This window comes from Castor canadensis, chromosome 12 (assembly GCF_047511655.1).
Source record: "Castor canadensis chromosome 12, mCasCan1.hap1v2, whole genome shotgun sequence".
NCBI classification, from domain to species: domain Eukaryota; kingdom Metazoa; phylum Chordata; class Mammalia; order Rodentia; family Castoridae; genus Castor; species Castor canadensis.
This window is the reverse complement of record NC_133397.1, coordinates 87,713,353-87,857,531: the sequence shown is the minus strand read 5'-3', so window position 1 is coordinate 87,857,531 and position 144,179 is coordinate 87,713,353. Positions and strand designations below refer to the sequence as shown.

The 144,179-nt window shown below is 36.3% G+C and overlaps 1 protein-coding gene and 1 pseudogene across 1 annotated transcript; one reads left to right on the top strand and one right to left on the bottom strand.

The window, feature by feature from the left end:
• Positions 1-35,839: 35,839 nt before the first annotated feature.
• On the top strand, positions 35,840-140,377 carry LOC109675084 (zinc finger B-box domain-containing protein 1-like). Its single transcript, XM_074049035.1, is given in 20 exon segments — positions 35,840-35,884; positions 38,596-38,644; positions 39,827-39,936; positions 50,020-50,115; positions 64,392-64,550; positions 67,447-67,553; positions 67,555-67,630; positions 70,298-70,388; positions 76,373-76,481; positions 94,877-94,986; positions 95,488-95,588; positions 96,470-96,549; positions 98,484-98,626; positions 102,106-102,198; positions 102,201-102,409; positions 109,039-109,192; positions 117,949-118,206; positions 138,353-138,399; positions 138,401-138,492; positions 140,197-140,377. Coding segments are annotated over 20 exon segments (2,310 nt in total).
• LOC109675083 (polycomb group RING finger protein 2 pseudogene) lies at positions 120,050-121,364 on the bottom strand (annotated as a pseudogene).
• Positions 140,378-144,179: the final 3,802 nt, after the last annotated feature.

The following is a 144,179-nucleotide window of genomic DNA, read 5'->3' as shown; positions in this document are numbered from 1 at the left end:
CTATACCTACTAACTCCAGGGTATTTCCTACTCTTTCCTGTATCAACTTTAGAGTTTGGGGTCTGATATTAAGATCCTTGATCCATTTTGTGTTAATATTGGTATAGGGTGATATACATGGATCTAGTTTCAGTTTTTTGCAGACTGCTAACCAGTTTTCCCAGCAGTTTTTGTTGAAGAGGCTGCTATTTCTCCATCGTATATTTTTAGCGCCTTTGTCAAAGACAAGTTGGTTATAGTTGTGTGGCTTCATATCTGGGTCCTCTATTCTGTTCCACTGGTCTTCATGTCTGTTTTTGTGCCAGTACCATGCTGTTTTTATTGTTATTGCTTTGTAATATAGTTTGAAGTCAGGTATTGTGATACCTCCTGCATTGTTCTTTTGACTGAGTATTGCCTTGGCTATTCGTGGCCTCTTGTGTTTCCATATAAATTTCACAGTAGATTTTTCAATCTCTTTAATGAATGTCATTGGAATTTTGATGGGAATTGCATTAAACATGTAGATTACTTTTGGGAATATTGACATTTTTACTATGTTGATTCTACCAATCCATGAGCATGGGAGATCTCTCCACTTTCTATAGTCTTCCTCAATCTCTTTCTTCATAAGTGTATAGTTTTCCTTGTAGAGGTCTTTCACATCTTTTGTTAGGTTTACACCTAGGTATTTGATTTTTTTTGAGGCTATTGTAAATGGAATTGTTTTCATACATTCTTTTTCAGTTTGCTCATTGTTAGTGTATAGAAATGCTAATGATGAAAACACACATTCGAATAACTTTTGTGGTACTTGTGATGGAACCCAGAGCCTCGTGCTTGCTAGGCAACGGCACTACCACTGAGCTACACCCACTTTTATTACTGTTATAACATCAGACTTCTTCCTTGGAAAGCTCCTACATAACCAGACAACACAGACTATGTCCAGCATATATCCATATCCCATCAATGACAGCAACTACGGGATCCCTCAAATAGTCTACCAGGTAGCAGAACCGCACCATCAGGATTATGGGTGTGGTAAACCAAACAATAGTCCTGAGCCACTTTAGCCATTTTAGAACTATCACTACACCAAAATTTTCCCGTAACATGTATCACTTTGTCCACTCTGTGATAAGTCAGGGTGCAGAACCGTGGAAGCTTTAAAGACTCAGGGAAAACAAGACACCTGTTCAGGGACTCCATGAGTCCATGCTTAACAATGAATTTATTTCCTTTCAAGTTTTCTTTTTGTATTTCAGGTGTGTAAGCATAGTTCATTAGTTATGTTACTACAGGTGATCACTCTTAAGGAGATTATTCAAACTGCACATCACAACCATCTCAGCACTGGGCAGCCCAGCATGAAGACCTCTTTTCAGTATTTCCCCAGTATCCAACCAATTCCTCCTGCCTTCTGTTGGATTTGTGTTCTCATGAACAATCAGTCCTCTCCATGAATTCCAGGAATTCTTGCTCATTCCAAAGATATGATCCCTAAATTATAAAACAAACAAAAAACCCAATACTTGTAGAGTTCTTTCGATGAGTGTCTTTAAAGTAATAACACTTCAGGAGTTCATTACAATAATGTCACAATTGACAAGATGTTCAGCTATTTCTGAAACATACAACATTTTACAGTAGCTAGAATTTACCAGGGTTATACCAGGACTATCAGAAGTTTACAAAATAATTTCAGAAGCATGTAATACATCCACATAAATACAACACAAAGAAGACACAGCATCACTTATTTGACATGCTTCCCATACAGTTTAATAGCTCACAAAAACTGAATTAGTTCAATGTGCTTCTTTCAGATGGTCCAGGAACCCTTCTAGAATGTTCCAAACTTAGCTTGAAGTTAAAGCCAGTTTAAAACTTGACTGAGAAGTTTGTCAAAAATATAAAGTGTTCAAAATTAAGTCAAAGCCAGTTTAAAACTTGACTGAAAGTTTGCCAACAATATCAATTGTTAAAAATTTTGATCACAATAGATTACAGGTCACAATGAACAGCAGTCAGTCAGTTAGCAAGAAATGACAAAAGACTGCAAAGGTAAATACACAGGATAACTCTCAGCTCTTCAATAGAAAACTCAGTTTTCCTAAGTAATCAAAAGGTCTTATCAAGCCCTATTTTCTATCAAGAGCAGACCAACTTTCCAAGAAAACTGTTTCGACATAACCAGCAAAATTCTATCTTTGCATAGTTAGATCTTGCAACTACCAAAAACATGCCATATATGCCTCACACAGAAGTTATTTCTAGTTTAATTACCATGTTAGTTAGAATTCAATTCCTAGCAACCATAGTTTCTAGTGACAAACTAGGAATCCAGCAATTTTGAGCTATTTTGCGTCAGCATTTTGTACAATCTTTAGGAACATGTTTCATCATAGGACAACTCTCCTCATGTCTACTAGAAGACTGAAATACCCTGAACTTTTCTATACTGCACAAAACCAAGATGGCCCATTGGCAGAATTTACCCATTATCAAACACTACACTGTGAGACCAGCACTATGTTTGGTACCAAGTGACAATGCAAATTGCTGACTTGGGCTCAATTCAACCCTTCAGCTGTTTGCAGGTGTGAACAAGGGTAACAGGAAGTAGGCCATCTCTTCTTTATAGCCCTGATTTTCTGTGTTTTCTTACTTATACTGTATGCATACCTCTGTTTCTCCTATGACCTCCACGAGGGAAGGAACTACACCTCCCTAGTCACTATGTCCCCACACCTTAGTAGAATGTGTTTCAATTAGATGGCCAAGCATCTGTTAAATGACACACATTGTCAGCTGCAACCATCTTATCATTTCATTACTCCATATTTTCCAATTAGGACACTTTCCACATTTTTTCACCAAGAGCAGTGAACAGCTATTTTCAGAACTATTTTCAGCTATCTCCAATAGCCTACCCCAATCATTAACTAGGAAATCTCTGTCTAGTCAGACTCACATTAATCCCATAATAAGCTTTAGTTTTTAAATTTACTTAAAAATGACTAAGATATGTCACAAATATCAACCACTTAATTAAACAACCCAACTCCAAGACATCAGTCATCAAGTTAAAGATTCTCCAAACTAGGACAAGCTTATTTACAAATGTCTATCCGTTTGCATTCATCTAATATACTTGCTACATTCTTAAATCTGCTTGAGTTGCTCATTAAACAAAGCTAACTGTTGAAAGAGTTCAGGACATATCATCCAAAATATATTATTTAAGCACATTTGTACTGATTAAACTCAAAGGTACATGAAAAAATGTCAAAATGCAAAGCTGAATTCTCCTCATTTAAAGACAGAACCTCCAAAAAAGACTGTTATTTTCAATCTTCTAAAGATTAGTTCTTCTCTCAAGAGAGATGTCATTAATTCAGACAGACTGTGTAGAAGCCATCCTCCATTCTTCTCCCATCCAAATACTAGCAGGCCAGACTCTGTTTAGCTTCCAAGGTCAGATGAGATCAGGCGTGATCATAGACCAACTTCCATTCTCCGAAGGGCCCATTCATGGTGTCAAAACCATTCTATCTGAGGGTCATTTCTTCACACCTTGCCCACTTTGCTGATTTCAGAAAGGTTTAATCAATTCACCCTGAACTTTTTCTTCACTGAACTGCCTGATTATTTTAGGCCCAAATACCATTACTTTCCAAGACAAAGAGAAGCAGAAGTAAGAAGCCAAGTTAAGACACAGTGATCAAAGGCAACACTTGTTCTTGCCTTCTTTGTTATAAAACCTTCTGATGACTTAATCTTCTCTCTGCTCCAGGTGCATACATAAATTTCCTTCACTAATGACTGGTCTTAAAAATAAATAAATAAAAAACCAGGCAGCTTGCTAACTGCCTATGTTCTTGTAACTAAATTACTGGGTCCAGGGCGAGGCCCATTAGCAAAGAGGGAAGTTAGAACATCTTCCACTTAGACCATGATCCTTTCCACATTACACTGATCAAAGGGCTCGGCTTCTATAAACAACCCCCACACATTTACTTTCTTAAAAGCCTCTATGTGACAATTAAAAATACATCCCAGTTCTAGGCATGGTGGCCCAGCCTGTAACCCCAGCATTTGGGAGGCTGAGGCAGGAGGATGGCAAGTTTGAGGCCAAGCATGGGCTGCACAGTGAGAACCTGTCTGAAAATAAAAAAATGCACCTCATTGTTTTCATGGGTGTTTGATCCTGGCTTTTCTAATGGACCCTAAAAAGAAACAATTTTATCAAAGCAAAACTCCATCATCATGGCCGCTGTAGTTCCAGTGTCTTGCTGGTAAAGGCACCCCTTCCTCTAAAAAAAGTACAGGTTCTAGGAATTCTTATAATGTCCTAGTCCAGTTGCTGTCTAACCCAGCAGTCATCACACATCCTATAAACATCTTATGCCCTGTCACAGCATATACTGACCATTGGTAAACCCCAAGGTTTTGGGCTCTCTCGTAGCTTAAATTACCCCTGCTGGAGTCCAGAGGGTGGAGTTCTCTTTCTCCTTGGATCCACATGAGCCCACAATTCTCTGTATTCCAGGTGTCTTACCTACCTGCTGAACCCACTTCAGGTTCGTTTTTCTTTGATGGGGACAGTCTAGCCCAGTCAGACATCTGAGACTTCCTTACAGGACCCAGTCTGATTTTTCTCACAACTTCCAAACTCAGCCCAGACCAAACACTTTGTTCAAACTCAGAGAGCTCTGTTATGGCTTGACTATGAAACGCTCCCCCCACCACACTGGCTCATGTACTGAGGCTCAGCAGCCAACTGATGTGCTTTTGGGAAGTGGTTGTATTCTGAGGGCTCTGTCCTAATCAATGGAGTGATCCCTTGATGGAGTCATAATATGACAGCTTCATTGAGAAGATGTGAAAGCAGGAAGTAGGGCCTACTTAGAGGAAGTATGTCACTGGGGGCATGTCCTGTATCCTGTCTTTCTCTGCTTTCTGTTGACCATGAACAAGCTGCTGTGCTCTGCCACAGGCACCCACCATGATGTGCAGCCTCATTTGAGGCCCATAGCAGTGGAGCCAGCTGACTATGGGCCCAACCCTCTGAAATCAGGAGCCAAAATAATTCTTTTCTCAGTTAAGTTGCTAATGTCAGGTTTTTTTGTCACAGTCTCAAAAAGCTAACCAATACAAATCTGTGTTGCTTCAAGGGTCCAGATGCAGCGAGAAGACAGTGAGCACAATGGGCTCTGTAAGTAACCTATGCCTAGTTACCTGGTTCCCACTCCAGCTATACCCAAACTGTTGAAAGGAAAATCCCTTAGACAATTAAATTTAGTAGAGTATACTTGAGCAAGTCAAAACCAAACTGAGACAAGGTGCAAGTAAAGTGGGGCACAAGGCCAGGTAGGTTCCTCCAGAACCAGTATAGGTTCTGAAAACTCCAGTAAACAACCTGATCTGAAAGCAATTACTGAAACAGGAAGTGAGCCATAGAAAACTACTTGATTGGCTACTGCTTGGTCAATCAAGCAGTCAATCAGTTAGTTCGGTTCATTGCCTACTACTGGGCCTTGGACAAGGAAACAAAGCTTACCCACCATGATTAAACTCCACATTAGGTTTGTATATTGGACTCACTGTGGGTGCACAGTTCACAGCCTTGACTGCCTACAAATTTTAATATTGTCTAACTTAACTTTTGTGTTTTAACACAGAATGCTCACATCTTGTTTTATAGGTGCTATAGGAAGTTAATTCAAACAAGGATTTCAGCTTGTACAGTGTGATACACATTCTATCAGTGAGACTCTTCCAGTTGTACAACAGGCTCTCCAACTCTTTTTCTCCTCAAATCTAAATGTTTTATTTGGATAAATAAGGACTAGCAAAAGACTGAAAGACAATATAGCATCTGCTTAGTACATACCTTTTCATTTTATGCCATCCAAACAGCAGAAATCATCATTGTTGCTCCAGTAAAAAACACCATCAACTTTCCCTAATAGCAATTTCCCAAGTGATACACCTATTGAAGTATACTCACAGTCACCTTGGGCCTCCCTGGTCTCCAAGCTGCCTCAGGTTCACTAGCAGTCACTGGTGGAGTGGCTGCACATCTTGTGTAAGTTATCAAATTAAACAATTCCACTGGCCAATACACAGAGAGGAAAACAATTTGCATGGACTGGTCATTACTCAGGGAACCTCCCCTGGGGCACGATCTCCCAAGAACTCCTAATAGCATGACCAAATTATCAAGAGACAGGTAGTTTGCTGGGTTCTAAAGTCGTTTTTTACCTCAAGCGATTTTTGTCCTTCATGTTGCTTTTGTACTCTGATCTGCGCATTAGAAGGCAGCTCTGTTACCCTGGAACTAAACAGGGTTCCCTTGGAAACCTGAATGAGTATATGAACTCTCATTTTCCTAAAGAATCTAAGGGAAGCCACCGGTAAAATCTCACAGTTGTGCATGCACACACAGTTGAGGTACATGGGATTTACGAACATCTAGCCTGATCCTTCCCTCCAGCCAAATCCTTGTAGTGATCAGATCCTTGACAGATGGTCAATCACAGCTATGTATTCTGAAAGCAACCTTAATGTCGTGCTCAGGTTTTACATTGATTGTTAATTATTCCAGCAAAACAGCAACCTAACAGAAACCCTGGACCTACTTTAGCTCTCTGTGCTCCCTGGATCTCTGTGGTTGAGCTAATGGTGTTTGTGCCTTTTAAAAGTGTTTCTGCCATGCATATCCTGCTTCTCAAGGCAAAAATGTTCAGAGTTCCTTCCAAACTGTTCCTCACTAAGCAAGTTTCATTTTAAGAATGGTAGTATACTTCTGCATTAAAACTTCCCTGCATCCCAACCAATGGGCCACAGATTTATTTAAGACCCTGTCAAATGGATTTTGTAATTACTATGGCTTGGATATGAAAAGTCCCTGAGCTAGTAGTACTATTATGGAAGGGTCTAGAAACTTTAGGAGATGGGTCCTAGCTGAAGGAAGGAAGTCACAGAGGACATGTTCTTAGAGGCTGCATCTTATTCTGGGCTCTCTCTCCTCCCTCCCTCCCTTTCTTGCCTTATTTCCTACTCTCCCTTTCCCCCTCTCTCCTTCCTGTCGACCAAGAGGTGAGCTACTTACTCCACCACCTGCTCTTGCCATGACACTCAGCATCAAGTTAGGCCCACTGCAATGGAACAAGCTGAAACCACAGACTGAAACCTCTGAAACTGTGAACCAAAATAAATCTTTCCTCCATTAAGTTGTTTATGTCAGGTCATTTTGTCACAGTGATGAAAAACTGAAGTCAGGAGAGCCAAACCTGTCAGCCCATGTAATTAAAAGAAATGATGTTCAACCTGTATTTTCTTTCTACAAGTAAATTACATTTTTGAAATCCTGATGATATTTTAAAAATACCATGTATATGTACATTTGCTAGGCAGACACTCTACCACTAGAGCCACACTGCTAAGCCACAGACTATGATATGTACAAAGCTGTGACATGAAGTCTGAGCAGAACACTTTGTGATGCCAGATCAGATTCCTACCAGCATCTACCCTAGGCAAGACCTACGAGGAGGTGTCCCACACATAGGCAGCATGTGATACCAAATACCTGGAAGTTCCCAGAACCCAGAGTTGGGGGGTTTTGATGCAGACTTCATCATGTAGGTCTGGTTGATTACTAGGTCAGCCTAAAACTCCTTTCTGCCCCAGAAGAATGGGAGCTGGGGCTAAAAGCTCCAAGCTTCTTCCCAGGGCTGGTCTTTCAGGTAACTAGCCCCACCTAGGAGCCTCACCAAGGGTTGCCTCACTAGAACAAAAGACACTCCTGTCACCAGGGAATTCTAAATATCTAGGAGTTCAGTGTGAGTAACTGGAGTCAAAAACCAACCATCAGAACAAAAGATGTCTCTAACACTCTTAGCACTCAGGAAATGATAGGACTTCTAGAAGCTCTGTGCCAGGAGTCAGGGACAGACACTGAACGTGTGTTTATTATGTCATGGGAAGTCACTGACAGATTCTTTGAGGCAATTTTCTCTTTTCAATACAGAGTACTTAACCTCATTTCCAAAACAAAATTCCTCAGAAATAACAGACTAAACACATGGAGCACTGAGGTCCCTCACCTGCATTCCTAAGCTACTCCCCTGACTATGCCAGGCCTACCCTGGTCCATCAAGGCCTGGCAGGTCTTCCCCAAATCCATCACACATGTAGAATCAGCATTCAATAGACACTCTGTTGACAAATAACAAATGTTTAACCAGGAGAAAAAGCACATCTCACTTGAGAGGGGCCTGATGCATATACCATCTCTGCTTCTGCATCACCCACTGGTCTTCAGCCCACTCCTAAATAATATCTCCCTGAACCCAAACTGCTCCCCAAAGTCTAAATAGCCCTTTCTGAATTTCACTGCAGAGTGGGTTCCTTCCTCCTTCCCGTACACACTTTCTCTTGGCTTCAGGAAAAACATTCCTGCTGCCTTGGCCATTCCTCAGTCTGCTTTCTGGTTTCCTCTACAACAGAGATTACTAGACAACCCCCAGGCATTTCAGGCTTAACTTGTCCAAACAGACTCAGTGGCCTCAGCGCTTTTGCATCTGCCATTTGCTCTGCTCAAGAGGCTTTCCTCAACTTTTTGCCCAGTTAACACCATCTTGCACCTCTTCCGCAGTGGTCTGCTTCCTGGCACTCCATCCTAAATTAGTCTGTTATTCTCTCTTGTGTATCCTGCACTCAACATCATTTATAATGCAGTATTCATGGCTTAAAATCACCCCACCGCCACCATCTCCACCTCTCCAGACTATAAGCTTCATGAGAGCACAGGGCTTGGCAAATGCTCTGAGATTTTTTTTCTTCTTCAGCTTTAAGAAATAAAATTGATTTTGCCAATGAATCTGGAAAACAAAAAATTTGATCCTCAAAATCTTCTGTAAAAGAAAAACTGGGTGTTTTGTTTTGTTTTGCTGGTGAAGAAACTGAGACTCTAAAAGTAGTGGGTCCCAGAATCACATCTCTGAGATGAGGCACCAGACAAAGAACAGGAATTTAAAACTCTAAACTGATTTCCTTTCTAAAGAAAGCAGGGAAAATCCAGAACAGATCTCTTTCAGTTTCAAAGAAAAGTACCTGACTAGGTTAGATGCAGGTCTGAAAATAGGAATAAGCCTCTGTGAAGCAACACCCCACACATGCCAGGCATCCTGAAGGTTAAATACGGCTCACTGCAAGAACATAGCACTGACCAAACAGGCCTCCACTTGGCATCTGGGTCCATGGGGCAACAAAAGGCTTTTGCTCCAATGTAGTCCCAAACCAGGTCACTGCCACAGAGCCACCAGGCACAAAAAAAAAAAATCAAAGCTGTCCCAAATTTCAGATTCTATCCTGTTTTGTCAAGGTGACAGGTGCAAATAAAGAATCATAAAACCCTACCAAACTTAACTGGGAAATGACAGTCCTGTTACCCCACTGCTCCCTGAGTGAACTCTTCTGATTCCTCCCCCAATCTTTGTTTTTGCCTTTGCATCCCCAAGTAACACGATTACAAGTACTACTCCTTGGATTTTTTTTTCCCCAATGCTAGAGATTGATCCCAGGGCTTTGCACATGGGCAAGGGCTCTACTACTGAGCTATGTCTCCAGACCTTGTTTTTGTGTTTGTTTGTTTTGGTTGGTTGGGTTAGGTTGTTTTGGTTTGGCTTGGTTTGGTTTTGTGTGTGTGTGTTTGTGTGCACGAGAGAGAGAGAGAGAGAGAGAGAGAGAGAGAGAGAGAGAGAGAGAGAGAAGGTCTGGCTATGTAGTCCAGGCTAGCCTAGGACACAAATTTTTCTCAGCTCCTGAATGCTAGGATTATAGGCATGTACCACCACACCCAGCTCCTTGGATTCTTAATGTAGGCACTAGCTATCAACTTTCCAAAGTGGAGGACTTAGCTCCCTTTCACTGACCGCCACTGCTGCCCGCCACTCATGACCCAATTACACGGTAATTTTGGCTACATCACATGGTGGTCCTTATGTTATTATAACTGCATAAATATGAGTGAGGCCTGAGCTTTATAGTAAAACTAGAAAGCCTTCCTATGCTCTGCAAGTTTTCATTTTCCCTAGAGTTAACAGCTGTCACAGAATTTCTGGCTTGTTTCCCTCTCTATGTATAATAATCTCTCCACACAATTCTTCCCTGGGCACAGATATTCTTTTAACATGCCAAAACGCTGTGTGATCTGTCACCTTGTCTTCTAGAAGTTTCCCTGCAGTCTCCTGCCCTCACTCAATCCGGACCTGGAGGAGCTCTCACTGTCATCTCAGCATTACCTTTCATTATTGTGGGGCTCAGAACATGACACCTCAAAGTATGGCATTTGGCATGCTGAGTTCTTGAACCAAAGGAGACTGGAAGGACCTCAGGAGCAAGGTCTTCCTGACCTCCCATCCTACTGTCTGCTGCCAGGAGAGTTGTAGAAGAGTCCTAGAAACCAGAACTGCTCTTCCCCAAGGTGGCCGATAGACACAGAGCAACTCTCACCCACAGCAAGCAAAAAAGGTCACTCCCTCCCTCCCTCTCCCTTGAAAACTCCCATTCCCAGGGTCCTGCTCTTGCCCAGTGCAAGGAAGGCACTGCAGGAGGGGATAGGAGGAATCCTATCAGCTGACAACCCATATCCACTGCCTGCCCATGTTCCTGGAACCCAAGCATAAAAACAGATAGCTTTTCCTGGTCTTTGGGTCTTTATTTCAGGAAGCTTTCTGTATCATGAAAAGCTCTGATTTTAAAAATTTGTCATGCTTTTCTCTTATTAAGCTGTTTTTTGCTATAGGAATGAGGACTCTGATACTTAACTACAAGTGAGGAATAGTTGCACCTTTCCACACCATCCATTATCCCAGATTCCTCTTCAACAAGCAACTAGTAACGAACTCTTGAGGAAAACAATAGACCCATCTGACAGGTGAAAATTAAATGTTTATTCTTCAAAAGACCCACAAGAAAAACAAAAAAGCAGGCTATTTTATGAGAGAGTTTATGATATATCTAATTGAAAAAAATTACAAATTCACACATATATCTCCTAAAAAATTAAATAAGAGAAAGGCAGATAACCCAATAGAAAAAAACAGGCAAAAGATACAAACACTTTTCCTTAGGAAAAAGCATACTTAATACACACATAAAAATACTCTCACTCAATTAGTAATAAAGAGAAATACTCTCAGGGTTCTGAGATACTCTTTTAACATCTACCAGACTGGCAAAAAGGCAACACCTCTAACAATGACAACAGCTCTCAGCCAAGGAGCACCACTGTGGGAATTCTGATACACTGCTGCCAGAAATTCACACACTCACTTTGAAAACAGCTTAAGATTTTCTAGCGAGGTTGGGAATGCACACTCCTCTGATCCAGTGTTATGGGCCACTCACAAATGCCAGTTCTCTCCTTCCAAGCACACAGAAGGACAGCACATCCTCAAGCCTCTGAGGTTCCACATAAGCCATGTGGCTTCTGTGGCCAGTGTAATGTAAGCCAAGGGATCTCTGTCACCTCAGGTGGAAACCCTCCCCCTGCACCAATGAGCACCGAAACACTGGGAATAAGCCTTTATTCACCATCTTTGAGTGCCTACTGCAAGAAAAGCCTTGTGCTGCCCCACACTGGGTGTAAAGCATCAAGGAGAACTAAATACACTGTTGGGTATCAAAGCTAACGAAGGCCTGAGTGACTCCATTTTGTATGTGGACTCTGTTTGTGCAGGCTCCTGCCTACCCTTGCTTATCTTTTTCAGAGCAAACCCAGCTAGTAACTTCTCTGTTCTAGTCTGAGAAAGCAAAGTAGCCAGAGACTCTAAAGACATGCCTTTGGGCCACACTGCACCCTGGTCAGTGGGCCGTACTAATCAGGATACCCACCCCACCATCTGTCAAAGAGACCAATGACCACACGTTCCACTCCCCACCCATGTTCCTACAACCCTGCCGCACAGAAGCCCTTGAAAATGCACACCAATTACCCCACAGCAGCGATGCTGTCTAGGGCATCTGGCCCGTTCCTCCTCTAGAAAGTAAATAAAACTTTGCTTCTGTTTTAACTCGGGCCTTTGTGAAATCTTTCACACCTGCACCTTGGCCACATGAATGGGACCTAACATTAGGGTGTTTGTTATTGCAGCATAATCTAGCCCATCTCGACTGATACACCCCACCATGGTCACTGAGAGACGTATTCTCTAGAAAAACTTTTCCAGGTCTGAACACTACACAAGGATGTTTATAGCAGCAGAATGTGTCAAAGCAAAAATGACAGCTAGAACCCAAGTATCCACTAACAGAAGAAAGCATAAGTAAGTAGCAGTGAATTCATTCAATAGATGACTATACTTGGATAAAAATGAGTGAACTACAGCTACATTCATCACTGCAGCTCAATGTTAGAGAAAAGTATCGAGGGGAGAAGGTAACCAAACTGTAGAAAAATACATAAAGTGTGAATAAAGTATGATTCCCTTGTATAAACTTACAAAATCACATAAAACTAAATAATACATTGAGTAGAGAAAGATACACATATTATTACTACAATTTTTTTCTTTTGGCAGTGTGGTACTGGGGTTTGAACTCTGAGCCTCAGACTTGCTAGACAGGTGATTTATCATTGAGTCATGCCACCAGCTCCGTAGTAGTTTTATATTGTGTGTGTGTGTGTGTGTGTGTGTGTGTGTGTTAATATGACAAAGAAAAGTGAGGCTGCAGTGACACATAATTCAGGGCAGTGGTTTCCACAGGAGAGGGAGCATGTGAAAATACTTCATTATTGGTAAAAGGTGCTTGGGAATATGGTGTTTCTTCTGTTACCAGTACTCTACATTTACAGTACATATATATTCTGATGCACATGGAAAATTTCATATTAAAAACACACCACAAAATGCAGTGCTTTTCATAAGGAGATCTTGTGCTGCTGTTGATTTTTCTTCCGTTTTGTTTAAAGTAGGCAGGCAGCAGAAAAATAATAAAGCCCATACCTCCCCCACCCTCCCCAGCATTGAAGAATACAAATGACCCAAATTTTCAGCACTGTGCTAATTGGCTACCAGAGCACTGGGGGAATTATTGTGGCTCCGTAGGTAATCATTTGCAGGGTTACCAGTGGGCAGGTCAAACAGCTGGCACAGCTAGCAAGCTACTGCCAGTCCCTACAGTACTCAGCTGGGGCATGAGAAAGTTAGGGGCAACATTCCTTTATTTGTTCCTGTGCTCTGCTCACTTTCCATTCCAGGATGATGCAAAGCCTTTCTCAAGCCATAGGCTTCCCTCTGGCACTGCTACTGGACATCCATGTATTCAACAAGCATTTATCAAGAGTGCTCCAGTGACAAGAACCACCTCAGCACTGAGAACAGAAGAGAGGGGGATGAAACCTGGGACCTCCCTCCTGGAGCTCATGCTGTTTTGTTCTAAACAGATAAAGCTACTGAGTGCCACAAGGGGACAAATTGAGCTGGGTGCCATAAAGGCAGGCGATACAAGAGGACCAGGTAAGGGAAGGGGCACGTATGATATTTCCAAGGACGTACAGCCCAGGCTAAGATCATAGGGTCACAAGAAGTAACTGTGCAGCAGGGGAGGTAAGGGACTTGGGGCACAAAGGTTAGCCAGGACAGCTAGTGAAGGTCCAGCAGAAAAAAATGCCCAGCACATTGAAGAGTCTGTGCTTAAGAACAGAAGATGGGCAGCTCATGCAACTACAAGAAGCAATTAAAACATGTTCACACTACTTTTTAATATAAATGGTGAAAGATTCTTTTTTTAAAAATAAGGGAAAATCTGTGCTGGAACATTATCAGGTTTCCCACTTTCATTTTCAATAAATGACTCATAAATAATTCCTTTGCCACCAGAACATGTGTGGTTAAGATTGCAAAATCATATCCTTTAGTGCTGGGAAATGAATTCTTTAAAAGCTACCATTCTCTCAGTCACTCTCTGCTCTTCATTGGAGGTCCTGGGAGGCTGAAGGGCTGAGTCTGGTCACTCACCACTCATAGAAACTATACCTCCTGTAGTGACACTGAATATGCCTCCTTTGATTATCTAATTACAAATAAATGGCCCTTACTGTGCTCTCATTAAATGCAACTCTTGGAAACCTCTAAGCTGTTATTAGCAGTTTCTCTGCCTTTAAAGGTGTAGTTACCTGTTTAATTCTTCAGATTTATGCACCTGAATTCAAACTCCTCCCTTTCTTGGTGGTCTCTTCCTTTTACAGTGCTTTAAGGAAGCAAGACCAAAGCATGCAAGCTTCCACGACCAGCATCTGGGATATCTGCCCAGTGCAACAGGCTGCCCTGCTGAACCAAAGATTTGCATTGTTGCTGAAAACAAAATCCACCAACAAATTCAGTTACCTGAGCAGGACTCCAGCCAACAGCAGACACACTGGCCAAGAAAGGCAACACCATACTGGGCTTCAACAGTTTCCACCCTTCAAACAGAGTCATTTTGAGCACATCTGGTGACCCCTATGTGAATCCACCAGTCCTTGGGTGCCTGTTCCAAAGGCAATAGATTGTTCTCTGTAGGCATGGCATGAGGGCACAAACTCAATGCATGAACAAACACCAAGGTGAAGTTCTCCTTTATGTGGTCAAAGCCCTTTACCTACATCTTGTAAAATGTCTTCCCAATCATTGGCTATTGGGCAATACTTAGCCAATTTGCTTTGAAATACTTACCCTTTTAATTACACTCAGGAAACACTGCACTTTCTAATAGATAAATAATATTTCTTATATCCTTCACTACAATGTAAACTTCTTTACACATTTAGTCTCAGATGTTTTCATGTTACTCACATTTTTAAATGTTACTTGGCTTTTCTCTTTTCAAACCTACTGAGTGCCCAAGCACAAATAAGCTCTTGGTGTATACTATTTAATTCTAAGCCTGATTAGTCTAAGCCTTACTTTCATGGGAACCATTGTGCTGTGGAAATAAAAACTAATGGAGCGTGTTGTAGAACAGTTTCTAACCCTCTAAAGTAAGTTCTATTACTGTCCTGTCTTAGGGATAATTACAATGCAGGCTCCAAGAATTTGATAAACTAGCCCCAGGTCTCCCAGCCCAGATTGGTAACCAACAGACTTACCCTGACTCTAAAGCCAGTGTTATCCACTATTTTCCACTACCCCACACTTCCTTCCTTGACCCTTAAGTGAGGAATCAGTTAGCCTGCCACAATTACAAATGCAAAGATGTGAACCAGGCTCAAGGCATTCTGCAAGGCAAAAAACATCAAGTTTATTCAAACTGTGACTTTATAATGGCCTACCTCCTTGGGGAAAGAATTACAAGATTATACAGGAATGCACATAAGGGAACACTGAAAAAATACAAGCCTGTGGAGGGGCGTTTCTGGGCAATGACATTTGGTCTTCAGTTACATTTATCCTACTGGCTTTAAAGGTTTCAGAGAGTCCTGGGGGAGGGGGCAGGGATGGTGTACATTTCTGTCCACTGCCTCCCACTTGCTGACTTCTCCCACAAAGACTGAACTTTCATAAGAAATATTCCCAGGGGCTGGAGACTGTATCCAAGTGAACATTGTATAACTTTACTTCCTTCCCAAGATAGCCATTGTTTCTGTCAGCAGAGTTTTGGAAACATATGATACTGAAAGCACCATGTTCTAACCTGAGGAAGAGATAGCAGTTTCCACAATCCACGATTTCATTTTTGAGCCAACCTTCCTCCCCCACTACCCAAAAACCAAGAAATAATCCCCAGGAGGTGGTAAGGATAATCCCATCTGTGCCTGCCCTCTTGGGTCACTTGAGAAGTCAGTGTCATGATCCTTTCCCCTCAAAAGCAGGAGCTCTGGGGAAAGGGGGTGGGAGATTTTGTTTCCCACCCACCCATTCCAGCTGCCCACCTGTAGTCAGACTGCCAGGTAAACAGGAAACAGAAAGTGGAGAAGTGACTGGATGCTCCTATGGTCAGTAAAGCTGGGCCAGCACACCCACCTAACTTTTAAGAAAAAGATGGGATCCATCTTTGTTTGTCTATTCACCTATCTTTTCCTCCTACAAATGTTTGCTGAGCATCATCACAGGTAAAATACCTACCCTTATAAACAGACAATTTGGAATGGAAAACAATGAAGAAAATACATAGGTATACTGTATATGAGAGAGTAAGAAAGCCTATGGAAAAAAAAACTGGAGATGTGTATAGGGAGTGTGTGTGTGTGTGTGTGTGTGTGTGTAGGTAAGTAGGCAAATTATAACCCTCAATCAAAGAAAAGCTTGTATTTCTGAAGTTGAGCAATCCAGATATCTTTTACCCCCACCCCCAGTTATTAGTATGGAATGTCCTTCTTTATCTCATTTGATCAATGTAGGTTTGAAGTCTACTTTGTCCAAGAGAAGTATTGCTACTCCTGACTGTTTATGCAGACCATTGGCTTGGTCAATGTTCTTCCGGCTTTTCACCCTAAGCCTATGCTTATTTCTATTAATGAGATGGGTCTCCTGTAAACAACAAATTGTTGGATCTTCCTTTTTAATCCAGTTTGTCAAATGGTGTCTTTTGATGGGTGAATGAAGTCCATTAACATTCACTGTTAGCATTGATAGGTATCTGGTGATTTCTGTCATTTAGTTGTCTTAGTTGTTTAAGGGTTTGATTGTGCAACTAAATCAATGTTACTCTCTACTTTCTTGCCTTTCCTTCTCCTGTGGTTTGGTACTGCCTGTCCTGTCATGGTTTTGTTTGCTTTCACTTTCTGTGTGCAGAATTCCTTGAAGAATCTTTTGTAGTGGTGACTTTGTGGTCATATATTGTTTTAGTTTCTGCTTATCATAGAAGACTTTTATTGCTCCATCTATTTGGAATGATCATTTTTCTGGGTAGAGTACCCTACAGTTGAAGTTATTTTCATTCAGTGTTTGGAAGACCTCACTCTATGCTCTTCTGGCTTTTAAGGTTTCCATTTTAATGCACTTACCTTTGTATGTTCTTTGTTCTTTTTCTCTTACAACCTTCAATATTTTTTCTCTATTCTCTGTGCTTTTTGTTTTAATGATAATATGTCATGTGGTAGTTCTCTAGATTTGGGAAATTTTCTGTTATTATTTTGTTGAATATATTACAATTTCCTTTAGCTTGCACCTCTTCTCCTTCTTCAATGCCTATGATTCTCAGGTTTGGTCTTTTGATGAAGTTCATGTATTTTTGCTCATTCCTTTCACAGGTCTTGAGTTGTCTGACTAGTCGTTCTTCAGATTTTCCTTTAATTACCATTTCATCTTCTAGTTCTGTGATTCAGTCTTCTGCTTCTTCTTGTCTGCTGGATTGGCCTTCCATTTTGTTTTGTATTTCTGTTTTGTTCTTTTTCTGAGGTTTTCCATATCCTGAGTCACTTCCTCTTTAATATTGTCAATTTTCATCCTGAGTTCATTTATCTCTCTATTTATGTGTTCTTTGTTTTATTTGGTGTTTATACAGGGCTTCTATGATTTTTTTAATTTGTTGTTGTGCTTTCTCATATTCTTTATTTTTGTTGTCTTGGAATTTCTTGAATGTCTCCTATACATTTTGGTTGATCATATCCAGTATATTGCTATAAAACGCTCATTGATTACTTGCAGGATTTCTTCTTTCAGTTTGTCCTTGTGGACTTATTTGGGTTCATTAGTATAGTTTCTGTTTGTTTTGTTGGAGTCTGAATCTGAGTATCTCTTTTCTTCATTTCCCTGTGGTTCCTGTACTAATTTGTTATTGGGAGTACAATGGTTTCCATACTTTTTCTGTCTTTCCATCATTCCACTTTGTGCTGTTACTGTCCCTGTACTGTGTATAATTTAGTATTTTCTAGCTTGTAGTAGTAAAAATAATGATATCTAGAATGGAAAGGTAATAGGAGAAAGAAAGCAAAGAAAGAAAAGACAAAAGAGAAAAAAATAGAGAGCCAAAGAAATTAACAGGGAGAGATAGTGAACTAATCAACAGTGAATTAAACAAGCATTAGAGAGACAGAGAAAAAAGAAAAAAATATCCCAGGTTCAAATGCAATAAAGTTTCAGTCTTAATAGTTCTGGTGTTACTCCTTCAGCATCCAGTCCTGGTGTTGGTGTTTGAGTAGTAAGTCTGTCATTGTCTCACCAAAGGGGAAAAAATAATAATAATAAAAAAGAGAAAAAAATAATTAAAAAATAGAAAAGATATACAAAACTATAAAAGAATAAAAATTTCAGGTCCAGAAACCATGACATTTCCTTCTTAGTAGTTCTGGTGTTTCTCCTTCAGCATCCAGTCCTGGTGTTGGTATTTAATCAGTAGCACTGTGGTTGTCTTGCAAGGTGGTTGGGTCAGGAGACAGCTTTGTGAACCACTATCTGTTTCAGGCTGCAGCATACCTGCTACCTGCTGCCAGCTGGCTGCTACTGTAGGCTTTATATTTTGAAGTTTGCTGAGGGGAGCCATCACAACCACCTACTCCAGCAGGCTTTGTTTGTTTGGAGTTCTCCCAGGCACCTGCCCCACCCGTTTTCTCCTGTGTAGAGTCCTGTGAACCTGCTACAGTTGCAGGCCTTGTTTGTTTACAGTTCTCACAGGAAACTTCCAGCACTCTCCAGCAGAGCATCCTGCAAGTCAGCCACTGTTGCAAGCCTTGTCCACCCAAAGCTTCTTGTGGGGATCCACTAAACCCACCTTCTCTGTCAAGCTTGTTTATTTAAAGTTCACACAGGTGCCTGCCCCTCCCCCTTTCTCTGGATCACTCAATGTGCCCTGCCCTTTTTGCTATGTGTTCTTTTCAGTTCCTTGTTTTTTATTCAGTTTTCTTTTTTTTCATGAGGGTGGGGATCAGATTGTCCAGGGGGCTATGCTGATTTATCCCAGGGGTGGCTGTGGAAATACCACATGCCACTTATTTGCTCACCTGTTGGTCTGCATCCATCAAGCAGGTTAGGAGTCAGCATCTGACAGCATGGGACCCCTCCTGGTTTCTCTGCATATCATGGCCTGGGAAAGCTATGTGTGGGCTGGGGATTCGGGGGTGTCAGAGTTTTGCCTCTTCTTGGTGATTTTTCCTGCCAGGTGTATCTCCAGCATCTCAGCAAGATTTTTGCTTTGCAGAGCTCAAGCTCTCTGCTTCCTCCCTCTAGTCACCATCTTGGAACACCTCAAGAAAATCATGTTAAGCAAAGTTAGCCAGGCTCAGAAGGCCAAAAATCACATGTCCTCCCTCAAATGTGGATTGTAGACTCAAAACAAATGCAGTAATATTATTGGACATGGGTCACACTAAGGGGAGAATGCACATGGGAGTAATAGGGAAGGGGAAGGAAACCTAAAACTTGAATATGGCTGGTGAGTTCACTGTAGAGGAGCAAATAAAGTAATCTTAAACTTGCAGAGGCCACTTTGGGAAGGGTTCCAGGAAGCAGTGAAGAAGTCTGGCAGAGATGAACCAATGTGGGTTGCAATACACAAGTGCATGGAAGCAACACTAGGAATCTCTCTGTATAGCAAAAATCTTTATTTCAAACTAACAAAAACACTATGTCTTTCTTATTAACTCTTATGTTTTCTTTCCAAAAAAATTGGGGAACAGGAGGATGGAACAGGTTCTGACTGGAAGGGGAAGGAATCAGTGGGGAGGTGACAAAAACAATATATACACATGTAAGTAAATGTAAAAATAGCAAAATAGAAGAAAGAAAAACAAATCAAATCCATTTCTGGTGTATTTCTTTTTCTTTTACCAGCTTGAAGGCAAAAGCCATCCTGCAACATTACTGAATTGTTAGGATAATCAAAGAAATAGTGGTGATGCTGTTGAGCTGCTAAAGGAGTGGCAGTAACATTTTGTGTCTGTAATGCTTCATTTTCTGATTCTTGATGCTAAGTGAAAGCTTAAGAAGGAAGGAAGGAAGGAAGGAAGGAAGGAAGGAAGGAAGGAAGGAAGGAAGGAACTTATTTTATAAGTTACAGAGACACAATACTTAAGATTCTGTCCACTAATAAGTAATATCTTTTCCCATAAAGGTATAAAAATGGAATGTGTAAAATCCAAGTATAATATGATTCTTATTCAATAAAAATATGTTTAGTCTCTTGGTATTGTAAGAGAGTATTGATAAATACTGTCAATGAGTAAATAAACATGTATGCCCCACCAAAAATGGTTGTATAAGCACAAAGACTAAATTAACTAATGCTACTTTTTTGTTAGTATTAATTATACAAAATAATTGGTTTCATTGTGTGAGTTTTTTACATCTTGATAATGTAGTGTCCTCTCTTACTTTCCCCTTAAGTATATTATTTTATATGTGTCAATTTCAGCACGATTCCTTATATATATTTATATATATTTTTTTGTCATTACATCCTATGCTTTTAAGCAGAGGAAGCAACTATGTATTGGGAATTTCCATTTCCATTTCACTTTTGATGAGGTGAAACTTAATAGTGGTCACTGCAGCTAAAACCTAAGGCAAATATGATAGTTGAAATTACAGAACAGCAGTATGGGACACACAAAGGTGAAGTTCTTTGAAAGATTTAATAATATTTATTCTGTTATCCACTGCAAATACAGGATTCTGAAAAGTTTAAAGGGTGACAAATGAAATTCTTGCTTCTGTAAAGAATAAGGAAGTAGATTTAGCAACACATTTAATGGGAAAATCTGGCATTCTTCAAAAGTAGTACAAGTATAGGAGTACTGTTAAATCCCCACTCACATTTAGGCAGAGAATGAGTATAAATTATAAAAAGCAAAATCTAATAGTACCATACTTACTGATATTCATGTTTATAAAGTCAGATGTTTTCTTTCCTACAATATAATAATAACTACAACATCTAAAATGGTTTCAATGTAGATTTGAAAAGTGCTAACATATTTGAAATCTTTAGAATATGTCTTTTCCTTTTACTTTCATTTATTTTTGTGTTGTATATAACTAAAATTAATTTTTATATTTTATTTTGTAATTTTTACATTTACATTATTTGGGCCTCCTCTCCCCCCACCCCCTGCTTCCAGGCAGCACCTATTCTGTCCTCTTGTTTTCCAGTTTTGTTGAAGAGAAAACATAAAGATAAGAAAAACAGTGTTTTTGCTAGCTTGAAATAGAGATAGCTATACAGGGAGATTTCCTTGTGTTGTTCCCAAACACAACCCACATTGTTTCATCTCTACCAGACCTCTTCACTACTTCTTAGTCCCCTTCTCATAGCGGCCTTTGCCAGTTTCAGAAATTTTAATAAACTTCCCATCAACGGATGGTAACATTTAGATGACAAAATTAACCTGAATCTTGAGCTGTGAATTAATATATATTATCAAGTTCATTTGTTTATACATTAATTTAATAATTATGTATTTAGCATTTGTGATAATATAACTCAATGGTTTTTATCACTGAACCATTTAAAGAATATTTAAATCAGAAAGAATTTAGCATAGTAATATTTGGACTAAAATTATGTAGGAAAAACTGGTCATCTTAGGTTTTGTTTTCATTTTTCTATCTCTTTATTTCCTGGCTTTTCATTATACCTTTTGTGTGGTTGAGATGATGAAAATTCTTAGAGTCCTTTTCTCCATCTGAAGTACTCTTTCATGTTCTACTCGGTGGAAATGATCTGCCACAAACATAGATAAAGAGATACATCTTTAATCTTACAAGCTGTCTTCTTGCACTGGATCAGGAAAATAATTTTTCTTTTAACAGTTGTCAGCATGATTGACATCTTCACAAAGGCTTATGATCTATTTTTATTTTTCCTATTGAAATCATGCTATGACACCTGCACCTTTGATACTTTCAGCAGAAAAGAACTCAGTGATTTTCAGTAAAAGAACTCACCATATTGCTTTTCCTTTCTGTTTGGTTCTAAAACAGAATTAAAAATAAAACATTTTCAGTAGAACAGATGCACAGAAATATCAAAATTAAATACAAATACATAAGTATGCTATGAAAACTATATTCTTAATAAAGATACAGCTGATCTTAATAAATTCTGTCTTCTTAGAAATTATAAATAACATATTCAAAGTCATTTTTCATATTTATCAGTATTTATATTTATTTATATACAACACACTTGGCATAAAGTGAATAGGTACACGTTTGTCAGTTATTGCCAAGTTAAACTTAAGGTAAATAAAGTAGCTATATGAATAAGTATATTAAAAGTTCGTGATATATTTATGAATTTGTAAATGGTACTTAATACTATTTGAAAAATGGCATTGGTATTCATGGCATGACAGGAGGGTATAAAGAGTCAGTGTGTATACATGAAGGAAAGTAAGATAATATTAAAGGTAATAGATTTGTAGCCTCATCTTCAGTCACAAAAGTATCTAAATATTTTCTAATGAGTGAATCAGGTTTTAAAGATTGCTGTTTTATTTTTTTTATTATAAAACAATACGTTGGGGAGAGTTATGGTTTGAATGTGGTTTGTTCTCAGCAAAACTCATACAAATGCTTAGTTCTCCAGAGTAGGGCAATTGAGGTGGTATTATCAGGTATTTGTGGTCATGAGAAATCCACCTTCATGAATGGATTAAAGTTTATCTCCAATGATTTAGGTTAGTGCTTTTGATACTGGAGTAGGTCTGATGGGACAGGATTATTTACCTAGGAGTAAATTATAACAAGTGACTTTCCCCTTTAGCTGTCTCTCTTGCAACCTCTCTCACAATGTCATTCTCTCTTCTACAGGTATCCCATATGTGGTGCTGCCATTCATGAGGCAATTACCAGAAACTGATGTCAGCTGTATACTCTTAAACATCCAGAATTGTAAGCCAAGTCTTCTTTTCTTTATAAAGTATCTCACTACAGGGATTTTTGTTGCAGCAACACAAATCGAACTAAGACAGGCTGTGACATCTGAAAAAATTGATGCCATAAGCAGGTTCAAAATCTTGCCCCAATAGAAATTAAAAAAAAGTCAAACTGTCAGAAATTAATTTTGCAGAACTTTAGAAATAAGTCAAAGGCTTACAGCAATGACCCATGGTAACAGTATTGAAATGGTCACAGATTATATTCCTAGCATGGGATCTGACCTTTGGTTTTGGAAAGAGCAGACTGATCTTACTCGCAAGTCATTACACATTTCCATAAAGCTTGCTTGGAGGCTATGTAAATGACTGATTTAAGGTGCTTAATTTTGTTTTTCCTAAGTTAGAATTTAGGCTAGATGTGATCACGAATGCTCAAAATTGATGCAATGAAAATTTACACTCTTCTGATACTTGGGTAACAAAGTGTGATAAAAACATACATTAACCTTACTATATATAGGAGAAAAAGCATGGGGGAGAATCTTGGAAAAATTAGAACAGTGAAACCACATCCATATTTGGGGAATCTAGAAGCCAAATACAAGTACACGGCAAGATGCATGCTCAGAAAAGTCTGAGAAATACCACAAGATTTAGATGTGGACTGATCCCTAAATTCACTATCTCACTAACTGTGAAGGAGTGTCCCAGAACAGAGACAATATGAAATGACAAAGAAGAGTTGTTTCATTGTTTCTTTCCTTTTCTTTTTGATTGTAGCATGTGTGTGTGTATAGATATACTTTTCTCATTTTTTATAATCTTCCATTCAAAGAAATATCTGTTGAAACAGCAGGTAAGCATGTACAAAAGACAGCGAGTTTAATGACCATTGCTCACAAGCAACACAATTTTTAAAAAAGTAGTTTTGGAAAATCACTGCATAAATTGTCCACCACAACTTTCCACCAATCAAAATAGGTTAATCCTTGGTAAGGGCAGAACTTAATTTCTAACTTTCTTGTATTCCCATATTCAAATATAAAGTTTTCAACAAAAAAAACAAGAGTTACAAGTAATAAAAAGAAAATAAGGGAAGTTTGTTATTTTTCAGTAAACAGACTGATAAAAGCCATCAATTTGTATAATTTGAATGAGGCAGTACAGACATCATTTTCTTGACAAAGATTTAAAGAACAAGTGCCTAAATATGTTCAAAGAGCTAAAGGAAAACAAATATGATAAACCAATTTAAAACAGGAAAATGACATATGACTAAAAGGAGAATATTAATAAATAGACAGAAATTATAAAAAGGAACCAAACAAAAATTCTGAACCAGAAAAGTATAGTAATTTCAATGTGGTTGAGGGAGCAAAAAGCATATCAACATGCATGATTGAGGTTCCATAAAGAAAACAGGGAGAAAGAGGAAATGCAAAAGGAATATTGGCCCAAATGCCCCACATTTGATGAATGATATGAATCTATAAATCAAAGAATCCTGAATTCTGAGTACTAGTCCTCAAGAAGACACATACTTTAATGAATCACAAGAAAACTGTAAAAAAGTTATAGATCTAGAATCTTGAAAGCACCAGAACACAAGCAACTTATCACATATAATAAAATTGGCAGTCAATTTCTCATCAGAAACCATGAACTACAGAAAACTATTGGCTCACATTATTTTAAACTATTAGAAGAAAGAAAACTTATCCAATATTTCCATATCTAGAAGAAATATTCATCCAAAATTGAGGAGAAACTATTAATATTCCCATATAAGTAAAAGCTGACAGAGTTCAATACAACTAGACTTGTCATAAAAGAAATGAGAAAAGTATCTTTCCAGTTGAAATTAAAGGACATTAGACAGTAATTTTAAGCCATAAAAGAAATAAAGATGTTGGTTAAAAGTAGATTCATTTCATAGTGAAATATAAAAGCTGGTATTTTGTAATTTTGTTTTATAACTATATTATTATTTTTTACATGACTAAAAGAGAACTATACAATTTTCCTTTCATCAAGGTTAATTTATAATATTTTATGCTTTTCTTTAGGGTATATGTACTTTAAATATACGCAGTTTCTGTCTAACTTATTTCATGGAGGTTTCTTGTTATATTTTGCTTTAAAAGTTTGGGGTTTTTAAATTTTGTGTTCACATCAAGTCCTCATGCTTGCCTTGATCCATGCTGTCTGTCCTTTTGCTAATTTTTAGTTTGCTTTTCAGATAGAAAACTGTGAATTTGTCCAGGCTGATCTAGAGCTAGCCTCCTATCACCACCTTTCAAATGGTTGGTATTATAGACTTATACCATCAGACCTGCTCCCTGGCATGCATTTCAATTCTAACCTCATTTTGGTAATTATATCATAAATCCAAACAGCTATCTTAGAAAATGCTCTGGTGTTAATTAAACTCCACTTTATGGCTATATCTAACCCTCAGTAGTGTTGACAGAGCCACTTTCCATGCAGTTAGCACAAATTGGGATAAGGAATTTCACTGTAGTCTATAGTAAAGGTAGGGAAGTAGGGCATGTCAGAAAATGAAAATGAACTTGAAAGAGAACTGTGAAAGTACTTCTAATTCAGGTTAGTTGTTTAGATTGGTGAACTAATTCCTTGTCAAACAATTATACCTATGGCTCTTTGTTCCTAGTATCAGTAAGTCCCATGAAAATGTGCTTTAGAACAAATAGCCCACACAAGAGGGCTGCAAAAATACTCTGTGGGGTAGGAAACAGGGTGCAAAGATAAATTTAAGTTTATTTATTGATAGTCTTTTCCTCAGACTTAGTCTTTCTTAATGCTTTGTTCAAGCAAAGCAATGTCTCTAAAATTAGATTGCTTCCTACAAACTAGGAATTTTTGTACTAAGAAAAATACAATGATGTGTCAGTCTTTTCTCATTTAAATGATTTCTCTTTTGTAAAACTCAATTTTTTGCGATATTCTCATTTCCTAAAGGGGAAGTAGGCTGACTCATGGAATACCAGGCATTGTAGGAAGGAGTAAGGGTACCTGGGATGCACATTGGAAGGAACACCAACTCCACTCCTTTTTGTACATTGGCTTCCATCTCAGTGTTGTTGGTCTCAGGCTTCTCTATAGCTTGTTTTCATCTCTTCCTGCTAAAGTCTACATTGGAGAACCTGTAGTCTTTTTGACTTGTTCAGCTATTATTTTCTTTCCTGTATGCCTTTGGTCTTTCTTTAGAGGTGCTGCAGGATCCCCAAAATCGAGAACTGTGGAATATCAATTTCTCTTATTTATAAGCCATGTGTTCTACAGTGTTTTTGTTGCAGCAGCCCAAATGGATGAAGGGACACTGCTCCTGCTATAGAGGCCTTGCTGCATGGTGTTACACTTCAGCTTTATTCTGTAGGTCTGTGAGACATTGCAGTGCCTTCCTTGTCACAGTTAGAACTGGAGAGATCAGGAGTGGACACATGTCCACTCACTGCCAGTGTATCCTGTGAAGGCAGTGTAGTCCTCTGCTTCACTTTTGCTAGGCCACAATGGGTCTATCCTGTCCAGTCTTCTCCTTCCAGTGTTATAAGCCAAGAAACAATATAAAACCCTGCCCCTTCTTTCTTTTAGTTCTCTCACAAAACTATGAAGATACTATACTGGTTCTATGAAATAAAGCAGTAAAAAGGGTCTACTTAATTAAAAAAAAATCCAATCACATCTATGTAATAGACTCTGTCAGGAAGATTTGAAGATTATATTTGCTTCAGTTTCAAAGGCAAAAGCACACTACTGCCAGAGATCAGTGACATATGTAGCAGTTTTCCTTTATCCACAGAGAATACCTTCCAAGATGTAGTAGATACCTGAAATCAAACATACTTCTCAACCTTGCATATACTACCCTTTGTCCTATACATATATATATCTAGGGTGAAGTTTCATCCATAAATTAGGCATAAGAAGACACTAACAAAGCAGGATACAGATATAAAAACTTATGTGAATGCTCTCTCTCTCTCTCTCTCTCTCTCTGCCCCCCCATCTGCTCTTTTTCTCTCTGATAACAGAAATCTTGCAAAGCAAAATTGAGGTAAAGAGGACCAACTTTATAACTAAGTCAAATTATTAAACTTTTATTCTACATCTTTTCTCTCTAAGGAGCCTTTGGTAATTTCCTTTTCCATAAAGCTAATATACTTAGAAAATGTTATACTCTAGAACATTCAAAAACTAGGTGCTTATTTCTTATATAGCTGTGGTCATTATTTTCAACTGAAAAGTAGAAAATTGATATACAGTTGTATATTTCATCCTGGCATGAGATACATTACTATGAGTCAGCATTCTCCAATACTCTTTGAAACTCACCAAAGTGTAGGTCTAAGAACAAAACTGAAACTGCAATGAACTCTCAGAAGTAATAGGACTTGTTCTGAGGAGATTTTCTGACTTCTATGTACTATTTCCATATTTGCCTATAAAATTTGATCAGTCTTTTACAACCAAACTGTCACAAATATTTATGTCTACATTTGAAACTTTACTTCAAATTCCACTTATAAAATTATACTAAATGATAAAGGATCTAAACATAATATTAAAAGTTGGCACCATATTGGATGTATTGTTACAAAAAAAGAAAATGCCCAAAGCATTTCATTCTCCACAAACACAATTTTCATAACTTAAATGTATTAAGAATGATTTTTTTAAAGTAGGTTACTTTAAAACTATTTATTGGTTAAAAATTTGTATTGTAAAATTTATTTATAAAATGTATCTATAAGGAGAGATCAATATAAAATAAATACTCTAAGCTGAATATTAGCTAAATTTCATTTAAATGTTTTGTACTATGATCTATGGGAAGTTCAAAGTCACCTCACAATCTGTGCAACTTGAAAAAGAAAAAACAAAACTCATGATTATTTGTACCAGAATACCAAAGGATTCAGTCTATGGGACAGTGGAATTCTTAATATGACCTACTATTTGTCTCATGCTCTTGTTTTCTCTACTCCATAAAAACTCAAATGCTCTCTTTTCTTTCCATTTCTGATTGTGGTAATGGGAATCTTAAAATGCATCCATAGCCAGGCACTGGTGGGTCACGCCTGTAATCCTAACTACTCAGGGGACAGATCAAGAGGATCATAATGAGAAGCCAACCCAGGCAAACAGTTCATGAGACCCTATCTCAAAAAAAACCATTACAAAAAAGGGCTGGTGGAGTTGCTAAAGTGTAGGCCCTGAGTTCAAACCATAGTAGCACACACAAAAATATGCATGCATAAGGAGCAGGATTTGTGAACACTGAGAATGTATATTGTAGAAACACTAATTATAATTGAATAGTATTTATCCTCAACCCTCAAACTTTCCATCACCTTACTGCTTCATCAATGTCATGACCAATTTTCTATTGGTCATCTTTCTTTATGAGTTCTGACATCCTGAACATAGTCCACAGATTTGCTATGCTCCCTCCCATCTCAACAATGCTTCCTGCTCTTCTGTGTCATCCATTTCATATTCCTTATTAATGCAAAGCAAATATATATTTCACTTTAGACGATGTTACAATGGTGCATGCCTGTGCTCCCAGCTACTAGGGAGGCTGAAGCAGGAGGATGGCTTGAGTCCAGGAGTTCTGGGCTGCAGTGTGCTATACCAATCCGGTGTCTGCACTAAGGAGGGAAACAAAGTCACCGAGACCATTTTTACAGGAGTCTATTATGCTAGCAGACTCAGAGAAGATAATTTCTCAAAGTCCTGAGCCCTGATCAGTGTTAGGAGCTGGGTTAAATACTTACATAATTTGTCCCCCTTTCCCCTACAGAATGCAGTCACAGTTATAGGAAACATAGCTGGAGGCTTGCAATTTTGCAGAGCTAGCAGAAAGGTGCTTATACACTCAGAGTGGGGAAACCAAGATGAACACTAGACACAGTAAATCCCAGGAGGAGAATTCCAAGATGGCGGCTAGAGGTAGGAAGCAGAAAGCGACCCTCCTATAGTGAAATCTTGGAGAGACGCTGGAGACACACTTTGCAGGCATAATCACCGAGAAAAGGCATAACTTTGACTCCTCCACATCTCCAGCCGGCGCAGAGAATCTCCACTTCACGTTAAACGGAGAAACAAGGAGGCCCCCGGGCCGCCAGTGGCCGGCGCCCATACGGCTTGGGAAGATGCGGACCAGGTGAGCTTCCGGTACCGCGGTAGCCCCACAGACAAGCCTGGGCCAGAGCAGCATAGCCCCCTGGACAGACTGACCTCCACCCGGGAAAAAAAGAGAAACTGAGTACTAAGCAATAAGAGCAGTTAAGACACGCTGGAAAGAGGGTGGGGTGCCCTGAGCGCTGAAGATTGGGGGAAGGGAATCCTTCCCAGGACTGTAAATAAACAAGCCGGGCGGGCCAGAGAGGCTCTGGCAGGAGCGGGGCGCGCCCAGCAACCAGGAGCAGGGCGCGCCCAGCAACCAGGAGCAGGGACGCTTGTGAGAGGAGGGAAGACCCACTTCCCACGTGAACTGTAAATAAACACACAGGCCTGACAATGCGGGGCAGTGTCACCTTTCCAGTGTTTGGAAAGGGGGAAGCCTGTAGCACAGGATAACTCTGAGCAAACAAAGCCTGTGGGACCAGGTGAGTGCTAAGCTCACCCCAGAGATCTGCATAAATAACGCTGGCCAGCTACAGGCTGAGAGCAGCAGGCAGGCAAGCCACAGTTGCAGATACCACTCTCAGAACTGCCTCCAGATGCTTTTTTTCTTTTTCTCCCTACCTTTGATGAGAGAACAACCGAATTACACCTGCAAGCTGAAAAACTTACTGAAAGTGTATTGCATTTGAACTGGGGACACTTGGTGGGGCTTTTTTTTTTTTATCTTCTGTGTGTGTGTGAGTGTAGTTTTGTTCTACTTTATGCATCCCCTTTGATGAGACAACTACAGAACAACATCTGAGGCACCAACTCCAGGACTGGAGATTGAGACGGACATCCAAATTATTAAGACTGAAATTGCATTGCATATAAACTTGGAAGTTTTTTGGTTTTTTTTTTTTTTTAATTTTCTATTTTCCATTTTATTTTAATTCATTTTTATATATAGATATTACTTTCATATACTTATTTTTTATTTTTTTTATCTTTGATTTTCAATCCTCTCTGTCTCTCTATTGTCTGTTCAGCTTACTGTCGATTAGTACACTAACACTCCCTGTTTATACCTTTGAAACTCTCTTGTCTGATACCTTGTTCTGCTTTCTCCCTCTTGTCTGTGTATTTGTTTTCCCCTTTTCTTTAACTTCTTGCTTTCCATCTCAGCTCACTCTTCCATTCTCAATATTACCATTGTTATTATTACAAGCTAGAAAATACTTAATTACACACAGTACAGGGACAGTAACAACACCAAGGACAATGACAGGAAGACAGAAAAAACAAGGAAACCAGTTTCCCCACAGCAAAAAATTAGTACAGGAACCAAAGGGGAATAAAGAGAACAGAAACTCAGATCCAGACTCCAACAAAATGAAGATAAACTATGCCAAAGGACCCAATGAAGCCCACAAGAATAATTTAAAAGAAGACATACTACAAGTACTCAATGAGAATTTTATAGAGATGATACTGGATAGGGTCAACCAAAATGTACAGGAGACACTCAAGAAATTCCAAGACAATAAAAATAGAGAATTTGAAAAAGCAAAAGAAGAAATAAAGGAAACCATAGAAGCACTGTATAAACACCAAAGTGAAAGAGAGAACACAATGAATAAATGGATAAATGAACTCAGGACAAAAATAGACAACAATAAAGAAGAAAACTGCCAGGATATGGAAAACCTCAGAAAAAAGAACGAAACAGAACTGCAAAACAAAACGGAAGGCCAATCCAGCAGAATAGAACAAACAGAAGACAGAATCTCAGAACTTGAAGATGAAATGGTAATTAAAGGAAAAACTGAAGAACTATTAATTAAACAACTCAAGACCTGTGAAAAGAAAATGCAAGAACTCACTGACTCCATCAAAAGAAGAAACTTGAGAATCATGGGCATCGAAGAAGGAGAAGAGGTGCAAGTGAAGAGAATGCGTAATATATTCAACAAAATAATAATGGAAAATTTCCCAAATCTAGAGAAAGATATTCCCATACAAATGCAAGAGGCCTCCAGGACACCAAACAGACCAGATCAAAATAGAACTACTCCATGACATATCATTAAAACAACAAGTTCAGAAACTAAGGAAAGAATATTGAAGGCTGTAAGAGAGAAAAAACAAGTAACATACAAAGGTAAACCCATCAAAATCACAGCAGACTTCTCAACAGAAACATTAAAAGCAAGAAGAGCGTGGGGTGAGATCTTCCGGGCACTGAATGAAAATAACTTCAACCCCAGGATACTCTACCCAGCAAAGCTATCATTCAAAATAGATGGAGCAATAAAAGTCTTCCATGATAAGCAGAAACTAAAACAATATGTGACCACAAAGCCACCATTACAAAAGATTCTGCAAGGGATCCTGCACACAGAAAGTGACACCCAACTTAACCATGAAAAGGCAGGCAGCACCAAACCACAGGATAAGAAAAAGCAAGACAGTAGAGAGTAACATCAAGTTAGGTACACACAATCAAACCTTCAAACAACTAAGATAACTAAATGGCAGGAATCACCACATACCTATCAGTACTAACGCTTAATGTTAATGGACTTAATTCACCCATCAAAAGACACCGTTTGACAAAATGGATTAAAAAAGAAGATCCAACAATTTGTTGCTTACAGGAGACTCATCTCACCGACAGAAATAAGCATATGCTTAGGATGAAAGGCTGGAAGAAGATTTACCAAGCCAATGGCCCCCGAAAACAAGCAGGAGTAGCAATACTTATCTCTGACAAAGTAGACTTCAAACCTACATTGATCAAATGAGATAAAGAAGGACATTCCATACTAATAAAAGGGGAAATAGACCAAAAGGAAATAATAATCATCAATCTGTACGCAGGCAATGTCAACGCACCCAATTTCATCAAACATACCCTGAAAGACCCAAAAGCATATATAAACGCCAACACAGTGGTTGTGGGAGACTTTAACACTCCATTATCATCAATAGATAGGTCATCCAAACAAAAACTCAATAAAGAAATCCAAGCTCTAAAATATGCAATAGATCAAGTGCAGCCCATGGAACCTTCTCCAAAATAGATCATATCCTAGGGCACAAAGCAAGCCTCAGCAAATATAAGAAAATAGAAATAATACCATGCATACTATCTGACCACAATGCAGTAAAAGTAGAACTCAACAACAAAAGTAAAGACAAAAAACATGCAAACAGCTGGAAACTAAATAACTCATTACTTAATGAAGAATGGATCATCGATGCAATAAAAGAGGAAATTAAAAAGTTCCTGGAAGTCAATGAAAATGAAAACACAACCTACCGGAACCTATGGGACACAGCTAAGGCAGTCGTGAGAGGAAAGTTTATAGCCATGAGTGCATATATTAAAAAGATTGAAAGATCCCAAATCAATGACCTAATGATACATCTCAAACTCCTAGAAAAACAAGAACAAGCAAATCCCAAAACAAATAGAAGGAGAGAAATAATAAAAATAAGAGCTGAAATCAACGAAATAGAAACCAAAAAAACCATACAAAGAATTAATGAAACAAAAAGTTGGTTCTTTGAAAAAATAAACAAGATCGATAGACCCCTGGCAAACCTGACTAAAATGAGGAGAGAAAAAGCCCAAATTAGTAGAATTAGGAATGCAAAAGGGGAGATAACAACAAACACCATGGAAGTCCAGGAAATCATCAGAGACTACTTTGAGAACCTATATTCAAATAAATTTGAAAATCTAAAAGAAATGGACAGATTTCTAGATACATATGATCATCCAAAACTGAACCAAGAGGAAATTAATCACCTGAATAGACCTATAACACAAAATGAAATTGAAGCAGCAATCAAGAGTCCCCCAAAAAGAAAAGTCCAGGACCTGATGGATTCTCTGCTGAATTCTATCAGACCTTTAAAGAAGAATTGATACCAACCCTCCTTAAACTGTTCCATGAAATAGAAAGGGAAGGAAAACTGCCAAACACATTTTATGAAGCCAGTATTACACTTATCCCAAAACCAGGCAAAGACACCTCCAAAAAGGAGAACTATAGGCCAATCTCCTTAATGAACATTGATGCAAAAATCCTCAACAAAATAATGGCAAATCGAATTCAGCAACACATCAAAAAGATTATTCACCACGACCAGGTAGGCTTCATCCCAGGGATGCAGGGGTGGTTCAACATACGAAAATCAATAAACATAATAAACCACATTAACAGAAGCAAAGACAAAAACCACTTGATCATCTCAATAGATGCAGAAAAAGCCTTTGATAAGATCCAACATCATTTCATGATAAAAGCTCTAAGAAAACTAGGAATAGAAGGAAAGTTCCTCAACATTATAAAAGCTATATATGACAAACCTACAGCCAGCATTATACTTAACGGAGAAAAATTAAAACCATTCCCTCTAAAATCAGGAACCAGACAAGGATGCCCACTATCTCCACTCCTATTCAACATAGTACTGGAATTCCTAGCCAGAGCAATTAGGCAAGAAGAAGGAATAAAAGGAATACAAATAGGTAAAGAAACTGTCAAAATATCCCTATTTGCAGACGACATGATCCTATACCTTAAAGACCCAAAAAACTCTACTCAGAAGCTTCTAGACATCATCAATAGCTATAGCAAGGTAGCAGGATATAAAATCAACATAGAAAAATCATTAGCATTTCTATACACTAACAATGAGCAAACGGAAAAAGAATGTATGAAAACAATTCCATTTACAATAGCCTCAAACAAAATCAAATACCTAGGTGTAAACCTAACAAAAGATGTGAAAGACCTCTACAAGGAAAACTATACACTTCTGAAGAAAGAGATTGAGGAAGACTATAGAAAGCGGAGAGATCTCCCATGCTCATGGGTTGGTAGAATCAACATAGTAAAAATGTCGATACTCCCCAAAGTAATCTACATGTTTAATGCAATTCCCATCAAAATTCCAATGACATTCATTAAAGAGATTGAAAAATCTACTGTTAAATTTATATGGAAACACAAGAGGCCATGAATAGCCAAGGCAATACTCAGTCAAAAGAACAATGCTGGAGGTATCACAATACCTGACTTCAAACTATATTACAAAGCAATAACAATAAAAACAGCATGGTACTGGCACAAAAACAGACATGAAGACCAGTGGAACAGAATAGAGGACCCAGATATGAAGCCACACAACTATGAGCAACTTATCTTTGACAAAGGAGCTAAAAATAGACGATGGAGAAATAGCAGCCTCTTCAACAAAAACTGCTGGGAAAACTGGTTAGCAGTCTGCAAAAAACTGAAACTAGATCCATGTATATCACCCTATACCAAGATTAACTCAAAATGGATCAAGGATCTTAATATCAGACCACAAACTCTTAAGTTGATAGAAGAAAGAGTAGGAAATACTCTGGAGTTAGTAGGTATAGGTAAGAACTTTCTCAATGAAACCCCAGCAGCACAGCAACTAAAAGATAGCATAGATAAATGGGACCTCATAAAACTAAAAAGCTTCTGTTCATCAAAAGAAATGGTCTCTAAACTGAACAGAACACCCATAGAGTGGGAGAAAATATTTGCCAATTATACATCAGACAAAGGACTGATAACCAGAATATACAGGGAACTTAAAAAACTAAATTCTCCCAAAACTAATGAACCAATAAAGAAATGGGCATGTGACCTAAACAGAACTTTCTCAAAAGAAGAAATTCAAATGGCCAAAAAACACATGAAAAAATGCTCACCATCTCTAGCAATAAAGGAAATGCAAATTAAAACCACACTAAGATTCCACCTCACCCCTGTTAGAATAGCCATCATCAGCAACACCACCACCAACAGGTGTTGGCGAGGAAGCAGGGAAAAAGGAACCCTCTTACACTGTTGGTGGGAATGTAGACTAGTACAACCACTCTGGAAAAAAATTTGGAGGCTACTTAAAAAGCTGGACATCGATCTACCATTTGATCCAGCAATACCACTCTTGGGGATATACCCAAAAGACTGTTACTCCAGAGGCACCTGCACATCCATGTTTATTGCGGCACTATTCACAATAGCCAAGTTATGGAAACAGCCAAGATGCCCCCAGCACTGACGAATGGATTAAGAAAATGTGGTATCTATACACAATGGAATTTTATGCAGCCATGAAGAAGAACGAAATGTTATCATTCGCTGGTAAATGGATGGAATTGGAGAACATCATTGTGAGTGAGGTTAGCCTGGCCCAAAAGACCAAAAATCGTATGTTCTCCCTCATATGTGGACATTAGATCAAGGGCAAACACAACAAGGGGATTGGACTATGAGCACATGATAAAAGCGAGAGCACACAAGGGAGGGGTGAGGATAGGTAAGACACCTAAAAAACTAGCTAGCATTTGTTGCCCTTAATGCAGAGAAACTAAAGCAGATACCTTAAAACAACTGAGGCCAATAGGAAAAGGGGACCAGGAACTAGAAAAAAGGTTAGATCAAAAAGAATTAACCTAGAAGGTAACACCCACGCACAGGAAATCAATGTGAGTCAATGTCCTGTATAGCTATCCTTATCTCAACCAGCAAAACCCCTTGTTCCTTCCTATTATTGCTTATACTCTCTCTACAACAAAATTAGAGATAAGGGCAAAATAGTTTCTGCTGGGTATTGAGGGGGGGGAGCGGGAGGGGGTGGAGTGGGTGGTAAGGGAGGGGGTGGGGGCAGGGGGGAGAAATGAACCAAGCCTTGTATGCACATATGAATAATAAAAGAAAAATGAAAAAAAATGATTTTGGAAAAGTTAAAAAAAAAAAAGAGTTCAACGGGATCAAAGGAAAACTTTATTATATAGTTTTTAGGGGAAATGAGATGAGCCAGTTTATAGGCTGAGGAAGGGGAATGCAAGCAGAGGAAAGATCGAAGATGCAGATGAGAGAGGTACCAGTTGTGAGTGTGGTATTTGAGGAGGTGAGTCATTAAAAAAGTCTTCACCAGGAAGAGAGAGCACATTTTCTCTGAGGAGAGCAAAACACATGGAAATAAAACCAAACTTTAGAGGTTGGGTCTAGCAGGTGGTCAGGGGTAGATGCTGTGGGAAATTATCATAGGTAGATGTGAACATTCTTAGTAAAGTTGAAGGCGGTGTCATATGTTCAGCTGAGGACAGGGAATGGGATGAATGTGAGTTCTTGAGAAGGGAGGAGATTTGGAGTAGCTACTGTGGGAAGCATGATTAGGGCTTAGCAGCAAATGAATAAATGATTAACTGGGGTTATTTAGTATGAATTTATTTGAAAACCCACAGTATCATTTCATGACAGCAGTAAGTAAATGTGGGAGATAGAAGAGAAGGAGATAAGGTGATTAAGGTAAGCACAAAAAAAAGAGTTTGGGAGTTTGAAGTTGTAACCATTCAGAATGCTGCTTAGGTGCAAGGTTTGGTCACAATGGTAGGGTGGCTGAAGATGTTCACAGTAGCCAGCAGGCATGTTAAGGGTATCATGTCAGGTAAATGTGGGCATTGAAGTGTCCACGTTTATCAGTCAGAAATGAGAACGAGAGCAGTACTGAAAAGATTGCTGAAGTTGAAGTGGGAGATGATCCTAGATAATGGAGGTAATAAGTGGATGATGGGGACAATCATTTGCTGAATGGTGACAGTGCACCTGTATTACAGAAGCAGTGCTCAGGCGCAAACAGGGAGTACTTTTTTGTTCTTCCTTGGTGAGTGAAAGGGATCCAGAAAAGAACAAGTTCCTCTGGACAGTGCTTTGGAGCAAGATGTGTTTAAGGAAAGGTAGTTTTCAGTTAATGTGAACTTTTGGTTGCAACATTTTGGAAAGATTTAAAGCACAATATACTGAAGGAGCTTTTCATAGGGTTGTATGGAATGGTAGGAGAGCTTGAGTGAAAAATGGCAAATGTTCAGTAGTTAATGTACAGTAGTTGAGCATATCTGCCAGGGTGGCTTGTGGGAGGATTTAGGACCCTATGTGGCAGATTAAGGCATCAGTGGGAATATGCAGGCATTTGTGAATGCCAGGGAGATTGAAGACCACAGCATGGTTTGACTGCAATGGCTCAGATGATGTGACTGTGTAGATCCAACTAACCTGCCCAGGCCCCTGAAAAATCTCTTCTTTAACACCTACTGGTGGAGGCATAAGTGGATTAGTAAGGCATAGGCTTTAGTATATGCAATTCCCAATGTTCCAGATGCATACCTGTGTACATATACATGTACATATGTTCATGTGTGTACATGCATGTGCACACACACATGCACATGTGTGTCCTTGGTCTAACCCTACTCCATTACCCAATGTTTTCTCAAACAGAGAACAATTTTTCTTGATGAGGAAATTCTATTTGCCTAAAAATAGCAGCTAGCAGCTTTTTTCTCTGATATGTTTATACAATTTGAATAATGTGAAGTAAATATAACTACATTCATAAGACAGAAAAATATTCATAGCAATAAAAAGAAATTATAAAATTTCCCTAATAATTGTTTCATTTTGCTTTCACATAACTATCCAGCCTGATCAAGTAGCTTATAACCATCCAGATCCTATTGCAATTCAGATGTATCATTAAAGTAATCATATTGGATAATTTGGTTATGAAAAATGAGGTTAAATTATCTGTAACTTGATAACATTTCCAACTTAAAAATAAAAGTGTGATTCATATAAAAGTTGACTATTTCAATACTAATTTTCTTTTCTGCTGCATTTGGTACAGAAAACATCTGAGCAGCTACTTCAGAAAATATGAACAATAAGCGCCTCTTTGAAGCAAAACCACAGAGAATAATTAGGTCTGAATTTTCAAAGATGACTGCAGTTGGTAGAGCCATAGATACAGAGGCAGTCATTGTTCTCATCTCATGTACAAATTGAGCAATGGAGCATGCAAATTGCAAATTGAAAACTGGGTATGAATTGACAGTGTCTACATAAATGTACATCATCCTCTGGGCTCATTTGTGTACTTTAAATGTTAGTTTTAGCAAGACCAAGGAGAATACATTCAATTGGCAGGTCTGCTTTATTTCCTAAAATGTTAAGATCCTATAATGTTAAGTGATTATTTGAATATCCAGTAGTGAATCTTATTTAATTTTTATGGCTACAACATAGGAAAGCCAGGGATCATAAATAATATATTGAAGTTTAAGACTATGATGCAAAAGACATGTGGTTCTCTAAATTGGGCAAACAAGATAATAATACTGGCTCCTGTAATTATGTAAGCCAAGTAGCTCAGTGGCAATCCTGTTTAAATTTAGTCTCTACAAATATTAGACTTTATGTACTTCAAAGCAGCAGAGATAGAAAAGATTCACTGGACCTTCACAGCATATGGACGCTAGCATTTTCTTAAGGTCATTTCATGAAGATATATGAGGATTTTTGTTTCAAAAATTTCTGGTGTTTTTTAAAAGTTAGTTTGTATATTCAGTATTTACAAAATTTACTTTCTTTTAAAAATAAATTACTATAAAGCTTATAAATGCTTTAATGATGATCTTGTTAATTTTATATTATTCTTTCATAATAAATTTTTATATAAATTGTACCAAATGGTACAAACTCCTAATGTTTTTGTTAGCAACTTAATTTTCCTTGAATAGAAGAATATATTTCTGACAAATAATATCTATTTCATTAATACAGCTTTCTGCTGGAAAGGTAAAATTAAAATTACTGAAGCAGCAGATTCAAGGTATACAGTTTACCAATGTATTGTTAGATACTTAAGATATATTCCATTTTCCTTCACTTTTGAAATACACATAAGGCTAAAGTGCTAGGATCTCCCATGCAGCAGAAACATTCTAAATGCTCAAATGTTGACACATTGATTTTCAAAATAAATTTTATTCAAATTTTTGGTCAATAATGCCAACTTAGAAAATAATTACAATAATAACTTTACAAAGTGAGGACTCTCATAACACTGTTCTTTAAAGTTTGTTGATATAATCTTTAAATCATTTAGAAAATGTAGGAATATAAAACTATGAATTAAAATATCATTCTGGGAAATGAAAAGAACAAGAAGTTTCTTTATATTTTAATACATTATTGTAAAATAGCAAAACCGCAAAATAAAATTTGAATTCATAATGATCTCAAAGGAAATAAGATTTTAAAAACTTTGAATTTTTACATTTACTCACATGTGAATACATTGCTTGGGCCACGTCTCATCTCCCCGCCACTGTCGGGCAGAACCTGTTCCACCCTTTTCTTCTCTGATTTTGTTGAAGAGAAAACATAAGAGATAATAAGAAAGACATAGCATTTTTGGTAGGTTGAGATAAAGATAGCGATACAGAGAGATTCCTAGTGTTACTTCCATGCACATATACATTGCAACCCACATTGGTTCGTCTCTACCAGACCTCTTCACTGCAGGAAATAAGGTATTTTCATGTAGAATAAACAGATTAATTTTAAATGATTCACATTGTTTGGCAGAATAAATTTTAGAACTAAATATGTAATGTGATATTTATGTGAATATATTTATTATAAGTATACTGTATTATACACATACAGAACTTTTTCTATGTGTACTTTAGTTTGATCCAGAAATGGGAAAATGCCGTACGAATTCTGTCAAGAGTACGTTTTTTAGCATTCTCCAAGTCTATGTGCTCAGTTCAAGTGAGTTTTAAGCAGTGCACCCAGGGGAGGATATGAACGGCCCAGTGCTCACGGGAGCTCCTAGGGGCTGCTATGGGCTCTGCAGATTAGACTTGATTTTATACCTTCTTTTGGGGTAATTTATATTTAAATATTGTTTGATAATTTAGAAATGTATATAGTATCATTACTTTATTAATCTGAAAACTAAGCATCATATTTTAAAATGATTGGTCTGATTTTATTTTTCTTCTAGAGCCAGTGAAAGAACCACTTAATTATAAAATGGCAAATTCTTCCAGAAGTGAAAAACCTAAGATAAAAAGGAAGGTTTGTGGACAGTGTGAGAACAAAGATGCTCTACTAGTATGTACACTATAATAAACAGAGCTCTCACATGGCTTTTTACACCTCTCCCAACTTAATCTGCTTTCATAGCCATGTACTTTTTTTTTTTTTTTTGGTACTGTTACTATGGGTGACGTGCATATGCTGGTGAACAGCGTCAACGTCTGCACTTGATCACTGAATCTTGTCTTCTCATTCTTGTTTAAGAATGTCACTTTAAATCTTGTCTTCTCTTCTTTCAGTCATGCCTGTCAACAGCATGCAACAGTATCTCCCATGGAAAATCCAAACCCAAACCAAACTTTAACAAAAATTCTTCTTGATCTTCAGCTCTCCTTCTGCACCTATTGTAATAAAACTCCTTTGAGAAGTTGTGCACTCTTGCTGGCCATGTATACTCCCTGCCCATTCTCCATTATTTTTCTTAAGGTGTGGTCTACTTACTATGAAATGGGCAGATCTTAAATGTGTAACAGATGCCGTTTGGCAAGCTATATAGCCCCATATCAATATACAGAAGCCGGGTACTTGTGGTTAACTTCTGTAATTCTATCTACTATGGAGGCAGAGATCAGGAAGATTGAGGTTCAAAGCAAATAGTTCATGAGACCATACATTGAAAATACTCAACACAAAAACAGGGCTGGTGGAGTTGCTCAAGTGGTAGCATGCCTGTCTAGAAAGCATGAGGCCCTAAGTTGAAATCCCAGTCATGACAGAAAAATAAAAGTGCTACTCTAACCCCAGAATGTTTCCTTGTGTCTCTTCCAATCCATTCCTACCAGAGGACACTGTTGTTCTGATTTCTAACACCACAAATTTAGTGATGCCTATTTTGAATGTTATTTAAATGGAATGGTACAGTATATATATATTTATATTTTGACCTGTTTGCTCCACATGGAGATTAATCCATGTTGCTAAATTTATTAGCAGCTTTTTAATTTGTATTACTGACTAGTCTTCCACTGTATGGTTGTACCACAATTTATTTATCCAGTCACATGTCAAATGACTTTAGGGTGGTTTCAAAGTTTTTTGTTTCTAGGTATAAGCCTGCTATTTCCTATGTCTCTCTCTCTCTCTCTTTCTCATTCTTCTCTTAAAAGTTATAAAGTGTGCCAGGTGCCGGTGGCTCATGCCTGTAATCCTAGGTATTCAGGAGGCAGCCATCAGGAGGATTGTGGTTCAAAGCCAGCCTGGGCAAATAGTTTCTGAGACCCTATCTCGAAAAAACCCATCACAAAAAAAAGCTAGTGGAATGGCTCAAGGTGTAGGACCTGAGTTAAACTCCAGTACCACAAAAAAGATGTTATTAAGTGAAACTGAAAAAGGTTCAGATAATAATGCTTTCTGATGGCTCTCTAGCTTTTCATTGGCACCAGTTTTTTAAACGGTAGAAAAATTGTGGTTAGATATGCATAACACGAAATTTGCCATCTTAGCGATAACAGTACAGTTCGGTGGCACTAAGTACATTTGTGTTCTTAACCTTCCAACCACTATCATCCATCCACATAACTCTTGAAAAAGCTGAACCTCCAAAAGCTATGCTAGGAATCTCTCTGTATAGCTCTTTGTTTAACTCAACTAGCAAAAACGCTTTGTCTTTCTTATTATGCTTATGTCTTTTCTTCAACAAAATTAGAGATAAGGGCGGAACAGGTTCTGCCTGGAAGTGAGGGGGGTGGGGGGGAGAGGGTAGGAGAGAGGGACGGGGTGGGGTGAGAAATGACCCAAACAATGTATGCACATGTGAATAAATGAATAATAATTAAAAAAAAGCTAAACCTCTAACCCACTACACAATAACACCATTCTTCTCCCCAAAGCCCTAGCAAACACTTTCTGCCTCTATGGATTTGAATACTCTATTAGCTCATTTAAGTGGAATCATACAGTATTTTTGTCTTTTTGTAACTGATTTATTTCACTTAGCATAAGGTCCTGAAATTTCAACCATTTTGTAGCATGTATCAGGACTTCCTTTTTAATGACCAAATAAATATTGCCATACATATATATATATATTTATTTATATATGTATATATACCACATTCATCTATCTATCCATTGATAGATACTTGAGTTAAATTCAAGTTTTGGCTGTTGTAATACTGCTATGAATATGAGTATACAAATATATCTTCAAAACTCTGTTTTTAGATTTTTTTAAAATATATTCTCTGAAGTATTCTTCTCTCTTGAACACTATTTATTCAGTCTTGGGTCTGCTATCCACCAATTGTTCCTATCAAGTTTGGCAGTGATTTCCACATTCTTAAATACCACATTCAATTCTCAGTTCTTATCTTAATCTATTAGGAATATTTGGCACACTACCCTTTCCTCATCCTGATGCTTCCTCTGGGACACTTTGCTACCTTGTTTAAGAGACCAGTTTTTGCTGGTTTCTTGATCTCTTAATGTTGGCATACCACCGAGCTCAGTTCTGGGGCCTCTCCTCTAACTTATCTGTTCTTATTCTTTAGGAAGCTTTATGCACCCCTTTGGCCTTAAAGGGCACATCTGCATAGATGATTCCTGAATTCACATATCTACCCCATACCTCGTCCCCAAAATTTTAACTCAAAGAACCTACTTACCACTTCTGCCTGGAAGTCGCATATTCATCATTGATTTAACATGTTTAAAACTGAGCCCTTAATTTCTTTCCAGCAAATATTTTTCTCTCCCAGTTTCCTCACATCAGCAAATATCAATGCATGTTACCTACTCTGACAGCTTTTCAAAAAAACAGCAAAAGCTGAGTTTTAAGCTCTAGGTTTATAAAGAGATTTCATTCATTTACATAACATTTCTGTCACCACTTAAAGTGTTTGTTTATTTTCCATGTAACTAGATCACAAGATCTAGGTTTGTGTTATTTACTCTGTGTGCCCACCACTTAGGCTATGCTTGCAGTGTAGTGGACACTCAACAAACATTTGGTGAATGAATCTTTTCTCTAGATTTATCTCATAATACAAAACTTCCCCTTCATTTAAAAGGTACAGTGTTTTTTTTTTTAATTTAAAATACTCTCTATGTGTGTAGTATGTGTGCGTGTATGTGTGTGTGTGTGTGTGTGTGAGAGAGAGAGAGACAAAGTATTCCCTTAATAATTTAGCAATCAAAATTAATACTGTGAGTTTAATTAAAACTTCTTTTAAACAAGCCTAAGCCTCTTGCTTTAAATCAGAAATGATTTGTGGATAAGTTCTTCAAAACCATAACATAACCTACACTTATATGTTATCATTATATATAATCACCATACTGTGCATTAGCACACCAAAACTTCTTACTCCATCTAACTGTAATTTAATATGCCCCTCATCAACCTCTGTCCATCCTTCCTTTTCTCTTACCTACTTCTTACAGTCTGTGGTTCTACTCTCAACTTCTGTGAGATCAACTTTTTTGGATTCCACATATGGATGAGATCTTGGGGTACTTCTGTTTCTGAGCTCGGCTTATTTCACTTATCAAAATGGTCTCCAGTTCTGTCCATATAGTAACAAATGACAGGCTATCATTCTTTTTATGGCTGAATAGTATCCCATCTGGATGGTATCCCATTCTCTTTTTCCATCAGTCAATATGTACCTGGGTTGAGTACATTTCTTAGCTGTGGTGAACAATGATGCAATGAACACGGGAGTGCAGATGTGTCTTTGACATACTGATTTCATTTCCTTTGGACATTTAGCCAGCAGTGGGATTGCTGGACCATATGGTAGTACTAGCTTTCCTTTTTTGAGGATCTTTCTTATTATTCTCCATATTGATTATACTAACCTACATTCTTGTCATCAGTGTTCAAGGGTTCCCTTTTCTTCATATCTTCACCAGCACTTGTTATCTTTAGTCTTTTTGGTAATGGCCATTCTTACTAGGGTAGGGTGATAATCTCATTGTGGTTTTGATTTACATGTCCCTGATGGTTGGGGATCCTGAACAATTTTATAGCTATTGGCCATTCACCGTCTTCTCTTGGAAAATGCACATTTGGGTCTATTGCCCATTTTCTATTGGGTTATTCTGTTTTTGAACTCCTTACACATTTTTATATATTGAGCTCCATATGTATTCTGGATATCAACTCCTTATCAGATGTATGGCTTCCAAATTTTTCTTCCTTGCTATTGGTGGTCTCTTCTCTCTGTTGGTTGTTTCCTTTCTGGTGCAGAAGCTTTTTACTTTGATGTAATGTCATTTGTTTTTGGTTTTATTTCCTGTTATTTTAGGCTCTTGTTCAAATAATCCTTGACCATTCAAATGTCCTGAAACATTCCCCCTGTGTTTTCTTTCAGTAGTTTTATAGTTTTAGGTCTTACATTTAAGTCTTTAACTCATTTTATGTTGACTTTTGTACTTGGTGAGAGATTGGAGTCTACTTTCATTCTTCCATATGTGTATATACAACTTTTATTTACTGAAAAGACTATTTTTCCTCCAGTGTATGTTTTAGAACCTTTCTCAAAAATGAGTGGGCTCTAGATGTATGGGTTTACTTTGAGACTCTTTATTCTCTTCAATTGCTTTATGCATGAACTTTTTTCAAACCGTGGTTTTTTTTTTTTTCATTTATTCACAAGTGCATACATTGTTTGGGTCATTTCTCCCCCCACCCCTCTTCCCCCCTTTCCCCCTTCCCCCCTTCAGTTCCAGGCAGGTCCTGTTCTGCCCTCATCACTAATTTTGTTGAAGAAATGACATAAGCATAATAAGGAAGACAAAGCATTTTTGCTAGTTGAGTTAAAGATAGCTATACAGAGAGATTCCTACTATTGCTTTCATGTACCCATGTGTTATGGCCCATGTTGATTCAACTCTAACTGATCTTTACATTGGTTCCTGATCCCCTGATCATGATAACCTCTGTTGTTTTAAGGTTTCTGTATTAGTTCCTCTGGTTTTGATTATCACAGTTTTGTAGTATATTTTGAAGCCAGGTAGTGTAATGCCCCTTGCCTTTTTCATTTGATCAAGTTGGATTTGACTATTTTGGGAAGTTTTAATGATTACATGCAAACTTTAGGAATATTTTTTTCTGGTTCTGTGAAGAATGCCACTGGTATTTTGATAGGGGATTGCAATGAATTCATAGATTGCTTTGGGTAGTCTGCATATTTTAATAACATTGATTTTTCTAATACAAAAACATGAGATGTCTACTTTTATGACCTCTTCAGTTTCTATATTTTTGTGTCTTCTTCAATTTATTTTGGCAATGTTTTATAGTTTTTGTAATAAAGATCTCTCAATTCTTGATTAAATTAATTCCTAGGGATGTTTTTATGCAATTGTGCATGGGATTGCTTTCTTTGTTTCTATGTTGGGTAATTGGCTATTGGCATAGAGTAATACTACTGATTTTTGGATATCAACTTTGTATCCTGCATCTTTGTTCAATTTATTACTTTAAAAGGGTATTTTTGATAGAGTCTTTGATGTTTTCTATATAAAAGATCATGTTATGTGCAGTGACAACTTGACTTCTCTTATAGTTTGGATTCCCTTTAGGTATTTCTCCTGTCTGATTGCTGTGGCTAGCCCTTCCAGTTCTATGTTGAACAAAATTGATAAAAGCAGCTATCTATGTCTGGCTTTTGGTTGTAGGGAGGCAGATTCTGGGTTTCCCCAATTCATTATGAAGTTAGCTGCTAGCTTATTGTATGTGGCCTTTTTATGTTGAGGTATATTCTTCCTAATGCAATTTGTTCAGTATCCTCTTCTAGGGATGTTGAGTTTTACCAAATATCTTTTCCCTATCTATTGAGATGACCATATAATTTTTATTCTTCATTCTGCTAATGTAGTATAACACATTTATTGATTTGCATATGTTGATTCATCCTTGTTTCTTCGTATAAATCTCCCTGAATCATAGTGAGTAATCTTTTGAATTTGCTATTTTATTCAGTTTGCTAGTATTTTATTCAGGACATTTGTATCTCTGTTTATCAAGGATATTGGGCTACAGTTTTCTTTGTTGTGTGACCTTGTTTATTTTTGGTATCAGATTAAAAGAATGAGTTTAGAAATATACCCTCTTTGATATTTTTTGGAGTAACTTAAGAATTGTTATTAATTGTTCTGTAAATGTTTGGTAAAATTCAGGAGTTAATCAATCTGGTCCTGGCCTTTTCTTTTACAGAAATATTTTTATTACTGATTTGAATGTCATTATTTTTTGTTGGTCTTTTCAAGTTTTCTGTTTTCTTCATCACTCAGTGTTGGTAAGGTCTATGTGCACAGGACTTTATCCATTTCTCCTGGGTTATCTAATTTGTTGGCATATACTTGTTCACAACAACTTCTAATGATATTTTGTATTTCTGTGGTACAATTTGTAGTCTCTTCCTTTTCATATTTTGATGTTATTTATTTATGTCTTTTCTCTTTTTTTCCTGTAGTCTTAGTTGAGTACTTCTTAAAGACTATGGAACTTGTACAGTATGACATAAGTAAATAGGGCTTAACATAGAAATAAAAGATTTTTTTTATAGAGAAGGTAAAGTAAGAAGAAGGAAATACCAAATGAGATAAATGGCACATGCCTTTGTGGAAAGCAGATGAGAGTAGCAATGTTATATTTTTATTAGTGTATACGAACTATACAGAATATACAGTTAATTGTGGTAGTTCCTTACATGCATATAATGTGCTTTGATCATATTCATGCCCTCTAATACTCTTTCTTAAAAAGGATTTTCTTTGATTTTAAATGAAAATGTTATTCCATGATAAATGATAAACCATTTACAAATCATATTAGAATGAATATATCATAGTGTTGTTAAATTTTGAGCTTATCTTTTGTTCTTAACTTCTATCATTGTGCATGATTTTGGTGACTGCATAACAAGAATACATATATCTCACTGACATTCACCAGGGAAAACTGTATGTTTGTTGGAGTTAGAGGTTTGCATTTTGAAAGCTCAAACCTCATCTTTCCCTGTTATTAAGTATTTGGCCTTTAGCCACAAATACTTATGTCTATATCACAAAGTTATTGACATAATAAGTTGATGCATTGAAGTATTTCGTATGTGTATGACACATGCAGAGCAGACAATAACTTGTGCAATTTTTTTGGCACATTATCTTATGATATGATGGCATTTGCTAATATTGGTGGCAAAAATAAAATCCAAAACTTCCCAAATTCTTATTTTTAAAAGAAATTACAGTGGCTTTAGGCTGAGTCTTTACGACAAAAATAAGGATAGTTTAAAGCTATAGATTAACTTGGCATATGTGGATAACTTAATTAAACTCAAGTGGATTCTGAAGACTTAGTACAAGTGATCTGGAATTCATCAAATCAACAAGATATTTCTTAAAATGACACTTGGGAATTCCATCATCAAAGCAGCACATGTGGTGGAATGGCATCCTGATCTACATTTTCATTATGTTTCTGCCAGTTACACAAACTGCCTAAAAAAATTTTCTAGTTGGCGGTCATTTTAACCCAACTTAAATCCAAATATGCTTGTATAACAAAATATGTACGCTTACTCTGCAACTCTAGCTTTTATCTTCCAGTCTGCAAATATCTATTTGGCTACTTTCATTAAAAATCTGTTAACAAAGTCTTGGCGTAGAATTATATGCTGAATCTGATTTTCAGTTCTCTGTATCATTCTGTATTATAGAAATTGGCAAGTATATGAGAAATAGTATTATCAGGTATGTTAAATAAAAATTGTGCAGAATGCATTTTGAAATCTATATTAATACAAATGCTTATGTGAAATTATAGTTTTAAAACTTGTTTTATTCTTAAAAATTTTGCAATTAAGATATTTTAAATCATTATTTCTCTGAGAGACTGTAGCTCTTGAAGCAAGAGTAGAAAGGGTTTCCATGTGGTTATAGTGTTTCTTTTTCTACTTCTTGAGAGCTTGTTTGGAGGTTCTAGCAGGGGAGCGCAGCTACTCGTATACCCTTGACCGAAGAACGGTCCTCCTCTATCGGGGATGGTCGTCCTCTTCGACCGAGCGCGCAGCTTCGGGAGGGACGCACATGGAGCCGTGAGGGAGGAAGGGGACACCCGCCTAGCCAGCCAGATCAGCCGAATCAACCCTGGCGATCAATGGGGTGACAGATGTCGCAGCCAGATCGCCCTCACATCCCTTTTTCTACTTCTTAAATAACAGATCCAGTTCTACATAGCGAATCACATTTGAAAAAATTCATTAGTATTCTGAGAAACACTAGGGCATTCAATTATTTGAAATATTAAACTTTATTTTGTTACAGTTTTTAATCAAGATTTTTCAATAAATGATTAGTGCTGCAATTAATGGCCAGTGGTTGACTTAATTACCATTAATGTTTCTCATGGTTAAAGCTTGAGCCTTGAGCCAGGCATTGGGGCTGAAATTCTGGCTCCACCATTAGCTTATATGACTGTGGCGAATTCTCAATTTTTATGTTCCTTTCTAACCTTAAATTCACAATGGAGATACAATCATTGTTCTAACCTTATAAGGGTTTGTGAGGATGAAGTGAGATTGAATATATGCAGCACCTAGAACCATGAGCAAGTGCTCATTAAATAGATATCGCTAATGTTATTTCATCCTAACTCCTCTTTTTGTGAATTCATTTCAGTTATATAAAATTTCTTATATCTTTAAAGCTTTTTAGTGTTGTCCTAATCATTTAATATTTAATAAACTTGTCTGAGTTATTGTATATTGCCTGTTGTCATGCAGAAACTTTAAATGTAATTTTTAAAAATTAATGAACTTCAGCTTCCTATTGGATTTATAATGAGAGTTGAGTCTACTTTGCTATGTCTCATACATCCTCATGCTTTGTTACTCAATGTGTGGTCTATACCATGGCAGCACAAGTATCACCTGGGAGCTGCGAGAACGCAGGAAACCACGTTCTCCCCGCCCCCCGGCCTACTAAGCCAGAGCTATTATTGTAACAAAACCCAGGTGATTCACCTGCACAGTACAGTTAGAGGAGCATCTGTACCCATTTCAGTCTGCCATTAGCCAGTGCAGGCTGAAGAACATAGCTGTCCTCTTGCCAGCCTCACCCAGTTACTTCTTGCTTATTATTCTCTGATACTAAGAAAGAAGAAGTAGGGTGGAGAACAGTGGAGACATCTCTCCAAGTGTTCATGCTTTCTTTTTCATGCTCCTGGTCCTTCTTCACAACCTGAACCAAACTGAAGAAAATGAGGGATCTTAGCCATTTGCACTGCTGTTTGCCATGTTGTTGGTGATCTTGTAGCAATGGTAAAACTGCACAGTAGTAATTTCATTTCTGTTAAAAATTCATTTTCTTTTCTCTTTTATTTTCAATATTACCATCAAAGGTATAGGTATATCACATAACTTATCTATATATTAAAAATTAACATTTTAAAGTCATAGAGAAATTGGAAGCTAAATACTAACTTGTTAGTAATCATTTCACTAGTCATAAACATTGTGGAGAGTATGATACAATTCAATTCAGGTTTTTTTCCTTATGTTTTCTTTCCTTTGAGGGCTCTTGCAAGAATACATTCAGAACTGTATTTTGAGACTCATCCATGAAAGAGCACCTATCATGGAAGTAGATAGGGATTTCTGGAGGGATTCTCTCCCTCTCTCTCTCTCTCTCTCTCATATATATATATATATATATATGTATACACACGTGTGTGTGTGTATACATATAGTTTGAAATTGTTTCATATAAATCCATACCCAAGTCATAAATAAGTCACAAAATAATAAATAAGTCATAAAAAACATAAAAATGTAAAAAATATTGACCTAGACATATGCTGTTTTTAAAAATCAGGTCAAGAAGTTTAACTTGATGCTATAGTAATTTTATAATTTATTCAGAAACTGCAACTACATAAATGTCTCTAACACACATATCTATCACCTACTTTGTAGCTTTACATTTAGTTTGATATCAGAGTAATTAGTGTTAACAAGTGAGTTTTTTTTGGGCTACTCAATTCTGATGATATTTAGGTATGAAATTTTAGGTACAAATATGAGAACAATGACATCTTTATGTAAATATTTACTCAGAAACATACTGTCTGTCATGTGTATTTTTTTGAAGGTATGCCTTGAATGTGGTGAAGATTATTGTTCAGGATGTTTTGCTAAAATTCATCAGAAGGGGGCACTGAAACTCCACAGAACAACACTCTTACAGGTATGACTTTTTAAAATGCTTTATTTGTAGTATATTTATAAAATGTTTCAACATAAAGACATTTAAAACATTATCTAGAATTCAGGATGATTTAAATTAATTTCTAAAATTCTATTATGCACAGACAGCTTGACATATACCTTTGATTTATTTTACTGAACACTAATTTAAATGCCATTTAAAGTGTGTTTTAATATAGTTCCTGAAACACTTAGCTTGATTACAGTCTTTAGATTACGCATTCTATCCACGAACTTGACATTTAAAATTAGACTATATTTTTATCCATTGTGGTTTTAAATGAACACATGGCTTATTTTAAGTATTGTTTCTATCTAGTGTATGAGTGAAAATTTCTTAGTTTTCCTAAACTCATCTCTCAGGTTTCTACATTTCTTTCCACATATTAGGACCTTTTATACTCATTTCCCTTTTAAAAAAAATCACCGATCTTTAAGATACCTAAACTCAAACCCTGTTCCATGGCTTTAAAAATTCTTGTTCTTAAGCAATAAATATGGTTAGATATACTGTTATATTTAATGGTGCATTGATTTGTCATAGATTTAATTTATTTTACAGTAATTTACTCAATAAGTGTGTATCGAGTACGATCTAGGAAGCAGGGTTGTGCTAGGCAATGACCTCATACAGTGCTAGGACGCTGCTCCTAAGCACCGGGAGGTAAAAGCGAGTGAGCGCCAGAGACCTTGTAAAATGGGTTAAGGATTCTTGTAGCTAAAGGGGAGTTGGTGGTCAGATCTGTATTTCAGAAGACCTGGGTAGATTTCAATCTTCACATGTCCCTCAGGGTAAATATTGCTAGCTCTCAAAGACGCTCATGATGTCAGTTATGATATTCACAAAACATGTACAAGACCTGACTCATTTTCCCAAGTGTGGTTGGGTTCGAGTCACCATTCAGTGTTCAGACCTTTTAGCAATGCTGTACAGGCTATTCCACTGTAAGTTCATAAGAAGGATTTTTCATTCAGTGTTTTATTTATTCAACACATTTTTCTGAGTTGTCACCCAATGAAGTTAAGCCACTATACTAACTGATAATGGAAGATACAGTGAAGAATGAGACATGCTCCTTTCCTTATCTTCAGTATTTAACCCTCAAAATTTATCTGAGTTTGTTCTCTCTCTCTCTCTTCTTCTCTCTCTCTCTCTCTCTCTCACACACACACACACACACAACTTTGATGTGATATGGCTTTCTGTTCTCCAGAAAAGTTATAATATGTATCAAATCATTCTTATTAAAAGCAACACAACATATAGGATGCTTTACAAACATTAAACATTTTTCATTCCATAGTAGCATAATTAAAATCCCTCTTATACCTTAAGCTAGAAGAACGTGTTCTTTGTAGTTTACAATCTTATTGTTTGGAAAAGAGAGGGGAGAGGGATGTTAAGGGAATGTAATGGAGTGAACTTCTTCTAAGCACACTATGTGCTGCTATGGCATTATCACAATGAAATCATGTTTTACTATTAATGTATGTTAATAAAAAGAGTAAAAAAAAGGTAAAATTCCAATATAGAAAGATAAGAGAAGTAAAAATGTACATTTTAACTGGACTTTTTTTATAATTTAAAAAATATACCTTTTACATAAACTCCCTCTGGGTTAGGTAATACCTTGACATGGGGCACTTATAGCAACCTACAGCCTGTTTTCCATCTTTATTAAGGTACAGTAGACAGATACCAATTGTATACTTATGGGCTACAATCTGATGTTTTGATATACATATACATTGTGAAATAATTGTCCAAATCAAGCTAATAAGCATATCAAAAACTTCATATCACCATTTTCTTGATTTCTTTTTTTCCTTTTAATTCTTTTTCTGTGATAAGAACATTTATGGCACTTCCAGCATCACATTTTCTGATTTTGATTGCAGAGGAAGAAAGGTTGATAAGCCACAAATAGTAAAATGGTATTTAAGTTTCCAATGAATCTCAAATTGTAGAAAACACATTTATCTCTAAATGTTAGCATGAATGAAGTCCATATATATGTGTGTGTACAAAATGTAGTACATATAAAATAATCATGAATCCATGACAGGCTTCTTCAAACACAAGAATTCTTTCATATATAAAACTAACGTCAAATAATGCTAAAGAACTGCGTCTAACAACAACAGCAACAAAAAACTGTGTCTATATATTTTTTGGTGGTCCTGAGAATTAAACTCAGGGCCTTGTGCTTGCTAGTCATTTTTGGTTAGTTGCTTTTGAGATGGGGTCTTGCTTCAAGACCAGGCTGGCCTTGACCATGGTTCTTCTATTTATACTCCCCCCTCCCCCGCCATGTAGCTGGGATGATAGATGCACCACTATGCTCAGTGGTTGGTTGAGATGGGAGGGTCTCATGAACTTTGTGCCTGGGCTAGCCTTGCATTCCAGTCTTCCTAATCTCTGCCTCCCATGTAGCTGTAGGACACAGTGCCAAACCCAAGAAACATGTCACTAATGTGATGCTTTCGGGTGACTCCTGGTAAGTGCACTTACTGTTTGGGAAGTGGAATTGTGATATTGGTACTCAGCACAGTATGCACAGACCACCTGTACTGGAAACTAAACCTATACCTTATTTCATCTACTGAGACAGCAATGGAATGAAGTAATTTGAAGCAGACAATATTTTCTGAGTAATTCAAGTAAATTTGTGCATTTATTCGTGATACAAAAATTGTGAAAACACTTTTTTCTTTCTGTGCTTAGCTTAATTCACTTATGATTTTCATGTTTACCCAAGTTGTAGGATTAATTACATTACCTTTTTTTTTTTGAAGACAGAATTATTTTCCATTGTGTATATAGAGGTGCTTTTACTACAAGGAAAAAGAAAAGTAACTGTGTGGTGCGAGATATATAAATATACTATGCAGTGGTAACCATCACACCATAAGTATCTGTACTTTATGTTTGTATATGTATATCAAAACACCTTGGATACCTTTACATACAATACTGAATGAATAAATAATACAGTTATTTCAAACAGTTTCAAAATGTTTTACATACATCTTCCCATCTTAGTAAGTAGATCACACTGAATACAGCTTCACCATTTAATAGTGAATCATTTCCATTATTTTGATTACCTGAGATTGCAACACTTAATAAGAAAGAAGTTTCAAACAGCTCACTGAGTTTGTGTAACTGTACAATCCTCCAGATTTGCTGTTTGGTTAGGACTTTTTCTCATATCATGACTTTATTCTTTCTTTGCCATCACTTCTAGACTTTAATTATTCCTCTATTTTTGCCATTTTATTCCTATCTCTGTCCTTTCTTTATCCTTTTATTTTTTTCAGTCATCTTGCTTTTCCTCTCCCCTTGTTTCCATAGTTCTCCCCTATCTCTTACACACAAGTGCTTTTGTTGCTGAGAGTTGGCCTATTAATGGTCTCTTGATTATGAATGAGTGAATATTTCTTCCTGCCTGGCCCTTGCTAACCAGGCATATTGTGCTTTTACTTTTTCACTATTTTGGTAGTCATTGATATTATGAGATTATGTTGACTGATGAATTCATACCTAATCTGAGACATTAAGGCTGACATGTGATAGGTGGACATTAAGCATTACCATATAAAGAGCAAGCATTCTAGGCCAATGTCTGTCATACTTCATGTTTTCTAACCTATGATGCAATTTCTGGTTATTATACAGTAGACATATTTAAAACTTGCACACAATTTCATCCCCTATTTTACAACCCAGCTTGATCTGTGACTCAGTTGCTATGGGTCATTTTGTACCAGATTATCTTGTTTTACTTAAGAGATAAATCCCTGAAACATTGAAAGCAACCTATTTTTTACTATTTCCAGTTGACTAACATTACAACTTCAAAGGACATTTCTTTTGATTTATGATTGATTTAGACTTTGCAGTGATTCCAAACATTTCAAATTTCTTTGCTTTCTTCAAACTCTGGTAAGTACTTAACTGTATGCAAAATAAAACATAAATGTATGGTATATTATTTTCCTTTTAATATTAAATGCTCAGGTAGACGAGACAAGAGAGAATGAAATATTGTAGAAAGACAAAGGGTATTCTATTGTGAAATATGACATGCATGAGGAGGCTAGATTTAGCAAACTATCAATAAATTATGGTAAGTATCTTTACTTAATTGGAATGAAGATGTTTTGAACTAGAAAGAAGAAATCTTGGGAGGCCAGCCCAGGTAAAAAAGTTAGCAAATCCTCATTTCAACAAACAAGTTGGGTGTGGTGGTTTACTTTTGTAATGCCAGATATGTGGGAGGCATACATAAGAGGATTTTCATTCTAGACTAGGTCAGGCAGAAAAGCTAGACCCTGTATGAAAAATAATTAAAGAAAAAGTGTCTGGATTGTGTGCCTCATGTGGTAGAGCACTTGCCTAGCAAGTACAAGGTCCTGAGTTCAAACCCCAGCGTCATCAAAAAAAAAAAAGTAAAGAAATTTTGATAAGGGTGATGTTCAGTAATGAAAGAAGAGCCCATCAAAGTTGAAATTCTATGTTTTCTGGTATCTTCAAATAAAGATATGCCTGTATAAATGTGGATATGTTGGGTATATTTGTTTGCATGAACAGGCTTATAGGGACCAAACCTCAGGCAATATTATAATTTTTGCTTAGAATTTTATAGCTGATTTTTTAAACAGGGTCAAATCTGACTAAAATGAGGAGGGAAAAGAGCCAAATAGTAAAATCAAAAATGAAAAAGGAGCGATAACAACAAACACTAAGGAAATCCAGGGAATCATGGTAGACTACTTTGAGAACCTATATTCCAATAAATTAGGAAATTTTGAAGAAATGGACAAATTTCTAGATACTTATGACCATCAAAAACTGAACCAAGAGGACATTAACCTCCTAAACAGTTTTATAACATGTAATGAAATTGAAGCAGCAATAAAGAGTCTCCCAAAAATGAAATTCCAGGACCTGAAGGATTCTTAGCTGAATTCTACCAGACCTTCAAAGAAAAACTGATACCAACACTCCTTAAACTTTTCCATGAAGTAGAAAGTGAATGAACACTGCCTAACTCGTTCTACGAAGCCAGCATTACACTCATCCCCAAACAGGACAAGGACACATCCAAAAAGGAGATCTACAGGCCAAACTCCTTAATGAACATTGATATAAAAATCCTCAATGAAATAATGGCAAGCTGAATCCAACAACATATTAGAAAGATCATTGACCTTGACTAAGTCAGCTTCATCCCAGGGCTGAAGGGATGGTTCAACATACACAAATCTATAAATGTAATACAGCACACTAATAGAAGCAAAGACAAAACCACTTTATCATCTCAATAGATGCGGAAAAAGCCATTGATAAGATTCAACACCACTTCATGATAAAATCTCTAGGAAAAGTAGGAATGGGGGAATGTACCTCAACATTATAAAGGCTATAAATGACAAATTTAAAGCCAATATCATACGCAATAGGGAAAAACTGAAACCCTTTCCCCTGAAGTTAGGAATGAGACAAGGATGCTTACTCTCCCCACTCCTATTCAACATAGTCCTGGAATTCCTAGACAGAGCAATAAGGCAAGAAGAAGAAATAAAAAGAATACAAATAGGTAAAAAATTAGCAAAAGTGTCTCTATTTGCAGATGATATGATCCTATACCTCAAAGACCCAAAAAACTCCACCCAAAAACTCCTAGACACCATAAACAGCTTCAGGAATGTAGCAGGATACAAAAACAACTTAAAAAAAAACCAGTAGCCTTTCTATACACCAACAGTGGACAAACTGAGAAAGAATATAAGAAAACAATTCCATTTACAACAGCCTCAAAAAAAAATACTTAGGAATAAACTTAGCAAAGTATGTAAATGACCTCAACCAGGAAAATTACAACCACTGAAGAAAGAGATAGAGGAAGACTACAAATGATGGAAAGATCTCCCATGCTCATGGATTGGTAGAATCAACATAGTAAAAATAGCTATACTGCCAAAAGTAATCTACATGTTCAACCCAATTCCCATCAAAATCCAAATGACACTCATCACAGAGATTGAAAACTCTATCCTAAAGTTCATTTAGAAACACAAAAGACCATGAATAGCCAAAGCAATACTGAGCAAAGAGAGAAATGCTGGAGATATCACAATATCCAACTTCAAACTATACTATAGAGCCATAGCAATAAAAACAGCATGGTACTGGCACAAAAACATATGAAGACCAGTGGAACAGAATAGAGGACCTGGATAGGAATCCACACAGCTATGCTCACCTTATTTTTGACAAAGGTGCCAAAAACATGTGATGGAGAAAAGACAGCCTCTTCAACAAATGTTGCTGTGCAAGTTATCTACCTACAGAAAACGGAAACTATATCCATGCCTGTCACCCAGTACTAGTATCAGCTCAAAGTGGATTTCATATCACACTTAAAACCTTGAAGTTAGTACAGGGAATACCCTGGAAACAATAGGTATAGTCAAGAACTTCCTCAGTAGAACTGTAGCAGCCCAGCAACTCAGAGAAAAGATGGACAAATGGGACTACATGAAATTAAAAACCTTCTGCACAACAAAAGAAATGGTCTCTAAACTGAAGAGAACACCCACATTTATCTGCATTTCCCTGGTGTCTAATGCTGTTAAATGTCTTTTTATGAGCCTTAGTGGCCATCCACATATCTTCCTGAGAGAAATTTTGAGAGAATTTTAAAGAAGATTTAAATGTGGGACAGTTTATTAGTATGAACATCAGTGAATTTATATGTGGGTGATGACTTTTAGATGCCGATAGTAAGAAAAGATCAGGAAAGGGAACTGAAGACAAGTGAAAGAGGTAGGGAGAAGGGAAAGTAGGGCTTCTATTGCACCATCTGTAAAGACTAAGATCTTTGGGAGTATGTTACAGAGACAAGTGACAGAGAGCATCCAGTAAAGTGGAGAAGATAGATGCATGAAACGGGTTTAATGCACAGGTGGCCTGAATCATTGAAAAGCAGAGGAGAACATTTCTGTTATGTTCATACTGTGGAAACCTTTAAGATAAAACTGATATGTGGAAGCTCAGAACCTTTCAGGGCTATTGAGAAGATCAGTTTAAAGACAATAGATATAAAAGGCATTCTGTTTGTACCTATATACATTAAGTTTTACTAGTCAGAATAAAATATTAGCAGAAATTCAACCCCAATACTGTGCCATTTGCATGTAAAGCCTAGAAAATTATGTTAATAACAATTCTGAAGAATTACTGAAAAGTTTACCTTTGTATTTAGGATTTTAAAATACTTTATGGAGGAATAATTAAAATACAAAACCTACACATATTTAATTTATAAATATTTTGATAGGTTTGACATATCCATATGTCCATGATATCATCAACCCAATTATGACAATAAGCATATTCATTACTGTCCAAAGTTTCCTGAGTCCCTTGATTTGTATGTATTTTGTGTGTGTGTGTGGAGCACTTAACTGGACCTAGAGAAGACACACTAAGAGAAATACATAAGGCACAGAAGAACAAATGTCACATAATTCCATTTATACATGGTATCTAACACAGGCGACCTTACAGAAGCAGAAATGCAATGCTGGTTGCTGATGGACAGGAGTAGGGAGAAATGGGGAGGCATTTTGTTCCATGGGTATGAGGTTAGAGTAAGGAAGATTAATAACTCCTAGCGATCTCTTTCAGCATAATGCCTTTGGTTAACAACGGGTATTGTGTACTCAAGCTGTTTTCAAGAGCAGTTTAGTAATACATATTTTGAAAGGCTTTTGTAAAATCAACAGTGAATTAAAGTTTCTGAACTCAATTTATCACAGTATATTCAAAAATAAGGATAATTCCTCCTTATCCCAATAGAGATAGCAGAATATCAATTTTGGAGGGACTTGTAAGGGTCATTAGAGCAACCACATATATGAATCTTTATTCAGTCACATTGATGCTTAATATTTGAGGAACCTTTGTAATTTTCAGATGGTAACTCTTGTTTCATGACTTTTTAAGGAATTTCACAGTAGTTTAGTCTGCTATATTTTATGCTTACTGGTCTTTATGTGATAAAAGCTGCCCAATCATGATGCATGACCAATACTATATTTAAAAACCAAATATCACAGATTTTTGATTGCTATTTGTTAGTGAATATATCCCACTATGTCTAAAAACCTGTTATTCAAATCATTGAATATGAAATCATTTGTTGCTTATGTAGCTCAAATATGAATAATTGCTGAAAGCAGCTAACTCATCTGGATGCATTCATTATACATGTAATATTAGCTGAAAACAATAGCAAGTACTTGCTAAGATAATTAATAAAGTGCATAATTATATGCCATCAAAACCACAAATAGAAAGCAAGGTTGCAAGTGTGAATTTCCTTTGTTGCTTCTCGTTATTCTCACTCACTTTTAAGATTGTTAAATATTAAAAGATTTTATATAGAGTTTTTTAATGTTGTAATAAAATTTGGAAAGCACAGTTATTTAAACCTAACCCATGTTATTATTTTTTCCTAAGTCCAGGCAATTAAAAAAATTTTTGCGATTTTTTACATTGCTCTTACATTTATATGCTATTTTGTCTTATTTTAAAAATGCTTTAACTGGATTAGATGTGTTTTAATTCATTACTTTCACATATTATTTTATGATAGCACTAAACATTGTGTACTTTTATTTACATCATTTATCTATTGAATAATAAATTGCATTTATTGTAAGTTACAAATGTCTAGACCTCTGTTCATTTTTATTACCTCTTTTATCTGTCAAAGAGGAATATATAACCTTTGTCTAATAACACTTGATAAAAGCCAGACCTTTACAAAGTGTCTTGTGTTCTGATTACCATTATATGTTGCTGGAATAAGCAATAAATTTCGGCCACATGAATTTTGCATTTCCAGTATTTGATTTCTATCTAGTACAACGATCAGTTTTTTATTCTATTGATATTGTTCTACTACTTGTGCAAATACCACATCTGTTTTTAGATCTATGATGAACAGAACTGGATTTTAAAACATGATTCAACTGTGCGTTCCCCCACTGCAATTTTCTTTCCTTCTGTAATTAGTTTTCTCATGTATCTATATTTTTATGAATTTATATAGAATATTTTGCTAAAATTTTGTTTTCATTTAGTTTTCTGCTACCTGGAAATTCCTGCCCTTTGATCCTCAGTCTTTTCCTTTTCTTCTTAAACTGCTGTTAACTTTTTGCTTTTGTCTTTTGACCCTAACAATAGATGAAACCTTTGATAAAATCATTTGTGATGTATCTTTTTCTTAAACTTTCATAGAAAATTGAGTTGATTATGGTCAACCGTATTTTTAGGAAATAAATTTGTACTAAGTTTATCTGTAAGAGTGGATTCATCGTACAAACAAAATAAATTTCTCTAAAAATGGAAGATATATATTAAGACTGGAAAATTAAGAGGTAATGCTCATCTTTTTGTACTTATTTAATGGATTAGGCTGTAAAAGTTATGTATTTTATCAGTAAATTATTTTTACTTTGCAAAGATGTTTTTACTAAGTGGCAACTTAATGGATTTATTACATCCTGTTACTGATCCCATGATAATTTGAAAAGCTTGTCTGCTTGATGTAGCTAGTTTTTCCTCCTGTTCTATGCAACATCCAACTCAGAGAGACTGAGTCTTGTTATCTCTGATTTTAGGTAGCAGAGTCCTTATGTCATCGTGTTGCAAAGTATCCAGTGCATGTGTAGATAGAAACATGCTGGCAGACACGTACACTTTTAGGACCTATGCTTCCTTCACTGTGACATTGATCGTGTAGGAATTAGCTTCTAACAGAAGTCATGTACATCAAAATTTAAAAAAAATCTCAGCAATCAGGATATAGCCTTGTTTATTAATCTGTTGATTTTTATTAGAGGTGCAGGTCTTCACAGTTTCTCTATCTACACTCGTGGTTTTCCTGGAGAGTTTAGCTTAGTGGAATGTCATGGTTGTTGAAGCATTACAATACTTGGAACTTTCACTAAGAGGAGGCATAACTGGAGGATTTTAGCTTCCTCCTTATGATTTTCATCTATTGCTAAGATTTTGGCTTTAATTATAAGAAAGCTTTTCCCTGATTGCTACAGAACACTATGTGTTGGAAAAAAAAGTGTAAGAACCAATACAAACTTTAGAGTTAGACTGACACCATTTACTTATTTCTCGCTTGCATGTGTAGTAACTTCCACCAAAGAAATCAGAAAAACTATACTTGAGAAAATATTCCTAATAAGGAGAAAGAATTTTTTTAAAAAGAGAACTACTTTTATACACGTATTTTTAGAATTTAAACTAAACTTATTTTTAAATTTTAAGAAAAGTTTTTCAATTTGAATTTATTTTTAACTGATACATGAAAACATTAAAGTTGTGCATATTATTGGGTAAATTTAGTACACAATTTGACCTTCCTGAAGTGATTTGATTGTTAAAGCTATCTGGGTCCTAACCGTATTTAACATTCACTGCAACCAATACATTTATAATGCTTCTCGAGTTCTGCTGCAACACAATGTTCTCTCTAGGTGTGTGGGCTATATCCCTTTCTCTACCTTTATATTTGCTTACCAAATTCACATGAACAGTTTAGAATTGTCAGTTTTTAATGCCAGGCAGTGCTTGAAATAAACCTCTTCTAAACTTTTGCTGCTGGAAAATCAATGAAAGCTAACACCATGAAAGAAGATTGGGCTGAGTGTGGTGTGGTAGTGTATGTCTGTAATCGCAGCATTTGAGAGTTTGAGTGGCTGAGGCAAGAGGATTGTGAATTTGAGAGATCCCCTCATCCCCCGCAGACAAAACCAAACAAAACATCCAGACTTCTTTTTTCATGCTTGCAAAGTGACATAGGTGCACACTACATGTGAACTCCTTTGCATTGGAAGTACTGGATCATATGATGATCATTAATATTTATTAGGGGGTAGGCAGAGATTTGGATGACAATAGTAGTTGGAGTTTGGAAGCATTGGCATTACCATAAAATATACCATTTTAAAAACTAAATTAAAACTTCTTCTTTTTAACCTTAACTTTGACAAGGTGCCATCCATTGGAAAATGTTATAAAATATCAACCCTCCTTACTTTGATTAATGATACATTGTCAGAGTGATGAATTCTTCTAAAGTATAATTTGAAAGATAATATTGTTCTAGGGAAAAAGTTTCAGATGAGAATTTAGAACAGTTACCAGATGAAATCCTACCATCACACAGTGTAGTGAAGGATGGGAGGGATCTGGCAATGCTGGCAGTAAATCACGTTCTTTGGCTCTAGTTTAAGCTCTGTGCTACAGTGAAATACATGATTTACTATGTGCCCTGAAAGCTGTTTTAGTTTGATTTGGAAACATTTTTAACATGCAGAGTAATTGCACAGGTAACTTTACACACTTCCAGTCCCCTTCTCCTATTGTTACCCATTTGTACTGCTGTATTTAAATTCTCATATTGATAAGATGAAAACATGTTTGCGTTGATTTTTAAAATTTCAAGATATTTTAATGTATGCCACAGTGTTCTACTTAATACACATAGTTAATCTCTTTTAAATATTGTTATAATCTTCACTGCTGACAGTAGTTACTTCTGGGGATTGTTATTTGTGGATTGGGAAGAATCTCTATGTCTTGCATCTTAATGTGGTAAGACTATTAATTTACTTTTACATACTTGGTCAAATACAAAAATTAACAGGCAAAAATAAGTTAACAACAAAAAACAAACCACCTAATTCTTGCATAGGCAATTATATTCAGAATTATAATCTTGTGGGTTCCTTTTAAGGGAAAACAATGTTAAAATCTATTGATGATAAAATTTAATAAACTCACTTTCAGAAAACCAAAGTAAAGTACATGTTTTGTGTCATGATGGTAACATGAACTCAGTCAGGAAAAGGAGTTAGCCTAGAAGAAAGAAGACTTTCATTCTATTCAAGGTCCAATGTTTTTGTAAGCATTTTTCTTGGATCTAGGCTTTTTGAAATTGGGTTTCTGTGTCTATGTAATGGGGGCCAAAAAGTATCTGCCCTGTTTCCTTATATGATTGTTTAAAAATAAGAGAAATAAAGTTTGCATACATGGTCTTACAATGGAGAGCATTATACTTAAATGTATGGTATTCTAGGAAAAAAAATTCCCATTTGTTAAAATTGTACTCACTTTAGTTATCTACTAAATTAATAGAACTATAAGATCCTCAGCTACAAAATCCAATTTTATCAACTATCCATCATTCTCTGATTTTTTAGCAGTAATTTTAACTTAAAAATTTTTTTGCCATTGCTGAGGTTTTTATTTGCTAACTGAAAATGTTATAAAATTACTGGAACATTGATAGCAGGGTACATTTTAGGACAAGAATAATCTTTGTTTTGTTTATGTAAATAAATACACATGTAAATGAAAACCCCATTTTTACAATTTCATATCAAATTAACACTATTGTCTTTAATATTTTACAGATATGAAGTGAAAAGTAGACACTGTAACTGTCTTTGACATCCATAGGCTTTTTCTCTCGGCAATCTGAAATCAGGCTTATGTTGGATTATTCGGTTTTTGAATTATTGGTTAAAATAGTTATATCTGGAAGGCTAAGCATTAGCATTGACCTGAATTTCTTTTAAAAATAAGGACTATATAAATCTACATGGGCTTTTTGATGATCAGTTGGAAACTTTGGAGCAGATGCCACACACTGCATCCAGTTCAGACAGTAATATAAGTGCATAGGCCACATTTGTCACAGTTACATAGGTAATTTATTAATTCAGTGTGAATAACACTAGGTAATTTGATGTTCTCTGATTTATCCTTGAATCAGACTGAAGTGAATCTCAATATATTTATAAAAGGTCATAACTGAAAACTTTCAATGTAATCTTATCTACTTAAGTTGGTAACTAGATGAAAATAGTATTTCCATGGGAGACTACAAAACAGTTATTTTTTATTCCTACTGAATTTTTCCTGTCTTGATGACATTTGCTAAGTAGTAAGGTCTATTTCTTGTCTTCTTAATTTGGGTTCTCATAGGTCCTCTGAAGATCCTGAATCTCCCCCTTGGAATTCAGTTCAAGCTCAGATAGGATCTAGAATCCCACATAATCCTTGGTCTGTCCAGAATAGTTGCTGAGTAGAGAGCGAGAGCCCTCTGAGAGTAGGGCTTCCTGAGATTTAACTGTGCAGAGGCATGCTCCTCTGAAATTCAAAGTTTTAACATTCCTCTTTTCAATTCTTTACATTGATTCTGCAGTTTCTGTCCTTCTTCTCATATTTTACAATACACTATTTTCCAGGGACTGTGGTTGCCATACAAAAGTTTTAAAATCATAGCTTTTCCTTTCATGAGCTTATAAGGTATGATGGAATAGACACCAAAAGGTAATGAAAAATTCACATGGGAAGGCCTGGTGACAGCTTCTCAGTGTGACAAGGCTGAACAGAGGATGGATTCCTCATGCAGTCAGGAGGGGCGGGGCCAGGGGACTGCAGGAGTGACTTGGAATTATTCCATAAGAAGACAGTCTGCCAGGGAGTTCGGTAATAAGCTGGGAGAGCCTTCTTGTAATTGGGCCTCCCAAGCAAAGACATAAAGTGAGGAACAACTTGGAGTTTAGTAGGGAACTCTAGGTACTGGCACTTCTGGATGTGCATATTGCAATACTACATACATTCTAAATATGTTTTTTATTACCAAGGAATGCTCATTTCTGCTTATTCAGCCTCCTACTAGATAAGATACATTTAATTCTCTAGCCACAATATGCACAAAATAACACACCTTTGTATGTGGGGTTGACATAGCAGAAAGGCTATGAGTCATTAGAATTTTATATACCTGGGTCAATTCCCAGATCTGCCATCCACTCACCATGTGACCAAGGGCAAATTATTTAAACTCTCCATGCTTTAGTTTCTTTATCACTAAAATAGAGATAAAAATTGTTTTGTTTTACAGTTGCCTTAAGGATTTAAATGATATAATATTTTTTAAATGCTTAGAATAGACCTAGCCCAAACTAGTGTCCTTAGTAGACAGCATTGTTGCTATTATTAGGGTTGATAAAAATGTCAATTTGTTTTAAATAGTTATTAAAACTTACTGAATTTTATGAAACATAGAATGCTGAAAATTTAATTTGCTGTTTACAGATTACTTAGGCTGACACATTAGGCTCTTTAGTCATATTTTGTTCTTTTTTTAATAGGAAAAATCTCAAATATTATCCAGTGTATTAGATGTTGCACATCGATTTATAAAGGAAATAAATCCAGATGAACCCAGAGGAATAAATAATTCCAGTAAAGAAGGCAGTAAAAGTCAGAACAAACCCAAATTTCCAATTCAGCAGGAGAGCAGCTCTGGGGCAAGCTGAGGAAAATGTAATGAGGATTGTTTCCTGTCTTAGTGGCCATGAAGACTATCATTCATGTATTTAGCTAGGGTTACAGAGTTTACTTCATTACATCGTTATTTAATGCAGATTTTTTATTAGTCAAATATATCTTAACTATAAAATATTTTTAGGGAGATTATTTTGATTCCACAGAAAATTGATCTTTTTGATTAATGATCTTTTGAGCCTATGACTCTCTAACATTTCTTCCCTGTCAGGAATCAAATGGGTATTTAGGAAAATGTTAAAATAAAAGCCACAATGTAATATAACAACTTTATAATAGGACTTTAGAGAGGCAAAAAATATAAAACCTTGCCAACTGTTTTAGGTGACAGGCAATTTCAGTTATTTAAAACCAGATTTATACCAAATTCTGGCACTAATTCAGATTAACTGCTCATCCCACGATGTGCTGGATGAGCTTTGGTTAGCTTATGTCTCTGTTTTTATAGTAGACTTATATTGATTTTTAGCAAGAAACAAATTAAAAATTTGATGTGTTATTATCCTTATTCTTTTAATGTCATTCATCTTTTTCCTGCAGTTCAGAAATTGAGTGACTTGGCTAGCTACACAGCTTATTACATTGTGACCAAGACTGTGTTGAACTTAAGTCTACCAAGTTTTGAACTCATCTTCAAAGAACATGAAAGAAAATGTGCTCTCTGCTAGGAGAAGTCCTTCTTAGTAGAGGAACTATGCTTGAATTTTCCAAGAAAGTCAGAATATTTTCATGGGTTTCACTTTTCTTTTCTTTTCTTGGTGGTACTGGGTTTTGAACTTAGGGCCTCACACTTGCTGGTAAGGTGCTCTACTGCTTCAGCCACGACCCTCTATCCCAGCCCTTTTTGTTTTAGTTTTTTTTTTTTTTTTTTTTGGTAGCGTCTCTTGTTTTTGCCTGGGATGGCCTCAAACCACTATCCTCGTGATCTTTGCCTCTCTTGTAGGTGGAATTACAGTTGTGAACCACTGACCTGCCATGTATTTCACTTTTGAATATACCTGCCAAGAATGATTTGTTAACAATCACGAGATGAGTTGCAGCCTCATAATTACAATGTTGTACCAAGGACCAGACACTACCATAAATATTTTACATGAATTAGATCCATTTATAATTTCTTAATTTTTCTTTCTTCTTTCACATGGGAGAATAGTAGCAAAGCACAGTTTTTATAAATTGCCTAAGGTATCACTGAAAGGAGAACTTAGATGTAAGCTCAAACCTCTGACTTCAAATTACCTGCATTTAATCACTACACAGTGGCTGTGGTTTTAAGGAAAGATTTCTCCTTCAAGCCTGCCATTTTATCTAATTTATCAAATTTATCTAATACCAACAAATCAGCAACTAATACTTATTGGATGCTTTATGTTCTTATTGCTTTACTGCTTTTATCTTATGCAATAATCATAACCAATGTATGTTTGAGCAATTATTACCCTTATTTCTGGATATGAAAGGTAGAGAGAACTTATTAACCTGTGTGTCTGCAGCACAGCATCTAGTGTCTGACAGGTTCTCAGATATTTTTGCTTATATTAAAATTGTTGTATGCATCTTTAACAATAGTTTCATTGCACCCCACCGGTTCATCTATTTATTTTTCAATTCAGGGTTGACCATAGATTTTTCTTCTTGTGTCTAATAGATGCACAGCAGAGCTTTAACAATTTGATCAGTGCAGGTAATCCACATTTGAGAATTCAGCCATTGGTGTGGATTTTATCTTGTGGGTTTTCCTAATTTGACTATTTTTTCTAATTCACTAGATAACTGCAAAATCTTGCTTCTGTTTTCTCATGCTGTGTTTTATAAGCATTCACAAATTTGATCATTGATTCCACAAACTTTTAATGAGCACCTGCTTTTTTTTTGTCAGGCACTGCTCTTAGCATTGGGGGAAAAGATAAAATCCCCAATCTGATTTATTCTAATGGGGAAAGTCAATCAATAGATAAATATAGAGAATGAATTCACATGGAGATAAATTATGGGGAGAGAAATAAACATTAAGGATTAGAAAATGGGAATATGAAGGGCCATTATTTTAGGGTCAAAAATGAAGGACTCTTTGAGTAAGGTGACATTTGAACAGATGAGTGAAATATGGGGGGATGGGGAATGGGTGAGTGAAGGCATGAAGAAGGCTTATTCCAGGTTTTGCGTACACTAGTGCAAGACGCGGAAGAGGGAATGCACCTGATGGGCACTTAGAACTGCAAACATATGAGTTTAACTGAAGCTTGAGAATGAAGTGAAGAAGAGGAGGTGGTGGAGTTCAAAGCAGAAAATTACAAGGTGCTGCAGGGACTTGTGGGTCCCAGTAGAAACTTGGAGTTTCACAGAGTCAAAAGAAGCTTTTGATTGGAGTGACATATCAGATTTACATTTTTAAAACTGCTCTTTCTAGCAAGTTTGGTACTACATACCTGTAATCCCAGCACTTGGGAGGCTGAAGCAGGAAGATCATGAGCTCAAGACCAGCCTGAGCTACATAAAGAGATCCTGTCTTTAAAAACAAAACAAAACAAAACAAAACAAATCTGCTGTTTCTGTGATGGGAAGGTTTCAGGGAGCCAGAGGAAAGAATGGAAATGGAAAGGTTGCTGTAACTTTACTGGGAGAATGGTGGTGACTAGCATGACAAGTCATTATTGTATTAATAATTTCTGAAGAGAACTTTTATAATTGCCAATTGAGTTTTAAAGAAAACAGTAAAGCATTTAAATAAGTCAGGCTAAAAACATACTATTCAAGTTAAAATATGTCTGATTTATAATGACAAGTAATTAGTTTTCTTGTATTTTAAAGTACCAGAAAATTTTGAGACACACTTTAATACATTTTTAATTGGTTTAGGTAGAAATTACAACAAAAAGAGATGAATGCATAAATCCAAGGGGTAGGCTCTTGTGTGAGGGGTTGTTTGATGAAGAAGCTTCTGCCCAGTCCTTTCAGGAAGCATTGTCAGTGGAGAGCTGGAACTCATAATGACCAAGAGAAACAGAAACCACAATCAACAAAGCCAGATATGGTCCCTATCGTGACTTGCATGCTATAGAGATGACTTTATTTATCACCATTCCCTGTGTCTTTATGTGCACTATATGATCATTGGCAGATGAAAATGGGAATGGAAAGGCTACTGGAACTCTACTGGGAGAATAGTGATGTAACCCTGAGTTAAGCGTTGTGGGGATTCATATTTGTTTAATATGTAAATTTAGATGGTCAAATGGATGGAATATTAGAGTCTTTCAGCTTTTTCTCTCTTAGCAGGAATAGTTGTTAGTACAATTATTACATTTTAGAACTATAACTGTGACACATAAAATGGGAGAATCTTTGAGAGAATTGAAGCATTTGTATATGTACATTGAAACAATATGATTGCAAGAACCTCTGTGAACTTCAGTGGGAGAATCAATTTGTATCTGAAATTTTTCCTTTCTTTTTGCAGAAGCATTTCTTGTTTTAATTTTTCCCATCTTTGAGACATTGAAGGTCTAGATGACTGACATGTATAGTAGCTTGAAGTTTCCCAGTATTTCTTGAGGAAAATAATGTTGATAAAGTATTCAGTTTATTCATTTTATTACTCAACATCTTATAATTTCTTCTAGCTGTTTTTCACTGAATATAAAATATTAACCAAGAAATTTCATTCACGTATTTTGCTTGATGGAGGCACTTAATTTTACCATTTTTGTTTCATTCTATTCAAGTGAAGGAACTCTCCTGATTATTCCTCCTTTATGACACAGTATAATTCCTAATGCCAAAGTATCACACACCATCTTCTCAATTGTAATTGGATTATTAGTAATAATAGTCTTCCAATATTCTTTCCTACACTCATTCATGACACATCAACTTAATTACTATTTCCTAGATTTTATTCCTGTGCTCTTTTCTTAGTAGTACATGCATACCTCAGCTCTCATTGATGAGTTTTATATTTGCAATGTAATATTTTGATGTACTTTTTTACTTTATACTGTTAAAGAGACTAAGTTTTCAGTAGAAACAGTTTTTTACATTTAAAATAATACCAATAACCAAATGGAGAAATCACCAGATCAGAAATAAAAAAACATTTTTTTAAACCTTGACCTTTCTTGTGGAAAAAACTATTTGATGAAAAGACTTTGTTACAACTAAAAGGTACCAAAAAGAAAATAAAAATAGTCTGATTCTCTACCATCTAGAGAAAACTAACATTAACTTTTGTTCCATGTCTTTCAATAGGCATGCACACATGTACTCTTACAGGAGCAAAAATAGTGTAATATTATGTGTGTTACTAAGATATATTTTCACTGAGATTCTGCCATGGGTAATATTTACCTTTTGTAACTGCTGCATAGTATTTTATATGGCATCATTTAATCATGTCTGTATTGATGGGTATTTTTTGTAATTCTCAGCATTATTAAAAGAAGTTATGATGGCCACTTAATCATCTTAAAATAAATTTGTAAATGTAGAAATTTTACCTCAGTGGGTGATTTGTTTTATAAAATTTTGATGAATATTGTCAGATTGTTCTCTAAGAAGACTACCATTTTAATTACACTCTCATTGGTAGTGTGTGAGTTGGCTGTAATCACATATTTTCTATGTCTTTAGCTTTATTCAATTTAATAGATAATAAATGATAACTCATTTTATCCTGGCTTTCATCATCACTTGGGAAATAATTATTGGTTATTTTTGGTCAATTTTTTAAATTTTATCCTTTGTCAATATTTTGAAAAACTTGTTATATAACATTTATGTCTTAGATATTAGAATTATATAACATTCCTCTAATAATAAATTTCCTCAGCATATATTGAGTACATACTATGTTCTGGGGAAAAGTGATGTGCTAATGTACCCACAACCTCTTCTGAAAGTTGCACAATAAAAAGAGTTCAACGAATCAATCAAATGACAATCTTGAGTGGAAAAGAGCAATGCTAAGGCCCATGCCAGGTGAAGACAGCATGCACTGAAGTTATGGCACTGTGTCAATTGTATCCCATAAGCCTAGGAAGCAAGTAAAGGAAGAGATTTCAACAGTGATAAATTAAGGAAATGCATGATCAGATTAGGTGGGGACTATCAATAAGGAGGTCCTTAAACAGGATTTGGTCTTAATGTGTTGGCTCTAACACTGCAGGAGTGGGATTAATATTCTTCCATGTTGCCTTATTAAATAAAGCCTGGATGTGCTTTTACAGTAAAAGAGGTTGAGATGCTGGAACTTCCCTGACTTTTTGAAGGGGAAGAATTTTGGCTCTGGGAGACAGGAATGTTACAATTGAAAATGTTCAAGTTACTCAGCTATCTTTTCCACTCTGTGATGACCCAGGGGGCCCTTTCATTACTAAGTCACTGAGTACTGTCATTCTTATACAGGTTTAGTGTGGTTTTCTTCTATAGGCTAAAGACGATTGCATAGGGAAATGCTTCAATGGAACTGAATTGCTTGATTTCAAAAGAATAATGGAGCCCTGAAATGGTAGAGGCAAAATAGGCATATAATCATCAAAACTGTGGTGGAAAAATATGGTGCAGGAAAGTGTTGTAATTAGGATGTTTCAATTCACAGATCTCCGATGCTAACTGGGGCACCTAGGAAAGAAAATATTGTACAGACTACAAAATAGAAAATTTCTGTTTTATGGACAAAAGCATGATCTGGGCCACTATATTGGGATTTCAGAGCTTTATGGTATTGGCAGATTTAAGTCACTCCATAGAGTTAATGGAGGAAGGAGTTGGGTCCATTATGTTACCCTACAATGTGGCCACAAGTATACACTATTTAACTTATTTTGAACCTTTGCTAGCAGAACTTATGGCTATTTACCAGGATAAATATACAATGAAGAAAAGCACTGCACAGAACTTCACAGACACTATATAGTCTAACTTTGAGTTAATACTTTTGCTTAAGAACTCTAAATACTACCATAGTCTGCGAGTTAGTGTTAAGGAATTATAGAGTTGACGTGATAAATGGAGTCTTGTCTTGATTCTATCTCTTACTGGGTGTATTGGTAGTGAGGTCCCCTTGTATGGTCATTTTCCTAGATATTTGTAATAGTAAGGGAAAGAATCCCTACATTGGCAGTCTACCCTGTGGCATAAAGTATACATACATATTAGGTCTCAGAATTGCTAAAAATAATATGCCTGAAGTGATATTATGTTTCTGGGAATTTCAGATTAATGTCATTATTAAATACTTTAACATGCAGGAACACTGGTTTTTAAAAACTCTCATACTTGGCCCCAAAGCTAATATTAAGGGATAATGATTGGTTTAAAATAGACTTGATTAGATTAAGATGATCCTGGGTTCTTTAGTGGAGAAAAACAGTGTATTCTTTGTGACTTCAAACCTTGGTAAATCTGTCCTATAAGCCAGCCACTCACAACTACTCAGCTAGCCCATGTTGCCATCGCAGCATGTAAGGAGTCATAGATAATTTATAAAGGAATGAACAGCTGTACCCCAACAAAACTTTATTTCTGAACACAGAAATTTGGTCATATGAAAATAAGGAGTCAGATTTGGGCCATGAATTGTAGTTTGCTGACCCTTGGCTCAGCAAATGCATTCTTTTTCTATTTCTATCTCTAAAGACAGAAATATTTTTAAATTTCCTGCGTCAGGGGTAAGAGTATACCTTCACAATCTCATTCTGGACCTACTTTCCTTCGCCTACTTTCTAGCATTATGTAGTCTGAAAGGATCTTGTTTATCCTGAAATTGCATAGATAATGCATGTTCATTAGATTGATGGCATGATGATCTGTAGATTTGGTGAGCGGAAAGCATCTGTTACAGGATTATTATACTGAAACTTTTGTATCATGAAGGGGGCAGTGATTTATCTTCATGGGAAAAGCCACGTATTATAGACACACATTTGCTTTCTCTGCTTGCAATATGTATTGCAATGGGAACCTTTACCATCACATCCTCATATAACATTGCCTTTGACCAAGACACTCATTATGAAAGATAGAGCTAATATCTGAGATTTTTTGATCTTACCGTCTGCCACATTGTCCAGAAGCATGTCTTTTGATAGTTCCCTGGAATGACTTACAGAAGGCTCAATGTAAGCCTGGCTGGGAAACAATATCATAAGGTCGGCCTACTTTTCCTCTAGAGTGCTATATATTCTATGAAACTCTAGTAAATGCTCCCATTACATCAGAAGCTGAGACTACCTCCTGGTGTTTTGGTGCTACCTAGTAGGAAGGGTCACTGTACTGACCTTGTTGGTTGAGCTTAATCACCTAAAAAGCAATTGTTTTGCTGCTATACAACTGAGAGAAGATTGACTCTGTCTGGGACCCAGGGATTCACTAGGACACCTTCCTTACACATCCTATATTAAATAATGATGGTCAATGGGAAACTGGTAACCCAGTGAAGAAAAGGCTTATGTGTTCTTATGTTTTTTGAGAATGAATATTTGGGTTACTAAACCAGGTTAAAAAAAGCAAAAGTGCCAAGATGCTGGCAGAGAGTGAGAAGAATCTTGGGATGAGAGGAAAGAAGTTACGATAACCAAATCATTTTGGTCTTCAAAACCACCTACAAAAATGGAGACCAGGCTGGGTACCTGTAATCTTAGCTACTCAGGAGGCAGAGATCAAGAGGATTGCGATTCAAAGCCAGCCTGGGCAAATAGTTCCACAAGACCCTACCTCAAAAAAACCCTTCACAAAAAGGGGCTGATGGAATGGCTCAAGGTGTAGCCTCTGTACCTGCGCACACATGTTTATTGGAGCTCTATTCACAGCAGCCAAGTTATGGAAACATCCAAGATGCCCCACTACTGATGAATGGATTAGGAAGATGTGGTATTTGTACACAATGGAGTTTTACTCAGCCATGAAGAATGAAGTCTTATCATTTGCATGTAAATGGATGGAACTGGAGAACATCATCCTGAACAAGGTTAGCCAGGCTCAGAAGATCAAAAATTGTATGTTCTTCCTCATATGCAGACTTTAGATCAGGGCAAATACACCAATGTGGTTGGACTTGGGTCACATGGCACATACGGGAGGAATGGGAATAGGTAGGAAACCCAAAACTTAAAACTGTTTGATGTCCCCACTGCAAAGGAGCTAATACAGTAACCTTAAAACAACAGAGGTAAATGTGGGAAGGTGACCAGGAAGTAGTGAAGAGCTTAGGTAGAGATGAGTCAATTTGGGTTGTAATACACTTGTGCATGGAAGCAATGCTAGGATTCTCTCTGTATAACTATCCTTATCTCAACTAGCAAAAACACTTTGTCTTTCTTATTATTGCTTATGTCTTCTCTTCAACAAAATTGGAGAAAAGGGCAGAACAGGTTCTGCCTGGAAGTGAGGGGGTAAGGGGAGAAGAAGCAGGTGGGGGGGCAAGGGAGAAATGGCCCAAACAATGTATGCACATATGAATAAATGAATTTAAAAAAAGGTGTAGCCTCTGAATTCAAGCCCCAGTATTGCAAAAAAAAAAGGAGACTATAGCAACTATGATTTTTGTTTAGTGATTTGTTTTTTTTCCTCCATCCTTTTTGTCTACTACTATCAAGTGAAGTGAATTAGTGGTGCCAAGCATAATTTCAATAAATTAAAATCTCCTTATGATATACAGTAACTAAAGAAATTTGCTTTCCCTCTTTTAAATGGATTTTTTTACAAAAATTATGAAGGAGAAAAATGGTAGCTTAAGAGGAAAATATATGAACTATTGATAGTTCTTCTTAGTGTGTCCATCCAGATCCATTTTGACTAGTCTAGCTGCATTCTGTGTTCTAAAGGGTTGATCTCGAAAGACCGACCCTATGACATCTGAGGACAGTATTTTTAATAAGGAAGTAAGATTGGCAGTGTAGTTGTCATGGAGAAAGCATTAAGATAGGGACTATTGATGAGATAATGTTTAATTTTATTTGGCCCAGAGAATTATACGTATGACTGATGTTATGTATATGATTAACCACTATTATGTATGTGTTGTGTATATACTTCTGTTTTCCTTTTCATAACAGGTTCTATACAGAAGAGCCTTTATAAAATTTATGTAATTTATGGAGGACAACTAATAAGCATTTGTGAATCTGCCACTAATGTAAAAACTGGAATCCAAACACTATTCCATTTGACCACACCGTTACTTTTCCCATCCTCTTCCTTCCTGAGATTATGACTGACCTGAGTTTTGTGTTTTTCCATTCCCATGATTTCCCTGGGTTATTCAATAATATATTGTTAATTTTGCATATAATTGAACATTGTAAGTGAATTATGGAAAATGTATTCTTTTTTGACTTATTTATTTCACTGAATATTAAGCTAATAAGATTCACCCATGAAGATGTGCAGGGCTGAATTTCATTTATTTTCACTGTGTATAGTCTTTCCCTATATGAATATTCCACTGTTCACCTGTTCAAATACTGATGATTGCTTGGGTTTCTTCCTATTTTTGCCAAGGTAAACAATGCTATTATGCATTTTCTTGTGCAGGTTTCCAACTACACCCCTGCGCACATTCCTAGGGATGTATATACTTGAGAGTGGAGTAGGTGTGTCATTGGTGTGCATGACCTCAACCCTCAACTATACTAAATAAAGCTGAATTATTTACCAAAGTATTTGTGCCAATTTATGCTCCCATCTGAAATATATAGTAGTTTTGTTTGCTCCTCATTATCACCAACAAAGTTGTCAGATTAAAATTTTATTTGTCTAAAAGAGATGAAAGAGTATATTTAATTTGTATACCTCTTATTACAAATTATATTGAGCATTTTTTTGTTTGATTCTAGGTCATTTAGCTTAGCAGTGTGTTTTAATATCCAAGTTCTATCATTATTTCTATTATCGATTTCTATCTTGATTATATTTTAGTGTTCCAAAAGCTCATTTCCTTCAGTGAGAAGGTTAAGCATTTTCAGTGGCCTAGAATATTCAAGTTGAGATAAAGCACATTGTATCTTTGGTCTCATCTCCTGTTACTCTCCCTTTGTTTAGTTTCAGCCTCATTGGTCTCCTGTCTGCTCCTCTCAAGCACTTCAGTTTAGGACTTTTACATTATGTATTAAGGAAAATACCATGAGCCCATCAAGATGAGTGGTGGAGAATCTCACACAAAACCTCACAAAAGAGTCAGTAAAAGCAAAAAGAAAAACACGGGGGAGAAAAAAGTCAAAATCTAAGTTACATAGTTCATGCAGCATTTTTCAGGAAGCCACACCTTATAAATTCATATATTCTAGGTTTGTTTACTGTAGCAATTTTAAGCAAGGGCTATCTTGCTAAATCTCCTACAGAGATAAAGATTATTCTCCTAGCAAATATCATTAGTCTATTTGCCATAAGGCACAGTTATCAAAGACATTCACAAGCAAATTAACCCAGGTCACCTCTCATCTTTATTTCCTGGGATTGTGCCATTGGTAATGGGAGGAAAGTTAATCACAGGCTAGTTTAGTTAACTCCTTCCTTATCACTTTTCTAGGTTTGAGGGTTATCTCTCAAGCACAGGGGCTCTTCTCTCTGACCAGACAGAATTGCAAACCAAAATAAGAATGAGCCTGCCTTCCTTTCTCTTTCCTCCCTCCCTTCCTTCCTCCCTTCCTTCTTTTTCTGTCTTGCCAATAAACATTTCAATTTTCATAGGACAGACTTACGGTGAGGTATATCTTTTTCCTACCATTTGCACTTGTTTTCTTTTACTTTCTTTTTTTGGGCAGGAGGCTCTGAGATTGAACTCAGAGGCTTGTGTTTGCTAGGAAGGTGCTCTACTACTTGTGCCCCACCTCCAGCCCTTTTACTTTTAAGTTATTTTTCAGATAGGGTTTCCCTTTTGAGAGCCAGCCTCAGAACAAGATCCTCCTACCTATGGCCTCACACACTGTTGGGGATTACATGTGCACACCACCACACTCACACTGCTTATTAATCGAGATCGGTCTTACAAACTTTTTGCCTAGGCTTGTGTCAGATGACTATTCTTTCAGTTCAGTGGATTCTGGTTGTTAATTTCCATTGTTTCAGTTTACTTTTATGGTTGGCATTTGGCTGTTTCATTAAAGTATAAGGTTGGGACTTCCTTCTAATTTCAGAGTTCATAAAAACATTTTTTTATCTTTTCTACTCCTCTTTCTTCTCCTACATTTTTCTCCTAAGATGCTTCCACTTGGAGAGTTGGGCTATATCTGGGAGGAAGGAGAAACTAGTCATTACTAATTTTTAATGCTTTAGTTCTCAGAAATCTTTATAAGTGGTTAAATAACAATAGTGATTTTTAGTTTAGTAGTTCTTCAAAAATAACTAATATCTGGGAATAAATTGCTGTGTAGATAATAAATTCATGAGAAAGATTGTCTCCTCTGATGTCATTCTGAATTTATTTTCCTATACTGTGTAAATATTGTTGACATCCATGATACCTTTGTATGTGTGTGTGTGTGTATGTGAAATGTACAAAGAATCTGTTTGTATTTACTGTTCTTATTTAAAAGAATTACTTGCTGTAGAACCATATGATTCTTTCATTTCATAAGATTATTTAAAAAATCTGTCTATACAGCTATTTATTAGATCACCAAGACATAGCACTTCAGCATTATTTAGACTTTAACTCACTGACTGTATACACAAATACCAAAGCACATACCTTTCCAAAAGTGATGAGTTCCATATCTTGAGAGAAGATACGGTAATTTGGCGTCATTAATTACTCACATCATGTTTATTTTTGTAGTCTCATTGTGAGGGTATGAAGTGCAAACTAATTTGAACATTTGGAGAGAACCAATTAATGTCTAATTTACTGAAGACAATCTGTCCTACATGGAGAAGTTATGGCTTAAAAAACACAGGAGGTATGTTCTGAATTTTTAACCATAGAGTTTATTAGGAAATGGAAAAGCTATTTATGTTCCTTGTTTGTGTGACATGCCTTTCTGTAGCAATTTTGGGTGTTTGTTTCATATTTGCATAAGTAACTTTAAAGTGACATTAAATCCCTATAAAGCTTCTACCACTCTAACAGTAATTTTAATTATATTTATGTATATGATGCATCATTAATTTAGAATTTGCTTTGAGAAATAGAATTGTGCATGTGGGAAAAAGGCACAAGTACAGAATATAATTTAAGAATGGCAAAAATGTTGTAATAAATGAAAAGTTACTTTAAAAAAGACATTACTGATAGATTTTTTAGATTGTCATAAACACTCGAGACTACACTTTTAAAAAATCTACCTTTACATTAGACCTTTAATATTACAATTTTTAAATAGTAGTCACATTTTATTCAAAGACTATATTTTACTTATGCCATTGTATTAGTTACTTTTAATATCTCTGTGACAAAATACCTGACAAAAACAACCTGAGTCAGGAAAGATTTATTTTAGCTCATGATTCCAGAGAGTTTTGTCCATGGCCATTTGGCCATTATGCATTGGGAAGAACATCATGGTGCTGGGAATGTGTGATGGAGAGTTGTCATCATGGCAGATAGGAAATAGGGGGAACACAGGAAGGGGCTTGGGAAGATACAACCCCAAGGATACTCTCTAAGTTGGCTACTGCTTTAATAGGTCCCACACCCTACTTTTCATCATCTTCCAATAAGGCCACCATTTTATGAACCCATCAGTGATTAGTCTGCTTATTAAGCCAGAGTACTAACGATCTAATCCTTTCTGGAAATACCCTCACAGATATACCCAGAGGTGTGCTTTACTAATTTCATTTGTACTTCTCAATGCAGTCAAGACAATACTCTAGATTAATCATTACAACCATTTTATAAATAAAAAAATCAAATTATTAAAATATTAAACCAAAATTATAAATGAGTACACATAATAATAATAATTCATAATTTTACTATCATATATGCCTGGTACATTTAAAGATTTTAAGCTCAGGACCCCTATAGAAGAGCTGCTGACACTTCATAGTCCCTACCAATTGCCTAGGTATCATAGAAAAATACAGAATTTTTCTTTAGTGTATCTGAAGAAGGGGGCAAAGATTCTGCATTTCTGAATTTCTAATACTTCTTGAACGATGCTGGTATGAATGATGTTAGTCTCTGGATCACATTTTGAAAAGCAATGTGATGGAGGAATTCTCTAGAATGCCAGTGAGGAGTTATCAGTATACCCTTGCTTCACCTTCACTTATACAAAATCATTTCCTGATGTGACCCATTTCATCTTTGAATATTCTGCCATATATTTCTTGGGAGCTGTAATCTGTCTCTAGCAAGTTTCTAAACAAGATTCTAATTCTCCTGTGTTATACTACTGATGATTTTCTTTTTCTGGTGCTTCTTCTAATATTTATTAATTAGAGTTCCTCAAGGATCAGTGTTAGTTCTTTCATTTTATTTATTTATTTGATTTCTATATAAGTGGATTTATGAATTTTTTTGGATTAATATCTAATACTATGTTTTTGGAACTCAAATTCTTCCTGCTGCTGCCATCAGAGGCTCTCTCAGGTTGACTCCTTTTTCTTGTTTTTGGTTGGTTTGCTTTGAATATTTCTGTGGTTTGTTGGTACCCATGACGCATTTTCCTTGCCCCAATGCAGGAATTGCTTATCTAAAGAAAGCTGATTACTTTTAGTGGTGAATGGTGTTCAGATATTAAGATCTGGACTCCAGGTGTGCTCATTACTGCTCAGGCATCACAGATTCCAGGCCTTCTCAGAGGACATAGACCATACTAACATAGTGTACACACTCATCTGAATTAATGTTTTATATACCTATCTATTAAAGTAATGTCAGTTCACACTGATACCTTGCTCTTCAAACAAGCATCACAGAGTTCATTTAACTTTCCCCTATTGCTTATTTGAAACTTCTTTCACTTGTCATGAGAAAGCTGGATTTCATAATACATATGGTAGTTATTAATTTATTAATATTAACATGTGTATAAGTAATAGTTTCAGAATTACCAATATCACTGTGTGAAACAGATTTACCTACTATAGAGTTTGTGGGTAGTGCTTAGTCTTCAGTGTACAAGCAAAGCCTCGTTTATCACCATCACTTAGGCCACGGTACTCATTTATTTCCTACCCCAGTAGAGTGTTTATGCCTGTCCTTTGAGAATACCCATGTGGCCTGATGGATTTTTAAAATTTTAATTGAATAAAGTCAAGTGAAGTTACATTTGTTTTTACCAGTACATAAAGTCATGTGTCTCCCACATTACCGAAAAAAACATCACCCCACATATTCCCTTGTAGTCAATCTTATATACTTTCTAACCTGAGGTACACATTGGTCTTTTTTTCCATTCTAGGGATTTGTCTTTTTCTGAAGGCTGAGTAAATGAAATTGTACACTATGAGGCTTTTGTGTTCTTTATTTAGAAAAGTGCATTCAAGATTCATGAATGTTCTTATATAAATCAATATCCATTCCTTTTTAGTACAGAGTAGTATTTCTTCATAATAATGTAGCAGAGTTTATCCATTCACATTTAGAAGTGTGTTCTATTGGGGCAATTTTGACTAGAACCTTAAAATATATTAGAATGTATGTTTTATTTTATTTACTTATTTATTTATTCACATGTGCATACATTGTTTGGGTCATTTCTGTCCCTGCCCCTCACCCCACCCTCTCCACCACTCTCACCCTTCCTTCTAGGCAGGTCCTGTTCTGTCCTTATCTCTGATATTGTTGAAGAAATGACATAAGCATAATAAGGGAGACAAAACGTTTCCTGCTAATTGAGTTAAGAATAGCTATACAGAAATATTCCTAGCATTGCTTCCATGTACAAATGTGTTACAACCCAAGTTGATTCATTCCTTTTTTTTTCATTATTCATATGTGCATTCAATGCTTGGCTCATTTCTGCCCCCTGCCCTCACCCCCTCCCTTACCACCCACTCTGCCCCCTCCCTCTCTCTGCCACCACCTCGATACCCGGCAGAAACTATTTTGCCCTTATCTCTAATTTTGGTGAAGAGAGAGTATAAGCAATAATAGGAAGGACCAAGGGTTTTTGCTAGTTGAGATAAGGATAGCTATACAGGGAGTTGACTCACATTAATTTCCTGTGCATGTGTGTTACCTTCTAGGTTAATTGTTTTAGGTCTAACCTTTTCTCTAGTTCCTGGTCCCCTTCTCCTATTGACCTCAGTTGCTTTTAAGCTATCTGCTTTAGTTTCTCTGCATTGAGGGCAACAAATGCTAGCTACTTTGTTAGGTGTCTTACCTATCCTCATATCTCCCTTGTGTGCTCTCGCTTTTATCTTGTGATAAAAGTTCAATCCCCTTGTTGTGTTTGCCCTTGATCTAATGTCCGCATATGAGGGAGAACATATGATTTTTGGTCTTTTGGGCCAGGCTAACCTCACTCAGAATGATGTTCTCCAATTCCATCCATTTACCAGCGAATGATAACATTTCGTTCTTCTTCCATTGTGCATAGATACCACATTTTCTTCATCCATTTGTCAGTAGTGGGGCATCTTGGCTGTTTCCATAACTTGGCTATTGTGAATAGTGCTGCAATAAATATGGGTGTGCAGGTGCCTCTCGAGTAACCTGTGTCACAGTCTTTTGGGTATATCCCCAAAAGTGGTATTGTTGGATGAAATGGTAGATCAATGTTTAGCTTTTTAAGTAGCCTCCAAATTTTTTCCAGAGTGGTTGTACTAGTTTACATTCCCACCAGCAGTGTAAGAGGGTTCCTTTTTCCTAGCATCCTCACCAACACCTGTTGTTGGTGGTGTAGCTAATGATGACTATTCTAACAGGGGTGAGGTGGAATCTTAGTGTGGTTTTAATTTGCATTTCCTTTATTGCTAGAGCTGGTGAGCATTTTTTCATGTGTTTTCTGGCCATTTGAATTTCTTCTTTTGAGAAAGTTCTGTTTAGTTCACTTGCCCATTTCTTTATTGATTCATTAGTTTTGGGAGAATTTAGTTTTTTAAGTTCCCTATATATTCTGGTCATCAGTCCTTTGTCTAATGTGTAGCTGGCAAATATTTTCTCTCACTCTGTATGTGTTCTCTTCAGTTTAGAGACCACTTCTTTTGATGAGCAGAAGCTTTTTAGTTTTATGAAGTCCCATTTATCTATGCTATCTCTTAGTTGCTGTGCTGCTGGGATTCCATTGAGAAAGTTCTTACTTATACCAACTAACTCCAGAATGTTTTCTACTCTTTCCTGTATCAACTTTAGAGTTTGTGGTCTGATATTAAGATCCTTGATCCATTTTGAGTTAATATTGGTATAGGGTGATATACATGGATCTAGTTTCAGTTTTTTGCAGACTGCTAACCAGTTTTCCCAGCAGTTATTGTTGAAGAGGCTGCTTTTTGTCCATCGTATATTTTTAGCACCTTTGTCAAAGACAAGTTGGTTATAGTTGTGTGGCTTCATATCTGGGTCCTCTATTCTGTTCCAGTGGTCTTCATGTCTGTTTTTGTGCCAGTACCATGCTGTTTTCATTGTTATTGCTTTGTAATATAGTTTGAAGTTGGGTATCGTGATACCTCCAGCATTGTTCTTTTGACTGAGTATTGCCTTGGCTATTCGTGGCCTCTTGTGTTCCATATAAATTTAATGGTAGATTTTTCAATCTCTTTAATGAATGTCATTGGAATTTTGATGGAAATTGCATTAAACATGTAGATTACTTTGGGAGTATAGACATTTTTACTATGTTGATTCTACCAATCTATGAGCATGGGAGATCTCTCCACTTTCTATAGTCTTCCTCAATCTCTTTCTTCAGAAGTTTACAGTTTTCCTTGTAGAGGTCATTCAGATCCTTTGTTAGGTTTACACCTAGGTATTTGATTTTTTTTGAGGCTATTGTAAATGGAATTGTTTTCATACATTCTTATTAGGTTTGTTCATTATTAGTGTATAGAAATGCTAATGATTTTTCTATGTTGATTTTATATCCTGCTACGTTGCCGTAGCTATTGATGGTTTCTAGGAGCTTCTGAGTATAGTTTTTTGGGTCTTTAAGGTATAGGATCATGTTGTCTGCAAATAGGGATATTTTGACAGTTTCTTTACCTATTTGAATTTCTTTTATTCCTTCTTCTTGTCTAATTGCTCTGGCTAGGAATTCCAGTACTATGTTGAATGGGAGTGGAAATAGTGGGCATCATTGTCTAGTTCCTGATTTCAGAGGGAATGGTTTCAGTTTTAATCTGTTAAGTATAATGCTGGCTATAGGTTTGTTATATATAGCTTTTATAATGTTGAGGTACATTCCTTCTATTCCTAGTTTTCTTAGAGCTTTTATCATGAAATGGTGTTGGATCTTATGAAAGGCTTTTTGTGCATCTATTGAGATGATCAAGTGGTTTTTGTCTTTGCTTCTGTTGATGTGGTTTATTATGTTTATTGATTTTCATATGTTGAACCACCCCTGCATTGCTGGTATGAAGCCTACTTGGTAATGGTGAATAATTTTTTTCCTGTGTTGTTGAATTCAGTTTGCCACTATTTTGTTGAGGATTTTTGCATCAATGTTCATTAAGGAGATTGGCTTATAGTTCTCCCTTTGGTTTTGGCATAAGTGTTATTCTGGCTTCAGAGAATGTGTTAGGCAGCTTTCCTTCCCTTTCTATTTCATGGAACAGTTTAAAGGAGGGTTGGTGTCAGTTCTTCTTTAAAGGTCTGATAGAAGTCAGCAGAGATCCCATCAGGTCCTGGACTTTTGTTTTTGGGGAGACTCTTGATTGCTGCTTCAATTTCATTTTGTGTTATAGATCCATTCAGGTGATTGATTTCCTCTTGGTTCAGTTTTGAGTGATCATATGTATCTAGAAATCTGTCCATTTCTTTAAGATTTATAAATTTATTTGAATATAGGTTCTTGAGGTACTCTCTGATGATTTCCTGGACTTCCATGGTGTTTTTGTTATCTCCCCTTTTGCATTCCTGATTCTACTAATTTAGGTTTTTTTCTCTCATTTTATTCAGCTTTGCCAGGGGTCTATTGATCTTGTTTATTTTTTCAAAGAACCAACTTTTTGTTTCATCAATTCTTTTTATGTGTTTTTTGGTTTCTATTTTGTTGATTTCAGCTCTTATTTTTATTATTTCTTTCCTTCTATTTGTTTTGGAATTTGCTTGTTCTTGTTTTTCTAGGAGTTTGAGATATATCATCAGGTCACTGATTTGGGATATTTCAGTCTTTTTAACATATGCACTCATGGCAATAAACTTTCCTCTCAGCACTGCCTTTGCTGTGTCCCATAGGTTCTAGTAGGTTGTCTTTTCATTTTCATTGACCTCCAGGTACTTTTTAATTTCCTCTTTTATTTCGTCAATGATCCATTGTTCATTAAGTAATGAGTTATTCAGTTTGCAGCTGTTTGCATGTTTTTTGTCTTTCCTTTTTTGTTGAGTTCTAGTTTTATTGCATTGCGATCAGATAGTATGCACGATATAATTTCTATTTTCTTATGTATGCTGAGGCTTGCTTTGTGCCCTAGGATATGATCTATGTTTGAGAATGTTCCATGGGCTGCTGAGAAGAATATATGTTGTGTAGAAGTTGTATGAATTGTTCTGGGGACATCAAGTATATTGTATATTTTAGATCTTGAATTTCTTTATTGATTTTTTGTTTGGATGACCTATCTATTGATGATAATGGGGTGTTAAAGTCTCCCGCAGCCATTTTGTTGGAGTTAATATATACTTTTAGGTCTTTCAGGGTATCTTTGATGAAATTGGCTGCGTTGACATTGGGTGCATATAGGTTGATAATTATTATTTCCTTTTGGTCTATTTCCCATTTTATTAGTATGGAATGTCCTTCTTTATCTCATTTGATCAATGTAGGTTTGAAATCTACTTTGTCAGAGATAAGTATTGCTACTCCTGCCTGTTTTCGGGGGCCATTGGCTTGGTAAATCTTCTTCCAGCCTTTCATCCTAAGCCTATGCTTTTTTCTGTCAGTGAGATGGGTCTCCTGTAAGCAGCAAATTGTTGAATCTTCCTTTTTAATCCATTTTATCAAATGGTGCCTTTTGATGGGTGAATTAAGTCTGTTAACATTAAGTAGTAGTACTGATAGGTATGTGATGATTCCTGTCATTTAGTTGTCTTAGTTGTTTGAAGGTTTGATTGTGTGTACCTAAGTTGAGGTTACTCTCTATTTTCTTGCTTTTTCTTTTCCTGCAGTTTGGTGCTGCCTGTCCTTTCATGGTGATGTTGGGTTTCATTTTCTGTGTCCAGAATATCTTGAAGAATCTTTTGTAGTGGTGGCCTGTGTTCACATATTGTTTTAGTTTCTGTTTATTATGGAAGACTTTTATTGCTCCATCTATTTTGAATGATAGCTTTCCTGGGTAGAGTATCCTGGGGTTGCAGTTATTTTCATTCAGTGCCCAGAAGATCTCACCCCACACTCTTCTTGCTTTTAATGTTTCTGTTGAAAAGTCTGCTGTGATTTTGATGGGTTTACCTTTGTATGTTATTTGGTTTTTTTCTCTTACAGCCTTCAAAATTCTTTCCCTAGCTTCTGAACTTGTTGTTTTAATGATGATACACCATGGGGTAGTTCTGTTTTGATCTGGTCTGTTTGGTGTCCTGGATGCCTCTTGCATCTGTATGGGAATATCTTTCTCTAGATTTGGGGAATTTTCTGTTATTATTTTGTTGAATATATTATGCATTCCCTTTCCTTGCACCTCTTCTCTTTCTTCAATGTCCACAACTCTCAAGTTTGGTCTTTTGATGGAGTCAGTGAGTTCTTGTATTTTCTTTTCACAGTTGTTTAATTAATAGTTCTTTGGTTTTTCCTTTACTTACCATTTTATCTTAGAGTTCTGAGATCTGTCTTCTGTTTTTTCTATTCTGCTGACTTGGCCACTGTTTTGTTTTGCAAATCTGTTTCATTATTTTTTCTGAGGTTTTCCATATCCTGGGTTGTTTCTTCATTAATGTTGTCTATTTTTGTCCTGAGTTCATTTATCTGTTTATTAATCGTGTTCTCTGTTTCACTTTGAAGTTTACACATTGCTTCTATGCTTTCCTTTATTTCTTCTTTTGCTTTTCAAATTCTCTATTTTTGTTGTCTTGGAATTTCTTGAGTGTCTCCTGTACATTTTGGGTGACCATATCCAGTATCATCTCTATAAAATTCTCATTGAATACCTGTAGTATTTCTTCTTTTAGATTATTCTTTTGGTCTTCACTGTGGTCTTTGGCATAGTTTATCTTCATTTTGTTGGAGTCTGGATCTGAGTATCTGTTTTGCTCATTTCCCTCTGGTTCTTGTACTAATTTTTTGCTGTGGGGAAACTGCTTTCCCTGTTTGTTCTGTCTTCCCATCATTGCCCTTGGTGTTGTTATTGTCCCTGTAGTGTGTGCAAATAAGTTTTTTCTGGCTTGTAATAATAGCACTAGTGATATTTAGAGTGGAAGGGTGAGAGGGGATGGAATGCAAAGAAGTTAAAGGAAAAAGGAAAAACAAATAAACAAGTAGAAAAAAACAAAACAAAGAAACAAACAAAAAATGTTTCAAAGATATAAACAAGGAGAGACAGTGTACTAATCAACCGTAAGCTGAAAAGGCATTAGAGAGACAGAGAGAGGATTGAAAATAAAAACAAAAAGAATAAAGATAAGAATACAAATAAAAAATAAGTAAATGAAAGAACAAATATTTATATATAAAAAAATCAAATCTCCAAGTTCAAATGTAATGAAGTCAGTCTTAATAATTTTAGTGTTCGTCCCTCAGCCTCCAGTCCTGGAGATGGTGCCTCAGATGTTGTTCTGTAGTTGTCTCATCAAAGGGGAAAAATAAAATAGAACAAAACCACACAAAATAAAACAAAAAAACCCCACAAAATTTTCCAACTTCAAATGCAATACATTTTCAGTAAGTTTTTCAGCATGCAGGTGTAGTTCAGTTGTTTTCTCATGAAAGGAAGGGAGAGAGAAAAAGAGTCTGGAGACAGGTCTGTGAATGACTATCTGTGGCTGTGGCTTGCCTGCCTGCTGCTGTCAGCCTGCTGTTGCTGAAAGCTTTATTTATGCAGATCTCTGGTGTGATCTTAGCACTTACCTGGCCCTGCAGGCTTTGTTTTCTTAGAGTTCTCCTGTGTGCAAGCCACTGCTACAAGGTTTCCCCTTTACAAGCACACTGGGTGAGGTGACACTGCACCCGCTTTCTCAGGCCTGCATGTTTATTTACAGCTCACGTTGGAAGTGGGTCTTCTCCCTCTCCTGTGGAGTTTTCCTTCCATCGCCACTTTTACAAGCTTTCCTGCTCCTGCTTGCTGGGTGTGTGCTGCTGCTCCTGCCAGCCGGTGTGTTTGTTTACAGCTCACGTGGGAAGTTGGTCTTCCCCCACTACTGTGGGGTTTTCCTCCCTCTGCCACTCTCACAAGCTTTCCACTCTTGATTGCTGGGCATGTGCCGCCGCTCCTGCCCTCTCCAGCCAAGCCAGGCTTTTTTATTTATAGTTCTGTGAGGGATTCCCTTCCCCTCCTCTTCAGCACTCAGGGTGCACCACCCTCTTTGCTACTCGTCTTTATTGTTCTTATTGCTTATTACTCAGTTTCTCTTTTTTTCCCTGAGTCTGGGTCGGGCTGTCCATGGGGCTATACTGATCTGTACCAGGGTTGTCTGTGGGAGCACTGAGTACCACTTAGCTCATCCTGTGGTCTGCATCTTGCCAAGCCATCTGGGTGTGGGCATCTGGTGGCGGCCCGGGGACCCTCCTGGTTCTCTCTTCAATGTGAAGTGGAGATGCTCTGCACAGGCTAGAAGTGTGGAGGGGTCAAAGTTTTGTCTCTTCTCGGTGGCCTTGCCTACAAGGTGTGTCTACAGAGTCTCTCCAAGATTTCATTTTAGGAGGCCACTTTCTGCTTCTTCCCTCTAGCCACCATCTTGGAATCCCTGATTCATTTCTAATTGGTCTTTACACTGGTTCCTGATCCCCTTCTTGTGTTGATCTCTGTCACTTTAAGGTTTCTGTATTAGTTCCTCTGGAGTGGGGACATCAAACACTTTCATGTTTTGGATTTTCTACCCATTCCCATATCTCCCGTATGTGCTCTCCTCTTGTCATATAATCCAAGTCCAACCACATTGCTGTACTTGGCCTAGATCTAAAGTCCACATATGAGGCAGAACATACAATTTTTGCTCTTCTGAGCCTGGCTAACCTCGCTCAGCATGATGTTCTCCAGTTCCATCCATTTACTGGCAAATGATAAGATTTCATTCTTCATGGCTGAGTAGAATTCCATTGCATATAAATACCACATTTTCTTGATCCATTCATCAGTATTGGGGCATCTTGGCTGTTTCCATAACTTGGCCATTGTGAATAGTGGTGCAAGAAACATGGGTGTGCAGGTGCCTCTGGAGTAACCTGTGTTGCATTCCTTTGGGTATATCCCCAGCAGTGGGTTTGCTGGATCATATGGCAGGTGTATGTTTAGATTTTTAAGGAGCCTCCAACTTTTTTTCCAGAGTCGTTGCACCAGCTGGCATTCCCACCAGCAGTGTACAAGTGTTCCTTTTTCCCCACATCCTCGCCAACACCTGTTGTTTTTGATGATGGCTATTCTAATGAGTGAGGTGGAATCTTAGTGTGGTTTTGATTTGCCTTTCCTTTATGCCTAGAAATGGAGAGCATTTTTTCATTTATTTTTGGCCACAACTTTTTGAGAAAGTTGTGTTTAGTTCAGTTGCCCATTTTTTAATTGGTTCATTGATGTTAGGAGAGTTTAGTTTCTTAAGTTCCCTGTATATATATTCTGGTTATGAGTCCCTGTCTGATGTGTGGCTGGCAAACATTTTCTTCTACTCTGTGGGTTGTCTCTTCAGTTTGGAGACCATTTCTTTTGTTGTGCAGAAGCTTTTTAATTTTAAATAGTCCCATTTGTCCATTCTTCCTCTTAGTTGCTGGGATGCTGGGGTTTTATTGAGGAAGTCCTTGCTCATACCTATTAGTTCCAGAGTGTTTCCTGCTCCTTCTTGTAGTAACTTCAGTTTTAGGTCCGATATTTAGGTCCTTGATCCACTTTGAGTTGATACTAGTACAGGGTGATAGACATGGACCTAGTTTCAGTTTCTTGCAGACAGGTTATCACTTTTCCCAGCAACATTTGTTGAAGAGGCTGTCTTTTCTCCATCGTATGTTTTGGCACCTTTGCCAAAAGTGAGGTGGGTATAGGTGTGTGTGTTCATATCCAGGTCCTGTGTTCTGTTCCACTGGTCTTCAGGTGTGTTTTTGTGCCAGTACCATGCTGATTTTATTGCTATTGCTTTGTAATATAGTTTGAAGTCAGGTATTTTGATACCTCCAGCATTGCTCTTTTTGCTGAGTGTTGCCTTGTCTATTCACAGTCTATTGTGTTTCCAAATGAACTTTAGGATAGGTTTTTCAATCTCTGTGATGAATGTCATTGGGATTTTGATGGGAATTGCATTAAACATTTAGATTGCTTTTGGTAGTGTAGCTATTTTTACAATGTCGATTCTACCAATCCATGAGCATGGGAGATCTTTCCATCTTCTATAGTCTTCCTTGATCTCTTTCTTCAGGGGTTTGTAATTATCTTTATAGAGGTCATTCACATCCTTTGTTAAGTTTACTACTATCTATTTGATTTTTTTTTTTGCTGGTTTAATACATTTTATTTTATTTTTTATTTTTTATTTTTTTCATTTTTCTTTTATTATTCATATGTGCATACAAGGCTTGGTTCATTTCTCCCCCTTGCCCCCACCCCCTCCCTTACCACCCACTCTGCCCCCTCCCTCTCCCCCCCTCAATACCCAGCAGAAACTATTTTGCCCTTATCTCTAATTTTGTTGTAGAGAGAGTATGAGCAATAATAGGAAGGAACAAGGGGTTTTGCTGGTTGAGATAAGGATAGCTATACAGGGCATTGACTCACATTGATTTCCTGTGCGTGGGTGTTACCTTCTAGGTTAATTCTTTTTGATCTAACCTTTTCTCTAGTACCTGTTCCCCTTTTCCTATTGGCCTCAGTTGCTTTAAGGTATCTGCTTTAGTTTCTCTGAGTTAAGGGCAACAAATGCTAGCTAGTTTTTTAGGTGTCTTACCTATCCTCACCCCTCCCTTGTGTGCTAAAGCTTTTATCATGTGCTCATAGTCCAATCCCCTTGTTGTGTTTGCCCTTGATCTAATGTCCACATATGAGGGAGAACATACAATTTTTGGTTTTTTGAGCCAGGCTAACCTCACTCAGAATGATGTTCTCCAATTCCATCCATTTACCAGCGAATGATAACATTTTGTTCTTCTTCATGGCTGCATAAAATTCCATTGTGTATAGATACCACATTTTCTTAATCCATTCGTCAGTGCTGGGGCATCTTGGATGCGGGGAAAAAGGAACCCTCTTTCACTGTTGGTGGGAATGTAGACTAGTACAACCACTCTGGAAAAAAATTTGGAGGCTACTTAAAAAGCTGGACATTGATCTACCATTTGATCCAGCAATACCACTCTTGGGGATATACCCAAAAGACTGTTACTCCAGAGGCACCTGCACATCCATGTTTATTGCGGCACTATTCTATTTGATATTTTTGTGTGGCTATTGTGGATGGAATTGTTTCCATATATTCCTTCTCAGTTTTTTCATTGTTGATGTATAGAAAAGCTAATAATTTTTGTAAGTTGATTTTTTATTCTGTCACCTTACTGTAGCTGTTTGTGGTGTCTAAGTTTTTGGGTAGAGTTTTTTGGGTCTTTAAGGTATAGGATCATGTCATCTGCAAATAAGGATATTTAGACAATCCAACACCACTTCATAATAAAAGCTTTAAGTAAACTAGGAATTGAAGGACTGTACCTCAACATTGTACAGGCTATATATGACAAACCTACTGCCAATATCATACTTAACAGTGAAAAACTGAAACCACTCCTTCTAAAATCATGAACAAGACAAGGGTGCCTACTATCCCCACTCCTATTCAACATAGTACTGAAATTTCTAGCCAGAATTTCTAGGCAAGAAGAAGAAGTAAAAGAATACAAATAGGTAAAGAAACTGTTCCATGTATTTTGAATGGTAGTTTGCTGGGTAGAGTATCCTAGGGTTGAAGTTATTTTTATTCAGTGCCTGGAATACCTCACTCCATGCTCTTTTGCTTTTTAGATTTCCATTGAGAAATCTGGTGTAATTTTGATGAGTTTACCTTTGTATGTTACTTGTTTTTTTCTCTCTTAAAGCCTTCAATATTCTTTAATCTCAGTGCGTGTTGTTTTAATGATAATATGTCATGGAGTAGTTCTATTCTGGTCAAGTCTGTATGATGTCCTGGAGGCTTCCTGTACCTGAATTGGCATAGTTTTCTCTAGATTTTGGAATTTTTCTGTTATTTTTTTGTTGACTATATTATGAAGTTCTCTTGCTTGCACCTCTTTTCCTTCTTCAATGCCCATGATTCTCAGGTTTGGTCTTTTGATGGAGTTGGTGAGTTCTTGCATATTCCTTTCACATGACTTGAGTTGTCTGATTGATAGTTCTTCACTTTTTCCTTTAATTACCATTTCATCTTCACCTTCTGAGATTCTGTCTTCTGCTTGTTCTAGTTTCCTTCAGTGGCCTTCCATTTTGTTTTGTATTTCTGTTTTATTCTTTTTTTCTAAGGTTTTCCATATCATGGGTCACTTCCTCTTTAATATTGTCAATTTTCAACCTTAATTCATTTATCTCTCTATTTATGGTGTTTTCTGTTTCACTTTGGTGTGTATTTAGGGCTCCTTTGAGTTCATTTATTTGTTTTTGGGTTTTCTCATATTCTTTATTTTTATTGTCTTGGAATTTCTTGAGTGCCTCCTGAACATTTTGGTTGACCATGTCTAGTAACATCTCTGAAATTCTCCTTGATTTCTTGCAGAATTTCTTTTTTCAGGGTGTTCTTGTGGGCTTTGTTGGGCTCCTTTGTATAGTTTATCTTTGTTTTGTTGGAGCCTGGATCTGGGTATCCATTTTCTTCATTTTCCTTGAATCCTGTACTAATTTATTTTGGGGGGGAGAATGGTTTCCATCCTTTTTTGTCTCCCCATCACTCCACTTTGTACAGTTTCTGTCCCTGGTCTATGTGTAATTTAGTATTATGTAACTTACAATAGTAAAATTAATAAAACCAAGAAAGAATGAGAAAAAAGAAGAAGAAAAAGAAAGAGAAAAAAAATGGAGAACCAAAGAATCAACAGGGAGAGATGGTGGACAATCAAACAGTGAACAAGACAAACAAACACTTAAAGAAAAGAAAAAAGAGAGAAAACAGTCCCCAGTTCAGGAACAGTAGCATTTCAGTCTTAGTAGTTCTGGTGTTACTCTTTCAGTATCCAGTCCTGTTTGTCTGTGTCTCCTAGGCAAGTTTGGAGCTTGTGTCTGGTGGTGCTGGAGCCCTCCTGTGGTGGGTGGTGTCCTGGTGGACCAGAGGCCTGGGAGGCTGGTGGCCCAGTGGGCCTACAGGGTGGAGGACTGGTCAGCTGGCAGGTGAGGGTGGCCTGCCTGTTCTTTCAGTGTATCATGACATGGAAAAGCTTTCCATGGGCTAGGGATTCAGGGTGCCAAAATTTCAGCTCTCCCTTCTGCTTTACCTCAGCCAAGCATTTCTCCAGCATCTCAGCAAGGTCCTTGATTCCTGGAGCTCATGCATTCTGTGTCTGTGTCCCAGTCACTATTTTGGATCCTCCTCCAGTATGCATGTTTTAAACCTGGGACTGGACAGAGGTCAGTATGGGAAAGTGACCGGGAAGTAGTGAAGAGGTGAGGGAGAGATGAATCAATTCAGGTTGTAATACACTTGTGCATGGAAGCAATGCTAGTAATCTCTATGCATAGCTATCCTTATCTGAACTAGCAAAAATGCTTTGTCTTTATTATTATTGATCATGTCTACTCTTCAAAAAATTGGAGAAAAGGGCACAACAGTTTCTGCCTGGAAGCTCAGAGGTTGAGGGTGAGAAATGGCCCAAACATTGCATGCACATATGAATAAATGAATAAAGAAAAAACAACAAAAAAAAAACCATGGGACTGGGATGGAATCCCATGCTGTGTTGTAACAGCATGTTTATCTCTGTAAGATACTTCCAAATTTTTCTTCATTGACAGTAACGTTTATGTTTCCTCCAACAATGTATGACATTTCCAGATGCTCCCAATCCTTACCTGTACCTGGTGTTTTCAGGATTTTTTTCCCCTCTTTTGGTTGTCATTTTAATAGGTATGTATTTGTGTCTGATTGTGGTTCGTTTGGCAGGGTTTTGAGTTCATTCATTTACTATTCTGGTAATTCCTGTGTAACTGATGTCCAGGCTGTCTATTCTGTTTTAAAATATGATGTCCATAACAGCTATTCAGATGTGAAACTCTGCTAATATCCCTGTCCATGATAGCTCAGCAATTAGTACATAAGAGTAATTCCAAAGTCATGTATCTTTTTTGGCAGTTGCCTTTTAATGTTTGGTAAATTGAGTTTCTTATACAATAAAGGAAGCATAATTTTGTTAGTAAATGACCATCATCATTTGTGCTTTGGAACATAGAAGAATCTGTAATCAAGAGCATATCAAATCCCTGAGCTATACTGAATATTAAATACTGGCCATTTTCCTTGGCAGGAAAGGACATTTAGCAAATTTCTTCACCAGCATGCATTTATTTGTTTATTTGAACCAGGATCTCACTATATTGCCTAGGTTGGTCTGAAACTCATGGATTCAAATGATCCTCCAGCCTCAGCTTCCCAGGTAGGTGGGATTATAGCCATATGCTACCACATATTGTTTATTTTTTAAAATGATAATCATTTTTGAATAAATATCTTATGTTTCAATTACAGATCCTGTGTAAAGCAATCCATGGGCCATTCCCAAGTTTGTAGTGTGTTTTTGATGGTGTCCTTTAGAAAAGTTTTCCAGGTCCATAGCCATGATCATGGTTTTGACTTTACCTTTGCTGGTAGTGCAACATTGTTACTTCCTTGACCCAACCCTAGGCTGATCAGTGTCTCTAAGAGTGCGTATGAGACTCAACATTAAAAAAATCATCTTCCTGGGCAGCCATTCTGATGTAAAAGCCTAACACTGACTAATAGAACAAACTTACCATACAGTTATCTGACTGAATTGGTCAATGCTCAATAAATAATAGCTAAATATTAAAATGGAAAATACAGTGAAGTGAATACTATTCTAAGATATGTTTCATCTTTTTACCTATATGTCATCATCTTTTTGAAAAAGCAGTGGGGGCTAGGGTATGGCTCAAGTGGGAGAGCGCCTGCTTAGCATGCACTGATGTCCTGAGTCTTAGCCCCAGTTCTGACAAAAATAAATAAATACATAAATAAATAAATACATAAATAAAAGCACTGTTTTCAAAGTCTGATAATCCAGACTTAGCAGACTTTGTTTGCTGACTGACTAGTTTTTTATCTATGGGAAAATCGGTTAAATTTTGTTGGTCCACATTTTCCCATTTGAAAATACTGAGTTTAGAATAAATAATTTCTAAGGTTCCTATACTTCAGTGCTCTATTATCTCTAGACTGTGTTAGTCTTTGGTTCTGGACCTTTGTTCAGAAAATTAGAGAAGTGTTCACTTCATAAAAAAGAAGCATCTGGACAATACATATTTACATGATATAATAGCATTTATACTGTTATTAATGCAGTAGACCCATTTCAAGTGAGGGAGCAGATGCCAGTTTGTCCTTGAACTTATGCTCTTTGATAGTCTAATCTGTCACCTAATTAAGTTATGGATACAAAGGGTCACCTTTACTAAGTTAGTTAACACAAAACTGAGTAATAAAAATTATTTTGTATTTATCTGATAGGCACTTTGTATATATTAGGAAAACACATAAACAGAGACTATCAGAATATTAGCAAACTTTTATTTCTTTTGCAAGATGCAAAAGAGGCAATATAATGTACAAACATGGTTGTGACCATGACTTAAGGAAGTCAACTGTTAAGATCCAATTCCTCTTCTGGGGCTGGAACTGTGGCTCAAGTGGTAGAACACCTGCCTACCAAGTGGAAGGCCCTGAGTTCAAACCCCAGTTCCAACCAAAAAAATTCCTCTTCTGCATTCACTCCCTAAATTACTTTGAAGAAGTGGGCACATCAATTTTGTCTTAGTTTTATCATCTGTTAAATTATGATGAAATTAGTGCTTATTTAATATAGTGCCTATTAAAATTTGATGTATCCAAAGTACTTAGAACATAGACCAGTAAATTTTAAGGTTTGTATTTAGTATTAATTACTAATGTCATGAAGACAGTCCTGCCTTTTACATGGGGTATTTATGATCTTGCCTGATTTATAAGGGATGCACATCTTCTTATTTTCTTGGCTAAAGAATGACTTCCATTCCCAGTAGTCTGAAACTATCCTCCAGAACCACATACACACTTTTTTTCATTTATTCATATGTGCATACAATGATTGGGTCATTACTACCCCCTTCCCCTCACTCCGTCCCTTTCCCCCCACCCCTTCCCTCTCTCCCCCACTCCCTCACTTCCAAGCAGAAACTGTTTTGTCCTTATCTCTAATTTTGTTGAAGAGAGAGTATAAACATTAATAGTGTTTTTCTTAGTTGAGGTTAGGATAGCTATATAGGGAGATTCCTCGTATTGCTTCCATGTACATGCACACTTTGGATCTGTCAGCATTCCTGGCTTTCATTGTCTTCCATTTGAAATGGACTGTATCAGTCCTCAGTGTTGATTAGCAATAGATACTGAAAACAACATCTCACATTCTTATAACAGGAGCCAATATTATCACCCTGCTGGTGTGCTGGGAATGTAGACAAATGCCCTCAGGGTCCTTTAGAACTTATCCATATAAAGCCAAATTTATGAGATGAAACACACACTTGTAAATGAGCTTTTTAAATAGCATATAGTATGTTTCATGGACTCCACTTTGCTTTGGAGAGAATTTTGACTTGTCTCATAGCTTTGATTTTCTTCTTAGACAAAAAGCAAACAAACAAACAAACAAATCCAGCAGAATATGCCATTTAAAAATCTTGTGTGATGTCCAGTTGATTTACAAACAAAATGTTTGATACATTAAGATTATATAATTATAATATTTTGTATGGTTTAAAGGTGCAGTTATGGTTTGATAATTAATTTTGTATAGTCACTCATTTGTCAAATAACATCTTGTCTGGGAAACTTTTATGTGCTTTGCCATTTAATTGCATCTTTCTTGTTTCATAGAACTCCACAGGCACAGTTTGTTAACATGCTACCAGATACATTCACACATTCATGCGAAACTATCAGTGAGGCACAATGTTCTCAGAATGAAAAGGATGGTGACAGTGAAGGTCAGTTAAGCTTTGATCACATCCTTTTACATCTATTATTTTAAATTACATTCAACAAACATTAAGTAGCATCTGCTTTTGGTATTCTTTAAGGTGTCATTGTCAACTGGACGATGTAACCTATTTTCAGATCAAAATCATGCAGTCTTCTTCCCATTCTCTAGATTTACTTTGGCTAACTAAAATAGTTTCATTAAAAAAATTAATGCCAAGAAATTGTATATTTCACTTGATTTGGGAAAGTCAGCAGTATTTGTATCACCATATGTGTGCATGGGAGAAGACCATTCTTTGTTGTTGGTAATATGATTTCAAGAAAGGAGGGGAGAAGGGGAGTAAGAGGTGTTTGTGGGGAAGGTTGCCCAAACAATGTATATACATGTGAGTAAATGTAAAAATGATAAAATGAAAAAAATTTAAATAGTAAAAAATAAAAAAATAATGGAAATTATCAGATAAGATGTGTTCTTTGGAAATACTATTTCTAATCTTATTCCTTAGTTGAGAAGACTGAAGTACAGTATCCAACTCTTTTCCCACCAGTAGAAGAATTAAATATAGAGAGACCTGAACCACGTCTAAAGATAATAGAACTAGATGAAGTAAGTGCTTACAAACTATTCACATTTGTTAACAAACAGAAAACCTGTAACATACAGTTATGTCTACATACTATTGTCAATAAAAGTTCTTTCATAACTCATCTAAGCTTAAGTATACATATTTGAATTTAAGTATGCTGATAAAAATACATTAGTATAATTTTAATATAGAGAATAAATTTGTGAGCTATATTTCCATTTTTTGGAAGCAAGCAGTATGGGAAGTGAGAAAACACTCCACTATGATAACTTACAAAGTGTACTTTAGTAACAGGTTAGTTTAAGGTGTGACAAAATTATTGCATTTCTGACTTTTCAGTCATCTAGTAACTGAGTAAACCACGTGTCCTAGGTATTTCTGTTACTATGGTTGTCTCAGAAAATATAATGCAGAAACTACCTCTTTAAATACTGCTTTCTTCTTTAGGTTGATAGGTTAACGGTCTGAGTTTGTTGTTTTAAAGACTAGTGGTGTTTTTATTTTGTTATCTAGATAAGTTGGACAACACACAAACACTGATGCATACATGTGCTACTTATTAAATTGTTGATGCCTACAATAAGTTTATGACATGCCAGAGAACCAGAAACCCTGTAGTCACCAGTCGTCTTGGTTATCCATAGTTATATAATAAAATACAAGTTGTTATTGTTGGCTCCAGATGTGATGATTTTGATATGGTGACATATCAAAACACCTTCAACAAATAACAGTTGAGTTTGCTTAGTTCGCCTAGAAAGCATGTGTTAGAGGATATAATTAAAGTATTCATCATTTGTGACATCATTTATAGGAGAAAGTACTCTGTCACCCACAATTAGCTAATTAATGTGTAATAAATTTATTTAATATACTAATATTATGTAACATATTTAATAAGACTTATGAAGAAGAATTTGAAGAACAAGGAAGCATGGTGCCTTACAAAGTTGAATTGGCTGATGCAGAGAGTCAACTAAGGTGAGATCTTTCTAATTCACTCTGGGTACTTATTTTTCCTTTTGCTTGTTCTGTTGATCTTTATTATTATATTATTGTTGTACTGTGGGTACATTGTGACATTACCAAAGTGCTCATTATATATCACAATTGAACTCATCCCCTCTATCACTCTCCTTTATCCCTCCATCTTCCCTGTTCCTGGAATAGTTTTAGCAGGTCTCATTTTTCCATTTTCATACATGAGCACATCCACTATATTCACCCTCCTTACCCTTTATTATATCCTTCTCCCTCCCACTGGTAGCAACTCCCAGACAAGACCTGTTTTACCTTCCTGTTCTCCATTTTAAAAAAGACATCATTGTTTCCTTAAGATTAAAAACCAAACACACAAAAATCATGTAGCTCTTAAAATGAGAAATTCATGATGTCAAAACTTGCGCGTTTAATGTTAATTTTACTTGTCACGTTTAAATATGTGTATACTATTGATATTTGCTAATATTCATCAATAAAAAATTGGCTTCAGTGGATAAGTGTACACTTGCTCAGTATTTAGATGATTTAGTAGATTCTTTTGAAGTTAGGAACTGTTATTTGAAGAGGTTGGCCAAGTCTGATATATTTCATATGAACTTTCTTCTCTAAACATACTCTTTGAATTTTCTTCTTTTTACTTTGCTATGAACCTAATCAAAGTTATATAAATGATAAGATTAAGAGATTAAAGCAGCTCCCTTACAGATTGTTTTCTGGGTAGGTTTTAATACATTATAAATTAGATTAATGAAGTATAATAGTTATCTTTGTAATTACTTTATAGAATTTTATAAGCTCCAAATTAAAAGTAATGCATAGTTTTATTTGTTAACAGTGTTAAGAATTACCCTCTCTCCTCTTTGCTGGTGATACTTTAGCATTCCATGTGCTTTCACTACAAAGTAATGACTTGAATAAATAATGGAATAAAGTTCCTATTAAGTAGCTACTATATAAGCTCTTTGTTTAGATTAATTTAGAACCTTTTCAGAGTTTGGTGACAGCTATAGTCCTAAGTGATGATGCCCTTGGACCCCCAAAATGTCCATGTTGGGACACTAGACTCAGATATATGGTGATAATTGTGTTTTTGGACAGAGGACAACTTCCTGGCCAGCAAATAAAAGCCTTATAATATATCACAATTGAATTAATCCCCTCCCTAAGGAAATGAGTTGCATTTCTACTCCTTCATTTGATCCCTATATATGTTATTGCTTGATCCTTATGACAATGTTAGAGAAGGTGCAGAAAGTTATTGATCAGGGTAGTAGTTTCATGCTTGGTTTGAAGGTACCCATAGAACTATATTAATTTTATCTCTTTCCTGGGGATAATGAGTGATGAAAGAGCACCTTTTTAGTCAAGTATAATCCAGGAGTTTTGTGATGGTACTAGGTAGAGTTTATATAAATATCAGGTACTAATAAATACATTATTCAATTCATAGTGTATGTTATTTAAATTATAACTATGCATAAAGGTAATCATTATTAAAAATTGAAACTTAAATGCCATACACTACTTTTAACATTTTTGATGCACAATGCAGTTTAGTGCATCAATGTACTATGATCCTCCTAACAAAACTTTGTTTTCATCAAGTTTCAATTAGTTTGAAAGATAACTCTTCATTTTAGAAGAAAGAATGTGAGAAATCAAGCTTATTTCAATATCTTATGAAATAAGAACTTTCAAGTGAAATTTTGTAATTGAACTTGATTCAGCTACCTATTCCTTTTATGCAGTACTATTTAATTATTTGTAGCCTATAATGTCTGCTGTAAAGTTAAAACTATTATCAAATTTGCATGAATAACATTCCACTAGAGAATATATGCTTTTAATAAATTGAGAATATTTTATATCATTTCCTTCAACTCTACTTTTGTGATTGTCATGAAACATGAAAGTTGGATATTTCCTGACTACCAGTGGAATAGTTTTCCATATGAAAATAGCATCTATCAACATCATGCTTTCAACACAGGAAAAGTAGATCTCTTAAATCTTTGTCTGAGAAACAGCTCTACATATTGTAAAGATAACTTAAAAGGTAACTTTTTTCTTATTGCTTATTACTACTAACAATGAATGCTGGTAATTTAACAGTAATCAATAGATATTGAAGCCTATGCAAATTTTGCTTATTGTTGTTTTCATTTTAAAACCAGGAATTTAGTCCTTGGAGGAAAATTCCTTGAAAATGTATAATTTTGGAGGAAAGGAGGGGGCGAGGGGAAGGGGGGGAGTAATGACCCAATCATTGTATGCACATATGAATAAAGGAAATTAAAACAAAAATGAATAATTTTTCTAACATATAGTCTGTTTAGTAAGTGGCCCACAGTGTTTTGTGTTCAGAAGAAAACAAAACCATTATAGGCTCTCTAAACATTGTTCTGGATTAAACAAGCATTTAAAAGGTGACGTGGAATACCTTCATGAGAAAAGCCTGAATGGCATGTTCATATTTGATATAAAGTTTTGCATGACATAAAACCTAACCCAACAAGTCATCTTACCTGTGTCTCTGTGTTGTATTGACTAATAGTTTCTTTGAACTCATTAGGTTAGAATGCTCTGTTGAAATGCCTGGTTTCACTTTCCCAATTGTGAGAGCATTAACTAGAGTTACAGCTAAGTATCCTGGCCTGGGTGTCAGATTTTGTTTTCATATCTGCCTTTCAATCGCTGTCACCTTGAAATGTCTTACTTTCTTTGACCTGATTTTAGTAATCTAAAATGCAAGAATTAAATAATTTCCAATCTTCCATTCAAATATTATGTTTGATATAGCTAGGATTTTAAGAAAACCCAATAGCTACATCTTACATGAAGAATCTGAGAGCTACTGAGGGGCATTACTTAAAATAATTGGTTATAAAACTGATGTTTACCTTCAATAAAAGTAGAGAACAGAAGGTAACAGAGGGAGATAGTTTGGTGCCAACCATGCTGTTTTTGCCATTTTCAACTACTGAGCCCCTATATCCTTGTGGCCACATATAAACTACACCTACTGTGTAACTTAGGAATTTATAGGACTCCAGATATGTCTAGAAGGTAAGTGTTGTTCAATGGAAGGGAAGCATGGTTTTCCAGTTGCCTTTGAGAAAATGGTGAACATAAATGCTATACAATTGTTACTTTGAAGAAACCTTTAAAATAATTCTTTAGAGTGGTCTTTGATTTGCATCAAAATTGGGCAGAAAGCACAGCATTCCTAAATAACCTTTGACCTACTTACATACACAGCTTCCTCCCCTATCAACATCCCACACCAAAATACTCATTCCTTTTTATCAATGAATAATATTCCATTAAAAAGCTGTGCTACATCCACACTTTACTTATTGAAGGAGGTCTTTGTTGCTTCCAAACTTTGGCAGCTGTGAATACTAGTGCTATTAACAGCCATGTGTGGATTTTTGATTGGGCATAAGTTTTTAGCACATTTGAAAAAACACCAAGAATGATTGTGAAAATATGTTTGGACTTGTAAAAAATTACAAAAGTGAATGAGAATTCCTATTGATCTACTCATCACTGGCATTTGAGGTTGTTAGTGTTTTAGATTTTTGCCATTCTAATAATTGTGTAGTGATAGTTCATTGCTTTGTTTGCAATTCCCTAACAAAATGTGATTTGGGGCATCTTTGAATATGTTTGTCATCATCTGTGAATCTTTTTCTTTTTCTTTTTTTATCTCTTTTCTTCTTTTTTGGTTCTGGGTTCTGCACCCCAGAGTCTTGTACATGCTAGATAAGTGCTTTACCATTGAGCTACATTTCCAATGCCATATATCCTCATATGCTTTCTTTATTGTGTTATCTGGTCACATTTTTGTCTATTTTTAATTGTGTGGTTTGTTTTACTATTGATAAATTTTAAGAATTCTTTCTATATATTTGAAACACTGCTTTTTAAAAATCAGGTAATGTCTTTTGCAAATATTTCTGTCAGTTTATGAATTGACTCTCATTCCATTGACAGTATTTTTTCAGAGTAGAAGTTTTCATTTTTCATGAAGCTCATCTTATTATTTCTTTGGTGTTTTGTCTTCAACATTGTCATCATGGCCAAGGTCATCTAGGTCTTTTTCTATACCTTGCATTTCACATTTATCTGAATTTCACATTGAATTAATTTTTGTGAGAAGTATAAGGTCTGTGTTTAGATTCATTTCCTTTCATGTGGATTTCCAGTTGTTCTCCCAGTGTCAAAGTGACTGTCTTCTCCCCATTGTCTTACATTCACCCCTTTTTCAGAGACCAATTGACTCTATTTATATGGGTCTACTCTGGGTCCTCTATTCTGTTCCTTTAGTCTGTTTATCCATTTTAAAATCAATAGCACATTGACTGTTGTAGATTTGTAGTAATTCTTAAAGTAGAGTGGAATTGATACTCTGACTTTGTTCTCTTTCAACATTGTGTTGGATATTTGGGGTTGTTTGCCTCCCCATATAAGTTAATTCATTTCTCACACTATTTAGACATTTAAGAACTGTAGCAGTTTGAAGTGGAATTTCCATGTGCTATGGGTAATTGCAGTTATATAAGCATATTATTATAACAAATAAGTCTTTTGAGATCCAAAGCAGAATTTATACCAGCAGAGAAAAATTTAGCCAAAGTCTCTACTAGTTTATGTAGGTATTTGTTCTGGAAGAATACTAATGGCTGGTTAGATGAAGCTGTATTGAATACAAATAATATTTATACTTTTATGTAAAATGAAAGCAATGTCTGCAAGAAGTTTTAAAGAATTTTTATTCTTCAGAAGAGCTTGATCAGTTTCACCACTCAGGCTTCACATTGTAACCACTGGTAAAAATTTGTTGGGGGAAAGTAAATATTGCCAGTGTCTAAGTTTCACTCCCATTGTCTGATTGTCTGATTGGAGTCAGGTATAGATCTCCAGGAGATTCTCTTATGTGGCTAAACCAAGTGATTTGCTGAAAGCAGACATGATGAGGGGGTGACATGATGAGGGGGTGACATGATGAGGGGGTGACATGATGAAGGGTGACTAAGATGAGCCTGTTCACTTTGTGGCTTCCTAGAGGCACATGTCCAGAAGCACATGTTGTGGAACACTTTGGCTACAGTTCTTTTATCAGGCAGAACTCCCTGTGACCTCTGCTATTACTGCACATGCCAAGGAAGAGAAACAAATGTGGAAGGTTTCCTTTTCTATATGAGTTGCAATTATAAAATTTGAATGAGAGAAGAAGTGGGGAAGTAAGAATTGAACTATAAACTGACATAAAAACTTGCATCCATTTCAAAATTTCATTGCAAAATAATGGCTGTCTTCCTTTTACTAGTTTACCTCATTAATATTTGATTATATAAGTGAATTATGATTGCCATCTATGAATGTAAGCATAGTAAAAGTATTTTAACATTGAAGCCTCAGTGAAGAGATTTTGATAAAGTTTTTTACCACCAAACTTTTGGTTTATGAACAGCTTAATCAATTTACTTGTCAATTCATTTACCTCTTATAAATATGTATTTTCAACTGCAGTAACTTCAAATGCAGATTTTGACAACAATGTGGATCCTGATTCTCACTCTCCTGACACTGAAAAACTAGGGGAAAGTAGTTCTTCTCAACAAAACTTAAACAGAAAAGTATAGATACAGAAAGTAACCATAAGTCTGATGATTTCTGCATATCACTGGAGAGCAAGGATTCCTTGCCAAGTACAGATTTCAATCAACCTTCCATTGAAGAGAAATTATCTCAAGTCAACAAAGAATCCTTTGAATTCAGCAATCTGCATAATAGGCCAACCTTTGAAGATTCTAAAACTACAAAGTCACCACTGGTAAATCTCTACTATTTATTAACATTTTTAGAAGGAATTTCTGAAGAAAATGTTATTTTGGTTCTCAAATGTTACTGTCTACTGAAGTTAAAATGTGCTGACTTATATTATCAGGTGGTAGCTGAAGAGTGACTTGTATGGGAAAGAACACTAATGACTTATAGAGCAAATTCTAGTATGGTGAATGCCATATTAACAAATGGTTTTCTGTGACAAATGAATTAAGACCCACCTCATAAACCATAGTAAGAGTGTAATTACTTTTTCAAATAAAATTCATTATCAGTAATAATAAATCCTATCACTTTTCAAAATGAAATAAATGTGGATAGAATCACTTTCTCGGGCATAATAAAAGTCAGGGTAATAAAGGTAATTATTTCAGGAATATAGCTAATATAGAAATAGCGATGGCAAAATTTTTTGTTTCTTCTCAGAATAAATAAAGGTACAGTAATTACTTATTTCATTATTGCCAAATTTTATGTTTATGTTTGAACCTCCATTATGTACATTAGAAATATTCAGTAATTGTAATTGGAACGTGGGTAAGTTAAACCTTTCCATAATCCTTAAAAGTTATTTAAAGTGAACCTCCACAAACCTAAGCTCAAGAGGGAACCAACAAAGCAGGAGAATGAATACTTGAGTTGCTGATACTTCTGCTCCAGGGACTGGCTTTCTGCAACCACTTTGTTGCAGGTGTTGTGCCTTTGTGTGGGAAGCAACTGGATTTGAGACCTCTGCAAAAAAAATGCAGATTCGTAAAGTCTGCTTAGGAGAAATAACCACAGGTGCAACCACAGGTGCAACCATGAAGGTGCAACAAGATGGAAAGAAATTAATTTATGCAGGAGATCTGAGTCAGGTCAATAAAACATCTAACATAAAAACTAAAAATCTTGGGTTTTCATTTGGTCTAAGTTTGAAGATACTTATCCAAATGTAGACTTTCTTTTCTTTTTTTTTTTTTTTTGCAGTAGGGGGTTTGAACTCAGGGCCTATACTTAGAACTACTCCATCCCTTTTCTGTGATGAGTTTTTTTGAGATAGGGTCTCACAAACTATTTTCCAGGGCTGTCTTCAAACTGGGATCCTCCTGATCTCAGCCTCCTGAATAGCTAGGATTACAGGGATGAGCCATCGACACCTGGCACCAAATATACACTTGAATATACATTTATTACTTGGACCTTCCATGAATCCATGTAGCCCAGGCTAGCTGGAGAGTAACACTAGTGTTGATCCATTTCTATTAATTCCTTGATGTTTCTGGCAGAAGTAAATCCCAATCTCTTTTATAAAGACATTCCCACAATTTTTCCAACAATAGATGTCTCATTTAAAGCTCCATTTCAGATGATCTTATCTTCCCACTGCCCCCTTGAAGAAAATAGTTGATCATACACATGAATTTCAGCAAAGAGAACAAACAAAAATTCCAGTTTCCTAATCTCTACAGGGTATCATGAAGATGGCTTGGTAACAAATGCTCATATAGCAGCTGTGTTATTTAGAAGAACTGTGAGCTTAGGGACTCCATTTTTTGTACTGGGCAATAAACCTGCTGACCTCATCTGGTCCTCTGCATAGTGCTCTGTGGAAACTAGCTTCAAGGAATTGATGCAAATGGTGGTACTCTTCACAGCTTCTATATAGCTGTGACTAATAAAACTGTTGTCTCTGACCAAGAAGTCTTTTGTGTTTTGCCAGTGTCCATGAAACTATGACAGACTGGCAAGTAGGTGAAATCTTAAAAGTTCTTAAGCTCTGTTTTGTTACGTTTTTTTCCTTTTGAGATAGCATTTTACCACACAGCCCAGGCTAGCTGGAAATTGCTATGTGGCCCACAGTAGCCTTGAACCTGGGATCTTCATGCCTCAACCTCCTGAGTGCTGGGATTATTGATGTTCACAACCATGCTAAATGCTCTTCACAGTTCTTGATGGCAAGTAGACAGAGTAAGCTGACAGAAGCACATTGAAGCTTAGTAATTAGAAATATTGTGAGCAGATTAAATTGTGTAATTTTTAGTTAGAAACAGATTCCAAGTTTAGATATAAAAACAAAGCCCATCTAGTTGATTTTTATCAGAAACTCACTTAAAGCATGAGGAGAAAGTTTGAGAATAAAGGTAAGAAATAATTTAAGAAAGAATAATAAAAAGTTCAAGGCAAAGCTTTACCAAGGGAAAGGGTGACATTATATGTGAAAAAATTGAAATTAACTATTTACTAGAAAAATCAAGTAAAATTTAAATTTGTATATATTTATATATCACTATAGCCTCAGCTACATTAAGAAAAAACTGGACAAAATGAAATGGTATTATTGACGAATTCATCAGCCCAAGAGAATCTTTTAGAGGGAGAAAACTCAGGGCCCTGTATTTGTTAGGCAGGTGCTCTGCAGATGATCTTTGAGTTATTACAAATTTTTGACTTATGATTCTGTAAAAGCAGTATGCACATAACAGAACTATGCTTCAGATTTTGGATTTGGATCTTTTCCGCATCTAAGGATTTTCAGTATTACACTCTCTCATAATACTGGGTAGTGACATTAAGCTGCAGCTCCCAGGCAGTCATAACACCCAGCTAAGCTATGGTGTTTGGCAGGTTAGGGATGTTAAATGCATTAATATTTTCAACATAACAATGGGTTCATTGGGATGTAAGCCCACTGTAGGCAAAGGAGCATATACAATAAATGGAAGAGTAAAAAGTAACTACTTATGAGCCTGACTCAAAAGCAATAAACAGTAATAATAAACCAAATTCAAAGAGTGGCAAAAAGAAATAGTGATGGTAAGAATAGAAATAAATATTATAGAAAAATAAAAAATAAAAATCAAGTAGCTTTCAACAAAACTAGAAGGTGTTGGTTATTTCAAAATAGTTCTGGACATATTGGCCAAGAAAACACAAAAAGTACAAATAGACAGTATATATTGAATCAAGAGAATGATACGATTTTTAAATTGTTAGATTCTGACAAATGTCATACCAACACATTTAAAAATATGAAAAAAATTCTAGGAATATGACTTGTGGAAACTGACTATGGATGGATTAGAAAATCTAAAAAGACCTATGACCATTTGCTGTGGTTTGAATGTATCTTCCAAAGTTCAGGTACTGGAAACTTAATCTCCAATGGAATGACAGTTTTGAGAGGTGGGACTGGGAAGCAATGATTAAATCATGAGGGATCTGCCCCCATATTTGGATTAATCATGTTATTGGGGAGCAGGTTTGTTATTCTGAGAGAGGATTTGTTGTACAGTGGGTTTGATCCTCTCCCATTCCCTCGTGTTCCCTTGCCTTTCTGCCTCCTTCCATGGGATGAGGCAGTATGAAGGCTAGCCCTGGATGTGAGCCCCTTCATCTTAGACTTTCCAATCTCTAGATCTGTAAGGGATAAATTTATTTTCTTAATAGATTATCGGTACAGGACATTCTGTTATCTTAGCCCAAAATGGACTAATACAAAATTAAACCATTTAAAGTAGCAGTTAAACATCTATTTTTCTTCAAACTCCTTTCCCTTCATGAAAATAAAATAGGCATGCAAGTTTTGCAGGTAAATTGTAATAAACCATTAAAATATTAATATTCTAATCTAATTATTACTTATGGAAGAGAAAAGAAGCAAAAGTCCACCAATTATTATTTGAGGCTGCTTTATCCTTGATGGAGACGTTGGGAAGAGACTGTAAATTCAGATACCAGAATATAACTTCAGAGATGATTTAGCAGTAAGCTCTGGATGGAGCATCACTTTCTGTGCTTCTCTTCTCCAATTCTCTGTGTGATGAAGTCCTGGAAAATGTGAGGGCTTCCCTGCTGTTCCCTCAGCTCTGTAGGAGAGGACTGACCCTCCTAAGCCCTGAGCATTTTGGCCTTAGGCCCTACCCATTTTCTAGTTTTTTTCCCCAGAGAACTAGAAAATTGATTTAGGTCATTTAAACCAATAACTTGTATCCCGGCTTGACTTCCTGGCCTCATCCAATTGATCAGTCTGTCAGAGACAGCTGTGACTTAAGTGGTACCCCTATGTACCACCAGTATTCTGTACCATGCTATTCAATTAATGCAAAAAAATTTTTTTCACCAAGTTTATATGTTTTTTTAAAATAACAGTGTATGTGCTAGTATTCATTCTGGTTTTATTCCATCCAACAAAATAAATTGTTCAGAATAAAATGTTTCCATAGAGCTAGTTCTGTTAACAATCTAAATGAATGTTTAAATACTTGAGATTCATAACATCTTTACTAGCTCGAACCTGCTGAAGGAATCAAGAGCAGTGACTGTTGTAAAATGGCTTGCATAGTTACTGTTTTTTCAATTAGATGAGACTAAATGTAGTTCTGGACAGTAGTAAAGCTCTTGTATGGAATGCCTGCCTTTTCCTCATGGGAGATAGTGGGTTGAGAGGCTTTCAGTTTGCTCAGGAAGAACTTGCCACAGAATTGCTTCTTTTACCACTTGGACCACACTCTCAGTCTTATGTGCTGTAGTTATTTTTCAGGCAAGGTCTTATACTTTCTGCGTAAGACATTTCTGTGCTGGCCTTGAACTGAGATTCTCTTACCTATGCCTCCTGCATAGCTGAATTATTCTATGAGAAATAGGCTCACAGTCTTTGCCTGAGCCGGCCTTGAACCACATTTCTATTGTCTTTGTTTCCCAAATAGCTAGGATTATAGGTGTGAGCCACTGTGCCTGAATCCTGTTACAGAATTGTAAAGAAGTCTTCAACAGATTAATGGATCTGTAATTTGAGGATTTTTATAAATACAATTAAACAGTATTTTAACTTACTCCAATGTAATTATAACTAAGGAATAAAAAATGTTTGAATAGTTTCACAGAAAATGTCTACCACCTATAATAGGAATCCTATTATATTCAATTATATATAATTGAATATATAATTCAATTATATTCCTATAATTGAATCCTATAATAGGATTCAAACTGAGTGGCCAAGATTCTCCCTGAGCAACAAAGAGAAGACAGGAGCCAGCTAACCTCTGTGATGAGTGACGTTGGTTACAGCTTGAGAGAACTTGAAGAGATACAAATTAGAAAGCCACCACTGGGAGGCCTGTAAGCAAGGCAAGCTTTCTAAAGTGGCCATCAGGAGAATCAATCAGATGGACACATCACAGGGTGCAGACTAAGTTCTTGTCTTTGAATAATGAGGCAGTTAAATCCTTTCTCTTTTCATGCCTAATGTCTAGATCTGAACTTTTGTCATTCTCCTTTTGCCCTAGTAGAAACCATTTCCTGAGCAGAAATCACTTAGGTATCTGTTGTGCTCCAGAACAATATTCATGTTCCTACTTCTTAGTAGGGCTAATTTTTAGCGGTGGTGTTTCCTTAACACTCAAGTTGAGTGTTAAGATTGTTTATTTTGCACTTCAGTTTTTGAGAGGCAGATCTTCTTATTGAATCATGCACTAAGTTGTAGGCAGTATGTGAAAAGAACATGGGACTAATTGGGTGTCCATAGTTCTGGTTCTAAAACTATCAGAAGTTGTGAATTTGGACAAAAAGAAAATAAAATGTAATCACTATAAGTTTTCTGAGCTGCGAACCAACACTTTTAAGTCCTTTCAGATTTGCAACTGCATAATCCAGATGTAAACCAAACGTGAGCTTTACTAGAATGTAAGGAATTCCATAGCTATTGATCAATATCTGGGAGAGCCAAGAAAGATATCCAGGGAAGAGTAGACTTGGGTTTGTCTCTGAATGACATGCCTTACTGGTGACTAGCTTTGTTTTACAATATTTTTCATTTATATGGCTTAAAATTTGTATAGAATTATAGAAATTTGCTGTGCATTGTTTCAGCCCTTGAAGCAGACTATATTTGGGTATTGCTAAATACTGATAGCCTCTCTGATTATATTTTAAGTCCATCTAGAGCTCTTACTTCTTAATTACTAATCTGTTTCCTACCAGATTTCAGGTTTTTTTTTTAAATCTCAGTGCTAGTCTGTCCAAGAATAAGAGGATACACAAAAATGAATTAATAGAATGGTGGAATAAGCCTGCATTTCAAATCAGCAAGCGTAGGTCTGTTGGTTTCTTGTTACATAAAATTCACCTTACTTCTTTTCCTCTTGTCTCAGTTTCTTACTTGTATATTTGCTTCATGATGAGTGCTTTGTTAATTGGATTTTATCTATGGCCATTGTCAGATCAAATATATTCCTATCAATATTTTACTTTCATCTTTGAAATTGTTTTATATAGAGACAAAGACACTAGTTCAAAGGCACTGTGTGTGAAAGACACTGTGTTCTAGTATAATTTCTATGCAAAGACAGGGAAGAAAATAAAGGAAAGAAGACAGGAAGGAAAACTTTTATTTCATAAATTTTTGTCCTCCTTAGATTCATGGCAACTTTCAGATAATTACTATAATTTTGATTTATATACTTTTCAGATTTATTTTATATAAATGTTGTGTTAGTGTGTCTTCACTATTAGAACATTAATTTGATAAAAGCAGGATTTGCACCTAATGTGTAGTTAAGGTGTTCAATGAATGAATGTATTTCTTTGTTGTAATGAGGTAGAAAAGAAACTTTATTTTGTTGAATTTTTTCCTAGTTGTTAGAAGAAATAGCCCTCAGAAGCAAACCTATAACTGAACAATACCAAAGACTTGAGAGATTCTTTACTTTTGAGAAAAACAAAAGACTTAGCTTGCTTCCCTCTCGAAGCTCGGAATGCAACCTTTCCTGTACTAAGATTACACTTATAGGTAAGTTCAGATATGGATGACTTATGAATCAACCTAACAATTTTCTAACTAATTAAAAAAAACTGTCATCATTGGAAGAAATACTGGGCAATTATGTTCAATGGATAAAATCATCTTCGTGTGTAGCTGAAATTATTAGTCATGTTTGAGTTACCATACACTTATCTTTGAGGCTCCTATCATAACGTGAGGAAACATGACTGTAATAAGATTGGGGAAAGACTATTTTTAGAATTTAAAAGCGTGATCCTTAATATATGTAAAATAGTACAAACTCTTTGAATTACTTCATCAGCTAAGCATTTTATGATGTTCCTTAAATTTCATCTTAAAAAGAAATCATAAAATCTCAGGATCTGTTAAATTTCTAAGATATATCTGTAATTTCTTTTTCTCTCTCAAGTCTTTCTTGTTGTGGTAAAAAGCAGATAACTTAAAACCTATGATCTTAATCATTTTAAGTGTCCACTAAAGGTATTCGTAATGTTGTATACCATCACTACTATCCATCTCAGATCTCTTTTTACTTTGCAAAGCTGAGACGCTATTCATCATTCTCTCCTCCCTCTCAGTCCCTAGCAAACACCATGCTACTTTCTCATTCTATTAGTTGGTTATTCTAAGTACTTCATTCATATAAGTGGAGTCATACAGTATTTGTGTGTGTGTGATTGGTCTATTCCACTTAACATGATGTCCTCAAGTTTTACCCATATTGTAACATGTGCCATAATTTCTTTTTTAAAAATATAAACTATAAGAAAGCAAAACTAGATGGTTTGAAGCTCTATCTACTCAGCTTCTCCTTTATGAATCTCCCCGACTTCCAAGACTCTAGGGAAATAGAAAATGACTATCAAAGCAGAAAGAGTTTAAAAAAGAAAAACTTCCTTTTAAAGGCTGGATAGTATTTCATTGTACAGATTAGCATATTTTGCTTATTCATGCATCCATTAATGGACACTTGAGTTGCTTCCACCTTTCAGCTGTTGTGAATAATGATGCTATGGACATGGTTTGTACAAATATCTCCTCAAGACTCTGCTGTAAATTCTTTTGGGTATATACCCAAAAGTAAACTTCCCTACTGTTTCTCACAGTGGCTATACCATGGAACACAGGGTTCCAATTGCTTTATGTCCTCGTTTCTTGAGAGTAGCCATCTTCTTGAGTCTGAGGTGGCTTATCACTGTAGTGTGGATTTGCATTTCCCTAATGGCAAATGGTATCAGGCATGATTTTGTGTGCTGTTGGGCCATTTGTATTTCTCCTTTGGAGTGACATCTATTCAAGTTCTTTGATCATTTTTTAGTCAGGTTATTTTTTAGTCCAATAGCAGGGTCTTTTGATACAGGATTTGTTTTTGACTTTTTATAAAGTTCAATTGGTCTGTTGCTTGTTTTGTTATCTGTGCCTTTTATACTGTGCACATGAAGTCATTTCTGATTCCAGTCCTTTGAAGATTTTGCCCTGTATTGTCTTCTAGGGTTTTATAATTTTTAGGTCTTACATTTACATCTTTGATTCATTTTCAGTTAACTTTTGTTCATGGTATAAAAATCCTATATTCATTTGCATATTGAGTTCAAGTTTTCCAGCACTATTTGTTGAAAAAAATCTGTCCTTTTGTTTACCTTTGTCAAAAATCATTTGACTGAGTGATTTTAATTATTCTTACCACACACACATAAAAGTATATGAGGTGGGCAAGGAAGGTAGCTTTGTGACCATTGACATTTAAACACTTTCAGGTCTGTAAAGTCTGTGACCTTGCAATGTATTCCTATTCATTTGTGTCTTCTCTAATTTCTTTCAATTAAGTTTTATATTTTTATTGTGTAAGTCTCTTATCTCTTTTGTAATTTCTGAGTATTTCATTCTTTTTAGTGGTTTTTATAAATGGAATTGTTTTCTTTGTTTCTATTTTGAAATGTTCATTGCCTATATAAAGAAATAGAGTTAATTTTTGTTTACAGGCTGACTTCTACCCTGCTACTTTGTTCAGTTGTTTTAACTATGTTTTGTGAATTTTTAGGGTTTTATACATACAAAATCATATCTTCAAACAGAAATGGTTTTAATGCTTCCTTTCTGACTTGAATGACTTTTATTTCTTTTATTCTCATTTCTCTTTCTAGACTTTCAATACTGTTTTGAATAGAAGAGGTGAAAGCACACAACTTTTCCTTGCTGCAGATCTTAGAGGAAAAGCTTTTAGTCTTTTGCCATTGATTGTGATATGTGCTCTGGGTTTTCATCAATGGTCTTTGTTATTTGGAGTAGTTTTTCTTCTATTCCTGGTATCTTATGAGTTCTTATCCTGAAATGGTGTTGAATTATGTCAAATTGTTTTCTACGTCAATTGAAATGATCATATTTTTCCCTTTATTGGTTAATGTGATGGATTACACTATGGACTTTTGTATGTTAAATCATCCTTATATTCCAGGAAGGATCACTGCTTATACAGGATATTAGTTCAAAGTTTTCTTTTTTTCTATTTTCTTTGTTTTACTTGGTATTAGGTAATGGGTAGCATCATAGAATAAGTCAAGAAGGGTTCCCTCTTCAGGTTTCTTGAAAAAGTTTGAGAAATATTGGTATTAGATTTTTAAAAAATGTTTGATAAAACTCACCACTGAAACAATTCAGTCCAGGACTTTTCTTTATTCAAAGAGTTTCTTGATCTTGGGGAGCTCACAGGTTTGGAGGGACACTTGACAAAATGGGCTGCTTGCCTTGGTTTAAAGCCTCTCTTCAAGACAGAAATTTAAATACAAATGAATTGTTCATATATATAAAATTTATGTGTCTCACTTGCTCTAAACTTTATGATTAAATATCCTTGGCTAGCTCAGATCTTTTCTATATGCACTTATGGTGAGAATCTGTCAGATATAAAATTCTTCTAGGAGGAAAACCATCCATTTATGAAAAATGTTTTTTGGCTCTATAATTAGGCACCTATTCTCACATCAAATTCTAAAGCAGCCTCAAACCTTCTGGCTGCTTCCTTCTGAGGCAGTCAGAAGGAACTGTATATTGATTAGAATAAATGCATGTGCATGCTATGCAAAACTTGTTACTGAGACAAATCTTCACAAATAAATAGACAGATGTTTTTAAGTATCAATTTGGTCAGATCAGTCAGCCAATAGTTTAATACAGAAAACATCTGTGGGATCACCTACTTTATACCAGGTTGCCAGACACTGGTGACACAAAATAAACCCTGGTACCTGTGACTCAAGAACTTAGAGTCCAGTACAGAGGGTCTCACAAATCTATATCAATGTAATCATTTGGAAAACCTGGTGGCTCACATATTTTTGGACCCCACTCTTAGAGATGCAAGTTTATTTAGGCTGGGGTAAGGCCCAGGAATTTGGACTCACCAACAATTCTCTGTTTTTCTGGCATAGATAGCTTAAAGTTCATATTTTGGAAAAACTGCTGGATAGATATGCAAATGAATAAATTACTCTGTTAATAAAAGGGCTATGAATAATGTGTGTTTGGAAATTGATAGGTAATTAATGATGGGACATCCAATCAGTTATAACAGAGGTAGGTACATAACGTAGTTTTTTAGGAAAAGAGATGATAAAAATGACTTTGCCATTGAAAAGTCTAGATATGAAAGATGTTAGACACTATGACATTTCAGTTGAGTCTTTAAAAAGTAATAACATTTATATTTAGGAAAGATGGGAAATGACTTTCTGGACAGAGGTAGTGACCTGAAATAAAATAAAATGTTTCTGCTATACTACAAGTAATAGAAATCTTATATTCTGAACCTGTGCCAGTTTATAAAGGAATTTCAATACCTGTAAGATTTTAAAACTTGTTTGTGTAAGAACATGGTAGCTTTGAAATACTAGTGTTTAGCATATAGTCCATTCGTTGTCTCTACTTCCTCCCAAAACTTACTCCTTCTTCATCCCACCTTATGGTCTGTGTAATGGCAATACCATCCAAACATATGAAGCCCCAAACCTGGCAGTCAGCTTGACCCCCCAGAAGTCATAAACTGTTTATTTGTAAATCCTGATGATTTCATCCTCAAATCCAGCCCCAATCTAACCCCTTTATCTCTTATGTTCCTGGTGATCCGAAGTCAGATGCATCATCTCTTACCTGTTCCATTTCTCTTTTACTCCTCCCAAAACCATGTTGATATGATTAATTTCCATCAAGTTCTAGTATTTAAAGTCAGTGAGTATGCATCTATAGTCATAAAATTGTTGGTATTTATAATTTATAGAGAGTGAATTATACTTTCTGTATATTTTATCCATAAATAATATTGTGATTCTGCAGCCTAAAAGCATTCCACAGTTTCCTATAAAAGGTAGAAAAAAATTGTCTTCTTTCCCCTGCATCGTCCAGCAATACCTGAATTGTTACCCATCCCCTAACTGCATCTTCTCCCACACTTTAGTCAGATTGACTCCTTTCATTTCCTAGGCAGGCGAGGCCCTTATTTCTTAGCCTTAGAATGGGCACTTCTCTCTAATACAGGATGATCTGCAACCTCCAACTCCATCTGAAGACCCTTCTTCATATGAATGCTTCTTTCCTGTTAGAAATAAGGTCAGCAGTGGTCCATTTTCAATGCAAGGAATTTAACCCTGGGTAGATAATTACTGGATGCTTGCTTGTGTATGAGCTTGTGGAGGTGACAAAGCTCATACACCAGAAACACTACAAATAGGATGTTAGTGGAGGGTAAACTGACAAGGGCAATTAAACTGGGAGGGATAAATGAGGAAAGGGATGAAAACTATGTACATGACAGAAAGCACATATCACAGAGAGGCCTTCCCACAACAAAGAGACAAAGAGCGTTGGATACAAAAGTCCTTTCTAAAATTGGATCAATCCCAAGAGAGGCATATTTTAAAATAACCCAGCAGGAAATAATAAAACTTAGACAATGCCCGGGAAAGATTGTACACACCCTGAAGTACTCAGCCAAAGAAGAACCAGGGTAGGACCTGTGTACTAGGGGTAAAAACACCTATTGTAACTGCTTTGGGTGTGCCTGCCAACCAGACACCCGATCCTGGAAGACTGTCATTAAAGTCTTCTTTTCGCTGCACTACACGTGTCTCAGTCCATTGTTTGAGTTTCAACAGGTGAACATGTTTCTCACATTTCCCACTAATAGATCTCAGTTCAGTTGCAAGAGCTGTTTGAGACCTTTGAGACATCCTACCTAATACCAGCTTTTTGAATCTTTCTATCACTTTTATGTTTCTCATAGAGCCTATCATGATCTGACATTATCTTATTTAAATATTTTCTGCTGTCTCCCAACTTGGTTAGAACAAAAGCAAGTCCTAGCCTGTCCAGTTCATTGGTGTATCTTCAGTGATAGAACAGGGGCCTGCACACTGTAAATGCTCAGTAACTGTTTCTGAGCAGAGAAGTAGGATAGAAAGACTCTGTGTGTTATTTTGGAGCACAACTTGCAGGTAGGGACAATGTCTCATTCACATTTGAATATCCTGATCATAGCACACTGCCTGGCAGTTTTAAGAGTTAATAAATGACCTTATAATTGAATTGGATAAGTATTAATTCACAGGTTCTCAGAGCTGGAGGGGATTTAAAACATACTGTTCAATTCCTTAATTTTGCAGGTGAGTTATGGATTACCATTTGTTAGGTCACAGGCTGATTTCTAGTTCAGTGACAGGAGACAGTAAGTTTCTTAGCAACCCAGTTTGGCACTTTTTCCCCACTAAACCATAATACTCAATAAAATTTTATAATATGTTTCTAGAATTCCTAAAAATTTGTTCTCTGTTTTGCTAAGAATATGAATCTCAGCAGTTCATAAACAAGAATATCTATAGACAACATGTTTGCAAACTTTATTCAGTATTAAAATATTGGGTCTTTGGATCAGAATATTGTTATTTGCTACTAAAATGCTACCCAAAAAGCATGCTGATATAATTATGTTCTCTCAATGCTAATGTTATATTTAAAATGGTAATAGCATTGTTATATTAAATATTATTCAGTAAATTATTTATATTTTCTGTATCTTTATTGGTGTTTTGGGGCTCATTTTTTGGCAGAGTTTCATTAAGTAACTATAGAGCATATATTCTTTAGCTAACACCAAGGAAAATTTATTTTGTTATAGTTAGGATGCAACTGATCAGTATTAGTCATTTTCTGAGATCACATTGCCAGTGTTAGCACAAGTTATTCTAAAAGTAATATTTTGTGTTTATAATGTATAGACTGGGCAGTTTTTATTATGGAATGCTCACCTCTACAGTGGTACTTTTCTTCAGTGCCAGTCTTAATGTTGTGTCAACTTCTTAACCATAGTAATATTAATAACCTTATAAATTAAATACTAGAGGGAATAATGTATTTACCTAAATGAGTAATAAGTAAGTGAAATCAATGTCCAGATTGGAGCTTCGTTTATCTCTTTCTGTGTTTTTGTTATCTTAAATTACAGGGGAGCATATTTCCAGTAAGAGAGATGGTCTGTCTCTTTACTGTTTGCTGAGCATAAATCCTTTACAGTTTGCCTTGACTGAGACACATCATAATAGTTGTGTTTTCCCATAGATACAGTCCCTTTGAGTGCTGTTGAGAATTTCAGTTACTCCCACAGAACACAATGATCCTGTGTTCTACTGCTGCACAGTGTAAGAGAAGCAGATTGCTTTCTTGATGGATATGGATGAAATATTGGTTCTTTGCCCCTTATAGATAAAAGAGCAAATTCTGCTCATCAAAATAATTGTTTTTATTTTATTTTATCATTTTGGGATTTACTTACATGAGTATACATTATTTGGGCCACCTCCCCCCCACCTCTCAGCCTCTAGGCAGAACCTGTTTCATCCTCTTGTTCTCCAATTTTGTAGAAGAAAAAACATAAAAGACAATAAAAAACATGGTGTTTTGCTAGTTTGAGATAGAGATAGCTATACAGGGAGATTCCTTGTGTTGTTTCCATGCATATGTGTATTCTTAAGAAGTCAGGTATCTGTAATCTCAGCTATTTGGGAGATAAAGATAGGAGGATAGCAGTTGGAGGTAGGCAAGAGCAAAAGTTAGAGAAATCTTATCTCAGAAACAAGTCAGACAGGGTGGATCATGCTGTAATCCCGATGCTTGGGAGGAAGAGGTAAGAAGGTTGTGAATGGAAGCCAGATGGGACAAAGGTGAGACCTTATCAGAAAAACAAACTCAAAGCAAAAGGATGGGGGTGAGGAAGTATGGCCTAAGTGGTAAAGCAGTTGCCTAACAAGGCCTCGATTTCAATCCTCAGTGCCACCAAAATTAAAAATTCTTAATGATATATATATATGTGTGTGTGTGATATATATATATATATGTAATATATATATATTTGTGATATATATATGTGTGATATATATATAATGTATATATACACGTATACACTTAAAGGCATATCAACACATAAGCAGATGTCTGTCAGTTATTTTCTCTGGAATTGTTTCTGAGCACAAATAGTCACAAAATTGTCAGAATCTTATTTTAATTTATTCATTATTTCATTCCAACAAAATTATTTTAAAAATTGAGTTTTTCAACGTTCACTAAAGTGGTACCCTTTGGGACTTACCTTTATAAGTTTAATTGCTTACATAATTGCAAACTGCTTTCCAGTGCTTCCTAAGGTATTAGCTATATTGATAGAGTTTTTAAAGTATGACAACAGGCAAACTCAATAATCTTTGTTTCCAGGGTGACGCCCTGTAGCCACTTTTTTTGAATTTGACATTTTCCTAAGAGTCAATAGCATAGATACAATGTTATTTTGCACCTGTTCAGTCAAACAATGATTTGCATGATAGTGACATTTGTATTTCTTTATAGAATTCAGTATTTTACATAAATCCAGCTTGTGTTAAGGAGAAGCAAAATCATCTTACAATTTAAGTTATTTATGCTTAACATAGATATATTAAACATATACTTTTTCTTATATGAATATCTACTGTACATTTAAAAATTTAGCTGTGCTATTAATTTTTAAATTTGTTGCTTGAAACTTCTGTCTTTGCTAAAAATATTTTCTGTGAGAAACACAAAATTATAAATTAGTTTTTCTGTATATCATTTAAAGGATACTTTTTTCCTTCTGTGAACAAATTTAGCATGTTAGGAAGCCAACTAAACCAACCTTTGAAACAGATGAAGATAAGTAGTGACTGCCCTAGTGGAACACACCCATGCTTCGAGACCTTCACACTAAAGTGCCCTTTGAGGAATTTAGAGAAATTGCAGATATGATATGTCAATTTATTTAAAGCCTGTGTTTTTCTAAAAAGTTTACACGTATTATTTTGTCCCTACATTTTTAAAATATAAAACATACTTTGAGTAAAATTAGCTCACACTTTGAGTAAAATGGTTACAAGGTTCAGTGTGGTAAACACATTTTCAGATAGACTAGATTAGCATGTTAATCTGAAGTTGACTTGTTTTATAGATATTTTGCTTTAGTGAATATTAAAATTAATTTGTCTTTTTCTGAACATAGAACAACTATTCAGAAGTGTTCTTTATATGTAATTTGAGATTAATATATTTTGGTTAGGTGGGATGGGTAACAATCAAAAGTTTGTCTTCATCAATTTGGTTGCATGATCTTCACTGCTCTATGTTCAGGAGGCTGATATTTTGCATTGTTAAATATGTACTTCTGATCTTAAAAACAGCTGATTTACATTTTTGTCTTTTTGTTTTAGGCCAGAAATCTCAAAGCCCTTCAACGGCAAATTTACCACTTTCCAACTCTGTAAAAAAAAGCTCCCGCTGTCTTCTATACCCTCATCCTCAATCAAAACGTAAAGCTGCACAGTCGTTATCTAGAGCTGCTTCTGCAATTTCCGAAATTGAATATATTGATATGACTGAGCATAATGAGCCTTTCTTAGATAACACTGCTGACCAACACAACTTAGACTCTTTGGAAAAAGAATTAAATGTGCTGAAAAATCTTGTAGGTAATGCCATTTTTTTTCATTGTAGATAATGTTAGCTCTGCCCTCTGCCTCATTCTTCATATCTTGCTCTAAAACACAAGTGAGCCAAAAGTGCTTTCCTCTTTTCATCATCTTTTGTGTTCATTTTCTTGTTTATCCCCTAATAGTACCCTGAAGAACTTATAAAATGTGTGGCTACCCAGCCACACCAGAGATAGCCTCCCTTAGCCTACATAATATAAATTGTGGCATATGGACCTTCATGTGCAAAGAGGAAAAAATATCTTTTTTCTGCTTTCTACAAATCCAGTAAAGGGTTGTTCTCTGTAGCTTTATGAATACTGCTCTTACTGGAAATCTAAGCTGTTACTTCTTCTATGCAGTGCTTCCTAAACTGTAATGTTTGCACAGATCCCCTGTGGATCTTCTTAAATGCAGATTCTAATTCAGATGTCTGACTGGGACTGAGATTCTGCACATCCATCAAGTATTCTGTGAAGCCAAGGTTGCTGGTTAACAACCACAGTTTGAGGAGGTGTCTTGTGCATTCTTCTCCCATCCTCCATGAAAGTTGTCTGACAAATGGTGAACATATTCTTATTTTCTCAGAATCATTTTTCTTATTTTCTCAGAATCATTTGCACAATTTTAGATAACTGCAGACCCAAGAGGCAGCCCAGAAAGTTTTCTGGTCCTGTGCATTCCACACTTGGCACCTTGTTTTTTTTTGTTGTTTGTTTGTTCTTAATTAGTGTTCTTTTCTCTTATTAAGCTTGGAATATCGTTTAAAAGTGATGCAACTTTATTTTGAAACTTGAGTCAATAAAAAAATATATAAAAGAAAGCCACAGTTCCCACCAAATCTTATGGCTCTTCAAATAACCATTATTAACACTCCTGAGCATTGTTTTTATTTTTTTTTGAGTATGCATCATTTATTACAAAGCCAAGAGATACAAATGCGTCAGGGCAGGAGGGTTCAGACACAGGACAAGGTGCATATACAGGCGGAGGGGAGGATTCCCAACCTCCATACAGGTTGTGACAATCTGGCCTCCTCATCTCCCAGGTCTATGTACATCTGAGGAAAACCAGGTAGGCAGAGATCTGCCCCTAAGGGATGTCCACTGACCTCTCGGGTAGAGTTGGGGTCAGAGCTTCCACTTTCTATTTTCTTGTGCTTCTAGTTGCCTCTATCAGCCTCAGCTGGAGATGGGTGGGGGGACCTGAAGAGCTTTTGGCCTTTGGCAAAACCTGGGGTCTGTGCTTGTCTGAGATGAACGCTGCTCCCATCCCTCCTCTCTAGGCCCCGAGTGAGGCTTCGCCCCAAGGTCTTGCTCTGGAGGGTTTGTTGGACAGGGTAGGACAGGAGGGAGTGAAGAAGCCTTTACAATGCCGAAGCCACACGTGGACTTTGAGGGCTGGGGCCTTCCGTGGCCTGAATCTTCTCTTCCACAAGATAAATGATGCAAAGGCCACACACAGGAAAACAAAAGGAAGAAACGAAAGCGCAGAACAATCTATTCTTTGCACAAAGTTTCCGCTGCATGAGGAGGCAAGGGAGACGCCTTCTCCACTGCCATTTGCTCCTCGGACTAAGGAACAAACTGCATTGATAAAAGGCACTGTCAGCAATTCTCTGGGCATTCCACAATGGGGGTAAATGGACAGGGGCAGGACAGCAGCCAGCTAAAGCTTTGGGGACTGTGGGACCCATCACCCCACCTGCCTTGGGAAGCCGATGGAGGGCACGGTAGAGCTTAACTGAGCCTCCAATGGCTTCTGAAGACTACCTGCACATACCCCCAAAAGGCAATTTACAAGACCCCCCCCCAAATTAAACCCCTCCCCTATACATACACACTCATTCAGTTTGTTTCCTGTGGAATTTAAATTAATCTGGTTGGTCCATAGAAAATGAGTATGTATATTTGTTTTTTCCTATGTACATATATATATATAGATTTATTTATAAAACCCACCTCCCACCCCGAAGATGGGAGGAGCTGGGGAAAGTAGAAGAGGTGGAAAAAAAGGGGTCCAGAAAAAAGTGGAGGGTGGGGAGAGGTGGCTGCAAAGGAGGGAAAGGGTGGCTTTCCTCAAGTTAAGGGGGGCACAGGAGCTCCATTGACAGTCATCTTGCGCCCCCTGATGGTGGATGATGGTGCCTGCAGGCAGTTTGAGGTACCCCCCATTGGCAGCTGTGGTAGCCCCACTGGCTGCAGAAGGGGGAGTGGGGAAGGTAGGGTGGGTGGCTGGGGGACCATGGGAGCTGGGAGAGCCATGGAGGGGGTGGCAGGGCTGGGCAAGGAGGAGGAGGTGGCCGGCAGGGTGGCAGGACTGGGAGCCTTGTGGCTGGCCTACTCACATTCGGATGCCCCACTGGTGTTGGTGCCCTCGGAGGGAGTTGACACTGTGGGCAGGGCGAGCCGCTTGCAGGCTGGCTGGACACGGTACTTGAGGGGGAGAGGGCCATTCCGCCACCAGGAGTAGATGTAGGCGATGTCCATGAGAGTATAGTACTCCTTCAGAGGCTCGTCCTCATACAGGACCTCCACCTTGTACTTGCTGGGCACATCCATCTTGTTCCGGAGGAACTTGGCGAGGTGCATGACAGTCATGGCTGCTGGACATCTCAGGAAAAGAACCCCTGTCTTCTCCTTGTCCCCATCTCCATTCTCCAGTAGTCCCTTCTTCTCTTCCCGGTCCCTGACTCCTTCGTAGAACTCGATGGAAAGGCTGACGATCTCATCGTCACTCAGAGCCCCCTTCTCCTGCTCCAGGACTTCACCTCGGTCCTCGTTGAAGCCATTGGGGACCTCTGTCAGGGGGTACGCTGCATAAAAATCCCGCCGCCGTTTCAGCTCATCTTTAACAAGCCCAGGGACCAATTTGTAGACAATATCTTGGAGGGTTTTGTCAGATCTGATGCTCAGCAGTGGTAGGGTTTTATGGACCTGTACATCACACATGGGGCAGTATTTGCTGGTTTCCAGGTAGCGCACGATGCAGGTTTTGTAGAAGGAATGCAAGCACTCCACGATGGTAGTGGCATCAATGAAGTACCCTCCGCAGAGGGCACACATGAGGTGTGGGTTCAGCTCTGTGATTTTGATCTTTGTGGTCCTATGCATGATGCTGGAGTTGGGACTGGGGGACCTGGAAAGTGTCACCCTGGGTTCAGGGTCCGGTGGGTCTCGGGGAGGGGGGGATGGGAGGGAGGGAGGGAAGGTAAGGAAGGGAAGGGGGGCGCAGCCTTGTCGCTCGCTCGGGCGGCGGGAGGGCCTGAGCATTGTTTTAAATATCTGTTTGTATCATAGGTACAAAAATAAGAATAAGTGTTTGGAAGATGAGTAGAGTAATGGAAAGGTGATTATTTTTGTAAAAATAAGTTTATGCTCCTTTCTCCAACACTTTCAAAGATTGCAAGTAAAAAGATATGCTCAACAGTAAAATTGAAATTATAGATATCAGAGAAGTATTTTTCCACAATAAAATATTGCAAGTTGAACTATCTAAACTTACCCTTTGCAGACCAAATTCTGGAATAGTGAAAGTTTTATATGTTCTAACCTAATTTTTACAAATATTACTTGAAAAATTAAGGAAAAATGTGAAAAGAAACATTAGGCAATTGAGGCCACTTATGACTGTATGTTTTAGATTTTTGACAGTAACAATTAAATTTCTTTAATAAGAGAAGAAGAATGATTTGTTAAACTAGATGATATTGAATATTGCAACAGCAATGCCAAGGCTTCCTTTCATTTGCCTTTTCTTAGTAAGAATTCAATGGTCCGTACCAGCATTTTCCCCCATGACTTCTTGATCTTGAACCTTTTATTTCCATTCATCTCTAAAAGGTTTGATTATGGCATTCTTGATAGCATCTGTCTTTCATCTTTATTGTTGATTGGCACATCAGCTAGATTTGTTTAGTTGATCAGAATTTCCTGTCCTTTGCATTTAGTAGACATTTCTCCACTGTCTTCTAATTTCCACCATGGTGCTACTTTGTCCTTTAACACAGTTTTTCTCATTTATATTTTGTTTAGTTGTGTTCAATTGTCAAGTAGTTTTTCCCTGCAGGTTAAGCTCATAATATATTCATGTTTGAGAATGACTGCCACTTTTATATTTGAATCACAAATATCCTTGTGTTATCTTAAACCTTGCACATACTGATTCACCATTTTCTGGTTCAGAATTCTGCTGCAAAGTAGCAGGAAGCCACCTTAGTTTTTTTTCACCTTGCCAATCTTGGTCCCATGTGAGAGGCTTCTTTTCCACCTGAATGTTTGAAGAACTTTTTTCTTAATTCTTTTTTCTGGGTAGAACTCAGGAATGAACTCTTGTAGGTGCTTTACCACTTGAGGCATTCCTCCAGTCCATTTTGCTTTGGTTATTTGGAGATTGGGGGGTCTCACAAACTATTTGCCCAGGCTGGGCTTAAATCGGAGTCCTTCTTATCTCAGCTTCCCAAATAGCTAAAATTATAGGCATGAACCTCTAGCACCCAGCATTTTTCCCCTTAATTCTTGAAATGGAGTGACTAGACCAGGATTGTGTTTGTGTTAACAAATCAGCATTTCTTAAAATGGCCTGGTTCTCTTTCGAATACATTCTTCCTTATTTTCAGAGAAATCCATGTTTGTGTCTTTGAATTGGTTTTCTCTTCCATTTGGCTTTGTCCTGATGAATAACCCATTTTCTTCATGTTGGATCCTCTTTAAACAATGTATTACTTATATTTTCTTCTGTTGTTTTAACAAATTTTTTTCACCTTTGTATTTACTGTCACTATATTAAGTCTTTCTTCTATGTCAGGATTTTAGTTTTCACCTGGTTATAGTCTACTTTTTATCATTTAATTTTTAAAAAATAATTTTCTAAAGGCATTGCTTTAACTTTTCCTTTGATGTTTCTGGTAGCTTTTAAAAAATTTTTACAGGAAGTTTACAACAAAGTATGCAAAAATAATATAAGAAACTCCTGTACCCATGCATATGATATATTTTAATCATTGCAACACACACAGAACTCTTGTTTTTTTTTTCCTTTTTCTTTTATTATTCATATGTTCATACAAGGCTTGGTTCATTTCTCCCCCCTGCCCCCACCCCCTCCCTTACCACCCACTCCGCCCCCTCCCTCTCCCCCCACCCCCTCAATACCCAGCAGAAACTATTTTGCCCTTATCTCTAATTTTGGTGAAGAGAGAGTATAAGCAATAATAGGAAGGACCAAGGGTTTTTGCTAGTTGAGATAAGGATAGCTATACAGGGAGTTGACTCACATTAATTTCCTGTGCGTGTGTGTTACCTTCTAGGTTAATTGTTTTAGGTCTAACCTTTTCTCTAGTTCCTGGTCCCCTTCTCCTATTGACCTCAGTTGCTTTTAAGCTATCTGCTTTAGTTTCTCTGCATTGAGGGCAACAAATGCTAGCTAATTTTTTAGGTGTCTTACCTATCCTCACCCCTCCCTTGTGTGCTCTCGCTTTTATCATGTGCTCATAGTCCAATCCCATTGTTGTGTTTGCCCTTGATCTAATGACCACATATGAGGGAGAACATACGATTTTTGGTCTTTTGGGTCAGGCTAACCTCACTCAGAATGATGTTCTCCAATTCCATCCATTTACCAGCGAATGATAACATTTCGTTCTTCTTCATGGCTGCATAAAATTCCGTTGTGTATAGATACCACATTTTCTTAATCCATTCGTCGGTGGTGGGACATCTTGGCTGTTTCCATAACTTGGCTATTGTGAATAGTGCTGCAATAAACATGGGTGTGCAGGTGCCTCTGGAGTAACCTGTGTCACAGTCTTTGGGTATATCCCCAAGAGTGGTATTGCTGGATCAAATGGTAGAACTCTTGTTTTTTTTCTGAACTATTTGAGAGGGAATTATAAATATTATGACGTTACCAAAAAGTACTTTGGTGTATATTTCCCCAAAAGAAGAATATCTGTTATATAACCTTATTATAATAATCAAAATCAGGGAAGTTAACATTGATATGATATGATCCTCCATTCTTACTTAATTTTTAAAATTGCTCTGATGTTTGCTATGATGGCTTACTCTTTTCTGGTATGAGAGGCTTGATTGAATGCGTGACCAATTAATTATTGCTCCCTTGATGCTTGACATATTGCTGTGTGATCATTAAGATTAGTTTTGCTCTTCTAAAAAATTGGTTTTCATTACTTCTTTTGTAGCCACGGGACTTGTGAGTTCTCATGTATGGTTCTAATCTATGTTTTCTACCAGATTTAGTCTTTTAAGTCATCATCCTTTGCATGCTTTGGATTCTTGGTTTTTAATGAGTTGGCCTAGCTCTTTGCTGTGTCATTTCTTTGTATCTTACCTATGCTTAAAGGCAATGGCTTTGTTTATATATTTAATCTTTCCTGACAATAATGAAACTAAATTCCCTCTGAAATTCTATGTGCTGTACTGAAATCAGTCTGTCTTTTCTTCACAACTACTTTGTGTGGTTGGTTATCCCAGGCTTTTCTCTCTCTTGCCAGCTGGTAGGCACAGGAAGGAGTCAGGACTGGGATGCTCAGTCTCCTATGTTGGAACATCTGGGCTCGCTTTCCTTTTCCTGGATTCTGTTAAATGCCAAACCTCATTGGACCTGGCTTCAGTATGTTCTGTTTTTGTGAGGACATCTGTGGGTTTGCAATTTTCTTGCTTTGGCTAAGATGTTGTGGTGGATGCTTAGAGATTTCTGATGTTTTCTCCTCAATTCTCTTTACTCAGTTGTCTCCAAATTAGGATGGTACTCGTGAGATTTGTCCATTCTTTTGATGACCCCTTCTATTGCTAGTTTGTTGTCTGTGTAGTGGATGGGCCTGTGGGGTGGATGAGGAAGGCACCCAGCCACACTTCAGAAAATCTTGTCAGTTTCTTTACTTGTTCCTTGTCAAAGTTTATTATGTGATCTTGGGTTCCTTTCTTTTTATATTTTTATTTTACTTTTGTTTTTCTGCTTTTACTCTTACTTTAATTAGGGGTTGAGGTAGAAAAGTGTGTATTCCACCTTTACCTTAATTTACTTGCCTTACTCTGAATTGCTAAAAATCTAATGTAAATCTTCTTCGAGGTAATTCTAACATTAAAGGCCAATTCAAAAACAGAACACATCAACTCTGAACTTAATCTAATGGAACAGTCATATAGCTTTTAAGCAGAAAATAAAGGCTTCATATTTTGATAATTGATAAATTTCATTATTTACAAAGGAAAAGTTTCCCAATGGTAGTTCTTTTTTAAAATCTACTCCAGTTTGTCTATTTCTGTTGTCATTTTTTTCTAATGTGTTTGACTCTGTAGCCCTATCACTCACCAGCAGCATTTTCACTAGAACCTTTTACATATGAAGCAGGTACAGGCTGGGCACTCTATGCTTTCCTGATGGTCCAGCAGCAGAAAGCACCCAGGTTCCCATAATTAACCCCCTCTGCCTTTCTTTGCATTGGGAAGATTGGCTTTGGATGAGAGCACAGTTTTTAAAGAAGTTCACCTGGAGCTCTGAGGCAGGAGAAAAGATGATGTATCACCTGAGTCAAGGTGACAGGTCCTACAGTGGAAGTCACTGATTCTGCTCAAGGACTTTGTTCTCTGTTCAGCATCAACGGGCAGAAAAATTCTAACCCCCATTTCACTACTCAGGAAAAATTCTTCAGGAGGTTTGGCCTCACACAGCCACAGCCACACATTTTGACTCCTGTGCAGATGTAAATGTGTTTGCATTCCCATGAACATGGGCAGCACTGCTGTGAACAGCAGTCCTTCTGCCTTATTGTCTGTTACTTCCAGATTACATCCACTTCCTTTTTCTAAGTTCTTTGAGAAATAACTGTGCCAAGGAGCTAGGAGAATAAAAGACAGAAAATAACTACATTAATAAACTTTCTTCTTTGATGCAGCTACTATGGCTATCATAGTGCCATTTCAGAAGTAGCTGGGGTGAGCAGAGGTGTGTGTGTGTGTGTGTGTGTGTGTGTGTGTGTGTGTGTAACTTCCTGATGAATCAGGAGACAAGAGACAGCAATTTGGCTGGCTCATACCTGTAAACCTAGTTATACCAGAGGTGGAGAATGGGAAGATTATGGTTTGAAGTCAACCCAGGCAAAAAGTTAGTGAGACCCCCTAGTTCAACAAACTACTCAGGCATGGTGGGTTATGCTTCTAATCTTAGTTATGTTAGAGGCATAGGCAGAAGGATCACAGTCTGAGGCCAGGAAAAAAATTTGAGACCCTACTAACAAATAACTAAAGCAAAAAAAGCTGGGTGCATGGCTTAGGTGGTAGAACACCTGCCTAGCAAGCAGTACAAGGTCCCCAGTGTAAATCCCAGTTCTTCTCCCAATAATGAAAGAATCAGGGAGGAGGGAGAGAGAAAGAGAGAGAGGGTGAGAGAGAGATAGAGAGAAAGAGAAGTCAGCTAATCAGGGTGGTTGAAAGCCAGGCTCAGGGTCAGTAAGTCTGGATCTGGGTTTGAAATTTGATAAAAACACTTATAAGCTTCATAATATTGGACAAATTACCTCCTTAATCTTTGTTTGTATCAGATTCTATATTTGAAGGACAAATATAATAACATGATCTATCTAATAAAACTGATAATCTAATGAAATTATATATGGATATCATATTTATGAAAATTTATCTCTATTTCCACATGCATATTTACACATGTATTAAGTCCTCAGCAAACTGTTGAATTACTTAAGAAACCATTGGGTGGCACTTCCCACATGCAGTAGGCAAGGGCTCTCGATAAGCCAGGTTTCAGTCAATTATATAAGCTGTTTCCATTCTAAAATGTATTTTCTTCTGGACTGCTTTGAGAATTATAATTCAGTTACTAAGGTACCTTGTCTTTTTCTGATTATTATAGCTTGAAGAAATCTAGAAAATAGGCATTATGAAAAGATATCAGTAATAATGCACTTTAAGACATTTACTTCTTCAATAGTTAAAATTACTCCCTTGTTTTAAACTCATTGCGATTTGTGGTTTAAAAGTCTTTGTGGACCTTAATTCCCATGCTAATCTTATGTTTGTACAGGTCCACAGGTAATTAAGTGAACTAAGCAATCTGAAAGAGGAAAGTGCTTCTTCTTAAACAAGAAAAGATAAAAATTTATTTGATACTAGCAGATTTACCATTCTGTCTGTGAACTAAAACAGTGAGACCTTGGCTTCCTGAGTAACTGGCATCTCTGTCCATAAATTGATCAAGTGATAGATTAAACTGTAGAAGTGCTAATCCACTGGGCATGCTCATCTATCAGATTAACTAGGTAACTCCTATATGGATAGCCAGGTTATGACCGCTGCAGTGGCAATAATTTTGCCGTACAGTGACTTTGAATTCAAGAGAAGAAATTAAGTACACATTAAAAATTGACATAAGGAATATGAAACCAGCCAATAACCAGTAATAACTAGTAATAACTAGTAATAATAACTAGTAATAACTAGTAATAAGCACTAGTTGTTTCTGTATGCGAAGTTACTTCATTTGATTTTTCATTTTTATTTTTTTGAGATAATCCCATTTTATAGTCTAGGCTGACCTTGAACTTGAGGTTCTCTCACCTCACCTCCCAAATGCTAGGATCATAGGCAAGTGCACCTGTGCCTGCTTCTTCATTTGATTTTAAAAGCAACTCAGTGATGCAACAGAGGCAGATGTTATTCTCAATTTCTCCTTTTCACATTCAAAATTGGAGGCTCTAGGCAGTGTTGTAACTACCCACCATCTCCCCTCTGTGTGCACAGAGGCAAGGTACAAATACAGGCAAGTCTGCCCCTGCGTCACATGACAGAGCCACAGAATAATCTGAAGTCCTCACTTCCCATCAGTATTGTGCCCATTTTTAAGGGGAAGAAGGTGGGCAGAGTGAAGGTAGAGGGGTGAAAGCATGGAAAGAATAAGAAAAGGGGCATAAGCAAGATAGGACAGTGGCTTGCAGAAAAGAGATGGAGGAAATGGAAGATAAGGAGGCTACAGAGTTACAAGAAGCTTGTTGTCAGGCTATCTTCAATATTGTGAGGCAGATATGTAGTTAAGCTACATAGTAATTCTATAGTTGTTTTTGTTTTTCCTCTTGTTCTATTGAGAAAAAGCCTATCTGATTGGCTACCATTTAGAAGTCTTCACTTGTTCTTTGGTCCTTTGCTTCTTTCTTTCCATTCTTCAAATAAGTGTTAGTTTCTCTGTGGAATATGGTTTTTAAAATTAAATTATTTTATTAGTGTAAATTGATCATGCAGAGGTTTCATTGTGATATTCCATACACGCATATAATGTATGTTGATTAGATTCATGCCCTCTATTACTATTACTCTTTTTTTTAATGTTTCCGTTAATATATGATAGCTATACAAGGGGCATCAGTGTGACATTTATATATATATTGTACTCTGGGTTGCTTCATCCCCTTCATTATTCTCCCTCTTCTTCTACTACCCTTCTTGACATAACTCTACAGGTTTCCATGTTCCATATTCATACATATGTACAAAATACATCAACCATATTCACCCTCTCCTACTCTCTTCATTTAGCCTCCCCCTCTTGCTATTACCCTCACTTAGCATGACCTGCTTTATATTCCTGTCTTTCATTGTTTTAGTGACTGTTCATTGTTCAGTGGGGTTTTGCCTGGATATTTGATCTGTAAATATATTGTACTTTAATCAGTCTGTTATTCTTCCTTATCTTTTTTCCCACTACTCCCTATTGTTCAACAGTTTTCACTGTGTGTGTTTTGTTTCTACATAGATGCAGTATATTTTAATATCCTCTTCTTCTTTCTTTCCTCCCTTAGTCTCCTCTAGATAGTCCTACAATTGGAAACATGTTCTGCATACATATTTATGTATAGATGATAATGCTTGCATATATATTTGGACCTATTTTCCACATAAGAGAAAGCATGTGACCTTTATCTTTCTGAACCTGGCTTACTTCATCTAACATGATGTTCTCAAATGCCATTCATTTACCTGTGAACAACAAAATTTCATTCTTCTTTACAGATGAATAATATTCCTTTATATATAATTCATACATATATGCCATTACATATATTTCTTTATATGTATATTCCATTGTATCTGTATCTGTATCATCTGTATTTATATATCTATATATCTCACATCGTAGCTTGTTATTGTGAATAATTATCCAATAACTACGAGTGTGCAAATGTCTTTATAGTATCCTGGCTTATATTCTTTTGGGTATATGGCCAGGAGTGGTATTGCTGGATCATATGGTAGCTCTATTTTTAGTTTTTTGAAGAGCCTCCATACTGTTTTCCATAGTGGTTGCCCTAATTTACATTCCCAGCAACAGTAAATTTTCCTTTTTTCTCTACATCCTTGCCAACATTTGTTGTTGTTTGTGATCTTTATTGATAGTCATTTCAATAGGAGTGAGGTGGAATCTTAATATGGTTTTGATTTGCATTTCCTTTATGGCCAGGAATGTTAAACACTTCATCATGTGTGTTTTGGCCATTTGCGCTTCTTCTTTTGAAAGATTTCTGTTCAAGTCACTTGCCCATTTCTTCATTGGGTCATTGATTCTTTGGGAGTTTAGTTTTTTGAGCTCTCTGTAAATTCTGTTTATAATCCCTCATCATAATCACAGCTATCAAAAGTTTTCTCCCATTTCTTTTGCTGTGCAGAAGCTTTTGAGTTTCATGTAGTCCCATTTGTAAATGCTTTTTTCTTAATTGCTGAGCCATTGCAGTTCTATTTGAGAAATTATTGCCTATGCCTATATGTTGCAGTGTATTCCCTACTCTTTTCTTTAGTAGTTTCAAAGTTTCAGCTCTTACATTAAGATCTTTGATCCATGCTGAATTAATATTTGTACAGGATAAGAGAGTGGGGTCTAGTTTCAGTCACCTACATGTGCTTATCTCCCTGCACTATTTGTGGAAGAAGCTATCTTTTCTCCAATGCATGTTTTGTGTTCCTTTGTCAAAAGTCGTATGGCTGTAGCTGTGCAGATTTGTGTCTGGGTATTCTATTCTGTTTCACTGGCGTTCATGTTTATTTTTGTGCCAGTACCATGCTGTTTTTATTACTAGGCTCTGTAGTATAGTTTGAAGTCAAATACTATACACCTATAGTACTGCTCTTTTTGTTTAGTATTGCCTTTGCAATTCATGGTCTTTCATGCTTTGATAAGAACTTTAGGATTGATTTTGCAACCTCTGTGAAAAATATCAGTGGAATTTTGGTGGAGATTGCTTTGGACATGTAGATTGATTTTGGTAATATAGCCATTTTCATGATATTCTGCTCCATGAGCATAGGAGATCATTCCATCTTCTGATGTCCTCTTCAATTTCTTTCTTCAGTGGTTTATAGTTCTCTTTGTTAAGGTATTTCTCTTTCTTTGTTAAGTTTATTCCTAGATATTTATGGGGCTTTTTTTTTTGATGCTGCTCTGAGTGGAATTGTTTTCCTAAATTCTTTCTCAGTCTACTCATTATTGATATAAGGAGAAGCTACTGATTTTTCAATACAGATTTTGTATCCCACTACTTTGCTGAAGGTATTTATGATATCTAGGAGATTTGTTTGTTTTTTATTTGGTAGAGTTTTAGGATCTTTTAGGTATAAGATCATATCATCTGCAAATGGGTATAATTTCACTGCTTTCTTTCCTATTTGAATTCCTTTTATTTCTTCTTCCTGTTTTATTGGTTTGATTAGGAATTCCAAAATTATGTTGCATAAGAGTGGAGAGAGTGGACACTCTTGTCTCATTCCTGACTTTAGAGGAAATGGTTTCAGTTTTTCCACATTTAGTATGATGTTGTCTATAAGTTTGTCATATATAGCCTTTATTTTGTTGAACTACATTCATTCCATTCCTAGTTTCATCAGACCTATTATCAAAAAAAGATGTGGTATTTTGTCAAAGGCTTTTTCTGCATCTATTGAAAATTTTGTCTTTGCTTCTGTTTATATGCTGTATTACGTTTATTGATTTGCATATATGGAACCATCCCTGCATCTGGAATAAAAATGACTTCATCATGCTGTATTATATTTTCAATGTGTTGTTGAATTTGGCTTGCTGTATTTTATTGAGAATTTTTGCATCTAAGTTCATTAAAGAGATTGGCCTAGAATTCTCATTTTTTGTTGTGTCCTTGTTCAGTTTTGGGATGCGTGTGACACTGGCTTCATAGAATGAATGTGATAATGTTCCTTCTCTTTCTATTTTATGCAATAGCTTGAAGAGTATTGATATCAGTTCTTTAAAGTTCTGGTAGAATTCAGCAGTGAATCCATCAGGTCCTGAGCTTATCTTTTTTTGGGAGACTTTACCACTGTTTCAATTTCATTGCTTGTTATAGAGCTACTTAAGTGGTTTATATCCTCTCAGCTCAGTTTTGTTGGCCATATGTATCTGCAAATATATCAATTTCTTCTAGGTTTTCAAATTTATTTGAATATAGGTTTTCAAAGTATTCCGTAATGATCCTCTGGATTTCATTAGTATATGTTGTAATTATGTCCTTCTTTACCTCAAATTTTATTAATTCAGGTCTTTTCCCTCCTTTTAGTCAGATTCCTTTTAATCACATTATTTATCTTTTTAAAGAACCAACTTTGTGTTTGGTTGATTCTTTCTAAAGTTTTTTTAAGTCTCTACTTCATTGATTGTAACCATTATTTTTATGATCGCTCTCCTTTTGCTGGTTTAAGTTTAACTTGTTTTTGGTTTTACAGGAATTTGAGATGCAACATTAGATCATTCATTTGCAATCTCTCTGTGTTTTTAATGTAGTCATTCATAGCTGTAAACTTTCCTCTATATTCCATAGGATAGGGATTTGTTAGATTCCAGGAACTTTTTGATTTATTTCTTTATTTCTTCAATGACCCATTGGTCATCTATGTGTTATTCATATTCCAGGTGTTCGAATATTTTCTGTTGTTTGTTTTGTTACTGAGTTCTAGTTTTATTCCAATGTGTTCAGACAGTATACAGGGGTTTAGTCTCAATTTTCTTATACTTGTTATCACTTGCCCTGTGTCCTAAAATTTGAACTATTAGGGAGAAAGTTCCATGAGTTGCTCATAAGAATGTATATTGTGCTGCTGCTTGATGAAATAGTTTGTCAAGACAATTTGGTCTATGGTGGCATTTAATTATGAAGTTTCTTTGTTGATTTTTTTTTTTGTCTGAATGACCTACCTATTGGTAATAATGAATTATGGAAGTCTACACTGTCACTGTGTTGAGGTCTATCTGTGCTTTTAAGTCCAACAGTATTTGTTTAATGAAGTTTGGTGCTATGACATTGGACACACTTAAGTTAAAATTTGTTATTTCCTCATGATACATTATTCCTTTTATTAGTATGAAATAACATAGTTTGTCTTTTCTGTCTAACTGAAGTTTGAAGTTTACTTTATCAGATAAATGTATAGCTACTCCTGCCTGTTTTGGGGGACCATTTGCTTAAAAAATCTTTTTCTACATTTTTACTATAAGCCAATGTTTGTTTCTGTTGTTGAGATGTGTTTCTTGTAAACAAACAAAAAATCATTTGGTCTTCCCTTTAGTCCAGCTTGCCAATCTTTGAATTTTGATGGGGAAATTGAGATCATTAACATTCATTCTTAACATTTAGAGGTATGTGTTAATTCTTGCCATTTTGTTGCTTTGGGTGTGTGTGTGTGTGTGTTTGATTCTTTTCTATTGTACAATTGTTTATCTGTTCATCTCTTGAGATTTAATTATTCCCATCCATTCTTGAGTATATTTATCTGCATCTTCTGTGTGTACAATAACTTTGAGTATCTTCTGGAATTGTGGTTTAGTTGTCACATACTGTTGTAGTTTCTGTTTATCATAGAAAGTTTTTATTTTTCCTTCCATTATGAATGATAGTTTTACCAGAGAGAGTATTCTATATTTGAAAATATTTTCTTTCAATGCTTGAAATACCTCATTCCATGACTTCTTGCTTTTAAGTTTTCTGTTGAGAAATTTCCTGTTATTTTGATGGCTTTACCTTTATTGGGGATTGATGTTTGTTCTTTGCAATCTTTAAATATTCCACTTTTGTTCTCTGTGCTTAATATTTTAGCTATAAAATGCCATGGAGATGTTCTATTTTGGTCATGTCTGTTTGGTGTCTAAGAAGTTTCCTGTACCAAGATGAGCATCTCTTTCTCAAAATTTGGGGTTTTTTCTTAATTGTTTTATTGAATAAGTTTCCTATGCCTTTTGCTTGGACATCATCTCCTTTTCAATGTCCATGATTTGTAAATTCATGTTATTTTAATTGAGTTGCAGTGTTCTTACATATTCCTTTCTTATTTCTTCATTCTTTTCTCTATGTATTTATCTGTGTCATTCTCTTTATCTACTTTGTTTTCAAGTCCTAAAATCCAGTCTTCAAGTTGTTCTATCCTGCCAGAATCCTTTCAACTGTATTTTTTATTTGACTTAAGGAGCTTTTATTTCCAGGCTTTCCATTTTTTTGAGACTTTCTATATCTTAATAATGTTCCCCTATCACATCTTGTATTTTCTTTTTATTTCATTTATCTCTGTTTTTGTATCTTTTTTATTTCATTCAGATGTTTGTTTATTTCCTACTTTTGATTTCATTTAGTTGTTTTTGTGACTTCTCAACCTATTTATCCATATTCTCTTGGATTTCATTGACTTATTTTTGCCTGTCTTCTTTAATTTCTTTAACCATTCTTATCATAATCATTTTGAGCTTGGAGATTGAGGTTTCATCCCTTTCATTATCCATCAGATTCTTTGTTGTGTGGTTGCTGACTTTTGGAGGAGTCACAATCTCCTGAATTTTCCTATTTCCCATGCTTCTATTTCGAGATTTGCTCATCTGTTAAGTCCAACAGTGTTTTTTTAATGAAGTTGGGTGTGCTAATATTGGGTGCACTTAAGTTAACATTTGTTAATTCCTCTTCATGTATTGTTCCTTTTATTAGTATGAAGTGACCTATTTTGTCTCTTCTGTCTAGTTTAGGTTTGAAATCTACTTTAATATGTATAACTACTCCTGCCTGTTTTGGGGTTCCATTTGCTTGGTTGGGGGTTGCTTAGTTGGTTTGGGATTTTAGTCACCTGAACTCTTTCTCTTGAATTAATTCCTACGTTCTGGCAGAACTGGTTATTGGCTAGGTTGTTGTGTCATTTCTGTCCACTGACCTGGGAGTATAACTTAGCAATAATAAATTCTCAAATTCTATAACAAACCAAATATTTAGGTGAAATTGAAAAGTCTTGGCAGTATTATCTATAAACAAGGAGGTGTTGGATAAATAAAAGTTCTTCACATAGAGATTAAAACTTAGGCAGTAAAAATAATGGAAGTAGGAGAAGAAATTAAGAAGGGAATGAGTAAAGGAGGAAAAGAGGTGTGAGGTGTGGGGACTGCAGGTTAAAAAGATTCTAATGTAAATGAGTGTAGAGGTATAGTTCAGTTGCTATGGAGGAGGATGCCACAGTCAAAAGAGATTGCAGAAAGTTAGAATGGGGGTCATATAAGAAGGGAGTAGGATAAACCATTAGTTGTTAGACAGAGATAGTGGATGTGGGAAAAAAAGGGTGGAGAAGAAAGGAAAGAAGAAAAAGAAAAGAAAATAAGGGGGGGGGGGCTGTGATTTGAAAAACAAAGGAGAAAAAAATTGGATTAAAAGGGGGATAGACAAATTGAAACTTTGTCAAAACAGAGAAAAATGTTTTTTAAAGTTCAAATTTGAGTGCAGTGGATGTTGCCCTCCAATTACTGATCCCTTGGTTTTAGTCTGCAGTTCTCACATCTCTCTGTTGGGTGGTGCTCACTTGTCTGAGTCTGTTTAGACAGATGGTCTCTGCCTTTCTTTAGGATAGATATGTTGGGCTGAGTAGCAAACAACAGTGCACTCTCATCTGGGCAAGTTTGGGTTGCTCCACTCAGACTGTTTAGCCAAAGACTCCTCTTGGAGGGGAGAGTCAGTCACCTTCAGCTTGCTTATTTAGGACATTTCTCAGGAGTGGCTATAGGGATAGTGAGTAGGGTAGACCAGCACCCTCTCCTCTGCCAGGAAAGTCTGATAGTTCTATCTCAGGTTGTTTTACCAAAGGCTCCTCTTGGGGGCAGCAGGGTGGGATGGGGGAAAGAGAGTCAGTTTCAGATCCCTTAGCTATGGGGCTTTTCAGAGAAGATCATTACTAGTTGAGCAGGGAGAGGTGGCCTGTCTCCCTCATGGGGCTAGTCTGGGAACTTTAGCTCAAGACAAATGCTCTTCTCTGCAAGGCAATAAGATTCAGCTTGCTACTAGGCTTCTCAGTGGTGGTTGAGTGAGCTCAAGCTGTATTCAGGCTTGAATAGCCTGCACCCACACTGTCTTCCTTTGTAGAGATAAGTGTGGGCTGAAGTATAAGTCATGGTGCCTCTCCCCCATGAGGACAGGAAATTTCACCTGATTTATTCTGCCAAAAACTTAATAAGCTTGTGGGATGCAGTCACATGCCTGCAAGCTGAGCTGAGTTGTGTGATAGCGCTTAAGACTGAAAGTGGCTTGCTCACCTGAATTGTTTGTGGGTACTTCTCTCTGGTATCTGAGGATCCCTCATGTTGGTAGTCAGCAGTCAGCAATCAGAGTTGTTCCCCTTCTCCCATGGCTCCTGGAAGGCTCAATTCCCTGTGTTTTTGTTTGTTTGTTTGTTTTTAGCACTTCAGGTAGTCTTCATGGACTGGAGGCTACTCTATTCCAGGTAAAGAAAAAAGAACACATGCCAGCAGCATAGCATATTCCTTGTGGTGCCCATACTCCAGGGGCAGATTTCCACTTTAAAAAGCTTATTTAGAGTTTGGTCATTGTAGATTCGGTATATCTATATATCTATACCCTCTCATTTAGCAAAGTAAACAGACTATCCTTCCTGCCATGAACCCAAGATTATCTTTTAGGCTTGTGGGAGTTTGGTGGTCTGGGTTCTGTCAGTAAGCTACCATCTTGGAATCCCTTCTATTACTCTTTTGTAACTCCCTTCCTCCCTCCCTTTAGCAGTTTTCTGCTTGTGTTTTGAATGAATTTAAATTTATAAATGCACTGCAGAACTATATTTAATCAAAATTCTATCTCTTGGTCTAATTGTTTATTATTGTGTTGGATTCTTCAATGATCAGAGAAAAGACTCTAACTCAAAGTATAGAAAATGTTAAACTTCAATCCATTCCTCACCAATCAGCTGACTTTCCAGGTACAAAACAAATTTTTCAATATAAATGTCAATCCAGCCTGATTTAGCCCTGTATTAAAAAATCAGGATAATTAGATTATTGTAAAATTGACCTTTTGGGTTTAACACTAACTTAAAATAATGAGGATTTTGTACATACTTCTATGTTGCTCTGTCTTGATTTTTCCATTATCTAAAATCAAGTGGTATTGCCTTGGTTCTTGTTAACTTCATAAAGTGTTCTGAAAAATAATTTTAGAATCAATGTTTCAACAAAATAGACTCTCTGATCATTCAGTTGGAACTCAAACATCTAACTGAGTTTGAATGCCTCTCCTAGTGGGATTCCCTACATCTAAGCAAGACAGTTGAGCATTAGTTTTGTAATTTTGATCATTCCCAATCCTGCATTGACTGCTATGCTGTGGAGGCATTCCCTTTCACTTGGTACCTATCTTCTTTCACCTTGTAAAAAATGGGAGAGAAGATAACAGCTTGAAATTTAAGAATGCTATTCTGGAACATAATAATTTACAATATTGGTGAGCTAAAGGAACATAGATCTAGCTCCAGCTCTTGCCCCATGTAGTTTTCTGACTTCCAAGTTACTATTTCTCTGTAGGTCCCTAATTTTCTAATCTCTAACAAGTGAGGATGGAAGAAGCTAGGTGGTTTAAGAATTTTTAGCTCAAGAATCTTTTGTTTTTCTTTCAAAATTAATCTTATATAGAATCCCAAAATGTAAACTAGATTGGGTATAACAGTCCTGATTCAGGATGGTGGAGATAAGAACTTTATCCTAAACCTACATAATTTATCTATGTATAATAATTTGAAAGCCACTGGGCTAAATAATTTTAAGGACATGTCCATGTGTAAGTGTATTGAGTTCTCTATTTCAGTAAGAATAATGTAATTTCTTTTCAGTCAAAGAATCTCTGCTTGTCCCAAAACATTAAGATGTTATTTTAACCATCAAAAAAATATTTTCAGTTCAGTATAGGATAATTGTAGCTTGGTGTTTGGGCCTTCTAACTGGGAGGACATATACTCGGCACTTTTGTAAACACGAAAGAAGAATAACACCCAGTGATTCTTACAGCTGTAAAGTCATCATAGTGTAACTATGTGTTCTGTGGTTTTTACAACTTCATCCTTGTCAAAAAGAAGACATTAAAGCCTTTCTAAAAATAGTTATATTTATGTCTTTACTCGAGTTGATAGTAGTTTATTTCAAGGTATGGTTGCCTAAACTCATTTTGTTTATTTAACTTGTACTAGTACTCCATACCTACCTAGGCTGAGTCATAAGCCGGTGTGATAAAAAAGGGGGAAGACTTAATTCTTTTCTCCTTCAAATATAAATGATTATTTATACAAAACAAGGACGCCAAAAAGGAAAGAGTAGGTTTGCTATGACTAGCCTTTTCCTTAAGGTGTGTGTAGATAAAATTTTATTTCTTAGAAAAAATTAAGTAATATTGAGCATCTGCATAATATTTTAGTGTTTAAAGAAGATTGCTTGATTTCCTTTGAAACTGTGAGTGCTCAGGACATTTGGCAAATTGCGAAAGTACAGTGTATATTTAAAAATTGCTATGATTAAGGTGATTTGATATCCACGCACTGATATATTATTATTTTGGTTTTTTTTAGTGGTAGATGTGGAATCCAGGGCCTCACACAGGCTAAAGTACAACCCCAACCTCCCACATCCTAATATGGAATCTTAGGTCACACTTAGCTCTCACTTCACCATTCAGCAGACATTAGACAATTCAGGGATTGTTAAAATCTGTGCTGATCCTCTGTACTGATCATAGTTTATTCTGGATAAACTTCCAGCACCAAACTCTGTGCATTTGTTTCTTGAATTCAAGTGTGCATGAAATAAAATATTTCATATCCTTCAGAAAAACTTTACAGTCTAACCTGTGAAGAGTTAGTCAGTCTTCAACAATGACTCACTGAATGTCAGTTAGATTTTCACGGATTTCCTTAATACTGCACATGTGAGGAGGCACTGCACCCTTGAGGAATTAAAGTAAGTTAAACCTGCATCTTTATATATAAAAACAGTATATAGTAAAATGTGGATAAGCCCTGATTAGTTTTCTTTACCATGTAAAGAAAAATTATTCCATGTGTGTACTTTCTAAGACCATTCTTTATATGTTTAGGTGCTTTGCTGGCCAGGATTTAGTGAAAGGCTTATAAAGTTTGTATTTTAATGTGAAGATATAGTTCTTTGCTTCAAAAAGTGTATCATAAAGATGAAAAGATATTTGGAATTAATAATCTCTCATCATTTCTTCTTATGCTGAAAATCAAATGTCCTACTTGAACTAATTAACCTAACAAATTTCAATATTTTACAATAATAAAATCATGCCCAATATAAATAAAGTTTTTAGGGTAGAATATCTAGAAGTTTCTTTCCTGAAGCAGCATCTAGATTGTTAATGATACTTTAATTTGTACCATTTCATTGTTTCTCACATCAGGTAGTGACATGGAAGGGGATCAGTTTGCAAGGACCGTAGGTTCTACTAGTAAATGCTTCAGAAAAGCAGTCTGTCACATCATTCTGTTACTGATGTTATGGAATTGTTGGAGAAGGAGGATCGTTACTTTTAGAAACAGTAAAATAAGTGTAAATTAAAAGTCTTTTGAAATGTAAATTCCTTTGATTGTTTTGTCATCTAATATTACAGTAGAAAGGAATCAAGAGTCTGGTACTTTGTCAAATCTGAAGGAGGAAATTATTTAGCTGTTGTTCTTAGCTATTTTCCATTTTTAACTCTAACATAGAGATCAATATGAAGTTGCTGTATTTTCTAAAAAAGTCATTAATAAGTCTACCTGTACTTTCACCATTATTTCATAAAAGAAAGGACACCCGAAACTAAGGATATTATGGGAAAAAGCAGTATAAAGTACAGTTCTTTAAAATTAAAATTACTGAATAGTCACTGTCTTTTCTTATATTCTCTGCTTTTCTGATGAATGAAAATTTCATCACAGTTGCATCTGCACTGGTCCACAGACCAGAGTTTGTGAACTACTGGCTTAACCTACATTGCACATGAAAAAAAAAAAACAGTTATATCCATCACAGGATGAAGAATTTCATATTTTGTGGCATCCCTAGGCTGAAAATTTAGACCAAAATATGTGACTTGTGTAGCCCTTTCTGTTCCCCATGCTCCTTTTGTTCTATACCTCAGGCACCTATATGACAGAGTCTCTGTCAGTTTCTACCTTCCCCACAATAAAATACAAAAAAAAAATAATGACTGTAATTAATTTTGGCTTTGGCATGTTTTGACTGGATGTCCACATAGTCCTAATTTACTGTACACAAAAGAGGTGATTTATCTGGCAGTCTCTTTACTGGGATTCTATTAAATGGCCAATGTAATGGTGAATGTTGTTAATGACAACTGAGGCTCTGCAAGTTTCTGAAGTGCCCTCTGAATCACCAATGACAGACCGTATCAGAGACCATAAAATCTTCTCTTCTTGCTTCCATTGTGGCTTTACTTCATGGGAAAGAGAAAAATGGGAATTTCTCATTAAAAGGCAGCTTAGTATACTAGTCACATTGAAAATTATGCCCCAGTTTGATACAGCACCCTTATATTTGCCTGCCTTAATGACTTCAATATATGTAGTATTGTTCAGAATATAAATGAAAGCTGAAACTTGATTCTGTATATTGTGTATTGATTTTTTAATGTATTTTCAGGTCTTCTGGAAAAGATACAGAAATGCAGTCTTTGTTGTCATTTTCTGAGAGCAGTACTGATGAGGAGGAAGATTTTCTTGACAAGCAACATGTTCTCACACTACCATGGTCAGAGTGTTTAATGATTATTTGTTCATTTCTTTTCCATTTTTGTACCCAGAGTAAACAACTGAAACAGTAACTAAGTGACTACCTGTGTTAGTGCTGGAGCTTTTGATTATTAATGTTTCTGATGTTTCAAACTTATAAACTAGTAATGGTTAGTGAAATTATAAATTTAAGGTCTTTTTCTTCCAAGTGGCTTATTGTGTGTCAAATATTAGCCAACATTGCAGGTTGTATTAGGAAAATTAGGCAAATTCTCAGAAGTAATTCTCAGTTACAGTTGTAACTGTAAATATAAAACCTACCACAGGACAGACCATGATTATGCTTAGAGTAATGGTCCATTGTTCAAATTTAAGTATTATGTCTACCAAAAGAATATATATTTGATGAATATGTCATAGTAGTCAGCACCATCAACTGAGCCTATAATTAGTGTTTTTTCAGTTAAGATTTTTGACATTGTAGAAGTTCTGGTAGCTTCAAAAGTTGATGCTAGAAGCAAAAAGACGACACAAGATAAAATGGATATAACACGTCATAGTTTTTTTATTTATATATAAAGCAACCTCAAAGCATCTTATTTGGGAAAGTCAATGTAGTGGTTAATTTCATGTTTCAACTTGGCTAGTCTGTGGTACTCAGGTATTTGTTTAAACATTATTGCAGTTGTTTCTGTAAGATATTTTCTGATGAGGTGACATTAAACATTATTAAATATTCAGTAAAGTAGATTATTCTCCATAATGTGGTGATCCTTATTCAATCAGTTTGAATACCTTTAGAATAAACAAGTGAGGTCCTGTGAGATAGAGGTAATTCTGCATTCATTCTCCCTTTGGACAAGGGAAACAGCACCGTTTCTTCCATGCATCTACACACACACACACACACACACACACACACTCACGCACATACACACACACACACACACACACACACACATCCTATTGCTTCTGTGATTCTGGAGCACACACTCACGCACATGCACACACACACACACACACACACACACACATCCTATTGCTTCTGTGATTCTGGAGACCTGTAGTACAGGCTGTGTGAAGGACCATTGTGATTGTCAAAGGAAATGACCTAGTGGGAGTGTTTTTCTGATGTTATCTAGTTCTAGATCTAGGGGTTGGTGGATATTCAGTATTTAATACTTGTTTTAACAATATTTAATCAATTATTTTACACAATTTTATAATCCAAGGATTTAAAAATAAAACAAAAGGAGGTATGGAGGATACTTTTATGGTTGTCACCTTGTGATATTTTAACACAGTTTTCCCTTATTTATGGAGTTTTTTTGACATCAGCAAAAATGTCAGTGAAGGTTTACTATACTTTCACCAAAACATGATGATGTCTGAGAGTTCAAACTCTTTTGTCTTTTGTGATTCTCTGGATAAGCTACCCCTTTTATAAGACTGATTGTGGTTCAATGTAAAATTATCTTTAATGCCTTTTCCATTGTGTTAATAAATTGAACTGGAATTCATACACATCATCTCCTGACAGGTTAGAAAATGATGATGAAGACACTGATAGTCATTTCTTTCATCTTTCATATAAAATAGTCTTTATTCAAGATGATTAAAATAAGTAGATGGTAAGTAATCAAGTGATCCAGTCATATTGTCAAAATAAAATGTTCCAAAAGAAATAAATATCTCTAGAAAGAGACTCCTCAGTAATTTGACTTTCCTCTTTCAAAACCCCATAGACACAAAAATGAGTCATTCTTGAATCGTCATCATTTTTGTCAAAAGTCCTTTTGGCATCTTGTCTTGAGACTGCTGGCTATCTGGATTTTTTAAAATGGGGATTTCCTCTTCATATGTGAAAACAGGAGAAGATGTTATGCTTTTGTTTTAGTGTATCTATTCAGGTTTAAAGTTTCTTGACTCTCTTTGCCCTCCTTTGCACTAAGACATCTTCTTCCCTTCTAATGAAAAGCTAAATTATTCCTCTGAATCTGACTTATAAAACTCAGGTACTTTCCTCAGTAAAAAAGCAAAAGTGATGTCTTGTTCTTGTTAGAGAGGATTGTACCACCACTATTCCCTTTGTGTGTTCAGCAATGGCTCTAGTCTTTTATGAATTGGCTCAGAAGAAGATTTTATATGATACCACTACCTTTTATAATATAAGAATTCTGAAGTGAATATTAAGCTGATAATTAATTCTTACCAACTCAGCTCTGGCCAAATTTAAAATGAGGAATGTGCCATACAGACTTTGCCATTTGACTTCCAATATGATACTGAATGTAAATGTGAGAGTCTTCATGGGCATAGCAGATCAAACTTCCTTCTGTCTTTACTTGCTTTCCATATGACACATTTAGAAAAAGATCCTTGATTGCATTGCTATTAGTATAATTAGGAAATAAAAAGTAAATAAGATTAGAGCCTTTGCCTGAAGCACATTCATTTTACTCATTCACTCATTTTGAAGTTGGAGCTTAAAGTTGCTTTTTAAGGCCCGCACCTAGTTCTGACTGAGGAATTGAGAGAGGTACAGGTATTTCAGAAGAATTCTAACCATCTTAAGATTGGAAGGTCATTAGTGAATAAATGAATGTAAGTGACTGATACGCTATGTCAGTTCCTAGCTTTTCCTAAGGAGAAACAATATAATATGTAGTGAAAGAAACACAAGGTGTGTCTTTGTCAGGTATGCTGTGGGACTCAAATGAAGCAATGGCCATGAAACACTTTTGGAGCTGGAACGGTCTCTGTTATATTCATTGCCATCACTTTTCATGCGTTTATGTCATAATTATTGAATATATGGATGCATTAATGGTGGATCAACAAGTAAACTTAGGGTTGACATAAATAATCCTCAAAAATGATTCAATATCAAAAGTGGAGAGTGTTTTTAGTGCACTGGAAAATTAGATTAAATGATGTATAGATTTTATGTTAAAATCTAGATATTCAAATATTTTTATTAAAATTTTTTCTGAAACATAATTCCATATGTTCATAACATTCTTCTTGTTAAAAGGTTTTAAACACTAAAATCAAAGCAGCATTTTATAGATACACTGAGCATCATACTTCTGGAGAACAACTATTTTAAAAACATACACCTCCCCAAATCGGTTTTTATAGGATATTCTGTCTCATCATAATTTTCATCGCTGGTTATTTATTATTAGCCACATTCGCATAAAAACAGTGTTTATTTCCTCAGAGTTCATCTGTGCCTGTAGTTTATCCCCCATCTAAAGTCATAATATGTTGTTAGTGACACGCTGATTGTTCAGTGGGTAAATGATTATGATGTTGCAAACAAGCTTATGACTTTAGCTGGGGAATAACCAGCAGACAAAGATGAACTCTGAGGAAATGAAGAGCCTCCTCTTCTAATGCAAATGTCTTCCATAGTTAAGGATACAGAGAGGATTTTCTTCATGTTTCCCATAAGGTAACAGTTATGCTTAAAATGAAAATAATAAATTGATTGATAGAGATTCTTTTTCAAATGCATATAACACACAATCGCAGTTATGGAAATATAACTCTGAAAGGACTCCTGTGTTTTCACTTCTGCTAGAAAAAAACAGCATATGCATTGCTTTCAATCCAGAAAAAAATATAGATACATTATAATAGATACAAAGGTCTTTAAGACTTCTGGGTGGGAGGGATGCTCTTCATTTTTGTGTCATGATTAATTAACCATACATATTCAACTTACATATGAAAGGAATGTTTTAGAGTATGTTTATATAATTTCACCCTTTTCAAATAATTGCCATATTTTATAGTATAAGATTTTTTTGTTCATTAAAATCATAGTAGTGATGATAAATGCCTCTGTATTTAAAAAATGATAGCAGGAAGCACAGGTAGGAGATGAAT